At 44.5% G+C, this 144,179-nt stretch overlaps 2 protein-coding genes across 3 annotated transcripts in view; both read right to left on the reverse strand.

Annotated features, from left to right (window-relative positions):
* Window positions 1-9,963, reverse strand: part of Mab21l3 (mab-21 like 3) — a 20,124-nt gene extending 10,161 nt beyond the window's left edge. The window contains exons 1-2 of the mRNA XM_059264924.1: window positions 9,712-9,963; window positions 861-1,001 (exon numbers count right to left, since the gene is read on the reverse strand). Of these exons, the coding sequence (XP_059120907.1) occupies window positions 861-1,001; window positions 9,712-9,960 (390 nt within the window). The 5' untranslated portion in view covers window positions 9,961-9,963. The remainder of the gene's footprint in view (window positions 1-860; window positions 1,002-9,711) is intronic.
* A 28,179-nt stretch (window positions 9,964-38,142) lies between these two features.
* Slc22a15 (solute carrier family 22 member 15) lies at window positions 38,143-98,189 on the reverse strand. 2 transcript variants are annotated; one of them, XR_009379879.1, is made up of 12 exons: window positions 97,846-98,189; window positions 85,755-85,967; window positions 75,315-75,447; window positions 74,478-74,642; window positions 67,815-67,944; window positions 63,052-63,267; window positions 61,059-61,199; window positions 58,698-58,783; window positions 43,024-43,144; window positions 42,390-42,466; window positions 40,268-40,456; window positions 38,143-39,753 (listed from the first exon to the last, which is right to left on the reverse strand). XR_009379879.1 is itself a non-coding variant. In XM_059265968.1 (12 exons), exons 1-12 carry the CDS (start codon window positions 97,930-97,932, stop codon window positions 39,667-39,669), a joined length of 1,641 nt encoding a protein of 546 aa, XP_059121951.1. In that variant the 5' UTR covers window positions 97,933-98,189; the 3' UTR covers window positions 38,143-39,666. The 2 variants fall into 2 exon arrangements, 1 of the variants encoding a protein (XP_059121951.1); XM_059265968.1 differs by having other exon boundaries at window positions 42,394-42,466.
* Between the last annotated feature and the right edge of the window lie 45,990 nt (window positions 98,190-144,179).

Genomic DNA, 144,179 nt, shown 5'->3' on the forward strand with positions numbered 1-144,179 from the left:
GGGGCTGGACAGATGGCTGAGCACACACTGCTTGCCACACAAGCATGAGAACCTGAGTTCCGATCACCAGCACCCACAAAAAAAGTCAGGCGTGTGCTTGCATGCCAGTAATCATAGCACTAGGGAGGCAGAGACAGGGGGATCCCTAGGACTTGTTGACTATCCAATACAACTGAATCGGTGCACTCCAGTTCAGCGAGAGACCCTGTCTCAGAGCATAAGGTGGGGAGCCACTGAGGAAGAACCTTGACTTCTGGCCTCCATGAGCAAATCCACACACATGGAACACACACCTGAACAGGTACAGAAACATCTACCTACACCCACATCCCCAACAGCGTCAAATAAAGACTAAAACTACAAATGGTGTTCAATAAATGCTTATTGATTTTAGTTCAAGATGAAAATTGAAGTCATTTTATGCGTTTTCTCCCTTCCCTCCTTCCTTCCTCCCCCCTCTTTCTTTCCTTTCTTCCTTCCTTTCTTTCTTTCTTTCTTTCTTTCTTTCTTTCTTTCTTTCTTTCTTTCTTCATTTCTTTCTTTCTTCTAGTTCTCCTGTATCCCAGGCTGGTCTCAGATTTGACGTGAATCTGTGGTAATTTGATTGAGAATGTCCCTACAGGCTGGCACTATGTGAGGAGGCAGTGTGGCCTTGATCGCTGGAGTGTGACTGGGAGCCGTCTTGGAGAATTCAGAACCTGGCTCCACCTCCAGCTCACTCTACCATGTTTGCGGTGGCAGAAGATTTCTGTTCCTGGGCAGTACTATGTTCTCAGTGGGATAAGCACCTCTCATACATGGAGTCCCTCCCACCCAAGGGTTTGGATGCATCCTGGAGCACCTCAGAGGGGCCTGCTTACCTTAATGCTGTCATTGTACGTGTCAGAGGCAGGCACCGCTTGGAATCGACTGTCCTGGTGGCTGATCTCCGCCGTCAGACAGTGGATAACTTTCTGCACCTCCTCCACACTCTGAGAAATCTGCTGGCGCCTCAGGTCCACCTGGGTGTGAGGGGGGTCAGCAAAACAGTTACAGGGCCCGAGGCACCGGCCCAGGCGACAAGACAAAGGCACAGTGACGTCCGACCCAGGTTCAAAGCAAAAATCTTGCCTCCCGGGATTCCAAGGGAGTTGAACTGCTTAAGTATGACAGGGATCAAAATGACGCTGGCTTCCTTCTGGACAGGTGCAGTCCCTCAATCTATCCAGGACTTACTCCTGGGCAGAGTCTGGGGACATAACAACAATCAAGGCAACAGCAAAGGCCAGGGGGGTGCGGGGGGGGGGGCATTGTGACATACACCTGTAATCCCAGCACACGGGAGGTAGAGGCAGGAACATCTGAAGTTCAGGACCAGCCCTGGCTCTGCAGTGAGTTCAAGGCCAGCATGGGCCACAAAAGTCCCCGCCTCAAAAAACTTAGCAACAAATCAGACAAGATGTACAGTCCCTCTGGTTGGAAACACATGGTTGGGCGTGCAGACTGTAACGCCATACATACTTGTTTTGACAAGTGCCATAGGGAACACTGAGCTTGGGTAAAGACCAGGGGATAAAGTGTGGCTATTTCAGATAGGGAGGTCAGAGAAGGTGACATTTGAGTGAGTCATAGAGAGAGCTATGGAAAGCAGATTCCAAAACTACTCCAAACAGCCAGGTAATAAAATGCCAAGCCCAAGATGTTTGACCAATGCTAAGTCATTCGTCGCCCTAGGCACCTGGGAGCCTCCTACAGAGTCATCCCATACAGAGACAGAATGCAAGGCTGAGACCACGCCTACCTATCTGCACAGGTTTCATAGCCCACACAGAGTCAGCCCATTGATAGCTATCTATCTACATTCACTTTGTGCAGGTTACAGCTTCCTGCCGGGCCACAGGACCAAAGCAGACAGACATGACTATGCACTCAAAGCGTTGGAGAAACCATCTGAAAGAGAATGCAAGTGTGGGGGCTCCGTCACGGAAAAGTGTGGGGGTTCTACTGATAGAGCAGAGAGGAGATCCCTAATCTGCATGCAGAGACCTCTTTGACAATTCCATGTAAAGTACTGTCTTTGGAAAACAGACTTGTATTGTCCAGATGCCCAACACGACGCTGAGTAGCCAGAGACAGAAAATGAGGCCCTAACTCTGCAGACCTGAGAATCTCATTGGAAACATCAAATACACAAAACAGTCTCTTGAAAGTCCATGGGTCCTGCTTGACCCTGACTACGGCAGCCGGATCTGCAGTTCAACAGTTGGCTTTTGCCACTGGCAGCCGCTCCCCCATTTCCATGCCTGTAATGCCCACCTCACTATGGATGATGGGGGTGAGGGACCCTCTTGGAATGGCTGTGCCCTGCGGGGGCTCTACATCTCCTAGACTGCAAGTGGAAGACAGGAGGTGATCACAGAAGGGCAGGAAGTTCAAGATGCCAAAAATAAAGGAGAGCGCTTTTGGAAACCTTTGGTTAAAGGTCCCCACAGACAGGACTTCCCCTGTGTCTGATTCAACTCCATTTGGCCAGCTTTCAAACGCCCACTTCTTGCTGAACTCTGTACTGCATGGCAAGAGGTTTACAGATAGACTGTCAATGGAAGATGGATTAAAACTGTCACAGTGAGATGCTGGGAAAGACGGCCATAGGATACTGTGGATGCCCCGCAAAAGGACAGTTGTCTAAACTGGAGGCCAAGGGTCCTTCCTGGAGGCAGAAGGTAAGGGTGGAGGAAGTCAACCAGGGGGCTAGGGATCTGGCTCCGGCAGAGTGAATGCTTGCTGATGTGCATGAAGCCCTGGGTTCCACCTCCAGCCGTACAGAAACTGAGCATGGTGTGCAGGCCTACAGTCCTGGTGCTTTGGAAGTGGAAGCAGGAAGACCATTTGTGGCTTCTCAGCAAGTCCTGGGACACGTGGGACCTTGTCTCAACATGCATATGTAAGGTGGCAGGTCCTGAGAATAAAGGGAGAGACCAGTACCAGTGCCCCCCCCCAAGTGTCTGTAGAGTTTCCCAACCAGAACAGTGGAACGAATGGGGACAAATTCATGAGGACAAAGGGTCACCACTTCTCAAGAAGCTTGACCGTGGCAGCAAACAAATTAGACAAAACGGGCAGGGCCAGCAGCAGATTCTCTCAAACTGACACATGGGCTTAGGCATGTTTAAACATGGAGGGACACGTGTCAGTTCAGGAGGAAGAGACCTACACAATGAGGAGGGATTTCCCAGCAGGAAAATGTCATGCAAATCCCCACCACATTGCTTCAGAAGGGGAGCAGGAGAGGAAGGGGAAAGGGAGGGGTGTTGGGAATTGGAGAGATTTCCTGCTCGAAGTCTATGTATTTTCTTCACAGGGTAGGAGACGAGGCAATATGCAACAAGAAGCCGGAGAGGTGGCAGGTGCCAGGCTTCAGGTAATGGACTAGACCAGCTCCCAAGGGATGAGGGATGAGGGGTGGCTTGGGTACTTGTGTAAAGATGGAGTTGTAGCCATGGTGAGGCCCATGAGGTTGTTGGAGTGTTTGTGGACTCAGTTGTAAGATGCCCGAAGCACCTCTTAACCCTCCAGTCAGGCTGAGGTGCTCAGTTGGAGGGGTGGAAGCTGGAGGTGGGGTTTTGGCGGTTGAGTTGGATTTTCCAGCCTGAGGATGGAATGCATATAGCCAGGCTGGTAGATTACAGGGCACTGAACAGGGACGAATCTGCTAAATAAGTGCAGTGGGGGAAATTATATAGACTCATTTACAAGTCTCACAATAAAGAAGCCATGCAAGTTGCCAGGTGGTGGTGGTGCACACCTTTAGTCTCAGCACTCGGGAGATAGAGCCAGGCAGATCTCTGTGAGTTCGAGGCCAGCCTGGGCTACAGAGCGAGATCCAGGACAGGCACCACAACTACACAGAGAAACCTTGTCTTGAAAACCCGAAAAAAAAGAAAAAGAAGAAGAAGCCATGCAAGATGTTCTGACGAGGTAGATAGAGCACTGCAGTCAGAATGGCTGTGAGGACATGTCATTGAGTAGCCAAGTTCTCAGAAAGCATGGAGGGCCAAGGCTTATAACCCCAAAGTCCCCGAATCTTTAAGTTTATGGATATGATTCCACAGAATTTGAATATGAAAAACCCAATGGACACACACACACACACACACACACACACACACACACACACACACACATTAATAAGCTAAGTGTCCTAAATTGCTTCTATTGCTATGATACAACATGGACCAAAAACAACTTGGAGGAGGAAAGTGTATATTTGGCTTACACGTTCCAATCATATTCCTGCACCAGGGAAGTCAAGGCAGGGGACGGAGCAAAGACCTTGGAGAGGTGCTGCTTACTGCCTTGCTCTCCACAGCTTGCTCAGCTATCTTTCTTATACAACCCTGGACCACCTGCCCAGGGGTAGTTCTGCCCACCGTGGGCTGCACCCTCCCACACCAGTCATTAATCAAGAAAATGCCCCCACAGACTTGCCTACAAGCCAATCTGAGGGAGGCATTTTCTCAATCAATGTTCCCTCTTCAAAATGACTCTAACTAGGCCAGGCAGTGGTGGCGCACACCTTCAATCCCAGCACTCGGGAGGCAGAGGCAGGCGGATCTCTGAGTTTGAAGCCAGCCTGGTCTATGGAGCCAGTTCCAGGGCAGTCAGGGATAAACAGAGAAACCCTGTCTGGAAAAACAAAACAACAGCAACTCAACTCAACTCAAGCTTGTGTCGAGGTGACAGAAACCTCACCAGCACACTAAGAAAACCTCCATTACAGTATCGGCACTGGGGTGGGCGTGGGGGCGGCAAAACAACCCAAGGAACAGCTTTCCTCGGAACCAAAATCCTTCTCCATGAGTGAACTTGACCACGGACTGGACAGTGACTGGGCAGAACAAGTCTGAACACACCCTGGAAGGCACCTGTAATCGCTCTCATTATCCTTCGCTTAGCTCATCATCCTCGTGTGTTCTGATCTACAGACGTGGAAGTCAGAACGGAGAACTAGGCTGCCTGGAAGCTCAGACTACAAATTCTTCCATCACGTCTTACACTTGGGTGCCTTAAACTTAGCATCTTAGAGTTATTTCAGCTTCAGAAATCATCTTATCTGGTGTCACCGAATAGAGTACCAGAGCAACAAGTGGCTCTCCTCTGTCACACCGGCAATTAGAAGTAGAACTAGACGACATGCGTGGGGTTTCCAATGCCATTTTCCAGCACTCTCTGCCACGCCCTCAAGGACAGGAGTGCTGTGAGTAGAACCTACCCCTCATCTTCTTCCTGGACCTAGATAGAAAAGACTTTCAGTCTGGAGTCAGGGCTCACGAAACAGCAAGTCTGGAGCTGCCATTTTGTGGGTACTATGGATGGTTCTTACATCCCCTAAGGATACTAGGGTAACATAGCAGGGGCCAGACAGTGAAGAGCCCCAGGCAGATCTGTCCCTGAAGTGCCCAGGATGCTGAAGCTGGGAACAATTTTCATCATGTGATATCTGCCCTGCTCCCACATTATTGGCCACACGTGCAGCGACAGGCTCTTAGCACGACGGCATCACTGAGCAACCCACAGCCCCCAAACGCTCCTGCTGGGGTTCCCAGGCCAGGTCTTAGGTTGCATCCCCAACCTAGACCCTGACCTTCCCCGCCTGACTATTGCCCTCCACTTATCTTGACTGAACCCAGAGAAACAGAACAAGAGGATTGAAGCTCTGGGTGAGGAAATGAAGAGATGCAGATGCGGCCTGGGTTCCATTGCAGAGAGATTTTGGTAAAAGTGATTTTGGATGCTTTACCACAAGTACAGGCCCCTCCACGCCCAATCTCAGAATCCCTTTCCTTTCTAGTCTCTCAAATGTTAACAGGCCAGCAATACAGTCTCATCCCCAAATGCATTTCAGCAAAGAAAGGCTTGAAAATAAACCTAAGGGGAAAATGGGATCATTGAAGAAAATGGACTCAAAGCGTAACTCAATCCAAGCTTGATCTTGGGGCCCTATCCAGTTTTCACTCTCCTCTTCTGCTGATAAACTCAACGAATCAAAAAGGGTCCATTCTCCTTTTCAAGGGCTGCCTTTGTGGGTGTGGCCGAGCCCAGCCACGTTGAATCAACCAGGCACACACAGGGCTGGATGCTCCAAGGTCACCCAGGGCAGCAGATGACGCCTTCATGCGGTAGCTTTGCCCAGGGCCTCCCTCTCCAGGTGTGTCTATGTGCTTCCCCACACGTCCCTGTCTCATCCTAGGCTCCCTCCCCTCTTTCCCAGCCAGAGCCTCTGGGCTATTGTTGGACCACAAGTCATTTGCTGCTATTAATAGTTCAGGTTTGTGAATAATTTACTGTTTCAAATATAAATTATTGGGAATTCAAGACTGTTCCCTGTAACAACACCGTGCTGACTCATGGGTGTTGCAACCCTCTTCCTTGAACTCCGTGGAGGGCCAATTAAGCGGCTTGCGGGAAAAGTTGTACGGGGCCCGGCTGCACCCAGGGACAGGTGGTCTATCTACATGAGCATTGCCCAGGTGGAGGACAGGGAGGAAGAAATGGCCGAGAACTTCCTCCCAGACAACAGAAAGTTGGGCTGTTAACCTTGGAATTGCTTTTAGTCCAATAATGGGTTAAAACAAGACAGGTACCTTCCCTGCCCTCTAGAAGCTGCCAGTTTAAAGGGAGGGAGCCATAAACTTATTGACAGACACAGGGGAAACAGCTCTACTCAATTCCATGAGGACTGCCTGGACCACCTGGTATTGGTGACTCCAAATGCAGCAGCAGCAGCAGCAGCAGCAGCATGTGGAGCTGGGGTTACTCAGTCCTTCCAGGGTACTGGGCACTTCGTATGAACAGGAGTACCGGAGCCTCCTTCACCATTCAATGATGGCTCCCATTTTACAGATGGGGAATTTGAGGCTCAGGAGGCAACTTACACCAGAGTTAGTTAAGTTATAGGCGGGTCATATTTGCTACCTGGAATTCTGCTTCCCTAAAAGAAAGGGTAGCTGAATACAAATCCCCTCTCCAATGGGGTGGGTGGGTAAATTGGGTTTCCTCCTGCACTTGCCTTCTTCATTTATGGAAACCTAACACATCCTCCAAGGCCTCATCTCCTTTCCTCTTTCTGTGGACCACTTCTCCCGTCAGAGCTGAGGCCCTTCCTTTCGCTCTGCAAGGCTCTCTTTCCATGCAGCCCTGGGGTCCGCTGTGTACTCAATGACTGTGCACAGAACGTCCCCTTCTTCCGGGGGCGTTAAGAACAGAGTCTGTAGGTGTGGCCGGCCATCCCTCGGGCACGCACAGCATTTCTGTCCCATTTAGCAGACCACACCTCAGGGCTTGAGCTCCTCCAAACCACAGAGCTGGATTTGACATCAGCGGAGGTTCTGTGTGCGTGTGAGACAAGAGGATTGTAGCAGAGGAGACACGGCCTCTGGGCCCAACCAGCTCTGCTGAGACCTCAGTACCTTCACCATAGAGCCCCCCGGACCCTAGCCAAAGCCTTTCATCTCTACAAGCTCTCTCTTCCTCTAGAAATGGAGGTTGGCTGGTGGCTACATAAGTGTTACCTGCACCCAGACCTCTCAGCACCCTGCAGTGTTTTTCCTCATCTTCAGTGAACTCCGAAGGGATTCAGACCACATCTGTGCAAGATGCTCTGGCAATGTGGAAGGAAAGGAATGTATCCAGGACACTGTTGGGCCCTCTAAGAAGGTGGAAGAAGTGAAACCTTCCAGTGTGTAAGTCAGCAACTAAAGCCATGCTGGGAGGAGCCAGTGTATATAATCAATGAACAGGATCAGCTCCAGAGTTCAGGGTGACAAGAGTGGTCTATGCCCCGGTGTTAGTTAGGGGAGCCTTTTTGCCAACTCTGAGCTGCGTGAGAAGGATTAAAATGAGAGAGAGAGAGAGAGAGAGAGAGAGAGAGAGAGAGAGAGAGAGAGAGAGAGAGAGAGAGAGACTAGGCCTGAAGTCTGTTTAGGACATAGCTCTTATGAGGCAGATGTGGAGGCTGGCCCACCTTCAGGGACAAGGGACGGAGCTCTGTCAGACTGAAGGCCAGGCTCCAGCCTCCTGGCTGGTACACATTCTAACAAACATTCAAGCCATGATTTCCAGGCCAGACAGAGGACCTGCGCTTGCCATGTACCCTGATTCTTTAATCCCCATAGGAGACAGAAATCCAGATTCCTATGCAAAGTCTCAGTATTTTGAAATGTCTGTGAAAGAAAACTTTAGAAAATGCTCTATAGACCAAACAGACCATGCATGAGCCCGGGCTGGATTGCAGATCGGGAATACCATTTATGATTTCTGCTGGTGGGTATGCCCAGAGACAGAGGGTCAGAGTATGGGGCAGGTGAAATCACTTGAATGCCAAGCTAAGAAAGTCGGAATATTGTTTTTCCAGAAAACACAGGACCCTAGGAAGATGCCAGTCAACACTACTCCTGTGTAGAGGCGTAATGGGAAGTCATTTTGTTCGCTATTGTTTTTTATACACGCAGACCTTCCCATGATGGTTTTGTCTAAAAAAGTGCACTCATATCTCACTGTGATAACAATCTTTGCTCTGTTTACATATAAAGGCATGAAAGCCAGAGACCAGTCCCTACCTCTCAGCTTAAACCTTTTCGTTTAAACATTAACTGCATGCCTTAGAAGCTTCATGTGGAAGTGGAACACTGGAACATCTTAAATTCAATAATATTTAAGGTCCCTACAAAGTCTGACATCAAAAGAGCCTAAGATTGAAATAAACTAGCCCCTTTCTCTCCCACTCCTTTTTTTTCTGTCTTTCTTTTTTTGTTTTTTGTTTTTTTTCCCCTTGAGACAAGGTGTCACTATGTAGTCCAGGCTGGTCAGGGACCTACTCTGTAGACCAGGCTGGCCTTGAATTTACAGAGATCTGCCTGCCTCTGACTCCTGAGTGCTGGGACTAAAAGTGTGCACCACCATGCCTAGCTTACAAACGAAGTGATATCCTTTAAAGATTTGTGTTTTTATTTTTATTTTACGTGTATGAGTGTTTTGCCTGCACATATATCTGTGCACCACAAGTGTGCCTGGTGCCCTTAGAGGACTGAAAAGGGTGTTAGATCCCCTAGAAGTGGAATTACAGATGGTTGTGAGCCACCATGTGGAAGCTGGGAATCAAACCTGGGTCCTCTGGGACTGCAGCTAATGCTTTTAAACGATGAGCTATCTCTCCAGCTCCCAAATAGTATTTTTTAAAATGATCAGTTTTGCAGTTTTTAAAAGCCTTGTCATAAGTTCATTTGTTGTTTGTTTGTTTGTTTTTTTGAGGCAAGGTCTCATGTAGTCCAGGGTACCTTCCACTTCTGATCTCCTGCCTCTACCTCTCAAATGCTGGCGTCACAGGTATGTGTCATTGTGCCTGTGCCTGGCCGGTCATTTCCCAGTGACCCCATGCAGACCCTCATTTGATGGAAAAGAAGTCTGAGCCTTGGATAGACTAATTGTCCGCATAAGTGTCAGCAATGGACAGAGCCAGAGATCTGTTCTGTATTTTGTACCCAGCATTCTTTGGGCACTAGAACCTCAGAGAAAAGACCTGGCTGGGTAAACTTCCTCAGCATGCTGAGGCTAGTGGTCCTGTGTTTCAGAGAACCATCTTATGATCTCCAGAAGCAGGGGAATCCTTCTGGACCAGTGTCAGTGGGGTGGAGAGGAAGAGGGCGTGCCCAGGAGAGGCAGGCCCTGGCTCACCTTACTCAGCAGGTAATCTTGTAAGTCTCCCTCTGGAAGAGACTTCATGGCTTCTTGGTCCGTCCCCAGGATAGCAGCAACCTTCTGCTTCTTTTCACGATGGAGGACAAAACTGGTAGGCAGCTTTCCCAGCAACGTTACTCTCTGGATGAAACTTCTCTGGAATTGTGAGCATGGACCAGAGACTTGGCCTCTTCGCGCCTGCTCACTGCAGTTTTCCTTTCCAACTTGAGAGAATCCGTCTGCCATCTTTCAGGGAATGATAGATTAGAAAGGAGGCTTGATGGGAATGAGCTGGAGCCCACCTGGTGTTCCCTGGTATTAGTCACCCTGTCTTTTTTATCCTCTTGTTCTGATGCCAGGTGCACCTTGGTGACCAGTATCTTTACATCTCCTTGTCCTTATCCTGTTGACAGTAAATATCCCCTGCCCTCCAATCCAGAAAATTCTGCAATTGATTTACTTCCTTACCCTAAACAAATAAGAAATTGCAAACAAGTCTTCTGGTTTCTCACCATCATGCCCGACACAAGCCTTGTCCATCAGATGAGGGCCAGGACCAACATTTGGAAAAGCATGAGCTCACAGATACACTCATGTGTACAGAGGCAAGCTTACACACACACACACACACACACACACACACACACACACACACACACACAGAAAGAGAGAGAGAGAGAGAGAGAGAGAGAGAGAGAGAGAGAGAGAGAGAGAGAGAGAGAGAAGCAGGCAGACACATAGAGACAGAGACAGGGGAGACACACACACACACACACACACACACACACACACACACATATGAGGCAGGCTTACAAACAGGCACATACATGCAGAGAAAAGTAGGGCAGAGTCCTGCCTCTCACCTGCTGACCTTAGAATGTGATTTCTTCGTCCCACCTGATGGCTGACATTCAAAATAAAATCAGTATAAACAGGCCCCTTAAGAGTCTAGGACACATGAGTTTTACCAGTAAAACTCATCCTGGACAACAGTACAGACAGTAAGTTCCCAGTCTGACTGGCTGGGGATAGCCTTAGTACAGGGTGAGAAAATCTCAGCAGCCTGATCTTCCCGAAACTGGTAAATTTCCCAGTCTACTGTCTGTGATCCGAAGGACTGACAGCCCAGCTCAAATCTGATCAAGGCTTCCAGGCAGGCGGCTGCCCAAACCAACCTCCTCAGCGCTCTTCAACCTCAGCCAATCCAGCCTTTCTACTCTCTCCTGTGGCCCCGGATTTGCATATCCTCCCAGACAGCTCCAGGTGAGAGCCGCATCAGACCCCACCCACCTCCTTCTCCTAGGTGTTCGGCTGCCTTCTCAGGGCTCCATCTGCCAATCCAAGACCTTATACCAGTCCTGAAAAGCTACAGCTTCCTCAAGGATCCTCAGAATCCCCTCCACACTTCCTTGATTTCCCACCTGCTGTTCTGTGTCATGGAAATCCCCTTCTCTTCACCGCACACGCTCTCAGATGGTCCAGAATCTTCTTCCCTTGGCTTCTGTTCCCCTGATCAACACTCCGATGGACCACATGAGTTTTTCACAAATGAAACAAGAGCCTCTTCCCCTTAACCTGCCTTCTGGAATTCTCTCTCCACGTCACTATGAACAGCACCAAAGTCCACATTTCCCCCACATACTTTTGGTTTTGCCCTTGGCTTCTGCTTTTGCTGGAATCATTACCTCACAGTCCTGCGCCTCTAGTAAGGCCTTTTCTGGTAACAATAAAGTTGCCCTGGGTTTCTGGACTCAAATACCCAAACCTTCAACATTCTCGCTCTGCTGCAGACCCATCTCAGTTACTCCAGTCCTGCAGATTGAAAGGTTGTATCCGGAAACTTCTCTTGCTCCAAGATGGAAAGATTCTTGCCAGGTATGAACAGGGAAAGCAGAAAACTGAGCTACTGGAGGAACCCAGGGAAGGAAGGGCACTGTGAGCTCAGGGCAGCTGGCTGCAGTCACATTCCCACTAGACGCACAGCAGGAGATCGGTGTGTTGTGTGAACAGACAGCACACACTCACTGCATGGCCCAGTTCCTAGTGGGTAAGGTGCCACAGCACAGACCCGGGCTCTGGCAGCTCCTATCAGAAAGGCTGAAGAAAACAAGCTTTCCTGGCAGATACAGATCTCTAGTTAACTGGACAATAGGTCAGCAAAAATCTGTTGACTAAGGGTGTGCCTAGGGCCACCAAGAGGGACCTAGCTAATTCAAGTTTTCCTCCTTCTCTGGGAAATAAAAATCCTCATTTTTCATGATTCATAGGCAAGGCGAAGTAAAAATGAAAAGCAGCGTCAGCTCAGTGTGGACTCTGAGGACTGGGGGCAGGTGAAACGGCCCAGCAGATATGCCTGCCACCAAGCCTGAGCACCTGAGTTCCATCTCTCCCCACCTCCCAGGACCCACATGGTGGAAGGAGAGAGCTGTCTCATGCATACCTCCACACACATAGACAAATAATAGACAAATAAATGCAATAGATTCTGAGGATCAGTAACATGTTTAATGTCTGTTTAACAAAGGAGTCAAAATATTTTCCCTATTTATAGTTTTGTGCTGGGGTCGGGTAGTACGGTGTGCACACAGAGGTCAGAGGACAAGCTCAGGTGTCAGCCTTGGGTGCCTTCTACCTTTTCCTGGAGACAGTCTTGCATTGTCTAGGGACCTTGCTGTGCAGGTCAGGTGCTGAGCCACAAGCTGCCAGGCCCCCATGTCCTGCCTCCCACTTCACCATTGCTGGATCCCAGACACTGCAACCAGTTTTTTACGTGGGTTCTGGGGGTCTGAACTCGAGTCCTCATGCATTCAAGGCAAGAACCTTACTAAGTGAGCCAGCCCAAGGCTTTCAAACATCTTAAGTCAATCCTAACATTCAGTGAGGCATCTTGGGAAGACCACACCCACCCAGACTCACCCAGTGTTTTTACTGGTTTATCGAGTGGCTAAACAGTTCATGGCAAGAAGGGGAAAGATTAGCCTGACCCAAATCAATCTTAAATGTGCAGATTTGCAAGAACGTCAGGGTTACAAACTCTGACTTACTCCTTTACAGATTTGCTTTAATCTGGGAAGGATCAACTCAAGCAGCTCAGAAGACTGGACACTGGATGAAACCCACGATAGTAAACAGTCTGCAACAGGGTCCAGGACTACTCTGTGTCCAGGGAAGCCTCCACCGCACACAAGGTTGATCAGCAAATATTATTAAATATTTATCTGACTTCCTTAAAACTAGTGGCATTGTACTACAAAAATTATATAGAATAAATGATATGTAAGGCATGGTAATTCACACCTTACAGCTTAGTACTAGGGAGGCTGAGCAGGAGGATTGCTTTGAATTCAAGGACAACTTGGTCTGAATGTGAGACCCTTTTCCAACACCACCCCCCAAAACACCATACAAACAAATAAACAACAACAACAAAAAAAATGCTCCCAGTTGGGGCAGGAGGAAGAGAAGATCTATGTTTCTGTGGATGTCCATGCATCTCATCTATTGATAATTAATGAAATACTATATGGTACAAAGCATTCACTTCATGTATTATACATTCAACGACATACAAGATCCTGTGATCTCTTCGATTATCATGTCCTCTTATGAAAAGCCTGGCACAAGTTAGGATCTTAGTAAATCGTGATCGCTTTATTCACTGAAGACAAGGGGCCTTCTTGTGACGTGTATGGTCACCCTCCATATTTCTGGTGGATGGATCCTGCAATGGGTCATTCATCACAGCTCCCCCAAAGACCTGTCTCCTTTCCTCTTGTACTGAGGTCATTTGGCATTTTGTCTAGGTTCAGAGGCAAGGGTTCCCAGAAGGAGCAGAGCAACAGGAGATGTGTTTGCACCTGAAGGAAGTCACTTTTCCCAGCCTAATGCCGGCAGGAATGCTGAAAAACAGCCCAATAACGAGAGCATGCTAGAAGCCTAGAATCCTCACGTCTTTGTGAAAGCCGTGGCTGCCCCTGGCCGTCTGGAGAACATCAGACTGCTTATTAGATACTGTGATTGTCCCAGCACTTCCAGAAATAGTGGTACCCCTTACAAAAAAAAGAAAACAAGGGTTCTGCCCGGTGCACAACCGGAGGTCAGTGAGAAGAGAAAAGCCAGGCTGTGAGCTCGAGCTTCTCACAGGGCAAAGATGACCTGTCTTAGGTGCAAAAACATATAAGAAATGGGGCTGGAGAGACTGCCCAGCAGCTAAGAGTATGTACCGCTTATAGAGGACCTGGGTTTGGTCCCCAGCAACACACCTGGGTCCCCAGCAAACACCTGGGTTTGGTCAACAGCTCACAACCGCCTAAAGTTCCAGCTCCAGGAGATCTGATGCCCTCTGCCGGACACCTCGGGCACCTGCACTCACACAGGTACATACCTACAAGCATGAACACACACACACACATTCACATAACTAAAAAACATGAAATGTTTAAAAAGAGAGAAAGTACGAGAAATGATTCAGTGTGGGCCGGGGCAGAGACATTTCCCAGGCCTGTGCCTGTCGGTTCGTGTGCCCATCCAAGTGCACAGATCGCTAGCCTACTTTTCTGGATTGTCCCCATTCAGCGGATTAAGCCCAGAAACCAGCCTGGAGAGTTGGTGTTTTAACAGAGAACAGTCACCAAGGCCACAAAGCTCTTGTTATGGCTTGGATAACACTTTATTTTCAAATCAAATCTCTTTGCCTATTTGGCGGGGAAGGAAGAATATTGCATTTTCATTCAAAACTCATCCTGAATCCAGGATGCCGCCCCAGTCATGTGAGGCCGAGCTATTTTTAAGTTGCTATCACCAGGGAAAGTAAGAGGATGAGGGAAGCAGTTCAGGAAGTGGATGGCTTGCCTCTCATTTTTTTTTTTAATGCCATCTGGTAACTGCTGAACTGCTCACCTCAGTTTCTGGGATGGCTGAGTCAGGAGGAAACACCTGATTAAAGGAATCCACCATTTTAGCTCTCGGGCATTCAGAGGAAAGCCCCCCTCCCCTGCCCCACCCACGGTTGTTCAGGAACCATGACAAATCTGTCTGATTGCTTACTCAAAAGGGACCAACACGAGGGTGTAGATGGAGATAAACATTTCCCGTCATAGATTTATGCAAACATGGTCATTGGATCTTTGACAAAGAATAAACAAAACCTGTGGAAGAAAAGATATCCAACAGATGGTATGAGCAATGGATGGTCCACTGAGGAAAAGGAAGTCAGTCTTTTAAAGACTGATTGGACATGGCTCATAGACCTCCATGAAAAGCCTAAAGCCTAAAGCTTGTAGAAGGCAAGGCTGGGTAAGCCCCGGTAACTTCAGGTTAAACAAAGGGTTCTTGGAAGTGACAGTCCAATAGCCCCGGCATCATTCATTGTAAAAGGGACACGGTATCCCACAGGTGTGCATACACAGGGACAAAGTCTCAGGAGAAACCAACTGCGACAGCACCTTGACCTTGGCCTTCTACCCTCCGGAAGTGTGAGAACTGCATCTGCTGTTTAGTCAGCCCAGCCTGTGGGGTTCTGTGCCAGCCCAAGAAAAGGGTGCTCCACACCTGTGGAAGAACTCACTTGTGTTTGCCAGAGCTGGGTGAAAGCGTCTTAGCGGCTCCACCCTTTACTTCATCCTTCATCGCTGCCACCAACCATCAGTTGCCCGGTTCTAAGACTTCAGCCCTTCAGCCAGCATCTTTGGAGACTCTGTGTCTTCCTTCGTTCCCTTGATGTTAGGGTGGCCTCACCCCATGATAGCTAAGCACTCTATCTCTGAGCTGTATCCCCAGCCCTCCTTGGGTTTTTTTGAAAAATGTTTCTGCTACTTTCCTCATCCCCACAAGCATCTGAGGACAGCATTATGTTCCCTTTTTGGCCACAGTAAAATGGCTGTTACCTCCCCCGCCCCCTCAGGACCCCTTTCCCTCCAACATCTCTCTTCAGAAGACTTAGAAGTACTCTGTAAATAAAACGGGGCTCGGAGTTCCCGATCGAGACATCAGCTATGGTCTAGGAAGGGGCGATTGCATGCCCTAGGACTTGCATATTGAAGCTCATTAGCAGCATGGTCTCCTAAGTGCTGGTGCTAAGAGGAAGTGTGGGCCCCGAAGAGGTGGACACTAGTGGGAGGTCCTTCAGTCTTGGGGACCACTGCCCTTGGATGGATTTATGACATTCTCATGGCATCTTGGGTTGGTTTTCCTGAGTGGGTCTTGACAGAAGAGCAAGCCTGGTTCCTCTCCATCTTCTGGCTTTGTGTCCCACCTTGTGACTGTCATGATGCCATCTGCCTTAGAGTCCTCAATCAAAGCATGAGGCCCAAATAAGGGAATGGTATGGTATGGGACCTCTAGAATTGGAATTTAACAAACCACTTCCTTTAAAAGTATCCAGCTTCAAGTATTTTTGTCACAGAGGTTGTGACAAAATGGACCATTCAAATAGCCCAACACTTTCCCTTGGGACTTCAGGAAACTAAGAAAGCCCACAAAGACTACCCCGGAATAGACTGTGTTCTGCCTGGTGGAGATAACAATCTCACAAAGTAGTGCTGGAGGCCTCACCAGACCACTCCCCCCTACACCCCTCAGAGACCACAGTGTTTGTTGTTGACACACGATTGAGAAAATCAAATGCCAAGGAGAGCATGGCTAATTCCCACACAGGTTTATCAGAGCATATGCTCGACAATTGATGCTAAGAAAAGAACACTTGCCCGAAAGCCAAGTACCCCTTCAATAAAAGCGGTCAAGGTCAGCCCATCCACACCAAGGACAATGGCAGGAAGAGCAGAGGGGAAATGTGTGATGATACCCAACACCAGTCAGCCTTCATTATTAAACTGCTTCTAAAACATAACCAGGACAAGTGTCTAACAACAGGTACCAAATGGGATAGCTGTTTTCCAAGTGGCTTTAATTCCTAAACTTACTGTAAAAACACAACATTTTTCTTGGATCAGGTCTCTGTCTCAGTGCCTAAGCTTCTTGCGGTCATAGGTGAATGGAGCAGAGACAGGGACAAGCTGGTCCACCAACTGTAGGATTCTTCACTATCTTCATATAATGTGTCTTCACATAGCTCTCATGTCTGGAAGGGCAACATGACACTTCATACCCTAGTCAATGAAAGGCTATCAACAGTGTCCTATTAACAAATGATGTGTGGGCCATTTCCCTCTTCTCTAATGCATCACCCATCACAGTCACTTCCCAATGCATTTTCCCCTATCACTATGGCAGCAACCATCAATCATAAGCAACTAGTACAACAGTATCCATCAGAAGGAAAAAGAAAGCCCTTATCTCCAGCCCATGTGGTTTCATTTCAAATAATGGCCTGTCTCTTGGTGAATTCTGGTCATCTTATAACACTGGATAGCCAGTTGCTGACACTGTAGGGTTCCAAGGGTTTCTGAGCTCTTGGCATCAAGGACTGCTCAGATTTCAGTTTCCTCTTTAATGCCCGATCAAGAGCAAGATTATGTAAAGCCTCCACTTCCCAGCCCGTCTCTGCTGTAGTCATTAAAAGAGATGAAAATGATCACAAATAGGAGACAATGCTGACTGACACAGGGGAGCCAAAGGCCCCTCAAAAAGGAAAGCATCAAATAGGATATAACTCAGCTACACCTGCAGCTCTGTGCCCAGGCTGGCTCTATGAATTCTTTTGATTAACTCCTTCTAGAAGCTTCCACAACCAAAGTATCTATTATAACTTCTTCAGGTTAATGGAAACAACCCAATTAAAGATACACGGAGGCATGGCTGATATTACCAAGGAGTTACAATAGCTTTCCACCATGAGCTGGGGACATAGTAATTCTGTCCCCCTCCCCACTCCCCACGCCCCGCACCCCGGGCCCTGGGACATAGTAATTCTTCATCTAGTTTATAACTCAAAGTTAGGGAAGAGCCCAGATCTACCAGAAAGACTATAGCCAAGGTAGACTCACAGGTCCACTGACAACTTGCTTTTATTCTCCCGGTAAATGGGTTTCACATTTCCCCCTTTAAAGCCTTAAGTCTCTCAGTACAGCAGAGGTGTGCAGCTGGGAGACATTGCTGACACTCTACAGTGGAGTTAGTGCCACACAGCAGAGGTGTCAATATGTAAGACAGAAAGGGTCTGGTCAAGGCTGTGACACTCAACTGCAAAGCAGGGTGAGAGTTAAATCTAAGTCAAACACACGTGTGCTGGGATGTTCACTAGGAAGCCGCAGAAGAAGAGTTGATGTTAGTCACGAAAGGTAGACAGATTGGTGAGACAGCTTAGAAAGAAAAGATGTTCCAGAGGAAAACAGGTTGAAGAATAAGAGCCAGGGATGTCGGGAGGGGGTGTGTGGGGGTGGGGTGGGGGGCGAGGGTGGGGGGCGAGGGCACAGACCTTTAAAGTCCCCAGACTCCAACATCCCCTGTTTCCTCTCATCTGTGCTCCCTAGATTTTACATAGATACATGGATTGTACATGAGCACATGGTGTGACCGTCGAAGCAAAACTGTCTCAGGGAACAAAAATGACTGACAAAGGAGTAGATGGGTAATGAGGGGGCAGGGAGACTGTGCTCAAAGTATATATATATTATATTGGTAGTAGTCAACCTACTACCATGTACAATGAATATACACCAATAGGAATATGTTACAAAAATAAAATCTAAAACATAATAGAAAAAACTGGTAAACATTGACAGAATGCATTTTTAAACAGTTTCCCTAAAGACTTTTGGCCATCTGGGAGATTATTCAAGAAAAAAGGCTGACTCTGGGTAAGGAGAATGACTTTCATGTGTTTTCACGTTTCTTGTTTATTCATTAATTTCATTCATATGTCATTATTCAGCTCTCCTGTCGTGTGGCACTTTAATAACACAGACTCCTGGTGTCCCAGGGGAAACAAAGGGGATTTAAGTTTCTTCCAAGTGTCATCTGCCAGAACCTCAGCCACTGCCTGCTTCCCACACTCCCAGGCCTGGTTCCCACCACTCAGCTCCTGTGCCAGCCTTGCCTGGTGCATTCCTCCTGAACCAAGCCTTCCCACACCGTCTCCACACTCCCTAGGCCTAGATGTGCAGCTCCTGTGCCAGCCTTGCCTGAGGGTGCAGATCTCGCCCCTCACTATTGCTTCTTCTTGCAGTAGATGGAGAACACCACAGAAATCCACAACTGGTCAACAATGCAGAGTACAACTGCCCATGGGGTCTACAGGCATCTATAACACAATCCCCGTACCTAAGGCTCAGGGAACACTGGAGCAGAGGGTGTGGAAGAATTGTAAGAGCAAGAAGACCTGGGTGGCTGCTGCGAGACAGTGTCCTCTAGACATGACAGAGAAGCTGTGCTGTGAAATCTCAACACTACAGTCACCTAAACAGGACCTGCATGACAACACCAACTGGCATGCCAGTGTGGATGGGGGGATCTCACAGGGCCCCACCCCAATGAAGAGGTGCAGGCAACCGATGCCTGCTGTAAGCAGGAGAATCGGTCTTCCCCAGGGTCAAGCCTGCTGATAGATGAGCTCATCCCCAGGAGACAACCCTAAACACATGTGTACAAATGACACTAAATAGATTCAGCAAGTTGTGTGTCTGGACACACGCACACACACTTCTTTACATGTACGTGTATGTAACAATAATTGAAGATGTGGTCATGAGTTGAGATTGAGTGGGGGGCACATAGAGGACTTGGAGGGGAGGGGGGAGGGGTGGTGGTACACATGTATGAATTCCTCAAAAAATATTAAAAACAAATAAACCCAAGAAACAAACAAAAAATGTCATAGACTTGCCATTATCTGATGCCCCCCACCACCACCTTAAAGTTTCTCCTTGATGGGATTTTTTTCTAAACAATTTCAAGCGAATTTCATAGCTGCCCAGACAAATGGACAATAAGGCAGACGACACATTACCAAAGAGCTTAAATAAGAATGTTAGAAAGTAGATGTCCACAGAGACTCTAGTGAACATCCACCTATTTCTGAACTTAAGAGATCATGCCTGTATGAGTTGTACCCATGCCCAAGGCTGAAGAGATCCAAGGAGGCCCCAAGCTCTCGGTTCTGATGAATAGAGGTTCTGCACAAGCAGGAGAAAATGGAGTCAGAACTGTCAGTATCCTGAATGTTCTTTTTTTTTTTTTTTAAAGATTTATTTATTATGTATACAATATTCTGCCTACATGTATGCCTGCAGGCCAGCAGAGGGCACCAGATCTCATTATAGATGGTTGTGAGGCACCATGTGGTTGCTGGGAATTGAACTCAGAACCTCTGGAAGAACAGCCAGTGCTCTTAACCTCTGAGCCATCTCTCCAGCACCCCCCCCCCAATGTTCTTAAAAGACATGGGCCAAACCACAGCAGAGTTTCTTGGCAACAGCTGGGGAACTTATTGATTCCTACTGATATAGAAACGCCGTCCAATTATTAGTTGATAAACAATTAAGCTGCATGAACAGAGACGTCAGTGGTCATACACAGTAAAGGATGATTTTACAGGATTAGTTCAGAAAAGTCACTAAACAACCAAGAAACAACCCTCACAGCAAACACTAACAGAAACAAACAGTGAAAAAGAGGAATTTGATTTCTAGTCTCCCCCAACTTACCTTTTCTCAACCAAAAATTCTGAGAAGTTTATAGGAAAAAGTAATTAGTATGAATTGTTCCTAGAAGCCCAGACATTGGATTTATTAAGCCCAGACTTCAAATCTCTTAAACATATCAAAGGGCTAAGGCAAACCATAACCTAATATTCAAGGAAAATATAAAAACACTGCCTAACCAAATATCAATTATCATTAAAGAGACAGGATTACGAAAAGGAACCAAAGAGAGATCTGGTGTAAAACTGTGTAAGTGGAACACAGACTTCACTGAGAGCATCGACATAAGATCTAAACAAGACAGAAAGAAATAGACAACTTCAGAATAAATCAATGAGATTATTCAGTCTGGCTAATGAGAGAAAGCACAAATAAAAATTAGACACACACACGGTACACACGCATACATAAGAGCAAAGCACTCTTAGACAAAAAGTAAAATAAATATCTAATTTTTTTCATTAACAGAATCTCACATATCTGTGGGACAATCAAGCTTGTGAACAAATTCACACTGGAATCTAGAAGAAGAGAAAAAAGGGGCAAAAACACTTGAAAAATTCTTGTATTTAATTAAAAACAAAGTATAGAGCCAAGAAACTCGCTGAACTCCAAGTAGAAAACACTCAGAGAGCCTCACGCTCAGACACAGTCAAAACTGTTGAAATGCAAAGAGAATCTTCAAAACCTCAAGAGAGGTGACTCATCATGTCACATGCAAAGAAGTCTCAGTAAAATTAACACCTTTTATCAGAGGCCATGCAGGCCAGAGGCAATGGGCCCTCTCTCACAACATGCTGAAAGAAAGTAAGAAATGTTGAGAAGGAGCGAACAGCAAAATTGACAGTCTTCTAGGATGACAAAAAGAAACACCAAATGCCATAAGAGAATGCTGGAACTATTTTATGTCATCAAATTAGATAACCAAGACAAAACAGACTTCTAGAAAACTGCCAGCACAGGTCATCAGCATCTGAAGAGACAAGTAGAGACGGACTCACTTGTCAAAAGCTTCTCTGAGAGTAAGCCTTGGGATAGAGAGCGCCACAGAAGTCCACCATCATCAAACAGGCCGCTAGTCAGTCACAAGCTCTTCTTTCAAAAAAAAAAAAAAAAAAAAAAAAAAAAAATAGAAAGGAACTGAGGGTGGTGGCACACACCTTTGATCCCAGCACTGGGGAGGTAGAGGCAGGAGGATCTCTGTGAGTTCAAGGCTAGCCTGGTCTGCATAGTGGGTTCCAGGACAGCCAGGGATACACACAGAGAGACCGTATCTCAAAAACCAAAAACAAACAGATTGAAGCAATGATGGTGACTATTAAAAACCCTGGCTAAGAAGTTTGTTAACGACAAGCTGGAACCTTCTGGCCTATGATGGGGACAAGCTGGAACCTTCTGGCCTATGATGGGGACAAGCTGGAACCTTCTGGCCTATGATGGGGACAAGCTGGAACCTTCTGGCCTATGATGGGGACAGGACTGGCATGTCTACTTTGATCACTTCTGCTCCAAATTACTCTATAGTCTACCTGTGGTAACTAGGTAACAACTAGTCTATCCATGGTAACTAGGTAATTAGTCTATCCATGGAAAGTAGGTAATTAGTCTATCCATGGTAACTAGGTAACTAGTCTACCCATGGAAACTCGGTAACTAGTCTATCCATGGAAACTAGGCAAGGTAAAGAAACGAATGACGTCTGGATTGGGAAGGAAAGGCAACAGCACTTTTCCTTGCATTATGTGATGTATAGACAATCTTAAGGAATCCACACACAAAAAAACCCTACTGGTTTCAGTAAGCAAGTCTGGTAGCTAAGTTGAGGGATATAACTACCCAAAGAAAGTAAAGTCAGTTTTATATTGTACACTAACAATGAGCAATTTGAAAATGAAATTAAGGAAACAATTCCATTTGTGATAGTATCCAAGAGAATAAAATAGACAGGAACAGATGTAACTATAAAACATCACTGGCAGAAATTAAAACCTAAGTAAATACAAATGTATCCCATGTTTATGGACTGTAAGACTGTAAGACTGACTTTATATTGTTTTATTGTTATACTTTTATATATGGTTATTCGTACATATATGTACATGAATATATATATATGTGCGTGTGTGTGTGTGTGTGTGTGTGTGTGTGTGTGTGTGTAACAATACTCCCCACACAAGAGTTTTTTAAAGCTGGAAGGCGAAATTATTAACATGTGTGTCTAGAAAAAAATCCATCTGATGGCAGGAAAAAAAAATCAGAAGAATAGAGACATGAAGGCAAGAGGCCAGAGAATGACCACAGTCTTTCAATTAAAGGAACAATCTATGTAGACATCAGAATCTTTCTTTTCCCAATCTCAAGCCATCTTAAATGATCAATGGAAAAAATGCACATTTGGTTTTTATTCATGTGGAAACTAAGGGGTGATTCCACCAAATATCACCAATTGCCCTTGGGTACAAGCTCGAAGACTGAGCACCTTCCCTATCATCAAAAGCGAGTGACTAGGTAAGTGTGACTTCTGCCCAGAGCCATCAGTAAGATAGAGAGGGACCCAGTGGGACACTCCACTCCCCTCCATTCCCGGTTGTGGGCAGGGGTCTCAGAAGGCAGCTAAAGGGCAGAACCCAGACAACAATCTTAATTCAGTGAGAATAAACTAGTAAGAGCCCAATGTTGCCCACCAAACCCTGGCAGGGCAGCAGGAGCAAATAAGAAACTAAACTTGGCACACTGCACCTGGTTCCCATGCTTCTCCAAGCCCAAAGGCAATGAGTCGTCCCAGTGGACACGGTCCTCTCAAGTCTTAGAGCAGCGAATGGGTCGAGAACATTTTTGTTAACCACTGAGTTAAAACACAGGGAATAAAACTCTAAACATCTAGGTAAGGCAATCCAACAAGAATTTTTTGGAAAAAAGTAAATTTTTCAACAAGTTTTTGGAAAGCATTAGTACCAAATCTATGTTTTTTAGATTACAGATGAGTGAAAACTTAACACGTAACTCAAAATGTTGAGGAAAAACCTGACTCAAGAAGTGAAATAAACTCCTTTTGGGGGGAGATGGGGGCTGACAGGGCAGCTCCTCAGGGAAAGGAGGTTCTCAGGTCTCCGTTTCCACAGCTCACATCAGTGACTTTGCTAGGTTAAACAGCTTGAAAACCTAAGGACACACAGTAACCCTGGTCCCCACGCTGAGAAAAAGAAGTGGGCATAAGGACACTTCTGAAGGATTTTCTCTAGGAATATTGGGGGGCTTCTGCTTCAGGGAGCATGTGCAACCGAAGAAAACACAGAATTGATTAAATGAAAGGTGGGTGATGACATCCTACGAGAAATGTAAGAATGATAAAAAGTGAACTCAGAACTAAAAACTGAAAGAGAATGTGTACAGCTAAAGTCACGTGGGAGACAAAGGAGCATGACCCAAATATTAAGATTTTGATATTGGGGACTATAAGGCACAAAACTGATGTAAAGACTGGGACAGAATCAGTGAGGGGGAAAGGCTGACTCTACCGAGCACAGAAGTGTGCACCAACCACACAAGCAGGGAGACAGCCTTAGTTAGGGATGCCGGAGAAACTCTTGACGTGATGAGCAAAGGATCTGCTAGGAGCTTAAACAAATAAGCAAATACACCGATTTAAACGGGTGAAAAGGAGTAATCAGCACTGCACACCGGGGTCAGAGAGAGACAGTTGTGGAAGGTTACTTTGTAAAACCTTCAGGTAATCAACTTCAAAACGGCGTTAAATAGGTGATGTCCCAGAAGACAATTAAGGGAACCGGCTTAAAAGCAGCAAAAGCATCAGTAAAGGAAACCATTAGAAACTGCACGGTTGGTGGTTTTTGGCTCTTCAATAAATGGTGGGATGGCTCTTTTTAATCACGATTCTTTTAAACTTTCAGGAAGTGTACAATTCATAGGTATGTATAATTCATGTACACATGTATGTATTCTTTAGCAAAACACCAGAGAAACACAGAAAATATGCACAGACTATATCCAAACTCTATACATGGGAGCACCTATAATTTTTGCTGTTGATTTTTTTTTTTTTTCCTGGAAAGTATGGCAGACAAAACGCTCCTCATAGGCCTGGAGTCTCCATTTCCTTTCACCCCTACCCTTCTGCCCAAGCTGCTACGAGCATCCAAGAGTTCTGGATCCCTAGGGCCGGAGTCTAGGGATGCTCCTTCTCTTTTGTGATCAAACACAGGACCTGGACCTTGAGGTGAGCTCTGTCCTACTGAACTCTAAGCCCCAGCCCTGATGGCTTTTATTTCATTGGTGGAGACAAAATGAATAACGAGCAACTAGGGGAAAGAAAAATGCTCAACACATTCAGAAAAATGTAATGCCAGACCACCATATCACCCTGCTCCACATTTAAAAATGAATTCCAATAAACTAAGAGGTTAAACATAGAAATAGAATTAGGAGAAAAAGCTGAACTCACATGCACGAGGAACTATTGTAGAAGGTACTGGAAACTTGTTAAAAACTTCAAAATTAGAAACCATAAATTTGAAGAAGCAGTCCTCAAAGGAAGAAATAGAAATGCTTAATAAACATAGAAAGCGCCACGTCTCTAGCCACCGACAATGCATAAAGTAAGCCCTAACAATCAGACAGGCCCTTGTCCACCCAACAGACACGCCCACCGCAGCTGATAATCTGACAAAGATTTGGAAAAGGTCCCAGGGTTTAAGAGACTGTGAAAACTTAGCCTTCATATATTACACATAGCAGTATAATCTTACATGAATGTTTTCATTAAAACTTTTAAAATTGTGCCCTTTGACCCAATGCATTATCAGAAGGAAAAACAGGAGGGATGCTCTCTATGCCTCATTTACACGAAGGAAAGGTAGACAGGAGACTCTGTAGCCTTTAAAACGTAGTTTAGAAAAAGAGACTTAATACCAGAAAGTGTTCGTGAGAAACATCCCAGACATTACCCACACATGCACAAAAGCTTGGGAGTGGCTATCTCTTGCTGGTAAGGTTGTATTTCATTTTTCTTTGTTTTGTTGGGATGGGGGTCGCATATCAGATAATCTTGCATATCAGATGTTTTTATTACAATTCATAACAGTAGCAAAATTACAGTTATGAAGTAGCAATGAAATGATTTTATGATGGGGGGGGTCACCACAACATGAGCAACTGGATTAAAGGGTCACAGCATTAGGAAGGTTGAGAAGCACTGCCTTTTTTTTTTTTTTTTTTTTTAATGTTTTAAAATCTATTTGTTGCCTACAAATCTCTTTGGCAGAAGTCACCAAAAGCCTTTGGATTTAAGATGTTTTTAAACAAACATTCATAATCATTATTTTATACAGATATAGGTATGTAAATACAACATCGAGTTCAGTGAACCACTGCCTTAAACTCTTTAAATGTCCGAGGCTGGCTTGAACTTGCCACCTGCCTGCCTCAGTCTCTCCAGAGGTAGGATTAGTGGTTTATACCTCCATGCCTTGCTAGTGTTTTCAATGTTAGATTTTCTTGTATTGCCCAAGATATTTTTTATAACCAATAACGAATTACAAATTACAAAGAAAATTACAAATCACAGAACTCAATATTCCAAGATGGTGGTGTCGAGCTTGCTCAGAGAGCGTATGCAAAGTAGAAAGAAAAGAGCATACAGGAGAGATACAAGGAGAGACAGCATGTGTGGACCAGCTGTGGCAGCGGCAATAAACTCTGATGTGGTCTGCCCATCCACCCTAAAATGATATACACAGCATGCAAGGGCACTCGTCTCCGGCTCATCGCCTACAGCTCCCTTGGGCTCCCGTAATTTGAACAAGGACGACACTCTTCCGAGGCCACATGTAGGCAGAAAGAACCTTTGCCCCCCGCCCCTTTCCCTCTGTAGAGCAGACCTCAGCCAGTGTGCCCAGTCTCCTCCTCCATGGAACACGTGCTCACATGCATGGATGCACAGATGAAAGGGTGCACGAACACACCACCACACACACACACACACACACACACACACACACACACACACACGAACCCTCGATTCTCTTCCATCCACACTTACCCCTTGAACCTGCTTCCAGGGACAGAGAGGTCTGCTGTCCTCTACCTGAGACCGTGGTTTTTGTGTAACATCCCCCTCCTCCACCGGGAGGCTGCAGCCTCCGCCCCCAGGCCCAGGATTCCTCAGAAAAGTGGGAGGAGAAGTCAGCTCGCCCCAGGGGCGAGGTTAGTTTTTATAGACATTCCTTCCCCGAAAATGACAGGTCTTCTAGGACCATAAAGAAAAGGGAAATGACCTCATAAATGCCACATTTTCTCAGTTACAGTATTAGTTGGCAAACAGAGGAGCTCTAAACAAAGGAAGAGACCACTTTAGGAAGAAATCTTCATAAAAACCACCAAAGCTTTCTTCCAGGAGTGCTAGGGATTGACCCCAGGACCTCTCTCACATGCTAAGCACAGAATCTGTCACCTAGCCACACCTTAAGCCCTTTATTTTATCAATTTTGTTTTACTGAGAATGGCAGGCAGCTGCTAGATTCGACAGGCCATCCTGTCTCAACTTTCCCGATTAGCTGCCTCTGCAGGCATGGCCAAAATGAAAAACGTAGTCAAAAGTCACCACCTTAAAAAATGTGTGTCTTGGCGGGGTGGTGGTGGTGCACGCCTTTAATCCCAGCACTCGGGAGGCAGAGGCAGGGGAATCTCTGAGTTCAAACCCTTTTGAAAAGCTCTTTGACACACACCTTATTGTGAGCCCTACTATGTGAGTTTTTTTTTATAAACAGTTAGTAATCATCAAAGCAGATTTACAACATAGGCTATTAACACTTTGTGCTGCAGAGGAAGAAAACTCGGTGCCATTCCTATTCTAAGGCCATCATTTATACCAGATCAGTCACAAAGACTTCCCGAGGCACAAAAGTGTCTTTGGAGAATATTTTGAACTATTCCAAGGCTAAAAGATACTGACCACAAAATAAACAGATTTCCTAGGGAATATGAAAGAAAATGTGTTGGTATTGGGCAGGCCTGGTTGTCTGCCCTGGGTGACTAAGTGTGCTGAGGAGAAGAAAGATATTACTCAGAGGAAATGTCCCTACCCTTTTACTCACAGTTCTTCTCCATAGCAGGGGGTTTTAGTTATGATTAATGTGCTGGGGGAGGGGTGATTAGAAGTTACAGATTTCTTCAAAATTCTAGCCAAAATGTCCAAGAGCTCACTTCTCAAGATACTCATTCTCCTTAGAAAGCCAATATTGTTGTTTCTAGTCCGTTGTTCAGACTTAGACATCTGAAGTCTCCCTGGAATTTCACATGAGCCTTTCCCTCTTGAAACACTGCAGATCCTTCTGTAGTCTTCCTGACTCCCTAACCACACATATCCCAGTCAGGTCAAAGACTGGGAAGACTCACACCTTGAGACACCTGCCTCGTTGATCTTTTTTTTTTTTTTTTTAAGATTTATTTATTTATTTATGTGTACAGTGTTCTGTCTGCATGTGTCCTTGCAGGCCAGAAGAGGGCACCAGATCTCATTACAGATGGTTGTGAGCCACCATGTGGTTGCTGGGAATTGAACTCAGGACCTTTGGAAGAGCAGTCAGTGCTCTTAACCTCTGAGCCATCTCTCCAGCCCCGCCTCGTTGATCTTGACTCAAGCCCACTACAATGGCCTAGTCTTCAGATTTCTCCAACGGACTCAAATACAACACAAGTTAACAGTGTCCCCAAAGCAATTAATAAGAGCAACCCCTAGAGACACCCCGAAAGTCTGCCATTATCATTACAATGTCTTACCTGCCATCAAGGTACAGATCCTGACAGCCCGGATCATTGAATGACAAATGTCTTCCTCCACTGATTTAATACTGGAGAGGAAAAAATCTCCATGCTTCCCCCAAACACGGGAATCCTTGACTAATCTGAATCCTATGTGTCTGCTCTGCTGCCCCTGTTCCAGGATCCAGGGACAAGGTGGAGATGTCGCTAAGAGTCTTTCAAACAGCACTGGTCCCTCTTGAAATCTCTCTCTTCCTCAGGAGGAAGGAGGAGCAAGCCTGTGTGTGAGCTTTGTCAACCCCCAAATAGGTCTAGACTCCACACTGCCACCCCAGCTGTGACCCTGGGTGGGTCACTGTCCCCAGTCTCCCTGTTTTCACCCCCTTGATAGGGCTGAGAACAATATGGCGGAACCCTGAGTATTCTTGACATGGTGGCATGGAGCTTGGGGCCCTCTGAACAGGAGTGACAGTTTGCTAGGCCTCTTCACTAAACAAAGTCCAAGGAAAAAAACAAGTCCAAGGGGAAAACAAGTAGCTATTGTCTGGCAAGTCCAGCACCTGTTCTAATGAGACCTGGGATGCAGCTGCTGCTCGCTAAGTCACTGAGTGAATGCGATCCCTCCTGAAAGCACTTGTGTTCTAGAAGCAACTTGGATCTTCTGATCATTTATACACATCCATACAGGAATAAGCTTCCAGCTCCACGAGGCAGGCTGAAGTGTTTGGAAAGGAGATGAGATATACCCCTGACTGCCCCCTTACTGCTCACATGAGAGCATCCCAGGGGGCCTTTATCAGCTGCACTTACTAATCAGTCCTTTCTCTGACTAATCAGTCCCTTCTCCGACTAACCTGAACTACTTACAGCACGTGACCCAAACAGTGATGTTGCCCTCCCCCCTCTAGTTTTGCCCCCAGCATGCCCTAGGGTGGCTGCTGCCTCAGGCCCCACCTTGCCATCTCCTAATCAGCTGACTCTGGGTCCAGCCCTTCCCTGCCCTGTAGGAAGGCTGGGATCATAAATTCCTTCCCTGCGAAAGTGAGTCTGAGCAGCTGTGTCTCTACTTGGAGCTTGCCATGTCAACAGTGAGGAATTCCGTGGCACAGTGGAACATGGAGGCAGTTTTTTGTCTCAGAGATGTTTGGGGGCCTGTTTACCAAGAAATACATGCCTTTTTCTCCTGGGGTGTGTCTAGATGAAGAAATAAATACAAGGGAGAGGCCAGCGGTCCTCTTAGGCCTTAATTCCAGCTGTTTTCAGATGTGGCTTCATTCCTCTGACTACTCTAAGGTTATCCATATTTAAGTTAACCAATGGAAACAAGTATTTGAGACCCAACAAAGAAATCTAAACACTCTTTTAACACTAGTGATTTTTTTTAATGTATTGTTCTTCAAATGTCTGTAACCAAACTGACAGCATACCTGAACTTCCGATGTGCTGTTCCTATTTATGAGACATGAACATTTCAACATTGATGATTAGACCCAAAATTCCTCCAAAGAACACCTTCACAGTACAGTGATGGCCTCTGAGGACAGAATATGATCAGTTAAACACATACACACCACATACACCATACACACAACCACACATATCACAACCCCCACACCACACACACACACACACACACACACACATACACACACACAGACATATCCACTACACACACCCATACACATATCACATACACCATACACACATACTACACTCCCACGCATCCCCCCACACCATACATACACAGACACATGTAGACAAACACATACATGACACAAATCCCCATACACACATCATATACACCATATTCCTATACTTACACATATTCCACATTCCCACCCCCCTATATCACACATACACCACAGACCACATATACACATATAACACACACACACACACACACACACACACACACACACACATGCACACAAAGACACACGTGCACCACATAGATCACATATAGACACATATGCACAGCCTGTCCACCCACCACAAATTCACTCATTCTACACTCAGTAGGCTACATGGTTTCTTAGTAACCAGTCTGAGACTACTTGGACAAAATAATTGAGTGACTAATCTTTTACTCACTTCTGTTTTCAAGGTCCTACTACCTTGCACAAATGCCAGGGTTGTATGGCAAGGTGGAGGCCGAACGGGAGTCTTTGCAGTTACCTATGAGTAGCATTTCCAGAGGCAAACTATCCACAGACATTTTCTCAAAACTGGTTTGGGTGAAGAGTATCCCTCTTGAGTACTGACTAGACAAACCAGTTAACCAGCTAATGTCTCTATATCCATTCACCCCAATATCAATAAATGCCTGCAGAGTTACTAAGGTGAATAAAATAGTTCATTCTTACCTTTGAGTTCAGTGTGACAACAGAGCTTTAGGAAAGAGTGGGGTGAGAGACTGGTTCATTCTTTCAAAAATATTTGCACATCTGTCCAACACTGGATCGGGTTCTCTGGACTAGACTATGGTGGGAAAAAGGAAGCTATGTACTCCGTCCCCACTATGGCTTAGTAATAAAGACACCATCCTTTATTAAATTACTATGGGAAAAGGTACATGAAGCTTTGAGAGAACCTAAGAAAACACAGCGAACAACAGAACTGACCCGGCTAAGGCAACTGCTGGGCATTAAGAGACAAACAGAGAAGCTGGGGGCTGAAGTGGGGGTTAGTTCAGTAGTAGAGTGTGTTTGGCATGCAAGAGGCACTGGGTTCAAGTCTCGGCACCGCCACAACAAAAAATACAGCAAATGGAACTCAGAAGTCAAGACTTGTTAGCGACCAAGGTTTCTGTAAGCGACTCAGCTTGTTCTCACAAACAATGGCCACAGTCGTTCTCAGAGAGGACCCTGGCTTAGCCACATAGGTAGAGAAGATCAATACACAGACTTAGGGCTGTCACCCATGGTCTGTGTCTGCATTCTCTCGCCAATTAATCATTCCACTGAATTTGCAATATATTGAGCTACGAGATTATTAAAATTGATCCACAGATTCCAGCTGCTTGATGTCTTAATGGCACATACTTCCAGAGGCGATAGGCTGAAAGAATGCCTCAGTCTTTCACACTCCAATCTCCAGAATGTTATCTTTTATTGCAACAGATACTTGTGGGGTGTGATTAGGGTTAAGACCTTCAGATGGGTAGATTCGATTGAATTCTCTGGGTGGGCTGATGATACACAGGAGCCCATCTTCGATGGAGGCAGGAGGTCAGAGGAAGAAAGGGGCACTTCATTGAACAGGAGTGATCAGGCCAAGGAATGCTGCTGCCCAGGGAAGCAGCCAGAGCAGAGGGAAGGAAGGGATTTTTCCCTGGAGAATCTGGAAAACAGTCCCATAGACAGACGCCTTCATTTTGAAGGAGTTTTAAGACTCATTTTGTATTCTGACTTCCAAAACCACCAGGCCCAAACTTGGGAGTGCGGTAATTAGTTCCAGTAGCAATGGGAAATGGATACCCTCCTTGACCTCTGCACACACACTCCTCCACATCATTCTTGAAGACTAGTAAGGCCCTTAGAAGTCATTATCATGGGGAAGTTGGCTTGATGGGCACTTCCTAACCATTGGGTCTCTCCTGCACCACCTCCTCTACTCCTTGACTATAAACTATGATGGCAGTGCTGAATTCCCAAGTACTGAGGACACCATGTGAAGGCAGACTGCTGCTGCTCTGCCCTATTCCTTCCTGGGAACATCAGAATTAAATTTCCTGTTCTGACTGTTGTCAGAACAAGCATATTATAGACATACCAATCCATTTCGGGTCACTTTCCTATTATTTTGAATTCTCAAGGAAGTGTGGGTGGCATGTGAGGGTTTAAAGCTTTTGCTGACCATGGTTAATCTTCTTCTTATTATTATTTTTTTCCAGATGTGTCCTCAGGTTGATGAAACAGAGATCTTGATGACAACTTCAAGGCATCGGGATTTTGTGGAAGGGGTAGGGAGATTGTCTGGCAAATGGCACTCCAGACATAGGCAGTGTTGAGCACCTCTTCTTTTAGGTTCAGGTGCATAGGCCTGGTACCTGCCACACAGTGGAGGCATGCAAGTTCCACATGTGTGCTAAAATGCTCTAGGAAGCAATGGGAATCTGTTATGACTATAACCACCAAGAACAGCACAGCTTCAGCCATTCTGAAGTCCTCCTCTTCTGAGGGGACAGCTACTCGCCGACTTCTGACTGTCTGGAGAGGTCTCTTTGCACACATCGGTCTGGATGCTGCTCCCTGAGGTGAGCCTCACAGGTCCTGCAGGGTGTCTCCTCACTGCCCTGCCCACTCCTCTGCCCTTTCATTGGAAACTCTTTTATTAAACTCTTCTTTAAGCTGAACATATATGTGTGTGTTTGCACATCATATACAACCATTTAATTCCATTTCTTCAAATGATGCTCTGAAGCAGAGATTCTGAAAAGCCAATTTTATCTAAAACCAATTGTTTTACATAGTCTAGACTGAGGTCCTTTGAATAAATCTGCCCTTACTCTTTCTAATACATAAGCTCTTCTAAGCTTTATAAGTGCTAGAATTGTCCAGATGTTTCTACAGATGTGAGGCTCCTTTTAGGAGAAATTTAGGCCATCATGTGGCCACATGGGCAGACTTCTCTACAAAGAGGGACACCTCTTCATCTGGTGGAAATAAGCACAAGATTTCTCTATTTGTGTAACATAATAGTAATTCATCCTGATTGGGAAGTATGGCACAAAAAGGAATTTATTTACTTAGTAAGCACTCCAGTCACTCGTTCTTTTATAAAGAAATAATTCTTTGAGAATTTCACACAATGTGTTGATCATATCCACCTCCCACTCCTCCCAGATCCTCTCTATCCCCCCAACATCGTGTCCCCATTTGAAAAATGTAGTAGCCCATCCACTATAATTTGTGCTATCCATACACTGGGGGGGGGGTGCGGGGGAGACACCCACTGGAACATGGTTGATCTACCAGGAGCCACAGCCTTAAAGGAAACTGACTCCCCTACCCCAGCATCACTCACTCTTGAGACCTTCCTACCTCAGTATTTAAACTTCAATTATTATTCCATCATGTGCATAAATTTGAGTATATGCATTCTCCAAACTGTCCATGACATATATACATAAATATATAAATTCATTGGTTTACAACTGGTAATGGCACAGTGGGACTTCCTTGCACACATCTCCTCGCACATGTGTACACTAGGCAAGAACTACAGCAGATAAGACAGCATGTCTTGCCTCCTCCAGCTGCGTGCTCTGACTTGATGTGTTGTGAGTCATCTCAGAATCATCACCAGTGTCCTTTGCTCTCTAAGTGAAACAGAAAGTACAGAACAGTGTAGTTATGTTTATAAAATCATGTTTGCATGTGTGTTCAAGCATGCTGTCACTGTGCAAAATTATGTTTCTTACAATGAGTTATGTTAAGAAACTGAAGGAAAAAAGTGTTCCATAATTATAGAACAGACACATTTTCAAGCTGACTTACTAAAAATACAGTTGAACAATTTATGCTTCTCTCATGATGTCAGTAAATTCCTTTTTCTTTGGTTTCAGTATTTGGCTAATTTTTCTGGAATTTTTTTTTGTGCTACTTGTCTTTTATTTATTTATTTATTTTTTGATCAAGATTACCACTCATATTTGATATCTGGGAAGTCTGATTATTTACTGTTTTTTTGTTTATTTTAAGGATTGTCTTTATTTTTGTTTTTTAATCTCTACTTTCCCATGTGAGTTCTGACATTATTTCAGGTCTATATAAAAATGAATTTAATTATCATAGCCTCTGACTATCAACCTCTCTGGTAACACTGTCTGAAAGAAATCAAATGGTGCCACCACTATGAAGCCCAGACATAAAAGGCAGATCTCGACCTCACTTCCATGTTTTAAATTCTGTGTTTGATTGGCCAAAGACAAACTGCACTGGGAAGCATAGCTGCAAGGGAGTCCAGGCAGTGTACATTTTTAGCCTTAATGCCTCTGCAGTGCAAGAAGAAGAGTGAACTTCAAACAGGGTTATAACTTCTTAAGGGATCATGAAATTGACTTATGTCACAAGTGACAAAAAAAATGAAACAAAACTGTTAATGAATCATCTTTTATAAAAGCTATACACACATTTATTTTCTATTTTACATGCATTTATAGATCTTTAAGGAGAGAGGAGAGAATATATAAAAGCATCTCTTGGGCTGGGGAGATAGCTCAGTGTGTAAAGTGCCTGTTATGCAAATATGAGGACCTGAATTAGGATCCCAAGCATCCATGTAAAAGCTGAGTACAGCCACATTCATCTGTAGCCGTGGTGCTCAGGAGTGGACCCCGGAGCCTCACCGGCCAGCCAGTCTAACCAGAATGATGAGCTCCAAATTCAGTGACTTTGTCTCCAAGAGTTATGTGGAGAATGATAGAGGGTAATTCTCAACATCAACCTCTGGTCTCCTCCACACACAGAAACACAAATGTGTGCACATTGTACACATGATCATATATGTATTTTAAATTGTGCATGTGGGATGTGTGCATATGTGTGTGTGTGTGTGTGTGTGTGTGTGTGTGTGTACCACATTGTATGTGTGGCGATCAGAAGACAACTTTTTGGAGTCAGTTCTTTCCTTCCACTTTTATGTGAATTGGGGGGGGGCAAAGGAAGGCCCCAGGCTTGCACTGCAAGTGCCTTTATGCACTGAGCCATCCTGTAGGCCCCATAACAGTTTTTAATTGTGGCTTGGGATCAAGAAAGTCTGAAGACTGAGGTATCAGGAGATGCAGATGCCATGTGCCACTCACTGTATCTACTACAGTATCCCTTGTTTTGCTAAGGGAGCTTTCTGTATTTTTACTTTGTGTGTCTATGTGTACCACAGTGTGCATGTGGAAGTCCTAAAACAGGCTGCATGAATCAGTTCTCCGCTTCCTTTAGCTGGGTCCCAGGCACTGGATGAGGTTCAGGCTGAGCCATCTTGCTAGTGCTTCCTGTATTCTTAGTCTGTTGATAGCTTTAACTTGGAGTGAATATTGAATGTTGTACCCACAGTAGTGCTCACGAGTCTTTCTCCTCTGATGTACTTACTACACCACAGATTTCCCACAATGCATCATCTTCGCATTCTCTAACACTGTTCTCCTGGGCTTCTCTTTCAAGCCCCTAACTTGTTTCTTACAATCCATCTCATACATTACTTGTGATTTCTAGTAGGTTCTGCATTTGTCGAAGTTGCTACTGCATTCCTAATGCACTCTGTATGAACAAAAGCCCTGTATTGTCATCCTTTAATCAATTCACAAGAAGCAGGCACTAATACTTCCCTTCCTGTAACCCTACAGCAGCCAGGGTCTGAGTTGATGGCCGTGGTTCCTGTTGCCATCGAGGGCCATCTGGATGTCTGGGGTCTGGTTAGCCATCTGAGACCATGTTGGCGTCGGAGGGCCATGCTGCTGCTGCTGAGGCCACACTGATCTGGGTAGCCTGTGATGCCACCTGGGGCCATGGTGATGTCCAGGCCTGAGCTGCAGCCTAGGGCTATCTCTGAGTCCATCATCCTACAGCAGCCAGGGTCTGAGTTGATGTCCATGGCTCCTGGTACTAGTGAGGGCCGAGCAGATGCCTGGGGTTTGGACAGTCACCTGAGACCATGTTGGTGTCTGAGAGCCATGCTTCTGCTGGGGCCATACTGAGCTGGGTGACCTGAGCTGCCACAGGGTCCATAGTGATGTCTGGGCTCAAGCTGCTGCCAAGGGCCATGCCTGGGTCCATGGTCCTGCTGCAGCTGGGGTCTGTGTTGATGTCTGTGACCCATGTTACCACAGGGGGCCATAGGAATCATGTGATGAAATCTGAGGGCCATGGTGAGCTGGCCCACCCTTTGCTGGCCCTAGCCTTCACTGGACACTGCAGCAAGAAAGTTGGCCTGGACACCCACAGGAGAGATGGCCCCAATGTCCTGGGCATAGTCCCAACCCTTACCACAGGCACGGGAAAACTGGCCCTGATGATACAGGCATGGGAGAGCTGGTTCTGCTCCTCGCCTGAGGATGGGAGCCCAGTGGTCTGTCTGACCCACTCAGCTACCACGCAGGCCTACATCCAGGGCCTTGTGCTGGCACTCACCAACATCTGATACTCCATCTATGACCTGCTGGAGCCCGTGAAGGGACTGCTCCTGTGGACCGATACCAGCAGGATCTCCATGACTCGGGATGGCCACAGGATATCTGAGAGGAGTTTCAGTGAGGATCCAGTGATGATGGTGTACCAGAAGCTAGAGGCCTTGAACCAGACCAATGACTCATTGCAATGAACATTTGTAAAGCTGATTGCACAAAAGGGTATATGCTGTGTGACACTCTGCGGCTCCCAATGTCACTAAGGTGAATGAAGGAGTGTTGGAGAAGTGGGAAAGACAGAGGAGTGAAGAGGGTTTTTGTTGTTGTTGCTGTTTTGTTTTGATTTTTTTAATTTTCTTTTTTTTGGGGGGGGACGCTGTAAGGTTGAAGGGTGGATATGGGTGGTCTGGGAAATGAGTGGAATTGGGATGAATGATGAGATGCTCCCAATTAATAAAGAGTTATTAAAAAAATAGAGAAAACAGAAAATCTCCTCCTCTTTGTTATCTTTGCAGCTTAAGAAGCAGTGATAAAACATCTGTATGAAGAAGTCCTGCTGAAAGTGGGATTTCAATGCCAGCCTAACACGTGTGTGCTAAGAACATAAATCATATACCAAAAGTACCTTCCTTGGTTACAGCATGACAGTGCCTATTCAGGCCGAAGTCACTTCAGCAGGGATCCAGAAACTATTCTTGTACTTTGTTAACGTGTTCATGTTGAGAAGTGAAGAATACCGCCCTTGCTTCAGAGCAGCCGCGCTCTGGTGCATCCCGGGCTGTGGTTTAAATGCAGAAGGAAACCGCAGTGTTAGAACCACACAGGCCATGAGACCTGTGGGCCCGAAACCTGAGTTTTCCCACTTGTCCTACATTTTTCTTGTCACTTTTGAGAAAAAAAACCTTACTTCAGTTGTTTTGTTCACCTAAATTCATGGTATCTTTTTGTTACTAATGTGTATCACACACACACACACACACACACACACACACACACATACACACACACACACACACACAAACACACACTGGCTGTGTCAAGAGGGCTGAGAGTGTCCCTGCCCCCCCCCACACAAATATAAAGGACCCTGCACCCAAAGTGCATGATGTCTTCAGCAACAGGGACTTACCTTCCACTTCTGGGGCGGGGTGGGGAAAACGAAGGCAATAGCCTATGCTGTTTTGGGAGTCTCATGGACGACCCTGACCAACTCAGCCTGTGTTAGGCTTTTTGTTACACAGTCTATGGTTCTTGGTGGGAGCGTTGTCAGCTCAGATGGGAAGTTTTATTTAAACTATTTGTGTATATTTATACACTGACTTACGTGTATTATAGGTATTTTTAGGTAGATAGTTAATAGTATGATTCCTTATAACTTTTTCATATATCCTTACTGTTATTTTAAAGATGCTTTTAATGGACTATCTATACAAACAAAATATGTCACCTACCAAGTAAGATTTCCAGTAATTTAATCAATGCACATATATACATGTGCACATTCTGTACTATCAATATTTATTAACAGCTATCATAGGGAATAAAATCCATCTTTAAAAAGGCAGTGGAAATAATTATTAAACTATGCTAGAGGACTATCCAGGGAGAAAAAAAACTATATATCTAACAAGAGCAGCCGACAGCCAACCCAGCCTTATTACAGAACATGTAATTCAAACTGGGGTCTCTCCTTCTACCTCTAAAACAAACACAGAGCCAGAATTACAGAGCCTTCACTTACTTAGCCAGAAGCAGTGGGAACCTCAGAGGCAACAGAGAGCAGAAAAGTCTACAGGGAAGCAAAGGCTCGGCACTGCTTTCTCTGGGGGCTGGATGATGGATATATTTTCTAACTTCTAATATCAAATTTTCTATAATGGGCTAGATTATTCTTATAAAGAGAGAACAAACCAGTCAAAATTACATATATATTAATTTACTGCTTTATTTTAAACACTTTATTTGACAAGAACCAAGTGTTTCTGGAAGCCCTTCTCTTCCTCTCCTAAGGAGAGCTGACCTCCATTTCCTGGAGAAGACAGAAGCAGGACTCCACAGTTTGGGGGTGTGGGGCACACTTTGCTGAGATTTGAGGATATGATGCTGCAGGGAGTTCCATAACCTTCCTGACAGCTAGACACAGTACCACCTATAAGGTCTTCACTATATCATAGCCAATGTTCTCTCCAGTGGTAGAAATGGCTCCCCCATCATCAAGGGCATCAAGGAAAACAGTGTTTTAACAAAGGAACAGGTAGGTGAGTAAAATGTCAGTGTAAGCCAAGACAACATGGAGGAGGCAACAGGATGCAGGTACCCATGATTTCCAGAAGCATCCACAGTGCACCTTTCCTTCATCTTTGTGTGCTTTCTGTTCCCAAGAGATGAGCATAAATAGACATTCTAAACACACAGCAATTTCCCTGACTGGGAAAGTGATCAATCGCTCACACATGGACTCTTGGCTTATATGCATCTTTGAGAGTGTTCACGTTTTGTGAGACACAGATATGAAGTGTGATTTTGATTTATTTGGAAAGCAATGGAAGCACTTAATGAAACTCAACATTTTCTTTAAAAATCGTGCCATTTGAGTAAACAAGTAACGGCTCCTGTAGGGCAGGGTTCAAGCCCTGCTGTGACGTCCAAATCCCTCGCTGCACACTGAAGACCGCAAACACTGTGAGAGAAAATTGTCACTCTGAATTTAAGTCCCATTTAAAAAGTGCCAGCACATCCCTTGCTGACTTCCCCCAACTTGGAGAGTTTCATTAGTGACTGTGCATGACTTTGAAGTTATTGCTGACGCTAGAATCTCACAGAGAAAAATCTCCCAAGTGTTTAACTGGAAACATTGCACAACCCAAGTGTCAAGGGAGCTACCAAGCCACAGCCAGTCCTCTGACGCCCGCAAACTGCCCTGTTGACTCTGGCTTCTCCTAGCGAACGATCGCAGACTAAAGGCCCAAGCTGAGCCGTCAATCAATGGGTGGGAACCAGCTGAAGACTCATTTCGCCAGCTGGGGGCTCTGAACACATCACCTTGTACCAGAAGATTCCTGATGGGGAGCAGCAAGTGACAGGGACAGATGTCAAGTGGACTAGGAAGGTGAAATCTTGGGGGAAGCTCTGGCTAATCCTAGTAAACTAGTGAGCGGTTTCACACACCTGCTCTTGGGTCCCACAGAAGGGAAGCAGCATGAGACACACAAGCCAGCCACCTGGATGGTGGACCTGAGCTGTGTGGCCAGAGGCATGGTGCTGAGCTCAGCCCCAATTCTGGACAAATTAGCAATGACTCTCTCAATGTGCCGAGGTTCTCCCTTTAGGAATCTCCTCCAACCTCGTCCGGAGTCTGGAAATGTCAGTGGGCGGAGGACATCACTGGCGGTTAAGCTGAACCCGAGGCACACATGATGAGGATGCTTTGCTTCTGGGAGGAATGTGGGCTCTTCACTTGATCATCTGTGTCTCCTCATCTGCGTCATAGAACTCCTCCTCCTCACTCTCGCTCCCCAAGGTGCTGGCCTTGTCCAGGGGCTGAAATGGCAAGGGAGATCTTGTCGAGGCAGTAAAAGGATGTCACGACAGGCCTAAATGAGAATTACCACCCAGATACTCACATGACAATTTTGTTGTTGTTTGGAGACAGGGTCTCACATAGATCAAGCTACCCTCCACTTTGCTATGTAGCTGCCTCTACCTCCCAAGTGCTGGGTTTACAGGGGTGTACCAGCACTCCCAGTTTTAGGTGGTTCTGGGGATCAGATCTCAGAGCACCTCATGCATTTAACACAAAACTCTGCCAACTGAACTATACCCCAGCCCCAACAAATGTATCTTCATGACATCTGCTTTCCTAAGGAACTGTCCATAGAGTGTTCTCAGAAAGCTAATGAGTCCATTACCAGCTCTATTTTGCTATAAATCATCTGCTGTTCAACTCATCTTTGTTTTCCATTCTATTTTCAGTCTGAACTTTATGTTCTGTTTTGTTTTCAAAAACTCTCTTTGCTCAAGTGGAAGACCCAGATGATTACAAGTGTCTCTATACCTGTGGAGGATCCAAAGTCTGTAGAGATAAGGCTTCCTCCCCTAACCTCCTGTACGAGTACATTTGAAGGTCAGAAAATGTCTCCAGCAAGGGGCTGTTCAGAGTCTCTGGCAACAGCAGGCTCAGGATGCCTGAGGTCAGGCCGGTGGTTCCAAACACGATGAAGGGCAGGGACCACTGCAGGTCCTTCTGTGGGTACAGGGAGTGGATGAAAACAAACAAACCTATCAGTTCCTTAGCAGGTGATATCAGCAGTCCCATGACCAAGAACTGCTTTTTTTTAATCGTTTACTCAGCACCTTCCCACTAGACTACACCATACACCATGGTTCTAGTTTTTTGCACTCTAAGACAGTTATCCCGGGAAGTCATAGAATGTTTCCTCATACATGCAGAGATGGATCCAAGTGAGTTGAGGGCTGCATGAGAATATGGACTAAATGTCTTGGACCAACCATCTCAGGCAAGGCACAGTCATGGCCATCTGTGAGCTTGGGAGGCCTACACAGGCAGAGTTCACAGGAACTCTGGAGTGCAGCTTCCGCTCGAAGGAGAAGTCTGTTCTGTGGTGAGCTCCATGTTCTCTTCAAGGAGGGAGACCCTGGACTATTTGCTGATAAACTTGAAAGCTGTCAAATGTATCATAACATTACCACTGACAGGCCTAAGATTAAAGGAGTACAAACTGAAAGAAAAAGTCCTATGATCCAGAGATTTAAACTATTTGAGTGGAATATGGTGCTACCAGCAATTGCTTCAGAGATTCCAAAGGTATTCTTAGGGTAAGTCAATGTTTTCTTGCAATGCACAGGCTCCCAGCCACAATGGGTTGGCTCTACCTTTTAGGTTATTTCTTCCCAAGATCTTCTAGAAAAGCCCTCAAAGGTGGTGTCAAAACCACAGTATAAGTAATATCTTAATGCTATTTTACTATGTAATAACATATTGTGACACGATGTTTTAAAAATATTTGGGGATTTTTAATTATGTATATGTGGGTATGTGCACGGATGTGCTGGTGCCCACGGCAGTGTCAGATCCCCTGATGTTCTAGGTTGGGAGCTGCCTGACATGGGTGCAGGGATCGAGCCAGGGTTCTCTACAACAGCAGGTACGCTCTAAACCACTGAGCCATTTCTCCAGTCTCTTTCATAAACGTTTTAGGATTCAGACTCTTTGTTAGTGTAAATGGGGAAGTGCCCTGGACCCTTAGTTATTGATGTAGCAGGAAAAACTCATCTGCAGCCCCAAGGACACTCAATAACAAAGGGACATTCTGACCCTCAGAAGCCAGAAAAGCATGATGCAGCTGTAGTGTTCTTGGTTACCACATGTCTGACTCCTTTCTGAGACAGCTCAAGGTCTCGTGATTGATCTCATGACTGTCTATCAGTTGAGACATTTATTGTCCCAGGGATAAGGCTGGCTGTTATTTTAGAAACAGCCTGTATCACGAAAGCTGGGTTCTCTAATAGCTCTTCAGGCTTCACAAGCAGGGCTTGGGTTATCTGGAGGACCCTTCCCAGCTCCACGGCTCATGTCTGTCCTCTACCTAGCAAAATCAAGAAGAGCCCTGAGGGCTTTCACAGAGCTTGGGCATTTAAGGTTGCAAGGATTTGAAAATGGTCACTTGTTTCTCCTGATCCCAAGATGCCAAAGAAGACAGAGGCATGCATGCTGCTAGGTGTGCTTCTCCAGTTTTCTCTGCAGTGGTGAGCACATATGCAGCCTGCTTCTAAAGCACTGTGGAGCTGATGGCAATGCCTATCTCTTACAGCTGCAGGGATGGTTACATGCAGCAACATATGCAAAGGGCTAGGATAGAACCAGCACGCCATAGAAGACCATAAAAACTAATTAACTGACTTCGGAATGTCTGTGGACAGGGCCTGCTGGTATCATCAGACCCTACAGAGTCCAGATGAACAAAAAGCCAGACCCGCCAGGGGAAAATGCCCAGTCCATCCACCTGACAGGACACTGGGCTCCTCATCGAAAAGGCGCAGGATTCACGTTTGTGCAGCTGATCTTGGTTGGACCTGTTCATTACCTCTTTCTACACAAAAGCACACATGAGTTCCAAAGCAGAGAAGCAGGAAGAACAGAACCAGGAGGTACAAACCAACCAGTGAGGGTATGAAGGGGGCAAGGATCCCGCCCACTCTGGAGAACATGGAGCACGCTCCAAGGCCAACGTTCCTGGAAGGCATGAGAAAAGACAAATTAACCAATTAAATACAAAGCTTTAAGTTTCAGGGGGACAGTTTAAATATTCTGGGTTGGAAGAATACAATAAGCTCAACATGGTAAGTAATTCCTAAGTAGAAGGTACAGTGCTGCCTACTAGACCTTTCTGTGAGACCAAAGAGTTCTGGATCGCCACCATATACGAAGTCACTGGACACATGAGGCTTCTCAGTCCTTGAAATGTGACTCATGAGGATAAGGAAATGAACTTTTATTTAAAAAATAAGTCTTGTTGGGGTGACCCTGGCTGGTCTTGAACTGTGGCAATCCTCTTGTCTCTGCCCCCAACTCCTGGAATTCAAGATATGAGCCACCATACCCAGCAGAAACCGATTTATTTTTTAAAGATTTATAGTTGTTTTTATTGCCTTCATCACAGTGTCTCTTCACAGTGATAGAACAGTGACTAAGATAATAGGTGATTAAATGCTCTCGTGATTGACACATGCCCATGCAAAGTAGGGAAGGCCCTCTCTGCCCACAGGAGCACAGTCAACAAAGCCCCTTACCTGATGACAGTGGGGTACAGCTCAGAGGTGTAGATGTAAACAATGTTGAAGGCAGCACTGATCGTCAGCTTCCCCAGCAAGGACAAGGAGCGGCTGTTGACCACCGCAAACACACCTGTGTCTGAGGAGGACAGACAACACTTGTGAAGACGACAGTAGGAACAGGTCCTTCAGATGACACGTTTCACGGCCAAGGAGCAAGAAGCGTTCATCTTCATCTCCACAAACACACCACCCTCAGGTTCTGTCCAACACACACACACACACACACACACACACACACACACACACACACACACACACACAGTGCTTTCTCAATGTCTTGGCTATCCCTGTGGTTTGACACACTGACTGTCATTCAGGAGCATGGGACCCTCACTCGTTCACAAGAAGCCCTGAATACTTACTTCTGTGCTGACAGGCAGTAAGCATGCTTGCCACAGGTCTCTCTATCCCCCTGACCTCTTTATCCGTAGTTCTCATACCTGGTATTTGTGTTTGCTAGCTTTCCTTCATTGCAATAAATGGCTGGAGTAATCAGCTTAAGAGAGAAGGTTTACTTGGGTTCAGGATTCTAGAGGTTTCTCCACGGCTGGTTAGCCTTGTGCTTTAACCCTGAAGGGAGGTCAAAGTGTTCACCTCACGGTGGCCAGGAAGCAAGGGAGGACAAGGAGGCCAGGGCCTTAATAGTCCCTTCCAGGGTATGTTTCTCACTGACCTCCCTTCCTCCTATTAGTCCTCACATCCTATGTGAGTACCTATGCTTGGAGCCCAAATTGTGAGCATATGGTTTATTGTGGGATATTCAAAATCTAAAACACAGAAGTATTCCACTGGGTTAAGGAATAACCTCACTAAGTTTTTGAGAGAAGAAATGACAGTGTTCTGTAGAGAACAAAAGACGAAAGAAATTTGGAAAAACGTCTAATCTTTCTTCTCCTCGATTTCTTGTTTGGGTTATTAATCGGTAATCAGATTTGAATTTCTTATTCTATTTACATAAAATGCAAAAATATTCTAGTTTTGCTTCCTTACTAAAATATTATCGATTATCCTGATTCTTTCCTTTAACAACTAGGATTCTATAGTTGTTGCCTGTCAAATATACCAAATGTCTCCCCCTCAAAACTCCACACACCTCTGCCTTAAAAACAGCCATTTTCTCCTTGTGAGCAGAAGGCGGCAATTCCCACGCTCTCTGTGCTTCCTCCTGTCGCTGTCGAATCCGCACTGCACTTCCCCCTGACTCCCTCCCAGCACTCCGCTGCCTTCCTCTCCCCACCTTCCTCTCCCCACCGTCACACGCCTCAAGACCAGCAGCACTGTCCTAATCACCAGTGTCGCTGCCTCTCTCTTCTCGCTTGACATTTCTGACAAACAGAAGACCTCTCCCTGCCTTGGGACATGTGGTTGACGTGAGCCCCTCTTCCCTTCACGTCTCACTGAGATGGCCACTCCTCCTGGGCCTGCCACTGCCTCTACTTTCCAGTCCATCGACCACATGCCTCAGGCACTCTCTTGTCCTTACTCACTTTCCTACTGCCCAAAATATATTTCACCTTAGTATTTCATGCCAAGGTTGGCGTCTTATGTACACCGTCTGACTCCCAGGGTTCCTTGTAGACTAGGGCACATGGTTGATTACCAAGTGTCTGTTGAGCTAAAAGGCACTGGGACTCCAACTTGCATGAACATGGTGGGAAGAATCTGTGTTCATGCTGCCTCAGCTGCCAGCAAGGAGGGCATATCATACATCTAAAACCATGTTCCCCTCCTGCTTAACTGTGGGCCCTAGCTCCATCTACCTTAACACGGTGTCATCAGGCCACAACCATCTTAACCACGTGGGCTGCATTCAATGCTGCGGAGGTATTTGGGGATGATCTTTGCTAGGGTAAGCAGTCCATATTTAAGCTACAAGGTCTTTCTGGTAACAATTTAGTGAGATTATTCATTTCTCCATTTAAACCAATAATGAGGACACATGAGCCTCATCACTATTTTCTAGAAAACTGAGTCAGGAAAAGGTACTGAGTAGCACTGACAAAAACAAAAATGTGCAATTGTTTGTGTAAACTGAAGTTCCCAGAAAACAAACAAGCAAGATGCCCGTGCTGAAGCCTCTACAGGTTGTGAACAACAGGTTAGAACTTTGTAATTATGCAGAGTTAGAATGGTACAGATGCACAGTCCAATTACCAGCCTTTCTTTAGTGCCCTTACCAGTCACTCATTCCCCACCCCTATGTTTGATCTTATATCTCTGGACTATAAAGAAACGTCTTTGAAATGTATTCTAGTGGACCAATGTCTTCTACCAACTCCATAGACAAGAATGTCACCAGAGAGCATCTGAAACCTGTAACAGAATTGTCGTTGTTTTAATCACTTTGCTGTAACCCATTTGCCTGTGGTCCCCCACAAATGCAAATAGTAGACACAACTGTTACTTCTTTTATTCTGTGACTAGTAAAGGCCTATGTGACTGCTTCCTTAATGGAACATGTTATCCTGGGTTCCCTGAATCTATATAGGTTCCTGTACTGTGGTCATTTTTGTATTTGGCTCAAGAATAAAATATCTCTTATTCCTCTTGAGGTATGTTGACTTTTGACTGCAAATGGCTTTTGGTAGGGATGGATTTCCCTCACACCCAGCCCCATGCACAGTGGCATCTTTTAAAACCACATGGAGGCACCCTACATCTTTACTAACAGGACTGAAGATTGCCATCTGGAAATTTAAATTCACATGGAGGACACAGAGATTGTCGTCTAACCCCCACAGGGTCCAAAGCTGCACGAGGACTCCCATGGGAGGTGGAAGACACCTCCAGCCAGAGCTCATCTGGGGAGGCTGGCGCTGGCCACAGGCCAAAGCCACCCCATCTGCAGCCTGAACCTTCTCTTCCACGCTCCTGCCAACACACCTGCGGTCACCTCTTGGGGGGAATCCACCTCTCCCCCAAGACAGTTTATGTCAACAGCGGACAGCTTTCTTTGTTAAGAGTCCTGCTTGTGCAGCTGCTGGGCTGCTGGCTTTGTTCCAGAAGGCTCTGCAGCCACTGAGCTGGTCCCTTGCCTTCTTGTCCTACATTACCAGTCATTTCCAATGAATGGTCAAAGTGTTTGGGGAAAAAAGCAAGTGATTTAAAGGGAAAATTAAAATGAAGTCATGTTTTTTTAAAAGTGGATTTGCATAACACTTGTATCTTTCCATGTACCGAACTCCACAAGGCCATAACTTATCTCCAACGATGCAACTTTGAAGGACTGCATTTTCAGGACTTTCAGAAGCCCTTTTGGGGCCATCAGCATAAATGTCTCTTTTGTCCATTTCTTATTGAGTTGTAAGATCCATTTCTATTTTTGATTCGATCTTTCATCATTTATATATTTTACAAATATTTTCTTCTAGTCTGTGCCTTACTTTTTTTCATTGAGGGTGTTTTGTTTTAAGAGACTCATGTTCCCTCAGTTGCCCAGGTTGGCCCTGAACTCCTGGCTCCAACAATAGTCTATTGGTTCCAAATAAAAACATCAGCTCAGTCATTCTCTTCTTCCAGTGGATGATCATAAACAAATTTGTTTTATTTTGCTGTGTTGTGAGACAGCCATGGTTATGGGTAGGCCAGGCTGTCCTTGAACTTGCTATGTAGCCAAAGTTGACCTTGAACTCCCGGTGATCTCCTCTCCTCCTCCCGAGTACTGGGATTACAGGTGTGCAACAATACACCCAGCTCTCTACAAGCAGATGTTCAGCTGTTCATGTTTATAAACAGTAAGATAGCTCTATGTCCTGAAGTATAATACAATAGGCAGACTCAGCTCCTTTCCTTTCCCTCCATGTCCTGTAGTGTATATAACACAACAGGCACACACAGCTCCTTTCCTTTCCCTCCATGTCCTGTAGTGTATATAACACAACAGGCACACACAGCTCCTTTCCTTTCCCTCCATGTCCTGTAGTGTATATAACACAACAGGCACACACAGCTCCTTTCCTTTCCCTCTATGTCCTTGTAGTGTATATAACACAACAGGCACACACAGCTGCTTTCCTTTCCCTCCATGTCCTGTAGTGTATATAACACAACAGGCACACACAGCTCCTTTCCTTTCCCTCCATGTCCTGTAGTGTATATAACACAACAGGCAGACACAGCTGCTTTCCTTTCCCTCCATGTCCTGTAGTGTATATAACACAACAGGCACACACAGCTCCTTTCCTTTCCCTCCATGTCCTGTAGTGTATATAACACAACAGGCAGACTCAGCTGCTTGGCTTTACCTTTGCCTTTTCTTGTCCTGGTTCTGAACACTGAACCCAGGGTCTCAGGAACGTACTTTGCTATAGTCACACACCAAGCCCATTTGTCTTTTATTACATTTATTTATTTGGTGTGTGTGTGTGTGTGTGTGTGTGTGTGTGTGTGTGTGTGTGTGTGTGTATACATGTGCCTGGGCATGTGTGGAGGTTGGAGGACAACTTTTGGGAGTTGGTCTCTCGTTCTACAATGTGGGTCATGGGGACTGAACTTGGAGTTACCAGGCTCTATGGCAACCTGCTGAGTCATCTTGCTAGCCCCAATTTGTTTCTTTAAAAACAAAACATAACACAACACAACAAAAAAAGGAAAAACAGAACAAAGCGTAATGCTGTCACCAGAGTCTCACCTTTTCTAGAACTCCACCTGAATGAACCAATGCTTGTGGACTTTCACGTCCGACTTCTTTCACTCAGCCTAACGAGAGGCTCTCACGCTGTGTGAGTCACAGGTCACACGTTACTGCTGAGTAAGATCCTGCGTGGGTGGATAACACTTGCTTATCTGGTCATCAGCTGGGGGCATGGGCTCCTTCCAGCTGGGGTCCAGTGTCGTCACATCCTGAGCACTTGCAGCAGAGCCTCCACTTTAGGTGGCTGTCTGTGGCACTGTCCAGGGCAGCTGGAGCTTTGACATCCACAGCCCTCACTGTGATCAGCTATGTTCCCCAGTTTTGGCTGTTCTGATGTGTGTGTATTGGTATCTCAGCATAGATCTGTCATTTTCCTAACGTCTGGTGGGTTTAAACATCTCTTTCCATGCTCATTTGCCATTCTAACAACTTTGGGGAGAATTATCTGCTTAAATATTTTGTTGTTGTTGTTATTATTATTATTATTGAGTTTTAAGATTCCTTTCCTTATTTTGGTTTTGAGCCTTAATTATGCATTTTTTTTACAAGTATTTTCTCTTGGCCTGTGCATTACTTTCCATCTCTTTGAGGATGCTTTTCCTTTGTTTGAAGAGACCTGCCTCCCTTAACTGGCCCTGAGCTCCTCAGCCTCTAAACAGCTACAACTGCAGGCACACATCATTACACCTGGCAACAGAAACTTTTTGTTATCATTTGTTCATTTTGTTTGTTTGTGACAAGATTGCATGTACTCCAGGGCTAACCCTGAACTTACTCTGAAGATGACCTTGAACTTCTGATCCTCCTGCCTCCACCTCCCAAGTGCTGGGATTACAGGTGTGCACCACTACACTTGGTTTTTACGTGGTGTTGGGTGTTGGGGGATTAAACCCAGGGTTTTGTGTGTGCTAGGCAAGCACTCTGTCAACTGAGCCACAACCTGGCCCAATACAGTCTCTTTGTTCGTTTGGTTGTTTTTGAGACAGGGTCTCACCATGTAACACTGGCTGCCCTGGGACTCGCTTTGTAGACCAGGCTGGCCTAACACTCTGCCTAAACAGATCTGCCTGCCTCTGTCTCCCAAGTGCTAGAATTAAAACCATCACTGGTAAGAATCTTTTATAAAGCCAAAGTCTGTGTTTTGATCAAGTAGGTTATACTTTTTCCTTTTAGTGCTTCTTGTGTATTAGTTAATAGATCTTTGACTGGCTGGAGAGATGGCTCAGTGGTTAAGAGCACTGGCTGCTATTCCAGAGGACCCAGGTTCTATTTCCAGCACGTCATGGTAGCTCACAACTGTCTGTAATTCCAGTCCCTAGGGATCCAAAACCCATTGCTGGTCTCCTTGGGAACTAGGCATGCACATGGTACACAGACAAACATGCAGATAAAACATCCATACACGTAAAATAAGTAAATGGATTCATTTTTAAAAGGACTAAAAGTATCTTTTTTAGAAGAAGGAAAAGAAATTTTGACTAACCCAGTCACTACTCTGCTCTCTTGTCTACTCTTTGAGAAGTTGGGTAGTTTCAGATTAAATAGTTATAATTATAGTTTTCCTTAGTTATAATACAAGATAAATTAAATGTATAAATTAAATAATGTAAAACTTTAGACTCACAAAGATAGGATAGATGATCAAATATTTTCTTTAATTTTGCCAAATATAAATAGGTTAGATATCATAACTCTAATTCTTGCTTGATAACTGTTTTGTTATATATAATTTTATTATGTTAAAGTAAAAATCTTTCTTTTTGATTAGACAGAAAAGGGGAAGTGCTGTGGGATGGTCTTTCTGTACGCTGTGACTATATGTTGCTAATTGGTTAATAAAGCTGTTTTAGATAAGAACTTGGTGAGAAATCCAAACAAGGATACTGGGAGAAGAAAGGTAGAGTCAGTCAGACGCTGTGAGCTGCCAGGGGAGCAAGATGTAACGGAATACAGGTAAAGCCACATGACATGTGGCAATACATAGATGAACAGAAATGGGTTAATTTAAGATGTAAGAGCTAGCTAGCAATAAGCCTGAGATATAGACCAAAAGGTGTGTTATTAATATTAAGCCTCTGACTGGTTATTCAGGTACTGGCAGGCGGGAAAGATTCATCTGGCTACAAGGCCTGGCATCCATTTTGAGCTTATTACTGCATATGATATGACTTCTTTAGTTCACAGCTGTGGCTCTTTTTAATATTCAATTCTTCCCCCTGATCTATCCTATCAATAACATACTATCTTGATTACTATAACTGTATAATAAGTTAAAAGTAAATAAATTCTCCAACTTTGTTTTTCTTGATATTAATTATTTTGGCTAGTCTAGAATTCTTTGAGTGTTCATAATGTTTTTTGCACAAATTTATTCTATGAATAAAATAATCTTTCTGGACATTTGAGACTGTGCTAAAGATAAATCAGTTTGGTAAGAGATGAGGACTTAAGTAAGTTCTGACCTTTGAGCATGGTGATCTCCTTATCTGTGAATATTACTATTGCCAATTCAATTATCCAGCCCTCTTTAGTTCCTCCTAGCAACCTTTCATGGTTTTTAATGTTATATATGCTATAGAAATTTTATCTCTAAAAATTTCTAAATTTTATTACCAGTACCATTATTTAATTGCATGTTAGATTATTTGCTAATAATATATAGAAATAAAACTGTGTCATATGATTCTGACCAGCTCATTTATTTATTTTTAAAATTTTACATTTTTTACCTGTGTATCTGTGTGTGTATCTGTGTGTGTAGCATGGCATGTGTGGGGTCGTCAGAGGCTGTCTCTGTGGGTTTGGCCCTCTCCTTTCACAGTGTAGGTTCCAGGGACTAACTCAAGTCACCAGGCTTGGCGGCCAGCACCTTCGCTGGTTGACCCTTCTTGCCAGCCCTCATTTATTAATTCTATTAGGCCTTTTGTTTATTGTTCAGAGTCCTCTATTGTTTCACTCTGTCAGCTCTGGTCCCTTTCCTTTCTTCTCACTGTCTTACTGCATTAACTGCTATGTTCTTGACAATGTGCCAGAGAATGGACATCCTGATCATAGTGAGTATTATTCCCTCTTTCGGTGGTAAACGAAGGATTGGCTAGAGATTTTCCCCTTGATTCTACTTGTCAAGCTACAGAAATTCCCTTCTGCTTCCAGCTGCTAATGTTTCTTATAGTGGATGGGTGCTGAACTCTAAAAAGTGCCTTTTCTGCTTGTACTGAATTATCATGTAACTTCTTTTTCTTTCTGGATTCTTATATTTTTGGTTGTGAGCCTAGCCTTTAACGGCTGAGCCATCTCTCCAGCCCTCTGGATTCTTAACATGGTGAATAACACTGATGAGTGCTTGTATTTGAGGGTAAAGCTTGCTTTTGTTTGGCTTAGGCCTCAGGGTAATTGCTGGTCCAATGTGAATTGCTGGGAAATCATGTGAACTGGAATTTCTACTTCTTTTCGAGTTTTATAGACCCAGGAGCAAAGTCATCCTGGCTTGCAGCTCTCTGTGGGAATGTTTCTAACCACACATTCAATTTCTCCCACAGACAAAAGGCTGCAAAGGTCATCTGCTTGCTTTCACTTACGCTTTCTTGGTTTGTTTCTCTAAAGACTGCACCTAACTTGGATTTACTAGTGTAAGAATATTCACAACGTTTTCTCATTAACACCTAAAGTTTCTTTAGTGGTGATTCCATTTTCATTTCTGATATTTGTGATCCATGTCTCCTTATTTTTTATTAGTTTGGAGGGTTATTAACTTTAATTGGTCTTAAACAACAGGGTTTTGATTTCCTTGATTTTCTCTATCATTTCTCTGTTTTCATTCCTTTTTCTTTTACATTTATAAATTTCATTCTTACACTTGCCTTCTGTTTACCTTGGCTTTCCTTTTGAAAGTTTATCTTCTAGAAACAGAAGTTGAGATTACTAATTTGTTCTCTTGATCACCGATAATTGTATAAATGTTGATACCTAAGCCTCTCTTTTTCTACATGTCATGAGTTTTAATATTGCATATTTAATTTATAGTTTAACTAAAATATCTAACTTCCTTTGTTATTTTATTTAACCCATGTGTCTTTAAGAGTATTGTTTAGTATTCAAATGTTTGAGGATTTTCCAGATATCTTTTTTAAATTAATTTTTAGTTTAATTCTATTCTGGTAAAGCAGTACTTTTATAAGTCTTCAATCCTTTGAATTCTATTCATTTATGCGTCATGGCCCAGACTAGGGCATCTCACCACAGACATTCTGTGGCTCTTTGAATGGAAGTCACGTTCCCTGGCTATAGGGTAAGGTGTGGACAAATCAGCTGTTATGCTGCTTGTGACTCATTTTCTACTTTTTCAATCACTGCCTCAGCTATTGAAGGAGCAAGTCTAAGCTCGGCACAGTTTTGCTTTGGGTACTCTGAATGTTTTGTGAGAGGCACACACATGTAGGATACTTACATGGTCATTAACTGGCCACTCTTCAATCATGTATTTAAAGTTCCATCAACTTAGGAAGCTTTTAGTTATTGTTTCTGCAGATAATATTTTTCCCTGAGACCATAGTTACATGTCAGGCCACCTGATACTTTCCCACAACTCACTGATGCTCTGTTGGATTTTGTTCCATTTAGTTGGATTTGGATTGAGTTCCATGGTGGTTTCTTTTGCTGTGTCTGCGATCCACGGATCTCTTCTTCCGTCGCATCCAGCCTGCTGTTGGCCACATCACTACTGCTTTTGCATGCGGCAGGCACCTCTTCAGATTTTCTGTGCACGTCTTCTTCATGGCCTTGTCTTCTGCTCCTTCCAAGTATACTTCTGTCCACTTAGGCACATGGAGCATACCTGTAGCAGCTCCGTGGACTTGTCTACTTGAACACACGGAACATAGTTACAGTAGCCGTTTAGGCTTTTGGCTACTTACGTACACGGGACATAGTCACAGTGACTGCTTTGACATTTGTCTACTTAAGCACACACGTCACAGCAGCTGCACGGATGTCCTGGCCTCTGAGCTCTATCACCTGCGCACCGCTGGGCTGTTTCTGCGGATTTCTCTCCTCGTGTGGAGGTTTTCTCCTGCTTACATGTGTGCCTCGAAATTCTGACTGAAAGCCATGCGTGACAGCTCCCCCGGCCAGGTGCTGAGCTCCGTTAGTGTCTTCTAAACGCTGCTTTGACTTTGCCCTGTGATAGAGCTCAGTTACTCAAAACCAGGTGGTCCTGCAGTGCTTGTGTTGAGCACTCTTAGGACAAAGAGCCTTTCACTTTGGGCTATTTTGGTCCAGGCTGTCTCCTCTAATGCTTAATGTCTAGCTAAAGAATGCACAAAGCACTGATGCCCCGGGTTCTAGGGACGGCTCTGTCTGCTATTGTCAGATGACTTCCCCACCCCTGTCTGGTGGTCCTCCCCAGTCCAAATTCATGACTCTCCCCACCCCTGTCTGGTGGTCCTCCCCAGTCCTATCTCATGACCCTCCCCACCCCTGTCTGGTGGTCCTCCCCAGTCCTATCTCATGACTCTCCCCACCCCTGTCTGGTGGTCCTCTCCAGTCCTATCTCATGACCCTCCCCACCCCTGTCTGGTGGTCCTCCCCAGTCCTATCTCATGACCCTCCCCACCCCTGTCTGGTGGTCCTCTCCAGTCCTATCTCATGACCCTCCCCACCCCTGTCTGGTGGTCCTCCCCAGTCCTATCTCATGACCCTCCCCACCCCTGTCTGGTGGTCCTCTCCAGTCCTATCTCATGACTCTCCCCACCCCTGTCTGGTGGTCCTCTCCAGTCCTATCTCATGACTCTCCCCACCCCTGTCTGGTGGTCCTCTCCAGTCCTATCTCATGACTCTCCCCACCCCTGTCTAGTGGTCCTCTCCAGTCCTATCTCATGACCCTCCCCACCCCTGTCTGGTGGTCCTCTCCAGTCCTATGTCATGACTCTCCCCACCCCTGTCTGGTGGTCCTCTCCAGTCCTATCTCATGACCCTCCCCATCCCTGTCTGGTGGTCCTCTCCAGTCCTATCTCATGACCCTCTTCACTCTTGCCTGGCAGTCCTCCCCATTCATGTCACTCCTCCCCCTTCTGTCTAGTCGTTTTCTCCTGTCCTCCATTGCCTGCACAGAGCATGGAGGATTTTTCTGAAGATCCCTGAAGGTCTTCCTCTCTGTATTTTACTCTTCTCAATACTTTTGCCCAGCAACTCTAGCCACCCTACTATCTATTTCTCAGTATTGTTGCCTAGCAACTTCTAGCCATGCTTACTGTCTACTTCTTTGATTCAGTAAGTTGTCAAGATTTGCTGTACCTCCTCTCTGCCCTGTGTCCTGGAGCTCCTGAGCAAGGACCCTCTTGCAGCCAACCTTTGTCAGTCTCCCGCTCCAGGGACCACTGTCCCTGACGGCTAAACAGGGGCACTTTAATGTGCATGTTATAGCTGTTTATGGATTTTCTAGTTGTGTGGGAAGACAGCTGCTCTCTTACTATCACGGCTGCAGCGCTTGTCAGGTCTCCCGAGGAAGCGCTGTTCATCACTTCTGCACCACTACGTTTCCTCACTAGGTTTCCAGCTTTCTGAGGCCAGGAAGAGGGCCGGGTCATGGACAGGATCTTGGATCCACAGATGATGGAGAAGTTAGGACAGAGACGGGCAGACAAGTCTGAGGAAGCTGCAACATGCTGGCCACTCTGGAGGGTTGAAGCACACTCTTCAACTGCAACGCTGCTGCTCTGGACATGCTCAGATCTTCCCGAGAGCCCACAGCTGCCATGAGCCTCACCTATAGGTGGTCAGTGCTATCTCCAGTCCCCACCAGGCCTGCCACTGCAGAGTAAGAACTGGCCCTAGTCACACAGTGTTCATGCTCAGACACCACAGCTTCCCCATTTGTAATTACGTGGGTCAAGGCATCTCCATGGGAGCACAGGCTGCGGCTGTGAGTCAGGAAGGCCTGAAATTCTAGCCCCGTGTTATAAAGCTGGACACACTATCTGAGCACTCTGAATTTTAGTTTCATTACGTGATAAGTGACACATAATGACCTACTGTTTATGGAGAATACAGCACTTAGTCAACACTCCATAAATGGCAACTAATACTGTAAGATTAATCAGGACTCTCCTCTAAGCAAGAATATAGACCAAGTGAAATGCCTGCTGACCAATCTGTGCACTACTGTAAGTGGTCCCTGCTAATATTCCCAGAGGAGAGTTTTACCAGGAGGCCAACCAGTAAGAGAACACATATGGATAGGAAGCATCTCTCTAACACAGGCTGAGGGGCCTTTTGATCAAGGGCCTGGTCCAGATGTGTTTCTGGTTTGGGGAGATTCGGGAGTATTTGCACATAGTGAAGTGTCTTGAGGATAGGACCCAAGCCTAAGCAGGAAATCTATTTGTGATTTATAAACACTGGACACACATAACCAGTAAGGAATTTCATACAATACTTTTAGTGCTGTGAGTCATCACATGAGGTCAAGAGTGGAATCTTCCATGTGGGACATCATATGTGTTAGTGATCAAAATTCTCAGTGTTGGAAGTTTTTGGATTTTGGAACATTTTAGATATCAGCCGTGGTGATGTTTTATTAGTGCTCTAACAAATAAAACTTATCTGGGGATCAGAGGACAGAGCCAGCCACTAAATTAGACACAGAGGCCAGACAGTGGTGGCACACACCCTAATCCTATCACTCAGGAGGCAGAGATCCATCTGGGTCTCTGTGAGTTCAAGGCTACACTGGAAACAGAGCCAGGCATGGTAGCACACACATCTTTAATCCCAGCACTTGAGATCTCATGTCTTTGCTTGGAAAGGACACACGCCTTTAATCCCAGGAAGTGATGGCAGGAAGCAGAAAGGTATATAAGGTGTGAGGACCAGGAACTAGAAGCTTTTTAGCAGCAGTTCAGCTGAGACCCTCAGGGGTGAGGACTCAGAGGCTTTCAGTCTGAGGATCCAGGAAAACAGTATCGGCTGAGGATTGGCGAGGTGAGATTGACTGTGGCTTGTTCTGTTTCTCTGATCTCTCAGTTTTCACCCCAATATCTGGCTCTGGGTTTTTTTTTTTTTTATTAAAAAGACCTTCTAAGATTTGTCTTACAATCAGCTTTTTGGATTAGGGATAGTCAATGTACAATTATAAACCACAGGCTGAAAGATACTAAACATCTGGTCTTTAGCTTATTTTCCGTGTCTCCTAGAGATATATTGTCACAGTATCCACGAATGCCCCAGAAACTGAGAGGCACAATCATATGCAGATGCTAAAAAGAAGCCAGTGGGTAAAGGGCACCTGAGTTGGCAGAAAGGAGAGAAGGCAGGTGTGGAATGCGCAGTGGGGAAATGTCCAGAAAATGAACAGAACACAGTAGAGCAGAGTGGTCTTCAAGCTCACATGAGCTGCTGCTAATAGAGACCCTGGGGTCTTTCTCTTAATACATGCTTGTCGGAACTGTCATAACCTATAGCTTAAAACTCTGAAAAACAGATTTAAAAGAAACCAAACAAAACATTTTAAAGGGTACATATGAATAGTTAAAGAATTTTTTAGGCTCAGAGAGGATTCCAGAAAGAACAGCAAGGATTATGCACAAGAAGTTGGCCATCTGTTCTCTACTTCTAGTGATGAATCAAATGAAAGGAAATGGACTCAGCGTTGTGGGAGAGGATCATTCTAGCAGTCATGGTTATTAAAAACTGAAATCATTTACTAAGGGACATTAGAGAATTTCTTTCCTAGGAAATCTTGAAAAATTGACAGGGTATCCACTTTTTCTGAGCATAACAGCTGTGTTATATTTCCTGAGCCCATGGAAGACATCACTTCACCGTGTCTCAAGCCATGCCCACCAAGGGGCACAACCCACAGACGGGTCCAGAAGCTCTCAGGACAATAGAGATGAAGAGGGGTGGCTAATATGGAAAGGAGATCGCTCGTGTGTGTTAGGAAGGGTCCTGTGCAGAGTCCTAGAGGTGGGATACCTGAATGTGCAAAGAAGTAAGAGGGGGAAAGAAGATATCCCTTGGCCTGGCTTCCAGAGGTGGGATGAGACACAGCTTTGCTCTCTGAGATGACGCACAGACTATGACAGTTTTGGTAGAAAACTGCATCCCCGAGTTGTCTACACAAAAGAAGCTCTGCTGAGCATAAAGCCACCACAATTGGAAGTCCTTTCTCTTTTGCCCTGGACAAACACCATGAGGGTGCTGGCACTGGCAGAGGATAGGAGATGGGCAAATATCCCGAATTCTCCAGTTTCCGTGAGTTGATAATGATCGCTGTCCAGCTGTTGTACAATCCTGGCCTGAATCACTATCAGAGCTGAGGAACTGTGGTTCACAGCACAGACGCTCGGTGGTGACTGACGGTGGAGCCGGCACACTGGAGGGTCAGAAGTATGGGCAACCTGGAAGGCTCCGGAGAAGACCTGGGACAACTCGACCTAGAGGAGCAGCAACTTGCAGAGGGGCACTTAGCGTGCAGGCTGCTCTGATGGGGAATGAGCAGTTCATGGTTTCCAGAAGTTTCTAACTTTATGTCAGACTACCTCCATGATTCCCATGCAGAGCACAAGAGCCATACGACAGCAATCAAAATTCTAAAACAAAGCGCAGGGCATTTCCAGCCCATGTGCCCTGTAGCAAAGCTGTTGGACCCTCCTCCCTGAAAACCACACCTCCCCATGCAGGAACTGCCATGCTGCCCATGTGCAAGTACCAGAAAAGGAACAGGAAACAAAAACAGCTTGGAAACTTGCAAGTACCTATGTATCTAGTACACAGTAACAGAATCTCTTCCATTTTTATTGTTGAGAGAGTACCTTGCTATGTAGCCCAGGCCTGCCTCCAGTTTGCTGCATAGCCCAAGTTGGCCTTAAACTTGGGGTCCGGCTGCTTCAGTCTCCTGAGTGCTGGAATTGCTAGCACACACTGCCATATGTAGCCTTAAAGAATTCCTATGTAGGGGTAACTGTGTTAAATGGGATGACCAAGAGACACTTGTTTTTAGATAGGGTCTCATGTATCCAGGCTGACCTCAAACTTACGTAGCCAACGATGGTCTTGAACATCTGCTCCACCTGCCTTTATCTCCAGAGTGCTGTGATTACAGATGTGCTACCATGCCTAAATTTCATATGGTCCAGAGGATTGAACCTAGGGCTTCAGGCAGTCTAGACAAGTACTCTACCAACTGAGCCCTATTACCACCCAAAGGAACATCTTCTGAAGCTGTGTTGTGCCATGAAGCTAAAGAATTCTAAAAATACCAAAGCTTCCTACAAATATACTTTATTTGCACTTTATTTTTAAAGTTATGTCCATCCATTTGTTTCTGTGTGCATGTGTGTGTACCACAACGTGTGTGTGGAAGTCACAGAACAACTGTGGGCACTGTCCTCACCTCCATTATATAGGTCCTAGTGATCAAATTCAGGTCAGAAAGCTTGGTGGCAAGGCCTTTACCAGCTGGGTCATCTCAGCGGCCCTTATTCACACTTGAAAATGACCAAGAGCACAACCACTGTGATGGGCAGTGAGTGCTACTCTTATGGTGTTGCTGTTACTATTATTAACTTTGGGGTACCAGATGGAGACATTTAGGGTTCCAAAGTTACCTTTGAGAACCAGTGTCCAATCTCCAGGCTTGAGATTGGCTGGAGTGTGGGATTTCATATGCAGCTTGGGAGGAGTTTCTTTCAGTGCAGAAGAGGCCTTGGCCTTCTCCATCATCAAGTAAACCAACTCTAACGTCACCACTGCTGCATCCCAGACACCCCAGATGGTAGCTTAATAGCCTGAAAGAATTAATAGTACATCTCCGAGCACATTATTCACCCAGAGAATGGTTCAGGCAATGCAAAGAATCTGGCCCATTATAGACCACACAATTGCTAAATAATACTCAATCACAGAAATGAAGCATGGCATATGGTAATCCCTTTCTATATTGAGATTCATTGTAATAAAAGCGCTGTTCAAAGTCCTCATGGAAATTTGAAAGGCATACCTTTTTTTTCAGGAAGAAACATCACAATAAGACAGGCCAGTCCTCCAAGGCACAGAAATGCTGCTAGTGTCCGCTTCCGACCAAACCTAAATAATAGAAGGAAATCATGTTTCTCTAAAGAATCTTAGAAAGTCATCTTCCCTTTCTGCCAGCTTTCCTATTTAAGTGTCCTCGACCTAATCTTTTTTTTTTTTTTTTTTTTTTTTTTTTTTTTTTTTTTTTTTTTTGAATGGGTGGCAAATGTAGCCGCAGGTCGGGAGACAGATCAGGACATACATATGCATGACAAGGGAATCCAGTGGATGGCAGGATCCGGTCATGTGTTTCCCAGAGTGTGCACTGTGGCAGGACTGTCTTCAGTGCATGCCACCTGTTACCTCCCCAGTCCTAATAACAAATGTGCAGCGTGTGCTGTTGCCCTCTCCATCTTCCAGAGACCGACCCTGGTAAAGAGAATGGAGTCCAATAGCTTGTTTTAGTCTCTGGTTCCCCGACTCTTATGGGCTTGGAAGTTTTCAATACAGGGTGTGGTGGGCCTTCCTTGTTTGTTTGTCTTTGTCTCAATCTTTTAGAAATATAAACACGAAAAAATCTTGTTAGTGGTTTTTATTTAAGTAAAATGTACTACACACCTTAATTTCCAAATAATAAGTCCAGGCTTAGAAGAAAGATGCTACATTAATCTCCACTCTCCAAAGGACAGCAACAGACCAGGTCCTCTGCTAGGAACTTCGGTATTTACTTGTAATTCTGATAACTACTTTGTCAGGGTAATTTTAGGATTGCCGGTTTTAAAATCATCATAAATGGAAGCTTGATGGGGGAACTTACTGAAGTCAGAAAGCTAACACATGGCTCAGACTAGAATGAAACCCAAGTCCGCTTGACCCCAAAGGCATCGAACTTGTGCCCTGCAGACTGCAGCCCTGCCTTGCAGCAGTAGCTGCCGGAAAGCAGGAAAGGTCTGGTGTCTTTTTGACAGCTAGTTCCAGGTTATTTTTGACATCTAGCATGGAATGGCTTCTGAGTGACACTGACCATGACAGGCAGTCCCCAGGCAAAGGCTACTCCTATGAATAGCTTCCTGGTGATGCTAGAAGTGGCCATCAGAGGCATACACAGGAACCCGTAGCTGCAAAAGAAGTGGATGTACTCTTACAGACATGCCGAGTGTGATGGCTGGCCTACTTCTGGGATCATGAGGAGAGTCAGTAATGGTCACTAGCAGAAGACTCAGACCAGGCAACGCAATGCTGCCTGGGAGAAAAACCTCCAGCTGACCAGAGTCCTGCATTTGGGCTGCAGGACTCTCAGCTGAAGCGTGCTGACAGGTGTGGCAGGAGAGTCAGGGTATTACGGCACATGGCCCAGTGCTTTTCTGGCTTTTTCCTTCTGCTCACTAGCCCACTCCGATGTTCAGTCATGTTTTACTTTTTGTGTTTTAAAAATAAACAAGAGCCCGGGACAGGCTGGCACTTAGCGTTTGTTTCTTGATCCTTCTCTTCATCTCTTTTTCAGATACTGGCCAAAGGCTGAGCATATTTTCCTTGGCACTCTGGATAGCACTGTTTCCTTATCCTCAAAAGGTGCTGCGTTCTATCTTTTCCTGCTGCCTGGATTTCCAGCCTGCCTGCCCTGTTATTTTTCTTTCAAACACTAAGAAAATTGTCCTCAATCTTCCTTCCAAGTCCGTTCCTAAATTCTTTTATTAATGAGTCTAAATAACCTCAAAGGAACCTTGGTTTCCTGATTAATAGTATCGAGATGTGCAATGTTATAGTTTGGGTTGAAATGATAATGTCTAGACAGTAAGAAATGGCACTCAACTCAACTGGTTCCTAGCTCACCAAATAACAGAAGGGATAAACAGACCAGGATGTGGATCTCTAGAAGATAACATTTGAATTCCACTCCCTTGCTCACAAGCAGCAAAAGCAGGGTATACTCTGTCCCTTCTAAGTAGTTCTTAGGGGGTAGGAAGTCTTTCTAGTTCTGTCAGGTCTTGTCTTCCTGCTTCTAAGACCCTCTGGATTCTGAGTTGATGGGATTCTATCTACATGGAGCTAACAAGCACATTGTTCAGGCCTATGAATTTATATAGACTACTCAACACCTCTCAGATGGTAGTACCTTTTACACTGAGTTAAAGCCTGCATAAGCATTCACATACACAAAACTCAAGAACTACAATAAAAAGTGAGCTTAGCTGCATTTAGCCGGAGAGAAACTCTGATGGACAGTGCTGGCCATACACTGTCTACAACCATATTTCATAATAAGTAGGAATGCACATATGGGAAGAAGGTGTATGTGCTCCAATCCACAGCCTCTATGGTATGCCTCATTATCACCCATACTCACCATCTTTGGTTAATCAGGTAGATGCAGAGAGGGTAGGACGGAATCTCTATGAGGCCAGATAAAGCCAGGTTGGCATAAATACTGCCCCCTAGGTCCCCCGCACTCAGGGTGAGGCCGTAGTACACCAAACTGCACACGAACCTGCATGGAGATCAAAGGACTGAGCAGTGAGAGAAGTCCCGGGGCGGAAACAGGATTTTCCCGGAGAGATTAATAGTGCCAGGTCAAAATCAGACCCTCTGCTGCAAGTAACAAGTTTGACCCCCCCACCGAGCTCTCTGTCTTCATCTAAACTTCCATCCTATCAAGACACAAAGGCATACTGGGGCTTTGGGAGTGATTTATGTCCATGTGTTATATAAAGCAAATGAATGGACAGTTCCTGCTTGAGGAAAGACATTGTTCTTGCCTCCTCAAGCATTTCTGCACTGAAGTGAAAACAATGGCCTTATTCTTACTTTACTGAGTTCAACAATCTAGGGAACACTAGCCTGTGGCCTTTTGATATTATCAGAAGGGCTGGACTAAGCCTCCTATGGGCAAAGCCAACAGGGGATGGCTAGAGAATGGGCTGGATCCTCAGGTGGGTCATCTGCCGGCCACAAATGCCAGGCTCTCCATCCCCCTATGGCCCTAGTCATTTCCCATCCAAGGTCTTCAACAGGCACACATAAATACAGAGACAAGGTTAGAGAAGAAAAGGCCAGGATCACAGCAGAGCAGGAATTCTGAGACGATCAATAGGGAAGGAGGCTCTCGAGAGACATTAACTCATTTCTGCACACCATCATTGAAATTCACACTTAGGGAGCACCTGCTAGCTCTGGTATTAGGCCAGACACATGACTGTCTTCTTCAGCGGGAATGAGCACAGCTCAACCGAGCACCAACCTGGAGCTCCAAATCGCAGTGAAGTGGTAAGATGAACACCAGAGTCTGGCAAGCTGCTGTAGTAAAATCCCAACACAGAATAGACAGTTCTAAGGACCACAAGGCTGCCCTTTACTAGTAGATGAAGACCACAAGTTCCTACCCAAGCAATAGATTACCCGGGCTTTCCAACACTACAAGTTTGTCTTTTGTAGTTGACATGGCCAGTGCTTGCTAAAGAGGTTCCTCATCTGCTTCCATTTTGCTTTCTCTAGAAAAAGCCTGGCACGTTGCCGCTGCACTGGGGTCAAATGGCAAAGGGAACACTTTATTTTTCCCTCTGCCAAAAACCACAACAGCGGGCCAAGTGTCCTAGGCTGTGAAGGGCAGGCTACAGTGGGCTCTCAGCTCAGCGCTGACAGCTCAGAGACAAAGCAGGAGGACATTGGTCTAACATGTACAAGGCCCCAGGTTCACTTCCTTATACTACAAAGAGCAGCTTTACAAGTAGGTGCTTCCTCCAAAGCAGCTGATGGGCCATGTGATGAGCAAACTCAGAGCTGGCTAGAGCTCTGAGTTCCTGTGCACTCAGTATCTGCTTCTAACTAGTAAGAACCTCCAATTCGCAGATCTGCACTACACTGCGGGCTTGATTTTCAGAGGTTCTCTTAAGCTCCATGTTTGACATTCACTGTGCACACCCTAGGACACGAGCCTCATCAACTGTCTCCCTGAAACTTCATTCTTTAAAAGGCATCATCAGCTAGAATCCTGGATGTAGTTTACAGGAACTCAGATGCATTCTGAGGGGCAGGCTGGAATACACTAAGCAACTGAATATCAGGCTCAGAGTGTTAACCCTTCATCTACTGACTTGATGTGTGGTTTTCTCCATTCCTTCAACCCCTTGGGAACCCATCGGTGCCAGAGATGACATTTCCAAGAGAGCAGAGGGGTACACACAGAAAGCACTGAGGGACAGGGACCTTGTTTGGTTTTGCTTTTAACAAAACAACCTCATTCTGACAAGACGTTAATCTTTCTGCAGCCCTGTGGAAGGACCAGGCTATCAAGAGACCGTCAGCATTCAAACTGAAGATTCCATAACATCACTCAGAATTACCAGATGAACATCAGGATCAGAGTATGTCCTAGGAGGACCCGGTAACGGAAGAGATCCAGGAAGCTTCCGGTTTCCCTGCAGCTCCTGTTGGCCGGATGTGTTAGTGAGAACGTGCACTTGAGCTTGCGGTTCCTCTTGGCGATGAAGTAGAGAGCCTCTTCTGCCTCACTCAGCCGACCCTGGGAGTATAACCAACGAGGGGATTCAGGAATGAATCTGAAAGAGATGTCATTAAAGGCTGGATATTCAGACGGGTGCACATGCAGAGGACGGAGACAAACAGCCTCTGGAGGGGGCTTCCCTCACCACAGCTCAGTTCATCACGAGCCTAAGATATGACTTCCCTGTGACACAGGAAAGAGGACAAAGGGCTACCCCAACACTGTGGCAATGGAAAATGGCGGCTTACTTTAGTCGTTGGAACTGAGAACATGCATTTCAAGTATTGTTTTAATAGAGATAAATAATTTCCATTTTTTTTAAGTAAGTTTCAGTAAGTGACTGGCAAATCTACAGTGCTGAATGATGTACATTCCTCACAAAGCACAGGTCAGGCACAGCTCTGAATCCCCACTAAAGGCTGGTAGACAATAGAGCAGTGGGCATAGCCTTGCTTCATGTTTTCATCTTTTTCTTTTTCTAAGGATGGGGTCTCACTATGTAGAACAGGTTGGCCTTAAACTTGCTACATAGCCCAGGATAGTCCTGAACTTAAGACATTCCAGAGTGCTGGGGTTATAGGCATGCACCACCAGGCCTAACCAACTGAGTTCCTAAGCTCTTGAAAAGTCTCACATGGAGATAGAAATCTTTATTATCTAATCAAAGAAAACATTTCAGAGGTATTTTAACATAATGACATGTTATTTAGGAGAGAGACATTATTTTAAGACTACATAGAAGCATGAAACAGTCTAACACATCTTTGCCACTTCTGGCCGTTCCCTGCTTCAGAATACTCCAACTCTCCAATGGGCGAGCTTCAGAGTGTCCTGAGGACCTTCCCTGCTTCCCAAGACTGTGAAGAATAGAGTCCCTTGCAGGATAACTTCTAGTTACAGAACCATAGGTGTCCCTCACACAGCCACAGAGTGTCGAGCCACTTGGTGGCAGGCCACTAGTGTCTTCACAGTTTCAAAACGCAGATACTATGTTGTAGCTGGAGAGCTTTTCTCTCCAGGTCCCGCCAAGTCCCGCAGCCCACTTATAAAATAAACACACAGACGCTTACATTATTTAAACTGTTTGGCCATTAGCTCAGGCCTATCATTGTCTAGCTCTTACTCTTATATTTAGCCCATTTCTATTAATCTATACTTTGCCACATGGCTCGTGGCTTACATCTTGCTTGTCCTGGTGGCAGCTCCAGGCAGTCTCCTGCTCTGCCTTCCTGTTCCCTCCATTCTCCTCTCTGTTAGTCCCGCCTATACTTCCTGTCTGGCTACCAGCCAATCAATGTTTATTTATACAGAGCTATATCCACAGCACTAGTCGATTTCGCTTCACCAGTCTGCCTTCAATTCAAGAGGGTTTCCCAAAGACAAAGCCATGACAGAATGGAAGCCTTATTAAAACATTGTGTGTGTATGTGAGTGTGAGTGTGTGTGTGTGTGTGTGTGTGCGCGCGCGCGAGCTGTGGGATGTTCTGTATGGCAAATGTGTTGCTAATTAGTCAATAAATAAAACACTGATTGGCCATTGGCTAGGCAGGAAGTGTAGGCGGGACAAGGAGGAGAATAAAGCTGGGAAGTGGAAGGCTGAGTCAGAGAGACACTGCCAGCCGCCACAATGACAAACAGCATGTGAAGATGCCGGTAAGCCACGAGCCATGTGGCAAGGTATAGATTAATGGAAATGGATTAATTTAAGCTATAAGAACAGTTAGCAAGAAGCCTGCCAGAGCCATACAGTTTGTAAGCAATATAAGTCTCTGTGTTTACTTGATCGGGTCTGAGTGCCTGTGGGACTGGCAGGTGAGAGAGATTTGTCCTGACTGTGGGCCAGGCAGAAAAACTCTAACTACATGTGAGTGTGTGTGTGTGTGTGTGTGTGTGTGTGTGTGTGTGTGTGTGTGTAGGTTAATATGCTGTGCTCTTAGAGGCCAGAGGAGGAGTCAGGTCCTCTAATCTATTCACTCTTTGCCTTACTCCTTTAAGGTAGGGTCTCTCATTGAAGCTGCTCTGATGAGGCTGGTCTCTCCTTCCGCTGCCTTCCACAGTGCTGGGTTACTGAGGCACGTGGCCACATTCAGCTTTTTATGTGGGTACTAGGATTTGAACTCGTTGTCAAGATCACAAAGCAAGCACTCTTACCCTGGAAGTCTTTCTTCTTCACTAGACAAAAATCAAAGGACTTCATTTTAAAAGTCTAATCTGACACCCTCTGCCTCAAGTGAAATTCTGATGAATAAAATTGGTGTTTTCTCCAATTCCTGATACTTCTCAAGAAGGATAGTGAGCAATAAACACTACAGGATCCAGAAGCTTTGTGGACAGTCATTCTGTCAAAACTATTCTGTGAGCATTTCCATTTTATAAGGAGCAGTATAATGGGTGCTCAGAAGAAAGATGCTGGGACAAAAAGGAATTTCCATAGAACTTACCCACTGGGGCCAAGGATGCTCATGTACAACACTGGACTGTCAATCAAAGTCATCTATAATGTCTTTACCTTTTAGTCACCTCCTTATTGCCATTTAATTATTGTTATTGATTTAATTATTGCTACCATGTGCAATATAGAGCTACTGTGCACAATATGGAGCGAATGTGTGCAATATAGAGCTACTGTGTGTAATTCAGAGCTACTGTGTGCAATATATACCTAATGTGCACAATATAGAGTTACTATGTGCACAACAGAGCTACTGTGTGTAATATAGAGCTAATATATATGTGAAATATAGAGTTACTGTGCACAATGTAGAGCTACTGTGCACAATGTAGAGCTAATGTGTGCAATATAGAGCTACTGCTCACAATATAGAGCTACTGCTCACAATATAGAGCTACTGCTCACAATATAGAGCTACTGCTCACAATATAGAGCTACTGCTCACAATATAGAGCTACTGTGTGCAATATGGAGCTACTGTGTGCAATATGGAGCTGCCACGTACAATGATTTGGTTGAGTCTTAATATAAATAAAAAGAATTCTAAGAAGACAGCTGGCCTGCCTATATACAGAAAACATATGAAAATAAAATTTAGATGAGGCAGAGTTGGAAGGACTGAAAAAGAACCAGGAGGAAGTATATCAAAATCCTGACATAACTGTCTGTGGTTAACAAGTGGTCACATACTCCCGGCCTTTGTGTTTTCATGATTGTTAATTAGCAATAAAACCCCAACACTTCGTCAATCATATCGAAGATGATATTTGAGAGTGAGAGTACTTTCAGAGCTCATGAGTCCTTTCTCGGCTGCTTTGTATTGTTCATGTCCTGAATTCGTCTCCCAGTGAGAACATTTCCTCCTCCAGCACTAAGCAGTAACTAACTCAGACTGCAGACTCAGACAAAGGCACAATGGCTCCTCTCATTCACCGAATTTGCACTGCTAGTGAGGGGAGCTGACAGCCAGGCTGGGGAGAAGTAGGAGCTTTGTGAAATATCTGCAAAGAAACCTCATCTACTCACCAGTATTTACAAGACTGCTTATCAACTCCGTGCACGATATGAAGCACACTGATTACTTTCAAAAATGCACAATGTGCAAGCTAATACAATTGTTATTTCCCTTTATAATAATAAAATGACCTCCCCACAGTTCACACAACTCAATCTTTAATGCAGTTTTTTTCTTTAATACAGATTAACTATATTATATTATATATCCCGCTACATTCATTTCTGCATATAACAGTTCTCCTTTTGTTTTCAAAGACACCGTGGAAGCAAATTTCAGTTCAGATCCCACCAAATCTCAACTTGAATAAAGAGCTACTAAATCACAGCGCAACTGAAATGAAGATACTACCACAGGTCTGTCTTACTTTACGTCACTAAAGAAACCCCAGATATCACTGGTGAAATTCTTGTTTACACAAAAGATTTTAATCTAATACCTTAGCGAAGAAAGAGCTTTCACTGGCCACATTAAAGCGTGGTAAAATGGGCTGAAGTTGGTGGCTAGCCACCATAATGTGACACTTGGATAGTTGTTTATGGAGCCCACCCTGGCTTGGGAATTATTCTTGTCCTGCTCTGAGCACTCCTGGAGACAAGATCGCTCTTGCAGACTTTGTACTTAGAGGCCCTGAATTGAGACTCCCGTGCAAGATGAACAGCTGTCACTCCGTGTTCAACACTTACACTTGGCTCCACAGCATCAGATCTCAGCCATACACCTAGCCCACGGCCACATCCAGCTTGAAGGGCTTTAAGATTAAGGCATTGAATTTAAAAAAAAAAGAAGGAAGGAAGGAAGGAAAGAAGGAAGAGAGAGAGAGGAAAAAAGAAAGAAGGAAAGAACGAAAGAAAGAAGGCAAGAAAGAAAGGAAAGAAAGAAGGAAAGAAAGAAATTTCCAATCACTGAAGACCAAATGCAGTCAATTACTCTAAACATGAGATATCTACATTCTGAACTAATTAACTAGCATCTCTCTCGTCGAAGGAGCTGACAAGAACTGAACATTTGCACTTTAATTCTTCCCAGAATTCACTCTTGAAGGAAGTGATGCTGCTCTTTCGCTCGCTTACTCACATCCTTCTAAGATACTCCTGTTTATGGAGCAAAAATTCCAAGAGAAAAGTCTACTTACAAAGATAAGAGAAAGACTACTGTTCCCTGAAGGTTGACCAGAACAGCTAGGGTCCTCCAGGAGCGGATGAAGTATCCTAACAGGGCATATTGCGCGATGCCAACAGCAAAGAAGAGACCGCCGATGGATCCTAATACAGGGAAAAGAGAATTGTCACTGGCGAAGGCCACTCACAGGACCCTTCCCAACACCGGTCAGTGTGCAGGTCCTCCTCGTGAGACATCAGCTCTGCCCCAAGTGTGAGCGGCAGAACACGGGGAGAGACTATGCCAGCACCCAGCTTCAAATTTATAACATCAAGAGGGGCCGGAAAGCTGTGGAATGGAGGACGGGCAGCTGGAAACATGCACCACCTGTGGACAAGATGAAGTCCAAGGCTTCTGTCAGATGCTCTCTGTACTGGCTGCTGCACTGACTTCCGCCTGCACCCCTGGCTGAAGCTGGAGGTGTTTTTCAATGGGGGTGATGTGACTTTCAAGTCACGCAGTTCGTGCCATGCCGGTCTTAATCTTTTTTAAAGGTTTTATTCTATTTTTACTGATTGTATGTGTGTCTCTGTATATGTGGGCTTGTGTGTGCCACTGGTGCACTTAAGAAGTAGAAGACAACTTGTGGTAGTTGCCTCCTTCCTTCCACCATGTGGACTCCACAGCTCCAACTCTGAGTCAGAGCAAACAACAGAATAGCTTGAGGGTTAGGGGAAGGTGTCTACGACACAGAGGCTGTATGTGGCAAAGCCCGGCCCTGTCCAAGGTCCACCTGCATCCTGAGCCACCCCCATCTCCTGGCTCGTTTCTATGGAAAGGCAGTTTTTAGATGGGCGTTGCTTGTCTTACTCTTAATTTTTTTTTTTCAGAAAGTGTGTTAGTCTACTTGCCAGCCTCTGGGTCTTAACCTTCATCACAGAGGCTACTGATGAAAATATTATCTTAAGTCACTCCCAATTCCTCCCATCACTTTTCTCTACTTATCACCATCAGATGTATGACACTTGTTTCTCATCTGACTCTCCCAAGGAGAACATAAGCTTTCTGAAACATGGATTTTTGTCAAAACACTAATGGAAAAGTATCAACCACAGAACTGTAAAGAAACCTATGCTTTTTTCAGTAAGCGTTGAGATGAGGATTAAATGCACCAGCTTGCCTGATGTTCTTGCAAATTCTATACCTCTGACACACTTTCAGTAACCGCTATTATCACTGTGGGCAGGCTATTGAGATATCTGTCGAGAATAATGTATTGTGTGAGCTGTGTTATGAAACAGGTACCGTTATTAACCACACACTGAAGCAATAAAATATCTTGAGGGTTAGGGGAAGGTGTCTACAACACAGAGGCTGTATATGGCAAAGCCCAGCCCTGTACAAAGTCCACTGGCAACCTGAGACACCCCCATCTCCTGGCTCGTTTCTATGGAAAGGCAGTTTTTAGATGGGCGTTGCTTGTCTTATTTTTAATTTTTCTATGATAATCTTATAAACAAATGTTTTCTTTGATCACTGCTCATAGATTATCACTTTATGACAAAACATGATAACTAATATACTGCTTGCCCTACCTAGGAAAAGAAAGCCAAAGGGGTGTGTGCGTGTGTGTGTGTGTGTGTGTGTGTGTGTGTGTGTGTGTGTGTGCAGCATTCTGAGAACAAGATTCACCAAGTAAGAGAATAGAGACAGTATGGAGTCCCCTGGAAATTTAAGACCATCAATAACTGTTTGAATTCTTTATATTGCACCATATAGCACCTGGCTGGCTCCCAAGGACAAGGCTTCTCTGCCACGCAGTATTCACCTATGATGACATACACAAAAAGAACACAGTCAGGGGATAAGATAGGCTGGTTTCAGAGGGATTAAGTTTAAATCTGAGTTCTACCAAACACTACAGCAGTGGTTCTCAACCTATGGGTCATGACCCCTTTGGGGTCAAATGACCTTTTCACAGGGGTCACATATCACATATCCTGCATTATCAGATATTTACATTACAACTCATATGAGTAGCAAAATTACAGTTATGAAGTAGCAACAAAAACAATTTTATGCTTGAGGGTCACTACAACATGAGGAACTGTATTAAAGAGTCACAGCATTAGGAAGGCTGAGAACCACTGTACTATAGTATGATTGTGAACAAGTCACTGTCTTCCTGAATTTCCATCTTCTAACCATTGAAATAGAAACAATACTGATCTCAAAGATTGTTTTTCTTATTAATACTTCCCCCAAATAATGCTTGTTATTCGAATGTTATGTTTGTCATCTCTCTGCTCTTCTCCTCACTGTGGGAAATGTTTGACAGAAAGCAGTTGAAGCATGGAAGGGTTTATTTTGGCTCACACTTTGAGAGCGTTGGAGTCCATCATGCAGAGAAGCATGGCAGTGGGAGTGTGAGGCTGCTTGTTCACATCTAGGCAGAGCAGGAAGCAAAGAGATGGACGCTGGCACTCATGTATCTTTTGTTTTCCTCTTTATTCAGGCTGCACCCTCAGCACACGGGATGGGGTCACCTTCCTCGGGGTGGATCTTTCCTCCTTTGTCAGTCTCTGAAAACTCTATCAGACATGCCCCCAAGTGTGCTCACTAAAGTATTTCCTAATACACCCAAGTTGACAACTGCAATTAGTTACCACAGCATCCTATTACAATCTGGGTTTGGGTTTACATGCTCTCATCCATTAATCAGGGCGGGACAGGGAGGACATCTGGAAGTTTCTGGTTTTGAGTGTCCACTTCAGAAGATTTTCTGCCTTATTTTCCTTTCTAATTTCAAGAACTTCTCTGTAGGTAGAAGTTTCTCTTCCACCTGCCTGTTCCCAAATACCCAGCAGCTGCTTCTTAAATAATTGACTCAGAGGCTTAATATTAATTATAAATACCTGACCAGTAGCTCAGACTTTATTACTAACTAGCTCTTACATTTAAATTAACCCATAATTCTTATCTATGTTTAGCTATGTGGCTTGGTACCTTTTCTCAGTCTGACGTTCTTATTTTGCTTCCTCTGTATCTGGCTGGTGATCCTGACTCCACCCTTCCTCTTCCCAGAATTCTCCTAGTCTAGTCATCCCACTTATACTTCCTACCTGGCCACTGGCCAATCATCGTTTTATTAAACCAATTCAAGTGACAAATCTTTACAATGTACAAGAGCATTATCCCACAGTACCGCTCAACCACACTATCCTGGAGAACAGATTGTATAGCTCAAGGGAACCAATCACAGTTCCCTTAGCTGTAAGAGTAACCTTAGCTTGACCAATCAGAACTTGTAAATTCAAAAACTGTCCTTGGGGCTGCTGGGTCTCATTTCTGAGAAAGTTTTCAGAGAGCATAGAGAGCAGAGATGAGAAACATCTGACTTCCAGGGTTCAGAAGTCTCTGAGGTCTAGCTGTACTGTCATGAATGTTGAGCAAATGATTTCCCTATATCTGCATTCTTTAGAGTTGACCTCTGTCACAGCTAATGAAAGAAAGAAGGTACCACATAGACATGGTGGACAAGAGTAGATGATTCAAAGCTATGTTGTAGCTTGGTGATCTTACACACTGTGATGACAATATAAGGCAGGGTCCAGATGATAATGTCAGTTGTGGGTGGTAATCAGATGGGCTAAAAGACAGTCATAACTAAGAACCAGCAAGAAGCCACACATGTATGCCTGTAAACAGCAGCAGGCACAAGGCAAAGAGCTGCAGATATGATGTGACTCCTGTGATACTTGGCTAAAACCATTAAAAATTTGAGTATTTCAAGTCCCTTGATCATTATAATCCTGGAACCCCATGTGTGGTTTACTTAATGATTGTGTACCTCGGGGTCTACTCTTTCATTTACATTTGTTTTCCACTCATTTCTTACACATTTCAAGTCTCCTGTCCCTGCTCGGTTAGAACCTGGATACATGTTGGCAGATTAGTTATGACTTGATTTTGTGAAAGGCACCAGTGACTGACCCAGTGTTCGGATCCAAACCCTGAAGTCTCCCTTAGGCCTCTCTCCCCGTCTGCCGACTCCTCTCCAGGTCATGGCCACCCAAATCAAACTCAGTTCTCCTACTCCTCCTCCTCCGTTCCAGCTCCCACTTGTCTGAACCACCACTGGGTTCACAGCCGACTACACAGCCTCCTGAAAGACCCCTCAGTTTTTATTTCTCTTCTCTGCTGTCATAAACCCATGAGAACAATCTTTCTGTATGAGGTCTTTCCTCTATGTTACATAAGTCCCAAGACCTTCCTCTGCATTTTGAATAAAAATCCAAATGTGTGTGTGTGTGTCTGTGTGTCTGTGTGTGTGTATACATATGTGCATACAATAACAATAAAAAAGAAGGCAGGGTATTTGAAGCAGGGTAGGGAGGGGCACATGAGAGGGTTTGGATGGAGGCAAGGGAAGGAAGAAATGTAATTATAATCTCAAAAACAAGGTTTGGGTTTTTTGTTGTTGTTGTTATTTTGAGACAGGGTTTCTCTGTGTAGCTCCTGCTTTCCTGGAACTCACTCTGTAGACCAGGCTGACCTTGAACTCACACAGACCCTCCTGCTTCTGCCTCCTGAGTGCTGGGATTAAAGACATGTGCCACCACTGCCCAGTTCAATTTTTTTAAATTAGTGAATTAGTTTTAAAGAGTAACAATGGCATTCTGTCATAATATTGTCATTTGGATACATTTTTTTTTATCAATCATAAGGCCAATTTTATCCCCATAATGGTACAAAAATATTGTTTGCACCAATGATTGTTGAGTTAATGAAAATTTTTTTAAGATGTCAGAAAGTTATGAGTGCAAATCTATAATCTAAAATGTAGAGGTTTAGACAGGCACTCTCCTAAGACAATATTTGAAGTCATATAACATATGTGTGTGTGTGCCTGTGTTTGTAAGTGCTCTGCGTGTGTGTATGTACATGAATATGTATGTGCGTGTGTGGTGTAGGGATGTGTGTGCAGGTACACGTGCCTGTACATGCGGAGATCAGAGGCTGCTATGTGCCTTCCTATGTTGCTCTCCTCATTATAGTTTGAAACGGGGCCTCTCACTGAACCAGGACCCTGGCATTTCAGTTAGTCAAGCTGGTCAGCAGGCCCAGGGATCTACTTGTTCTCACTTCCCCAGCAGAGGTGACAGACATACTGTCCTGTCTGACTTCCACTATGAGTGCTGGGGAATCTGAAATCAGTGAACATTTTCTCACTGAGCCATCTCCCCAGCCCCTGACCTTTATGCTGCCTAGTTTTATGTCAACGTGACACAAGTTAGAGTCACTTTGAAAGAGGGAACCCCAGCTAAGAAACTATCCCCACAAGACTGGCCTGTGGGCTAGCCTGTGGTGCATTTTCTTGATTGATGATTGGTGTGAGGAGTCCAGGCTGGTGGTCTTGGTTGCCGTAAGCAAGCAGCTTGAGCAAGCCATGAGGAGCAAGCCAATAAGCAGCATTCTTCCATGGTCTCTGCATCAGTTCCTGCCTCCAGGTTCCTGCCTTGTGTCCCTGCCCTGACTTCCCTTCATGATGGACCACAAGGAATAAGGTGAAAGAAACCCTTTCCTCCCAAGTTGATTTTGGTCATGGTGCTTTAGCACAGCAACAGAACCCCTACCTAAGACGACCTTTAGAAATAATTACGAGGCTGGTGAGATGGCTCAGTGGGTAAGGGTGCTTGCTGTCAAGACTGATGATCTGAGGTCAATCACCAGGTTCCCCGTGGTGGAAGGAGAGAACTGACTCCTACAAGTTGTTCTCTGACCATGTGCATATCAGCACATGTGTATGCATGAACATATATACACATGTATAATAAATAAATATAAAAATTTTAAATATTTTTTACTGTATGTGTGGTATTGAGAATATTCTGGAATTATTAGAGATAATACAGAATATGGCCTCAATTTAGAAATTGAGCAACAGTAAGAAATGTTACAACAATGCCCTCTAGTGACTGGAGAGAACAGTAAAAATGAGGAAATCCATGAAACAAGCATCAAGAGGATGCAGTCAAAGGCCTAGTGTCTCCTGCCCTTGCACTACTTCCCAGGGTGAGGGAGAAAGTGATGAATACTGTTCTGAGCAAACGGGACACTCGTCACAGTCATCTGCAGACAGGTCATGAGGTGGGTGGCCACCTCACTGTGAGGCAGGCAGGCCCAGGAAGGACTTCTTCCAGGGAATGTGAACCATGTGATCTCTGATGTCTTGAAGACCACAATGGAGAAAGCAAGTCTGAGCGGGTTGAGTATCCCTCATATGAAAAGCCCAAATCACAAACGTTCCAAAATCCGAAACATTTTGAGGGCCAACACAATTAATTCCTCAAGTGAAAACCATCCATACTTTACCTTGGATGTGATGGTTTAAACCCAAAATAGAGATGCTTAAAATGCTGCATAGCATTACCTTCAGGCTATGCGCATAAAGCAGCTATGAAATGTAAATGCATTTTGTGTTTAGAATTGGGCCACATCTCCAAGGTATTTTGTTATGCATAAAAATTTGGAATCTGGAACACTTCTGGTCCCCAGCATTAGGGTAAGGACTACTCAACCTGCAGATAGGAAATGCCTCAAGTCCAAGTGTGTTTTCAGACTTGGGTTAAGCTGATTCCCAGCAAGGCTTTCCAGAGCCACTCACATCCCAGAGCTGCACAAAGTGAAGCAGTACCTGCAAGTGCCCAGTAGGCGGTGCCCACGCATTCATTTAGCAAGACAAAGGCCACCAGGGACATTCCTCCATTCATCATGCCCACCAAGAAGCGAGTCACTGCAAAGAATTCATATGAGGGGGAAAATCCATTTGCGATAGCAAATAAGATGTCAAGAGCAAAACCTGGGAAGAGAGGAACAATATTCAATGACCCAGAAGCAAAACAGCATTTGAAGAGAATAATAAATTATATTCATCAGTTTGTGAAATAAACCTTTGTAAACTTAAATGTCCTGAGCTATGTTTCTCATTTTTTTCTAACAATTTGCCCTGAAAATTATGAAGAAAAAACAAGGCTTGCTTTCTTTGTTTTACAATTTCTGTCAATCACACACCATTTTCAGTTATTCATAATAATGCTAGAAATTGAAAATCCTCACTCATACTCGGCCTGTCAAGACAGCTACGCCAAGTCCTATAGAGCTCATTTGAAACAAATCAACACAGAGAGATACAAGAAATAGGCTGGGAAGGCTGTGGCAGTCTCCCATGGCTCTCTTTAGAAGCAGGGCAGTGATTACAATTTGGGGGTTGTAGAAAGCACTGTCAAAATATATATAAAAAAAAGTTTTTTAACAGAAATAGCTGGCCTTAGCCAGGTGAGCTCATTCGGGAAAAGCACTTGACCAGAGTCACGGCTAGCTGCAGTGTGGCCTGTCGCCAGGGTAACAAACAAACTCTGTCCACCTGCGGACTCAGAGAACTTTAGGGAAATAACCCCCTTGTTACTTCCTTAAGCGTCTCAGGGAAACAAAGCCTCTCTCTTCCTCGGTGTCCGCCCGTGGTGAAGGTTACCTGTGAGATAGACTTTTTTCCTTCCGAAGCGATCTGAAAGCTGGCCAAAGGAGATAACGCCAACAAACACACCGCTGAAGAAAAAGGAGCTTGCCGCGCTGACCTTGTAAGATCGGTTGGCAATTAAAAACCACTAGAAGGGGAAAGAAATGAGGGGACAACTTAGGCCACAGAGAGCAATATATACACTGAACTAAATAAGCCTAGAGTACAACACAGACTCAGACACAGGAACTTCACTGCCTCAGCCACCATCAGCCAGAATCTGGTAGAATATTCACCACAGACACCATCCAAGGAGACACTGGGAACCACTGCTGCTACAGTATACTACCAGAGTATTCTTCATGTACTCCAGACAGAACTGAACCCAGCATGCAAGTGCTCGTTACATACGTGACTGCTGACTATGGCCTTATCCTGAGTCCTCCTGGGCTGTCTTTGGAGAGGAGAAGCCTTGTTTTGTTTCCATTTTTCTGATGCCTACACATCACATGGCACATATGAAGTAATCAATGAATAAATCTTTAGTTTAGCAGATTAGCAAGTTTAAAATCCCTTGAACACATTCCTCAAACAATTAAAATGGGAGAGGGGCTGGAGAGATGGCTCAGAGGTTAAGAGCACTTTATTACTCTTCCAGAGGACGGGGTTTGATTCCCAGCACCCACATGGTGGCTGAAAACTGTCTGTAGCTCCAGTTCCAGGTGATCCAAGGCTGTCTTCTGGCTTCTGAGGGCATTGCACAGACATGCACGCAGGCAAAACACTCAGGCACACAACATAATAAAAAATTAAAAGAGAACATCATATAATCTTGCAATTTCTCTTCTGGGTGTATATCCATGAGGAGCAAATTCTAAATTCAGGTTCTCTGTCAACGCCCAGGTTAACACACCATATTCCCAATAATCAAAGTCGAAGTAACCTGTGTCAATTAACAGATCAATAGAGAAGTAGAATGCCATACTCATGTACAATGGAACATTACTCAACCTTTAAAACTAGTGCAGCCTGATTCATGCTACAGCCCACGTGAACTTCTGACATTATAGACATTATAGAAACAAGCCAGGCAAGAAGAACAAATACTGCGTGACTCACTCATGTGAGGTACCTGCAAGAGTTAGCGTCACAGAGACAGAAAGAATAGTGGTTACAGGGATTAGGAGAGGAGGAACAAAGGAGTCATTGTTTAATGAGAACAGACTTTCCATGTGGAATGATGAAAACATTCTGGCTGGACGGTGGTGATGGCTGCAGAATAATGTGACTATATTAAGGCCACAGAATTAGACACTTAAACATGAAAATGGTGACCTTTGTGCCATGTATATTTGGAACAATAAAATCTTCCTAGAGTGCTATGGTCTACTTCAGGACAATTATGAACGTAAAGAGAAGGCACTCTCATTCTGCTCAGCATCAGTTTCTGGCATCCTATCCAGTGACGGTCAGCAGTGAAGAACAGTAAGCATGTCATAACCTCAGAGGACACAAAGACACACCTTTCCTCTTCCCAGACCCCTTGCAGAGCCACCCAAGAGCCCTTCTCACTGAGAACCCTCCAGGTGGCACTTTTCTGGGTTGCCTGTCTCCGTTGTTTTGCGTTACCCCTTCTCCATGCTTTGACAAGTCGTCGGGGCCCCAGAGGCACATCTACTTTCTCTCCTTGCTCTGTGTCGCCTATAAGGGTGATGAAGGTCTTGACAAGTCAGTTCTAAGGATCATGACAGACAGGGTTATAATATGTGTTAGAATTTCATATAAGAGAGATGAAGAGAGCTCTGGCATTTGAAGAAGAATTTTGTTCTGTGAAAAGTTAATTCATTTTGGATACACTGGTAGTTCTGTAGAAGAATGTTCAACTCAAGAGGAATGACTACAGTGGCATATTCTGAAATGGAAAAATGAGACATTAGATGCCATGTTGTCCTAGGGAAGCCAGCTCAGCATCTATCACAGGGACAGCCCTGCTCCTATGATAGACGAAACAGGACCAAATGGAATTGTTCTTACGTACAATTAACCTCTTAATTCAAACACTTGTTATATTCATCATGTTCTTAATGCTCATGTTTACATGCTCTTACAAGCTGGCTCGCAGCTTTAGCCTTAATTCCTCTGTGCTTTAGGAATTCCAGTCTATTTACATGGTCAAGACACTCATGTGGACAGTGAGCTGGGTCTGTTAATCAGGAGGAAATGACTAGGCTGTTGACTGTAGTCACCAAATTTCTCATATCTACTAAAAAGACTACAGTGCCATCCCTTAACGACTGAATAGCTGTCAGCTTGGACAACGATTTTAGGAAGAAATGGCCCAAGGGATGGTTAACCAGCAAATTCCAAATCCTGATTCTCAGGCTGCCAGTTCCAAGTGTCAAAGTAATTTCTACTAATTTTTCTTCAAGTCAATGCTGGTTAAGCTAATGCCCCCTCCCGTTTCTCCTGGAATACATTCAAGAACAAACAGAAAAATTGACAAGCAGATTTTTGCAAAGCTACTTAGAGAACGGCTAGTTAGAATCCAGGTTCTCTCCCTAGCAGAGCTCCGTGAATTGAGCGTGCTGAGGCATGGGTGACGAGTATTTAGGGACACCAACCGACAGAAAGCTTTCCACAACCCTATCCCGACTCTGTTTTACATTTTCTTTATGTTTGCAACTTCTCTAAAGCATCATTTCAATTCTTATTACTTAGCTACCATGTGATTACAAGGGTTTTACTTTGTCCAGACTTGACTAAGATGCAGTAAGACGTGATCCCTGTATCTTAAAGACAATGTGTGCAGTGGCTGGGAAGACTGGGTCAGTTGCTAGCTCATTTTCTTATCCTGTGGTCGTTATTTAGTGCCAAGGTAAAATCCAAACCAGGAAATCACCAGGACATAAGAAATTAAATGATAATGAACCAAATATAATGACCACGCTGACATTCTCAAGAAACGTTTTCATGAATCTTTAGATTTTAAAAATCAAAATGTGTAAGTCATTCATGTCTTTATTGGCTAGAGACTACTAAACTAGTGACTCCCCTGTGGTTTTTGTTAATTGCAGGCCAAAGGCTAAAGCAGTTAGAACGAATGTTCTTTTTATACTAATTCATTTCAAATTGAAAAATTGCTTGCAAATCCAAAATGCAAAATCCCACTTTCTCCCCACATATATTAACAGGAAAGGAAGACTATAATGACAAATATTTTTAGCCTCTCATGTTGACCTGACTGAACAACCAACATTTATCTATCTATCTATCTATCTATCTATCTATCTATCTATCTATCTACCTACCTACCTATGTATGTTCTCTCTAATCACTAAATAGAATCTATAAATATTTATTATATTCTATTTCAAAATGGAATGGAAGGGCCTAGTAGTAAAAACAGATCTCATCGTTCACTCATCTACAGAAAATGGGCCTGAGCGGAAACCAGGCACAATGCAGGGCCGAACCACGAGCAGGTGCCTCTACCATAAAAGATGAGAGGAATATAAATACGGCCAGCACAGGTGTGAGCCCAGCACGGGTGCTCAGCAGAGCCTTCCAGCTCTTAGAAGAGGAAGAAAGGTAGGAGATGATGAGAACGGAGACAGACGGACTCTTGGCCGGGTATCAGTGACATATTTGGGAGAGGTTTTTGTTCAGACTTCAGTATTACTTGTTTCAAGGCTGAGAATAAATGAGATGCCCAATAAGGGACTGAAGTATGGATACATGGAGGGCTAACCCGCCCTGGCTGCAATACAAAGTGTGGGATGGAGATGGCAAGCTGACTAATGAGCCAGGCTGGCCCGGGCAGAATGGGGGCTTCTAGAAGAGAACAGACTCAAGTCAGACATGGAGACCTGGTGCTCAGAGAGGCTGAGCCATCTTGGAATGGGAATTACTGATGCCTACTGGAACAGACTACACCAACCAAACATGGAGAAAAGCTTGGAGGTGAGTTTTGAAGGAAGTTATAAGATGCATCTTCAACACGTCTTGAACTCATCAAACCTTCAGCTTTATGGAGATGTCAAGTTGAATCCGTGATTTCTGTGACATGGCAGAAATATGATCATCTGGGAAAAGAAACGACAATGTACTTCCCTAAAACGGACTCCGTGCTGAGGCATAATTCTAAAAGCAAAGTTAGCAGCCAAGAAATGAAAACGCAGACATCAAAGAGCTGTCAAACAGGCAGGCTGCACACTTCACAGCTAGATAATTAACCAGCGACTTCTACACTTACTCTCCTCCTTCCCCCACAGGCAGCCTTCGCACAGAAATGACAATAGACTGGGGAAAGACTTTCTATTCTTAGTCCTCTGCATTTGTTCCATTAAGGAAACATGCAGGAAAAACCAGCTATCGGAAGAAAGTAGGAATAAGTAGATCTTGTAACTTAGAATAGTGCTTCTCCACCTTCCTAATGCTGCGACCCTTTAATACAGTTCCTCATGTTGTGGTGACCCCCAACCATAAACTTATTTCTGTTGCTACTTTGTAACTGTACTTGTGCTACTGTTATGAATCATAATGTAAATGTTTTTGTTTTCTGATGATCTTAGATGACCCCTGTGAAAGGATCAGTCGACCCCAAAGGGGTTGCGACCTACAGGTTGAGAACCATTGACTTGGAGGAACAGAATCAGGTTTTGCTAGAAAGGAAGAGAGAGAGAAAGAAGTAAATGCTCTGCGGCCTCTGTGCTTAGAAAACAGAAAGCTGATGGGAGGGAAAGATGACAATGTTTTAAAGTCACCTTCCACAGCGGTTTTTATTGTAACTTTTTCTTATTTGGCTAGTATTATGCCCCAGGGTATGCCTCATTCCATAGTGTGTGTGTCTTAAATACAAATGCCCAGGAAAGTTCTGGTTTTAAAATGGGCTTGTATCACTGACTTGCAGTCGGTGTGCCATCCTCAAGCCCTCATGGGACACCAGCCCCACATGCCATTCTTTTCCTCCCACACTGCGTATTGCCGGGGTGTCCATCTTCCCTGACTGCCCCAGAGCATGCACCAGGTCCTCTATAATATTAGGGGGACCCGCCTTAACATTATACATCCCAGGGGCTCAGGAGAGAGAACTAGGAACGGCGAGGACTATTTTCGGGAACTAGAATCTCAGCACACCGAACTCTTAGTCCAGTCATTTATTTTTCCAAATCTTCTGCAAGCTCCCGTGCCCTGGGAGTCCCAGTATATATACACTTACAAGCAGTCATCCCTTGGCAGTGCAAAGCCAGGCTTCCAGGGTCAAACGGAGGGGTGACAAGAATCACATAGAGGGGAAGTTAATTATCATTTGCAACCCCAAAAGGGAAGTGACCAATGGGGAAATGACTTAACTAAAGGCTAAATTCGGGTAATATCTAAGAAGAGGGATCTTATGTGCTCAACTGTAATCTTAAACGTGATTGGTAGAAAATGTTAAGAATCTATAAGTTGCTAGGTCAATGGGAGAAAATAAAACTGCCTTCTTTTTTCCTGTGGCTCCTATCTGTCCAAGCTATCTGCCGTTTTTCTGTAGGGTGGGGGAAAGTGTGCTCGGTCGCTAGGCAACCTGTGTTCAGCTAGATGCCTCTGGTAATAGTTAAAGGGAGATCTGGAACTGGAGGTGAGATTTGGGAAAGGAGGAAGTAAAGCTTAATTGGCACATCCACCAGGCCTTCTCAAACGGGTAGTCTGGATGCTTAAGTCTGTTCTTAGAGAGTACAGAGGTGTCTCTGATAAGGTACTTTCCTCCATCTGGGGATGGACCTGGCCGGATGCTGCCAATGATGATAATTACAGGGAGACTTGAACTGGGGTTCATGCTGAGCATAGCTGTCGGCACAGAAGGTTATCTAAATATTCCTAGAAGTGGTTAGGTAAGGAATTAGAGGTCTATTAAAGTTAGTAAGGCTGTAAGAAAGGAGGGTCCAAGCTAAATTGTGTAAAGCTATTACTAACATCCACCTGACCCAGGTGGTGTCTCCTTGTGGAATTTACCTTAAATCAGGAGACTAGCATGTGGTGGTCTGGACTATTATTTCTGTTAGTCCTTGAAAGTGATTCCAGTGCTGAAAGGGGAGAAATGTATGGGCTAGGGGGAAGGAAGCCTTTCCTGAGGCTGTTCTCCAAATACCTTGAATGTGTATGTCCAGAGAGTGATCAGTCCACACTGTTAGCACTTAGGAAAAGTCAATTGGGAAAACTTGGAAGGCACACATGATATATAACAAGCCAAATAACACCAAAAGCTCCTTGGGATTTGGCTTCCTCTGAAGGAATTCCTTTATCCCTTCAGGTAGTGGCTTTGCCATAACCAGCTGAGTTCCTATAATATTTTCCTGCGGCCCGCAGCACTCGGGTGAGCATAACTCCTGGAGATCTGGAGAAGCAGAAGGCCCTCTCTGCTGGCTTTGAGAGCTGCAGTGTGTGCAGCCTGACTCTCAGACGCTCAGGAAGGCCACAGGTCTGTTGGTTTGTGTTCCCCTTGTGGCCTAGGTGGCCTGCTCTCTTTCCTTATGTTTATCCTCCTAGTTTATGGTGACTTTTCATGGAACAGTACTTGAGAGATGTGGTCTCAGCACAGACCCCTCTTTTCAAAAGGAGCTGTACGTGGTAAGTGAAAGCTATGCACAGCAGGCCTTGACAAGCATTAGGTCATTTCCCTCCTCCAGGGAGGCCTGGCTCTCTCTTGCTCTCCTTGTTTTGGCCCAGGGCAGGTGATGACTCGATCACCCACATATGAGCTATGCACGACAGGCCTTGCAGGAGCCCAGGTGAGGGCACGGCTATCCAGAGGGAAGCAACCATTTCTATTTTTGCCAGGAAGCCTGACTCCTGTTGGGAACTGCCTTTTCTTTGTACATGGGCAGGCCCCTGCCTCGCTCTCCCCACCTAACCTCCTCCTGCTGAACCTCTGCTCATCCTCTGTAACACATGTCCACGCCCCAGCTTGGTCTGACGCTCCTCAGTGGAGCTGACCTTCTCTTCTCCCTGCCATATCATCTCACATTTTCTTCTGCATGATGCATAGTGAGCCATGTGTTGTTCCCTTGTCTCTCCCAAATGATGCCCTGAGCTTCCTGAGGGCACATTTGTAAGCCACGTGCTAATCTTACAGTGCCTGCCAACACTAATTAAACACTCATTGAATTATGTATGTAATGAGTGAATGCTATAGTCTTACAGGCATCTTCACAAACAGTAGATTTTTGTTTCTGTTTCTGGCTGACCTTGAACCAGCAGTGCTCCTCCTGCCTCTGCCCTCTGACTGCTGGGATTCCAACATGTGCTACCCTGCCTGACACCAACAGCATCTTGGTACTATTACTTCAAGACTTACACTAGAGTTTAGGAGTACCGAGAGACGACCTAACCGACCATCTTTTCTTCGGAGCCACTGAATGGCATTCTCATCAAACGAAGTATGAGGGACACTTGGAATTCAAGGGGCTGTCGTTTTGATAGCCAATCTGACATCTAGAATACTTTGTTTTAAGTTGAGCTCATGAAAGCATGTTCATTAGTGCACAAGTATTTCTACTAAGAACAATGTCTATGACCATGCAACAAGCAATGCTATGGGTGGTACCCAGTAGATCAATGAACCTGTGAGACAGGCAGTGACTCCAGCAGGCCAGAGAGCTATGTCACCCTCACCTGATGCTGGGTCTCCTCTAAAAGGTGGATTGTACTGGGGCCCAGTATATTTCACAAGTGACACTTCACCATTCCAAGAAATGGGGGCAGAAGCATGGCTGCTCAGTGCACCCCGTCAAAACGCAAAGAAGACAGAGGTAAGCTCCCTGGTTGCTACAGCAGGCCAGCTAAACATGGGCAAGCAAGACTGGCCGACGCCCACTGATCCAGCTCCCTGCGGCTTGAAGTCACACTTTGGGAAAACCCAGTTATAACAATCACTTCCGCAGCCCAGACCCCTAGCTTGTGGGTATTTCAAGACCACAGCGCTGGAACGAGCAGCAGCTTCCCAACACAAGAATGACCTTGAGGGCTCTTCTTGACCTTGAGTGGTTCCTGATGACAATGCCACACAAACATCATCACCAACTCGCCCTTGTCTTCTCCATAAAAATTAAAAACGGCTTTGTGCAGGAAACTGCCCTCCGGGAGCGAGTCAGGTAATGAGAGCTCCCGTGAGTGGAGAGTACTTGGACAGGGCATTTCCAGAGCAGTTTCACGGTGATTAACTAACTTGCTTCATTTCCATGTAGTTGTCACTCTGAATTACCACTTAATGGGTGAAGTGTGCAGGCGATAACAATCAGTAGCACAGGCGTAAGGAAGCAAGACATTAAAAAAAAATTAGCCCCTGCAGCAATTAATTGCAGTGAATTTTTCAAATAGTTTTAATACTCTGTCTTTTGACCCCAGGGTCTGGCTTGAGGAAAAATATATTAATCTCAAGATAATAGTTAGTCAACTTCAGCTCTTCAATATCCACAATGATATTAAAGATTCCAACCTTGTGCTTTTTGGTTGCAAACATTAATTAAGCATGATAATTGTGTGTCTCCATGATATTTGGTGTTTTCTGTAGGAGTCAGAGCTCAGGGAATAATTTGAATACAGCAGATAGCAATTTGCTACATAAATCCATCCCAATGGCTATTAGCTCATTTGAGAATAGTCAAGACTCCTAGATTAGAGGATTTTTAAAAAATTAAATACCATGTTAATCACGTAACCCTTTATTCACCCTTCCCAAACCCTCCAGAAAACAGTTCTTCAAGATCAAGTACAATAAGATGTTGGTAGAAGATATAAACTGTGGGTTTTAACATAATATCCTAGACTGTAGAGTTCTGTAAACACTATCTTGGTATCTCTCCACACAAGCAAAAGGGAAGTTCTTGGTTTATTTTATTTCCATTTATTTAGTGGAGCGGGGAACATGCATGCCACAGTGCATTTGTCAAAGTGAGAGGACAATTTGCAGGAGTTGGTTTTCTCACTCTACCATGTGGGTCTAGGTCTCAAACTCAGGCCATCAGACATGGCCACAGGTACCTTCACCGTCTCAGTCATTATCATGCTGGCCCACGAACTTGCTTTAAACTTTGACTTTTAGCCTAAATAATTTCAACAAGAGCTATGTCTTGGACTATGTATATTCCACAGACTGTTTCAATACTGCCAATATGAAGACTGTGAAAACAGTTGAAAACTGGAGGGGGAACTGAAATCGAATCAGTGCTAAGAATGGGGGTCGGCTTGGAGCTGCATTTCAACTGCAATTAAGATGAACCCAATTTGCTGCACAGACCTGGGAGTGGCCAGCACACCTGAAACCCACCTGTGCTCCCAGGCACTTGGCCCACCAGCCACTAGTCTGCTCTGCTGCTAGTTCTCCACTGAATGGCGGTTTGGGAAGAGCAGGGAGGTTGGAGGCCACCTGTACCAACCACTTCAAACAACCCCATCAGACCTCTAAGGTGCCAGGCAGGAGCAGCTTGAGAGCTCACCCATGGCTCACACACTCTGGATGAGGAAATGTACACAGGGCAGACGCAGTGCTTCACCCTTCCAATAGAGTAAGACTTGGAGAAAGATAAACGATTCCATATCTAAAACGTGAGGCAGAAGAGGTCTGGTATGTCTTTCTGAGTCTCCCCAAGAAGAAAAGAGTTCTAAAAATAGAACCTAGGGCTCCATATATGACAGGCCAGCAGATTACTACTGAGCTACATTCTCTGCTCCGTCAGTTTGAAATTATTCACAAGTAAGAACAAAAATATTTGGCCACTGTTGCCAGTCAAAAAGAACCTAAGAGATGTGCACCCCAGTCTGGACGCAGGCTGTATGTTCTTTCTTGGAAACAGAGCGAAGAGCACAGGTTCCGAGTTAGGACAAATCTACACTCAAACACCAACACTGTCCTTATAAGTCAAGCTTGACCTCATCTTGGTTTCTCCATCTGCCAAATGGAGAAAACAGCCTACCCCACAAAATTAGTCTGAGTAAATAAGACAGACCTATAAAATGTCATAATGCCTGGTCTACAGTAAATAATCAATGATGCCACTTGTCTTTGGAAGTGGCTAGTGGGGGTAGGGGGCAGTTACCACGATTGCTCCTGGGCTATGGAGATATAGGGACGATCAAAGCATGATTTCCTGATGCTACCCTCAGTAGACTCTCCTGAGCTTCTTCATGTCTGGTTGGCTCTGCTGCACCAGAGTCTCTTGGCCAGCAGTGGCCCCTCAGAGCAGGGCACCCTCTGTACTTTACCCTGTGCAGCCAACGTATCCTGTGTCTTGCAACTGAAACATATTCTCTGGGAAGTACAGCTAGACCACTTGTGGTCCCCTGGCTTTCCTCTGCTAGCATTCGTGGTAAGAGGGACCCGGGCGGCTTTCATTCACCTTTGAAAGGCTCTACAGTCAAAATAAGCTCTTTTGGAATTTATACCTATGTCACCTGGCTAGTTTGGTGACTGCTTACCTCAGAGGCGATGGAGGTAAAGCTGCTGCTGAAATGCACGTGCTTATGGATCTCGCTGCCATTGGCGGTCAGAAGCCAGTCACCAAAGGCCTGGTCTTGGCCATCTGACTGATTGCTGTGGCTCTGGTTGGGCAGGAGCTCGGCCATATCCCAGTGATACGACGGTGTAGCTCCAATTAGTGCAATGAGGATGGCCTCTGTGGCCACATAAAGCTGAAAGGAAACACACAGAATCAACTGCTGCAGACGTGGACATGTGTGCAGAAAACTTGGGAAGCCTGCAAATCTTGAAAGATACAGTGATTAGGCTAGGGATGTAGCTCGGCGGGTAGAGTGTTTGCCTACCACTGCCTAAACCATGCCTGGTACATCACCTCTGTAATTCCAGTACTGAGGGGGTGGAGGCAGAAGGATCCAAAGTCCAAGTTCATCTTCAGTTACACAGTGAGTTCAAGAAAGCTTGAAATACATGATACTCTAACTCAGGCAGACAAAGGAGAAAGGGAGGAAGAGGGGCAGTTCCTCTTCCAGAGGAACCAGATTTCATTCCCAGCACCTACACAGAGGTTCAGAACCAACCATCCACAGCCCCAGTTCCAGGGAATCCTATGTCCTTTTCTGACCTCCACAGGCACCAGACATGCATGTAGTACACATACATACATGCATGTAAAACACGCATAAACATAAAATAAGAATAAATAACCAAAGAAGATGAGGAAGAAGAGAGGAAGAGGAAGAAAGGGGCTGGGTGGGTGGTCTTGCTTCTATGTTTTGTCTTGTTGTAGCTAGAAATGGGCCACATGAGCAGCCAGGAAGACAAACATGAAGAAGCAGAGTCCCACGCTGTGGGGGCCATCAGCAGTCCGTTCGTGGAGCACTGTGCGCTGCTTCAGACAATTTTCCTTCCACATCTGGGATGTGTCTGATGCCACGGGCTCCGTGTGATACTGTACAGCACTGGCAGCAAAGCCCACACCACTGGCTCTGCTTTAAAAGACTGACATTCCAGTTATTTCCTTCTCAGCCATGTTTCCAGCTCGAATAATCGGTTCCCAGGAGCCAGGAGGCGCTTGGCTTTGGACTCGCAACTCAAACAGCACATTGTTTTAAAATGTGACATGCAACTCTTAAGACTTAACAAGATGCAGAATCTCAGGCATATTCAGATTACAACTTGTAGATGTATTTAATCTTGGTTTAATCTAACCATAACTGTTCATTAATAAGGAAAAAATACAGCACCAATTCATCCAAGAAATATTTACTGAATACATATGCCATCTGCCAATTGCTGTAGATCTGGTGACTTCTCACGGTTGGGTTTATGGGTTGTTGAGCCCTCTCAGACTTTACTGATATGGATATCTGTTTATGTTAGCTCTCACTGCTGGATGATTATTTCAGATTTGAAATTCGCTAAGAAAATACATAATTAGTCTGCAAATTAAGACAATCTTATTTTAGGAAAATAAGATCCCTGTTAACTTTGAACTTGGTCTTAAAATAGCATTAAACAGAATGTCTAAAAAATACAAAGCATGTGATTCCTAGCAGTGTATGGCCATGAGCCCACTCACTGTAAGAGCTGACCGAGGTATATAAAGACAGGCAGTCTATCAGAGGATCCCTGTTCAGTTCACCAAGAACTCTAGCTGGGGGCTCTTTCCACATCACTCTGCAGGGCATGCTGAGCTCAGTAGATAAACAGAAGAACTAACAGTGGAATTTTATCAGTGGTAGACAATAGAATTAGTCAAGGAAAGAGAAAAGGAGTCGTGATATTTTGTGCATTTATCAGAAGCTAATGTAAAATCTGAGTTGTGACTTCTTCCCTCTTGGTAAGGCTGAGGGGACACAAAGCAGCCCCACACTATTTTGAGTGGATGGACTGTGGACCTTTTGGGAGAAGGGCAAAGCTACCCTGGTTCATATGCTGTGAGATTTATTATAAGGTCCAAAGCAAAGTATGTTCCTAGGCGCACATGCTTCCTGGACCTTATTTGCATACGATTAAGGACATTTTAGAAGAGGAGGCAATCAGCTTATAAAAATAAAAACCTTAATAATCACAAGAACAAATAGATTACACATCTAGCAGTAGCTATAATTACAAAGCCACTTTCATCCATTTACCAACTGCCCCTCTGATTACAATCTGCTGAAATCTAATTGATGGGTATAAAGAAATGAAAAACATGGGCCAAGGGAACGCAGGAGATGACTCAAAGCACAGCCTTTCATCAGGCAAAACAAACTAGCCACGGTCCCTCTCTAACTGTGCCCCTTCTACCTCTGCACACTACACTCCTCTCCCCAGAGGCACCGTCTCCTGTGGAGCAATGTTAAAATGCTTCTCCTTCTCGGAAAGTCAGGCTCATTTACCGGTTTCCTCGCCGACTCAGCTTCCTCTCCAGTGGGCTAGAAGTCATGCTCATGCATATTTGTTATGTCTGACTCGTCTTTTGGCTTCCAAAATAAATAACCCAGGGTCCCCACACTCAACAAGGGAGATGAATAAGTGACCAAGAAGGACATCAGCACATGCTTTCATAATGCTAGCCATGTGCCTGCCATTCCTAGTACAGGTTTCTGCTGAATATATATTAATACATGGTATTTTTATCTGGAGTGTTCTAAGAGAAGCAATATTCTAGATAAAAGAGGAAAAGCTCTGAAGGATCCTCTCATCTGAGGTGTGCCTCATTATGAAGGCCACTGTTCTGGGTATGTACTACAATTTGGGGAAAACCATTCAAAATGAAGAGGTGCTATTGTATCGCTTTATTCTTAGGGAACAACGGAAACTAGTTAACCAGCACTGTATGTTTTAAGCAGTGTGAGCACACTTCATTCCTAGCCATCTGTAAGCAGAATAAGCACTTTCTATCTTTCTCATCCTCTCTGCCCTCCTCCCCCTCTCACAATGTCTTCTTGGTCCCCTTTATGAACAAGCCCGAGTGTGCATGCACACACACACACACACACACACACACACACACACATACACATTCAAGGTGCTCAATACATGGGTTCATCATTTTTACGTTAACAGAGAGGCCTAACAAATGCAACTCTTCTATGTGGCGCCAGCCCGTGGTCATGCTCAGCTTTGTTACTCACCGGGCAGACACAGTAGGCAGGGAGCAACCATGCTGTGTGATGAACATTACACAAGAGCACCATGAGGTTAGGTCAGAGAAGGGAGGCTCCAGTCCATAGTTACATTAGTGTTGATCTTCCATAGCAGAGGGACATCCTGGGGTTACGTGGTCATAGGAAGTCAAAGGTGATATAACCAGCCCTGAAATGTACCAGCCCCACACAACATGGGGGTGATTTTCTTCGGTTTGCCATTTTTGACTGTGACATTTCCACACAGTTCACACATCCGACTCTGTCCCCCAGAGAACAAAAGCAGTCTCTCACTCTTTACCATCACTCTGCCATTACCATGTGCACACTCACCCACATTTTTGTCCAATGAAATCACACCTATCAGCAGATGGGCTTCAAAGCCACAGTAAGAAACCACCATCTATTCGCCTTCCGAGTGGGATAACAACATCTCAGATAAATCATTTATGCCCTTGGGCTCCAGCTCCAGGGAAGAACAAGTACCACAGATGGCTGGATCACCCCATTCGACCCCTCGCCCCAGTGGAATTACACTTAGGATGATTCAAGGGTATTAAAATTTCAAGTTTCTGAAAGTGAAGGTTTCTAAAGTAATTTTGTAGTAACACATTATGGGCTTTCCTAATACTTCTCAGGAAACCATCACAACCCTCCACGGTGAAGTCACGGCTATGTCTGATATTTACTTTGTGAGTCGGAACAAGACACAGGGCAATCAAAAACCATTCAAGGTTTTCTCTGACCACAAACCAAGATGAGAGTGGGTTCATCTAACTTTAGGGGCAGATCTTTTTCAGGGGAACATAAAGAACAAAAATCAAAGTTGAATTCATTGCTGGCATTACTATTAGTGTTTTATGCACTCAGGACTCAATTGTTTAACTGGTCAACCAGAAACACTGTGTGAATAAGCCCCCAATCATGAAAGCTAGACCACATGCCCAGGGTCTGGAGCAGAGAGCATTATTAGCTCTTGACTGAGTGACTTGCGGAGGAGGATGCAGTTGGGAGGTTTAAAAGTGTGGAATTCACACATTCTAAATCACTGGTGCCTCTCTTCTCTACTCTAATCCATCTACAGATACCAGCTCAGTTTCCTGAAACTCCTCAGCAAACTCTTCTGGTTGAATCGTGTTAGTGGGTGCAGGATTATTTTCCTACAGCCCACTTGCTAACTGATCCACACACAAGCTGCCTGCACTGGCCTAGTCACCCTCAGGTGTGACTTTCCATGTGCTGTGAGAGCACACGGGTCTTCACCTGAGTCTGAGGCTCAGCGACATCACTCTCTACACTCCTGTCTTCTTGCAATTCCATTGGATCTTAGTGACATGTCTTTGCCTATGCACACCTATCTAACTAGCCTCTCCGGAGGGTCGAATGGGATACTTCTTTACTGAACAGCAAAGTTGTACAGTGCTAGGCAAGCAGTGTGTACCAGCACTCCCCAAACTGGAATCAGCAGAGACTTTCTGGATCAGGGTGAAGATTGACTGTTTCTTACCAGCTCCAAAATAGATTCTGTATCACTTGTTTATTTGTTTTAATGGACTGTATGTGTGCATACATGCATGTGCCTGTGTGTGTGTGTGTGTGTGTGTGTGTGTGTGTGTGTGTGTGTGTGTAGGTGTCAGTGGAGACCAGAAGAGGGTGTGGGATCTCCTGAAGCTGGTTACAGGTAAGCTGCCTGATATGGGTGCTGGGAACCAAACTCAGGTCCAGCACTTGCAAGGACATCACATGACAGAATTTGGAAGAAACTGAGTTAACTCTAGGATATTTTCATGGAACCCTAAGAAGTGTGCTATCTGCTCTCACTCCTCTGACTGGACTATTGCTTTTGCCAAGAGTCCCTTCTTCTAAGCTTTAACTAACTCCCCAGCAGCTTCCCTGTACCTATGCCAGTGTGAAATACACAGCTTTTCCCTGGAAGAGCAGCCAGGGCTCCTAACTTCTGAGCCATCTCTCCAGCCCCATCCAACACACGCTGTAGCAGTAGCACAGGTGTGAGGTATTCTCCACTTCTGCAATGGTGTTTTTCCATCTAAAATGACCTTCAAGTTTCTCTCTAAACCTAATCTTCATCCTTCTGAAGGCTGCAGTAAACCCCAGTCTCTTCCCTTACTTTCCAATGGCTGGGTGCATTACTTACTGGGGAAATGGTGCTTTGCATGACTATGTGTATAGATAGGGTTAACTTTAACATTTTAAAGACCTGTAAAGAAAGTAACATTCATGCATGTCTGTATCCCTCTAAACCCTCTGTGTACCATTGTTACAACAGCATATCATATGTATGTTCAAACTAATTCCTTACACAATGGTATGGCAGAAAGTTAATCAAACCCAGTAATTCTGGGTCAGGTGTGGTGGCACATGCCTTTAATCACAACACTTGGGGGCAGAGGCAGGAGGATCTCTGTGAGTTTGAGGTCAGCCAGAGCTACATAGTGAGACCTCAAAATTAAGTATACAAACAAACAAATAGGTTAAAACAACAACAACAACAACAAAAAGCCAACAAAACTGGTTCTGGCATCGTGTTTTTTATCCTACTACTTACTAAGATTCTGGGGAAATTCTTTTATCAGTACCTATTTCTCTCTTTCAAGTCAAATGAAGTTCATAAGAGCAGAGAGAGGGTGTTTAGGGCAAAGTATATGCCATACTGTGTAAGTGCTGTGGGTGAGTCAAAGTTTAGGGAAGGAATTCTTGGCAAAAGCAATAGCTCCGACAGAGGAGAGAGAGCAGACAGCATACTCCTGGGATAACTCAAGTTTCTTCCAACCTCTGTCATGTGATGTCCCTGCAAGTGCTCTGGGTCTGTTTTCTATGTGCTATATTCATGAGCTTCTTCTCAATCAATTCCTAAAATTATATTACATTTGTATTTATTTGGGGGGAAGGGTGTGAGTGTGGAGGTCAGAGGACAAGCTGTGGGACAATTTGGTCCTCTCCTTCTACCGTGTGGGTCCAGGGAATTAAACTCAGGTCTGCAGGCTTGGCACCAGGCACCTTACCTGCCTGAGCTAGCTTACCAGCCCTCAATTCAAAACTTCTTTTGCAAGTAAATCAGCATAAAAGTACAATTTATTATCAATACAGCTATCAGTTGACAGACGGAACTGCCAAGGACACATAAAATATTACAAGGTCAAGTGCTGTCTGGGATGCTCTTGTCTTAGATGACTTCAAAAAGATGTTACAAGGTCAAGTGCTGTCTGGGATACTCTTGTCTTAGATGACCTCAAAAAGATGTTACAGGCAAGATCTAGGGAGGAGGTGTGAATGTGAAGGGCAGCTATTTTTGGTTTTGTGCTCAATATGTTGGTGTGGGTGCTTTTGTGCTCCACATTCACTGCCATATATTAGCTGGTTCAGTTCGACCAGTACAGCAGCTCGGCCTGCAACCACACCCTCATCTGGATCTGCCTTTACCTGCTCTGATTTCTTGGCCAGGCAAATGTTTAAGTCTATGATCAGAGGCATCTTTTTCTTTGAGAATGCAGGCAGTGAGAATGGCAGACCCCAGTCAGTTCTGATAGGCTTCCGAACATATCCTGCCTTCCCAACAGCCTGCCCTGCCAAGTCTGAGCCCCAATATCACACATACCAGCTCCTGGAACAATGCATGGTCAGATCGCAACAATGCAGCTATTCATTAGTTATATGCATAATCTCACATCCTAGGTGTTATTTGTCCTGCCTTACAAGCTAAACTATAACACAATCTTAAACAAATATGGAAAAAATATTAGTAATATTCAACCTGAAAATAAGTGCATGTGGGCTTGTGAATTATTCTCTACATTATTTGAAGTGCTTTAAAATTATTTTAAAAATTTTAAAATAGAATAAATAACAAATACAGTGAAATAAAAGAGTGTTATTAGGTAATGTCTTCTCCCTGTCTGAGAAGGGGAGTGTCAATCAACAGGCAAGAGGTGAAGGCCAGCACAAAGAAGAGCCCAGCACCACAGTATGTGGTTCTGAACTTAAAATGAGAAACTGATAAACAAGCTACGGTATGGACATTTAACAAGGACCTTATGCTGCAGCTGTTAAAAATAAAATACGAAGCTCTGGTGATATTTTGTTCATGCTCTAACAAATAAAGCTTGCCTGGAGATCAGAGTGCAGAGATAACAACTAGTTAGCCATAGAGGCCAGGCAGTGGTGGCACACACCTTTAATTCCAGCACTTGGGAGGAGGAAATAGGAAGTGATATGGCTGGGCAGAGAATAAGAAGTGATAATGAGGGGTGGAGACAGGAGCTCGGGCTCCTTTCAGGTTGAGGAGTTAGCAAGGTAAGAAGTGGCTGTGGCTGATCTTTGTCTCTCTGATCTTTCAGCATTTACCCCAATATCTGGCTCCAGGTTTTTGTTATTAAGAACAATTAGGATTCAATCTACATGAAGCTATTGATTTGTGACTATCGTAACAGGTCCCCAACCTCAGCACAACTGATGCCATGTTGAAAGCATCATTCTTACCTTAGAACCCAGCACATAGGCCCCAACACCTGCCAAAACAGGAAAAACCAAATCCATCAAAGACCTAGTCCGTAGTTCCAGGATCCAGTAAAGTCCCTAAATATCCTAACCTTGCCTTTTGGCTTCTGTAGTTTGGCATCTTGCTAACTGTTCTTGGTAACCAAAGTATGTCAACTAGGATGTGATGTTTGTGAATAAAAGACAAGGGACAGTGAGGCTTGAGGCTTCATGATTTGGGCAAGTTCCCTGTGCAGCTGCTGGCTGGCAAAACACTTTCTATTGGGTTTGAAGAGTGTCTGTTCTCTGGTGGAGTTACCTCTCAACACTAGCAAGGTGTCTAAACATCGCCAAGAGACAAAACTTAGTGATAATATACATTTCTGCAAAAGAAGGGCTATGTGCATATTTACTTAATGAAAGTTCTGGAAGGATATACACCAAAATGTGCCCCTGGTACACTCCGAAGAACTGTTTTGTTTTTCTTTCTTTTCTCTACACTCTCTCTTTTCCCCCTATGATCATCAAATACTATCTGTGGCATGCCCACAATTATCGAGAACACAGACATTGGTTTGTCTGAACTTTGGTCAAGGAAACCAGAGAGAAGTTTACCAACCTGTGTGCCTTTCAGTTTGATTACCTATTGGTCATAAAATAGCTTCCAACTGTGGTGAGGAAACAATCTAATGTTCTAATAACCTCCATGTCTATGAATTATGCTAATTATTACTACTAGGTAAGGGACAACTTTAAGAAAACCTTCAAACTGGAATCCATAGGGATAGTTATAAATGCTTATTTAATCATTCAGTCTATGCTGGCCTCATAGTCATGCTGATTAGAGGACTGAGAAGTCATTTGCATAAGGTCACTCAGCCATTCTGCAGCAGTGACTTGGTGCCTGGACCAGAGTTCTGTCTACTCTATTCACATCATCTGCTTTCACATTTGTAATGACTTCTTTTGTGCTTCCCTGGAAGGTGACACCACACTGTCAAGAGCTGTGGGTGGCCTTGCCAGGCATGCCATTGGGATCTGTGAAGGCATCAGACTAGACACTTTCCAAACCACACTTCACTTTCTGAAATATTCCAGACCCTAAGAAGCCCCCTATACTGCCTGGAGCCTCTTGTATGGCCACAGCCTCCCCATGAGGAAAGTACCTAAAGGACTTGCAACTTTATCTGTGTTACACACGTGGGCAGTCCAAGGTAACCATTGTTCCTAAGAATGTAACTGAGGCCAGTGTGGCTCAGGGCCCCGCCCACTACAGCTGGTATAAACCATCAGCCAAAAGTCTCCAGCTCATCATAACCCTCATGAGGCCTGTGATGGCTGTCCTTGGTTGTCAACTTGACTACAGCAGGAATTAACTAAAACCCAAGTGTCTGGGTACACCGGTGAGGGATTTTTTTTCTTAATTAAATCATTTAAAGTGGGAAGGGCCTCTTTTAATCCAGATCTTTTGAAGTGGGAAGATCCACCTTTGATCTGGGCCACACTTTCTGTGGGCAGCCTATGTAAAGGACAGGAAAGAAGAAAGCTTTTGCTCATTGTCTGCTTGCTCTTGTTTTTGCTGGCAAGTCCATTCCTTTACTGGCATTAGAGCCTATTTAAGATTCTGATGACCAGATGTTCAGCCTCAGGAACTGAACAACTGGATTCTTGGAAGGCAACTGGATTCTTGGACCTTCCGTTTATAGAGAGCCATTGTTGGACTAGCTGGACCACAACCTGTAAGCCATTCTAATAAATCGTGTGTGTGTGTGTGTGTGTGTGTGTGTGTGTGTGTGTGTGTGTGTGTGTATGTACATATATGTTATGTTCCTCTAGAGAACCCAGACTAATAGAAGGCTCAACCAAGCTCAAGCCCAGGAGCAGCATAAAACTTACTCCAACTCACAGAGAACCCTGCTGACTAGTCATTATGTTTTCACCGTTAGAAACTTACTAGATACAAACAGGTTCTCTTTATGGCTGACCCCCCTAGATATGAACAGATTCTCCTCATGGCTGAACCCCTGTGTTGCTGCTGGCTGGCCTTAGACTATGATACAGTAAGGTCTTCAGGCTGGCCTTACACTATGATACAGTAAAGTCTTCAGGCTGGCCTTAGACTATGATACAGTAAGGTCTTCAGGCTAGCCTTACACTATGATACAGTAAAGTCTTCAGGCTGGCCTTACACCATGATACAGTATGGTCTTCAAGCTGGCTTTACACTATGATACAGTAAGGTCTTCAGGCTGGCCTTACACTATGATACAGTATGGTCTTCAGGCTGGCCTTACACTATGATACAGTAAAGTCTTCAGGCTGGCCTTACACCATAATACAGTATGGTCTTCAGGCTGGCCTTAGACTATGATACAGTAAGGTCTTCAGGCTGGCCTTAGACTATGATACAGTAAGGTCTTCAGGCTGGCCTTAGACTATGATACAGTAAGGTCTTCAGGCTGGCCTTACACTATGATACAGTAAAGTCTTCAGGCTGGCCTTACACTATGATACAGTAAAGTCTTCAGGCTGGCCTTACACTATGATACAGTAAGGTCTTCAGGCTGGCCTTAGACTATGATACAGTAAGGTCTTCAGGCTGGCCTTAGACTATGATACAGTAAGATCTTCAGGCTGGCCTTACACCATGATACAGTATGGTCTTCAGGCTGGCCTTACACTATGATACAGTAAGGTCTTCAGGCTGGCCTTACACTATGATACAGTAAGGTCTTCAGGCTGGCCTTAGACTATGATACAGTAAGGTCTTCAGGCTGGCCTTAGACTATGATACAGTAAGGTCTTCAGTAATGCTCATGGTGTGACCCTCATCACTTGTTTATAGCAAGGACTTCATCCCAGCTGGAGGAAGGAACAGGGTGACAGAGACAGCAGCCCACACCTACAAGGCAAACAATCACCCACTGCCAATAACCCTCTAAAACCTGGCAAATACCGACTGTACGTCAATCAAGGGTTAGTGAGCCATCAAGATCACCGTGGGCTTGGAACTCTTCCTTAACAAACTACAGTGACCTAGGTCAGTCATTAACAAAAGTATGGGAGGCCTGGGGTGGGCTGGAGATCAGCTGTAAAGCTCTTGTGTAAAAAGCACACGGCCCTAGGGTTGGATCTCCAGCTGGCAGTGGGGGAGTAAAAAGTACAGGAAAGTTCACAGGTCCGGACCCAGAATACTGTCTTTTCAGTACCGCACTCAAGAAAGATTTATTCTAAGTTGGTGGACACCTGGCTAAGTAAGAAGATGCTAGCATAGGAAGTGGAACGTGGATAGAGAGGGGGCTAGAAAGGACTGCCTGGAGAGGAATTATATACTTGGAATTCCTGACTAGATAGACTACTACTATCAAAGAAACTATTATACAAAGATCAGATATCACAGTTACAATTCTATTTCTCTGTATTAACTAATTTTTATTCTGTTAAGAGAATGTTTTCCATATATCACCACTGGAACCACTTTTCTGGCTGGTGGTGAAATCAACTGAATTTTTGAAGGTTTAACCAGAAAAGAGAATCAATAAGTCAACTTTGACCTCACTGCCTCGGGTCCTGCAGCTACATCTTTGCATCGTTGAAGCATCTTGTGGGCTCTGGCTACATCCGTGTCCAGCCAGTACTTCCCTTGGAATAACACCATCACACCTTAACTATCGGGTTAGCTGTCAGTCTGTCTGCCTCATCACACCTCACTTTATCCCAGGAATGCAAGCCTCCTGGGCAGGGAGCTAGCTTCACCTTCCAGCCCTGGTGCTAGAGATCAAACCCAGAGGCTTGCACAGGCTAAGGCTTTACCACTGACCTGCATCCCGGGAACTAAGAAGCTCAGGCTGGCCTTGAATATGCCTGAAAGGAGAGGCATCCTTTTCCTGCCTCAGTTTCCATAGCGCTGTGATTACAAGAGTGAACCTCTAAGGCACCCTAGAATCACGAGTTTCAGGTTGACGTGTGCAAATAGGTTCTGGGAATTCTATACAATAAACTACACTCTACAGATGGTATTATTTCCCTGTACCATCAGACCGAAGCTGGCCTCAGTGCTGAATGACCCAGTAGAACTTTAAACCACAGAGAAATAAAGGCCGTGCATGGAAAGCCCCCTTAATAGGAAGTCCCCTCGAGCTCAGAGAGGGCCTCGGAGCTCCCACCTTTTGTGGGTCCACTCCATCTCGGTTTTAGACTGCAGGGTAATAGAGCCACGGGTTAGGGTACCGACTCCCTTTCATTTTCTGCAGCAGATCCCAGGCAATGCTTTTCATCGCTTAACTAGCTCTGGCGCCTAAGTGTTAGTGCCAAGCTTGGGGGTGACAGCCTGGGAGAGATCAAGTGGCTGGCCCGCCACCGCGCGGCGCCCGCCCGCCCCCTCCCGCCCGGCTCTCACGCCATCCCTGGGGCCCCCCGGAGCTGAGCGCATCCCGCGGGCCGCGGGGAGCCGGGGACTCACCTGCAGCAGCACGGCCAGCAGGAAGCACAAGTACATCTGGTAGAGGCCCATCTCGCCCACCGCCTGGAACGCCTCCTCCACCTCCATGGCGGGCTGGCGGCGGAGGACCGGGCCGCCACCGCGCCCGAGGAGGACCCGGCCGGGCGGGGAGGGAGGGAGGGAGGAGCGGGCCGAGCCGGCTGGAGGACCGGGCCGGGCGGGGCTGAGGCCCAGGCCCAGGCCCAGGCGGGACCCCGCGGCCCACTTACGTCCCCGGGGCGCGGCCGAGATGCACCGCTGGTCGCTCGGGCGCGGCCTCCCCGCTTCCTGTATCAGAAGTGACAGGAATTTCTTTTTGGCGAGCGGTTGGCTGGCGCGCGCCGAAGGGAAAGAGGAAGTGGGTGCGGCGCGGGCGGCCACGGGGATCCACGGGAGGGGCCGGGAGCTCCACGTCGCGTCCCGCAGGGCTCGCCGCTGCGCACGAAGCAGGGGGATGCCACCGACGAGAGACCGGGCAGGGGGTCCCGGCTGCCAAGTCTGTTGTCGATGGAGTTTGGTTGGAGAGGTGTGGGGACAGGTTACCGGTGTGAGTCCCCTCATGCCCCTACTCCTAATCCTGTTTTGTTTTTAACAGTTGCTTACCATTCAAAGTAGCTAAGCAAGCGGTTCTCGCCCTGTGCATCGTGACCCTTCCAGGGTTCAAAGGCCCCTTCACAAGGGTCACATATCAGATATTTGCATTACAGTTCATAACAGTAGCAAAAATACAGTTGTGAAGAAGCAACGAAATAATTGTATGGGTTTTTTTTGGGGGGGGGGGCGTGTCACCACAACATGAGGAACTGTATTAAAGGGTCACAGCAGTAGGAAGGTTGAGAACCACTGATCTAAACCATCACTCAGCTTGCCTTTGTTTTCTGTTGGTGTGATAAAATGCCATGACAGAAGGAACTTAGGGGAGAAAGAGTTTATTTGGCTCACAATTCCAGTTACAGTCCATTATTGCTGGGAAGTCAAGGCACCAGGAGCTTTAGCAGCTAATATCATGACATCTACAGTCAAGAGGGCAATGAATGAAAGAATATATGCACGCCAGGGATGAGCTAGCCCTCTCCTTTTCTTTCATTCAGTCCGGGGCCCAACCCATGAAATGGCCACACCCATATTCAGGGCGGGCCTTCCTAACTCAACCCAGTTTAAAAAGTCCCTCAGAAGCATGTCCGAGCCAACCTAATTTAGACTGTTCCTCGCTGAGACTCCCTTCCCAGTTGAGACTAGGTTTTGATAATATAAAACGAACCACCACCCCCAAATATAATGCAGAGTGTAACTGATGGCCAGGAGGTCCCCTTGTCTGGCCAGCATTCTTGTCGTGCTCCTACAATTCCCCATGAATTATGATGTCTGTTGTTTATTGGTAACTACCTTTTATTGGTCACCTACCTAATTATTTTTTTAAAAAAAGGTACTCAAGGTGGTTGAATATGGGCGATTGGGAGGTGGTGAGTGTAGTAGCCACATGTCTTAACTAGGGTTTCTATTTCTGCAACCAAACACCATGACCAAAAGGCAAGTTGGGGAGGAAAGGGTTTATTTGGCTTACACTTCAGCGTTGCTGTTCATCACTGAAGGAAGTCAGGACAGGAACTCACACAGGGTAGGACCCCAGAGGCAAAGGCCATCGAAAGGTGCTGTTTGCTTCCCCTGGCTTGCTCAGTCTTCCTTCTAGAGAACCCAGGACCAACAGCCCAGGGATGGCACCACCCACCCTGCCTGGGCCCTCCCCCATTGATCACTAAATGAGAAAAGTTCTTACAGCTGGAGCTCATGAAGGCATTTCCTCTACTGAGGCTCCTTCTTCTGATGACTCTAGCTTGTGTCAAGTTGACACACAAAACCAGTACACCACATGAGTGGGAAGTGCTTGGTACAACTTTCCTTTAGCCATATGGCTCTAGCTTTCTTGGGGAGGCAGGGCTCTCTATAAGAAGAGGAAGGGGCCGGGCTGTGGTGGCGCACGCCTTTAATCCCAGCACTCGGGAGGCAGAGGCAGGCGGATCTCTGTGAGTTCAAGGCCAGCCTGGTCTACAAAGCGAGTTCCAGGAAAGGCGCGAAACTACACAGAGAAACCCTGTCTCGAAAAACCAAAAAAAAAAAAAAAAAAAAAAAAAGAAGAGGAAGGGGGCTGGGCAGTGGTGGCACACGCCTTTAATCCCAGCACTCAGGAGGCAGAGTCAGGTGGATCTCTGTGAGTTCAAGACCAGCCTGGTCTACAGAGTGAGATCAGGACAGGCACTAAAACTACACAGAGAAACCCTGTCTCAAAACAAACAAAAAACAAAAACAAACCAAAAAAAAGAAGAGAAGGGGGGAGTTGCATGGTTTTGTTTCTTCTTAAAGTACTTTTACTATTTTTTTCTAAAAATGTTTCAATTTTTATTTTTGATTATTTAGGGAATAAACGTGTTCATTTTGCTCTCAAATCATCATCTGGCTGTATTTACACTCCACCTTTCATTATTTTTATTACAAATTATTTATTTAGTGTGTGTTACATTGTTATCTTTTCATTATTTGTTTTGTATTTTTCCTACGAAGGAAATATTCAAATATAAAAATGTAGATGGTGGACTTTGAATTCTTCCTATATTTGTTTAGCTTTGTTACTCTAATTCTTTTACTAGCTGGATAGCGCCAGCATTTAGCTGTTTGCTTTCAAATCTCTCCCTACCCACCTTTGTTTTATTTGAGATAAGGTCTCCTGTAGCTCAGGTTACCTTCAAATTTGTTATGCAGCCAGGGCTATCCTTAAACTGCTGATCTTCCTGCCACTGTCTTGCTGATTGCTGAGACAACAGGACTGCAGTGTTGTTGCTTGTTTTTGCTCTTTTGGGGGGCCCGGCACCCAGCTCCCAAATAAATACAGATGGAGACGTCTTCTTACTTATGAATGCTTAGCCTTAGCTTGGCTTGATTCTAGCCAGCTTCTCTTAAATTATCCCAGCTACCTTTTGCCTCTGGGCGTTTTTTCATTTTTTTACATCTGTATATCTTACTTTCATTCTTACTCCATGGCTGGCTGGGTGGCTGAGTAGTTGGCCCCTAGCATCCTCCTTTCCTTGTTCTTTTGTTCTCTCCCCTGCCCCGCTTCCCAGATTTCTCCTTCTATTTATCCTCTCTGCCTGCCAGCCCCGCCTATCCTTTCTTCTCCCTCACTATTGGCTGGTTGTTCAGCTCTTTATTAGCCCGATCAGGTATTTTAGACAGGCAAAGTAACACATTTTCACAGAGCTAAAAAATACAACATAAAAGAATGCAACACATCTTTGCATCATTAAACAAATGTCCCACAGCATAAACAAACTAACACATCTTAAAATAATATTCTATAATACTGCAGTACTATACCTTGCTACAATCTCCTCTGTAAAGAGTAGTTATATCAAAGGGTATACAAGTCTGTGAGTACCATTTTGCCCTTATTTGCAAGTTTTCCTAAGCAAATTTTGTTTTAAAATATTTCATGACATTGCAATTTGTTTTTTAACCAATAAGTCATATTTTAGAGCATTCTTTTTTATCTTTCCAGTTAAAAGTTGTGCTATTTCAACAATTTTTATCTATTATTTATTTGAATGTTTCATGGACAAAGACAGTATTAAATCTTGGTACTGTCTTGACTTTTCCTTTGACCTAGCATGTAGTCATTGTAAAAAACAAAACAAAACTGCATCATATGTGTTGGGAATAACATATGGTTTCCATTTGTTGGGTTCAAAACATTCTTTAAGTTAGTTCATCATACTTGTGATCTTACTAAAATCACCAGCATTCATACTAAACATTTTCAAGGGCTTATATCAGTTTTTATTAAATGTATCAACATCTTCCAAAATTATCATTTTTATTTTTAGAGTCTCCTTTAAAATCTTTATAGGTTCACACAGGGACAATCCAATTCACTCATTTGTCATTATTAATATATCCCTTGAAGTCTCTTATTCTTTGTCATCTTATTTTCCTCTTTTGGTTTAGTGGTTTTTTTCTTTTGATGTTTATGGAAGAAGGACTCGCTTTTCCCATTCATCTTGCTAGTCTCTATCTTTCCCTTCAACTTGATAGTCTATTGGTTGTTCGTTTGTTTTGCTTGGTTTGTTTTTGTGTTGTTGTTTTGAGTTTTTTTGTTTTTGAGACAGGGTCTCCCTATTTAGTCTGTGCTGGCTTTGAACTAACAGGGGTCCATCTGCCTCTGCATCCTGAGTGCTGGGATTAAAGACATACTACTAGAACAGGCCTTTTAGTAGGAGAATAAATCTCTCTATATTTATTGTGAATTATATAGTCAAAATTATTTCTGCTATCCCCGTTCTGTGTTTCTTTTTAATTTTCTTGGCCATCTGTTGGATTATTACATTTATTTTAAAAGACAAGGTCTCACTGTGTAGTCCTGGCTGGCCTGGACCAGGATGGACTTAAACTCAGAGATGCACCTTTTGCTTCTCTGGGAGCTATGGATCACATCATTATTACTGTTTTGGAAGTTACACCTACCTACTTAACCGTGCACATTTCCATAATATTTATATCTATACATTCTGTATCGATAGAATCTATATATCCTCTTTGCAAAGGTTTCAGGAATACTGTGTCTGAGAAAACTCAGGAGGACATAAAGATGTCAGGTTCTGGAAATGTTTGTTAAATGACTGTCAGCTTGACAAGTTTTAAAATTACCTAGGAGACAATCTTCTGGATATATATCTGTGAGAGTATTTCTAGGGAGGCTTAGCAGAGGTGAATCCTCATGTTTAGGGAATGTGGGCTGCCAACTCAGGATGAATACAAAGGAGAGAGCAGGAAGGTACCGGCCTTCATCTGCTTCCTGAATCTCCAACCCAGTGACCCCAAGGTTCATGGGAAGGGTTTTGATTAGAAAAAAAAAAAATTGGAACTTTTTTATTGCTAAGAATGATTATCCTTCACATAAAAATAATAAGGCAAAAAACCTGTTCATTGTAGTAATGATGTGTTATTTAACAGGCCTAGGCCACGCTCTTTTAATAACAAACCGGGAAGAAGCTGTGGGCCGGCTTACAGATTTTGTGTTTGTGGAGAGAGGAGAATGATTACACTTAACAGGAAGGATGAGCTGTGATTGTGTTGCCCTGTGGGATGTTAATTCACTCGGTGCCTAGCCTAGCAGCACCTCTCTGACATTCATGCTCTGTAGGCAACCATTCATTCAAGTGCTGTGGGGCATCTTTGCTCCTCTAAGTCCCCGCCTCAGTACTCAAGTTACATAAAACCTTAACAAGGCTTCATCCTATGTTAGACAAAGAGACATGTATTTACATCTTTTCCTTCCTTCCTTCCTTCTTCCCTCCCTCCCTCCCTCCCTCCCTCCCTCTCTCTCTTCCTCCCTTTCTTTTGGAGAGGGGGGTTGTGGAATTTCAAGACAGGGTTTCTCTGTGTACCTCTGTCTGTCCTGGAACTCGCTCTGTAGATCAGGCTGGCCTTGAACTCAGAGATCAAAGGGTATACAGAAGGCATGTGCCACCACGCCCAGCAATGTGCATTTAACTTGAAACCTTTTTCTTTGACATCATGAAGTGTTTACGTGAAAAAAAAAAACACATTTAAATTAACATTATATATGACATATAGTTAAATTAATATATTGTAATATAGAAGGTGGACTTTTATATCCTATACCCAAAAGCTGAAATATTTTAAGTTGAACAAAGCCTGTTCTGTATAGTCCCTGTTTTTTGTTTGTTTTTGTTTGTTTGTTTGTTTTCAAGACAGGGTTTCTCTGTGTAGTTTTGGTGCCTGTCCTGGATCTTGCTCTGTAGACCAGGCTGGCCTCGAACTCACAGATATCCACCTAGCTCTGCCTCCCCGAGTGCTGGGATTAAAGGCGTGCGCCACCACCGCCCAGCTATAGTCCCTGTTTTTAATCATATATGTTGGGACACACATGCCAGAAGAAAGGGTCTTCTGAAAACAGAGGGTGTAGCCTGGGGAGGTAGGAGGCAAGACTTCCTGGGCTGATGGAGAGCCAACAGTCAGAACTCAGAAGCTGGGCACTGTCCTACAGGTGGAGAGGATGGTGGTGGTGTTCTGAACTGGAGAGATCTGATTGAGATCATCTGAACTGGGCAGCAGCGCGCTGGAAAATACATATAAGACCAGTGGGAAAATGGAAGCAGGACCCACTGAGAGAGCTTAACCGTGCAGAATGACAGAATGGAGAAACAAAGTCAAACCACAGCAAAGTCAGCCAGAACTGACAGAGATCACATTCGCAAGTTCCGTCAGGGTGAAACGGTGCTTCACCTCCACACTCCGTCCTGAAGGCCCGACTCAAAGAGTGGAGGTGCTGTCAACCATGGCAGGAGCCCAAACTGTGGAGTAGGTTCCTTGCACAAGGTCTGTGTCAGGAATGGTGGGGCCAACGGGCATTGCTCTTTTAAATGACTGTTGTTCCTTTAAGATCCTGCCCTCCCCCCTTAACCCAGCCAGGCCCCTGCTGGGTTTCCATGCCCTAATTTACAGTTAGCAGCAGAGCTTCTGAGCATGCGCTCAGGAAAGAGCCGGACTAATTAAAGCTCTCCTGAGGTTCAAGGTATTGCATCTGTGGCTCTCAGCGATGAGTTCCATTTTGAGCACACATTTCCCCCCTCTGACCTTCGGTCCCCCGCCTCATTTTTTTTTCCTGAAGTCTTTTTCTATCACAATTTTATAATACCTGTATCTTTTGTTTATAAATCAGGAACAATACACATTGTTGTTTTTTTTTTTAATAATTAAAACATTTGAACAACATTTACAATATAGTATCTACCAAGCACCCTTTGCTCCATGAAAGGAAAGAAAAAGATCAACTTGGAAGCAAATGTAATCCATCATTATCTTCCTCACCTGTGAACCTGTGCCCCTAAACACTGTCCTGCCTTTTGAATCACTGGTAATTTGTGTCCCAGGTGACAACTTCGGTTTGGTGTGTGAGATAACAGATTAGTGTTTGGTAAGTATTCTAGCCAGCTCCATGTACTCAGGGGTACAACTGTCTGTCTTTCTTTCATCAGAAGAATCCTTTCCTCTGCAAAAAGACCCTTCATTCACAGTGAGATAACACTGTATTGTGAGTGTGCCACAGCAACTTACCTTAATAAAGACAGCCAGTATACACGTATCTATGTCAACAGTAAAATGACAAAAAAAAAAAAAAAAAAAAAAAAAAAAAAAACCACATAGCATAAATGATAGGAATGAACAGGTCCCAAGGCAGCCAGCAGTATTTCCGGATAGATGTCTAGGAGGAAAAGATGAGAAAACAGGGAAGAAGAAGAAAACAGGATTCACAGTGGGACAGAGGCCTCTGTCTTCTAGGCTCTTGAAGCAACAACTTTCATTCACAAACCACTATCAAGTGGGTGAAAAAAAAACATTAAAGCAGACCCTCAATTAATATGGAGAAATTGGCCATTTTCGGGTCTCTAGCCTTAGCGGTAAAATCAGAGTATAAACAGAGCTATGCTGAGATTCGGGAGGTTAAAGGAGAGAGATGAAATATGAGGGAAATTAGCCATTAATTATGCTTGAATTTAGATAGTAGAGTGTTTTGCTTGCTAAGAGTCTAATTTTACATGTTGTCCAAGAGGCACGGAGCCTAGATAATAGGGCATTCATTTAATTCAACAGATTCGTCCCTGAGTGCCCGTCCTTAATGAAAACGTCAGTGGTGCTGCCGTCTCCATTGCTGCTGCCGCTGCTGCTGCCGCCGCTGCTGCCGCTGCTGCTGTTTCTTGCATCAAAGAGTTCTATAACTAGGGGAAAGAGACTGAAATGATGAATTTGCTATACTCATGGGCTCAATACATTGAAGTTATGATTCAATTGAACGGATGAAAATTTGCCCTGTATAGAAACAAATGCTTCACAGTTTCCCAGTATTCAAATATGGAGACTTACTGGAATTACCCCAAACCAGCACAGCTGGGGGAGTATTGCACAGGGTGAAAATAACCCACATATCGCTGGGCTGACCGCCACTGGTTTATAAATCGAGAACAGCAATTTTTGTTGCTTTTGGGAAACAGAAAGTTCTGTAGATTTCCGAGGATGAAGTTTACTATGCTTGGTCTACTCAGGCTCAGAAGTAAGGTGTCATGATTCTGAAAATCTCCCACGTTTTCCCATCATTGCAGTATTGCTGATCGCCCACTCAGTGAAGAGCTAGTCTGCTCTGATACTAACAAAAGTGTTCAAGCAGGTACAGTGCTTTCCTTGCTGAGCTCCCTCAGACTCCTGGGGAGGACCTCAGACTCCTGGGGAGGACCTTTTCTTCCTGATAGTGCTGAATGGGATGGCAGGGAGAGAGCAAGGAGGAGGAAGAGGAAGTTGTAGCTTAGGAGAACTACAAACTTGCTCTGTTATCTAAACACGAAATCAGCCCCAAATCAAAACAGCAACCCAAGCAGATTGCAGAGGAGGATGGTACCTATTAAGTCTTCTTGGTCCAATGGCTCTTTACCCTAGGGTTATCTGCCACAGAAGAATGAAGTGGGATCTTCTCTCCCTGTGGTGAAAGTCGTACTATAAAGTTATATCAATGCACAAATTCACAAAGAGAATTTACATGATTTTCAGAACCAAATTAATCCTTAATTTACTACCATACAGCTGCTATTTGAGCCAAAAGATCTTGTTGCATTTTAAACAATATAAACTCATGCTCTCTCTCAGTCTTCATTTATATAAGAAGGGCAACTTGCTCTCAGCCAAATGGAGCAAATCAAGTCCTGTAACTTCTCTCTCCCAACAAACAACTTTGAATATTCTCAGTGTCCTTTTCCAGCCCTACAGAAAATCGGTCATAGCCAAGATTCTTTCTTTATTGAATTTTTTTCCATACAGTATATTTTGATTATGCTTTTCCCCTTCCCAAATTCTTCCCAGATCTTCCCTAGCCACCCATCATTATCTTTTCTCTATCTCTCTTTAAAACAAACAAATAAACAAGAAGAAACACATGCACAGACCCACACAAAAAAGGAAATCAAACAAGCAAAAGACCAATAAGAGAAAAAAATGTCTAAACAAAGCAAAATGAGACAAAAAGTCTACATAAATACCATTGAGTTTGTTTTGTGTTGGCCAACTACTGGGCATGAGGTCTGGCCTGGAATATGGTTAATATACCCAGGGAGACTCCACTGGAGAAAACGGATTTTTCCCTTTGCCAGCAGGTATCATCCACATCCCTCTCTTAGTGCTGGCACTCCATCTGTCTTGAACCTATACAGGCTTTGTAGGTGTTACCAGTCCTTGTGAGTTCATATGAGCATCAGCCCTGCTGTGTCTGGAAAACACTTTTCTTGGAGTTAACCCTCACCTTTGGTTCTTGAAGTCTTTCTGCCTCCTCTTCTGCACAGATCCCTGAGCTTTGAATGGAGGGCTTTGATGAAGACATCACACTTAGAATTGAGTGCTCCAAAGTCTCGTACTCTATGCACATTGTCCAGCTGCAGGCTCTGTGTTAATTTCCATGCACTGCAAGAAGCTTCTCTAATAAGGTCTGAGCCAGGCACCACTCTATGGGCCCGTCATTAGGAACCATTTTATCATTGTGTTCCTATGACAGAACAATAGTATTGGGCTTTCCCCTAGGCCTACCACCTATCTAGTCTCAGGTTCTTGGCCGCTTTAGCGGTGTCAGGTATGAATTCCAGGTCATGGGGTGGGCCTTAAATCCACCAGAAAGTGGTTGGTGATTCTCATGACATTTGTGCCCCTATTTCAGTGATATGTCTTGAAGGCAAGTCACCGTTGTGGGTCAAAGGGTTTGTAGCTGGGGATACTGATTATTTTTATTATTTCTCCTCTGATAGCACACAGAGTACCTCCCAGTACCATGAGTATCAGTCGGTAGGGGTGAAGCTTCTAGTTAGACACCAGCTGGACTTCTCCATATTTGATGACATACGTGTTGTCTTCAGCAGTAAACGGCCAAGACTCGTCTCCACCTTTCTCTTAGTCGCCCAGACCTTTTGCAAATCTATGAAAGTAATAGGCTTTTTCAGAAAAAAGCAAGGGCACAGGACAGAGTGCTTTCGGACATAGCAACATAATCCGAATGCCATATATTTAACCTCTTCTTGGTACTTATTATGTGTGTGCGGGCACAGCCCACATGTGGAGGTCAGAGTGTGACCTGTAAGCATCAGTTCTCTCCTTTCCACACATGGATTCCTGGGATCAAACTCAGTTGGTCAGGCTTGGAGGCAAGCACCTTTACCAGCTGAGCCTCATTGGCCTGGAGGAATTCCATATTTTTAAGCAATCACTGAGTCTAACCCCACATTACAAACGAATGTAAGTCTGGGGTCTGGAAGACGGCTTAGTCATTAGAATCTCTGCCCTGCAAGCCTGAGAGACCTGAGTTTGGATCCCTAGCACCCATGTAAAAGCCAGGTATGACAGTTAAACTCGAGAAGGGAAGAGGGGTACACACGTGCATGAGCACCGTTACATATACATACATCTCACACACACACACACACACACACACACACACACACACACACACAGGGGTAAGGCTAACGGAGGTTACATAAGATGCTCAGATGGCTAGTGAACATATGGAAAGTCTCACAACAGAACAGTGAATAAGACTAATTTATCAAAAATGTGTGCCGCCACCTGCATGTGCTACCACAGACCACTCTCAAAAACAAGCTGCCGTCTGTGGACGCTTTAGTACACTGAGCTTGGTATCCTTGTCTTCTGATTTCTTTGTCAGGAGAATCAATGCTTTTGTTTTTGTTTTTTTGGTTTTTCGAGACAGGGTTTCTCTGTGTAGTTTTGGTGCCTGTCCTGGATCTTGCTCTGTAGACCAGGCTGGCCTTGAACTCACAGAGACCCTCCCTGGCTCTGCCTCCCGAGTGCTGAGATTAAAGGCGTGCGCCACCACTGCACGGTGAGAATCAATGTTTTGTGTCCCCAGTTCTACAATGATTTTAGGGTTCTGACTTAGGCAAAATAAGGGCTTTGCCATGTCTCCTCAGCCGGAAGCCCTAGCTGGGCACACATACTTCAACAATGCAACTCGAGACACAAGCACAGGCAGAGTTCTTGTCTGTTGTGTTTGAAGCTGAAGAATGATATTGTTGTGTTTGTCAGTGTCCGTGGAGGGTTTTTCCTTATGCAATGGCCATCCCACCTCTGACCTGGAAAGGGGCTACACCTTCTGACCTGTTTATTAGAAGTCCAGTGTATGGTTAGTTAGGATTCCCACCTTCCTAAATATGCTACAATCCACTAAATGCTATTCACTCCCTTCGTTTTACTGTGTGTAGCACTTTGTGCAGGCAGAGTACTCAATGTTTCCACTGGAGACACTGTTACCAGCAGATGATGATGGATGATGAACTTGGGACTGGGCTGCAAATGACGAAGTCTGAGCCTCTCTGTTCGATGACATGCCCCTAATAAGGTGGGGTTTGCCACTTTCAGTGTCCTGGTGACCATCTTTCTCTGTCATCTTTCCATGATGGATATGTTGTCTGTTGAGGACGAAATGACAGCTAAGTGGGGGGAGGGAGTAAGGAAGGTGATACTTTAGTCACAAAATGACTGTGGCATAAAACAAAATTGTAGCAATGATAATTAGAGATAGTCGAAGTCAGTCATTTGTTTTTATGTTTTATTTTTATTTTTCTCTTGGCTCTTTTCAGCTGTAAAACCAAAACAAACAAAAACCAAAAATGTAGTCTGTTGCAAGGAAATGGTTGTCTCTTAAAACAACATATAATGGAAAGATACTGGCTCCGTGTTAATTTTGTTTTTAATTTGTTAGATATTAAGACGCAAGCTGATAACTAAACATCACTTGAGCAGAGAGGTTTTTCATGTAACGAAGTGGCTTGCACAGGGGGAGGACAGTCTGAGAGAGACAGTCTGCTTGTTGTCAAGTGTAGAAGGGTAAGATGAATTTATCCCCAGAGCTCTTTGCTGGCCCTGCCAACAGGTGCCCAGCTGGCACTGGATATAAGCATGACAGCTTGACGCATTCAACTGAGACCCATGTTTCCATTTTCCTTCAACGAGGGAGTCGCTGAAAACATGACCTCTAATCCCCTTACTGCATGGAGGACATACAGAAGTAAATGAGTTTCCCGTTAAAGGTTCTGAATAGGCATATCTCCAGTAATTTTGAATTTTAAAGTTTAACTGTAGAATAGGTTGAGGGTCCCTTCTCTGAAATACTTGGGATTAGAAGTGTTTCAGGATTTCTGTTTATTTTGTTTTGTTTTTTTTTTTTTCCAGATTCAGGAATATATGCATACATGATGGAATGTTTTGGGATGGGACCCAAATAGACCCATGAAGTCTATTTGTATTTCATATACACATCACACACAGCCTGGTGTTATTTTATAATATCCTTATTGTACTTTGACCAGCCTGCCTCATAAGGTCAAGTATAGGATTATCTATTAGTGATTTTATGCCCATGCTGAAAAAGGTTCTGGATTTTGGAGCAATTGGAGATGCTCAACATGTAGTGACACCTTGTGAACTAAAGTGACTCATGGATCCTGAGTTCTTAACCATGTGAACAAACCCAGAAAAGCTGACAGTCTGAGAGATTTCAAATTTGGGGATTTCATTTTTGGATTAAGGTCCAAGTTTATGTATCTTTAAATGAGACCTGTGTTCTGGGATGCAATCCATACACAACTGAGAGAAGATCTGACCCTTCTGTGTGAACTTTAATTTCTTTAACTTGACCTAAACCCAGCATTGCTGCCATAGGTTCACAAATAATTCAAATGCGCCTTTGAACGTGAATATTTTCTTTCCAATTGATATTTCTCTTTCTACTCTCTTCTATCCCAGTAGGCTCCCAGAAGATCATTTAGCGCAGGAAAGAGCTGGTGAGGAGGCTCTGAGGTTAGAGGTGCCTGCAGCACAGGCTGACAGCCTGAGTTTGACCCCAGAACCCACGTGAAGGTGAAAGAGGAAAAATGCCTCCACAAAACTTCCCTTTGACCCCTCCACACATGCCGTGGTGCATGCATGCACACAATAAAGAAAATAAAAATTAGGGCCGATTGTGGTGGTGTACACCTTTAATCCCAGCACTTGGGAGGCAGGGGCAGATCCCTGAGAGTTCCAGGACAGCGTGCTCTCCATAGCAACTTCAAGGCCAGCCAGAGTTCCAAACTGAGATCTTCTCCCAAATAAATAAACAAACAAACAAATGCAATTTAAATGGGGGGGGGGCACTATGATTAGCAGTCCAGAGAACCTGCACTAGTATGTGTGGGTCAGGTAAGATGGAGTAATTAGGCACATGAGCCTTAATTATATTGGTGTTCTAGAGACCACAGGACAGAGGCTGCCTATAGCCCAGACCATGGCCCTGGTGTGCGGAAGTCTTACAAGCTCTGGGAAACAAAGAAAGCAGAAGTATATCTACACTTGTCTCATAATCACACCTGCTATCACATGTGTCAGGTCATTTTAAACATGTATATATGTTCCTCTCGGTAATTTTAAAAAATATGTATACATTAAAACAAACTCAAAATTACCTGCAATAAAATATTGTACAGAAAAGGGGGTATAGGGCTAGCATATCTCTCTCTCTCTCTCTGTCTCTGTCTCTGTCTCTCTCTCTCTCTCTGTATGTATGTAGCATGGTGTTACTGAAAAAGTATCACTTCTATTTTCCTTTTTATGCTTACCATTTCTTATCATATCTATGTTTCCCTTTAAATATGTGTTTTGTTCATAACTGGTTTGAAGTCCTTCTTTGCTATTGTACTATTTCTACCATCTTTTCATTTCTGGATTTGTTTCAGGATTTTTGTTTTGTTGTTTCATGATTTTTTATTGTCCTTTAGAAATATATTTTTCCTTTTTTGTCATCTTTCTTCAAAGGAGGTAGATTTTGTTCATTTGGCCATTAATTTACTAGCCTATCAGCCTGAGCCATGGGAAGCTTGTTTTGAGCTTGGTTGAAATTTAACCCATTACCAACTGCCCTCCTACAAAAGCATAACTCTACTGAAGTTTCTAGAGAATCCCCCAGTATTCAGTTAGGGTGTGTGGACTTTTGACATTGTCATCTACAATATGATACTGTCATCTACAAATGTGCTGGGCCACATACTATCCTGGATGCATGTGGCCCCCAGATAGCAGGTCAACCCTCCCTAGAATTGCATTTTCTGAGATCAAAGTGATACATTCCAGGCTTCATGTTATGTGACATCTTGGTGGTGGCATTTGACATTGTTCACCATCCCTACCCTTTTGGAATGCTTTTCTTGTGCTGTCCATTCTATGGCATTCTCTTTGTTTTCCTCTTACCTCCATGGATACTTGCTGTGGGATGTATGGCAAATGTGTTGCTGATTAATCAATAAAACACTGATTGGCCGTTGGCTAGGCAGGAAGTATAGGCGGGGCAAGGAGGAAAATAAAGCTGGGAAGTGGAAGGCTGAGTCAGAGAGACACTGCCAGCCGCCACGATGACAAACAGCATGGGAAGATACCGGTAAGCCACGAGCCATGTGGCAAGGTATAGATTAATGGAAATGGATTAATTTAAGCTATAGGAACAGTTAGCAAGAAACCTGCCACGGCCATACAGTTTGAAAGCAACATAAGTCTCTGTGTTTACTTGGTCGGGTCTGAGAGGCTGTGGGACTGGCAGGTGAAAGAGATTTGCCCTGACTGTGGGCCAGGCAGGAAAACTCTAGCTACAAATGGCGTCCAACGTGGTGGCAAGAGTTTCCACCTAAAAACTGAGAAAAAAGATTCTAAAACGGAGCTAAAAACAGCTTCCTAATTGTCTCTCTCAAATGAGCGGCAGCTGCTGGTTTCAGCTACTGGTGGGTTCCTGGCGTGCGTGCTCAACCTGCAGTATGGCAGGAATCAGGCCTCTGCAAGTGGCACATTAAGCTGCATGGTGGATTTAGACATTGCTAGTATAAAACAAAAAAAGAAGTTTCTGGACTACATGCTGCTTGGATAAAAGCATAGACCCATGATAGCTCCCAGAGCTGGTGGTAAACGTAGCCATGTTGAGAAGCTGTGGGCAGAGCCAGCAGCCACAGCTGCTGCAGTTTAAGGCAAGAGATTCACAATAAGACAGATTCAGATGTAATAGTTTACAATGTGTGTAAAAGATACGTAGGCTTGAAAGAGACAAAAAAGGTGATATATAGAGTTATAGAAACAAATACATAGTTTTAAAAAATAAAGTCATTAAAGAGACAGTAAAGGTAGTATAAAAAATAAGCCACATAAAAATGGATATTACACAGAGAATCTGGATTGTGTTGTCTTTGGGATTTTTAACTGCAGAAAAACGTTTGATTGTAAAAGCTGTTGAGTTATGCCAATATGTATATTTTAAAGATACCTTGACTTCAAAATTTGGATATAAGGATATGTTGCTTTGGAAAAGAGTCTCTGCTTTTGTTCCCACAGAAAGTCAAAGGCTATGGATTTGTTCAAGATTAAGATACATCAGGTTTGACCAGCCAAGACCCCCTGAAGGTCTCCGATGACACCATGGCCCAGATGATCCAACATCCAGAATGGTTTGAAGGCATCTGGCTCAGACGATACAGCCTCATGGACTATTCCATAATTCTAAAATTTTCTTTGTTTCCCCATAAGATACAGCGCCCCCTTCCAGCAGGAAGTAGTAAGAGAAGCTACACCCAAATTCCCAAATTATATGTAATTTTACTTTGTTAAGGTTAAAACCTTCCTTTTTGAAAAAAAAAAGGGGGGAAGTGCTGTGGGATGTATGGCAAATGTGTTGCTGATTAATCAATAAAACACTGATTGGCCGTTGGCTAGGCAGGAAGTATAGGCGGGGCAAGGAGGAAAATAAAGCTCGGAAGTGGAAGGCTGAGTCAGAGAGACACTGCCAGCCGCCACGATGACAAACAGCATGGGAAGATACCGGTAAGCCACGAGCCATGTGGCAAGGTATAGATTAATGGAAATGGATTAATTTAAGCTATAGGAACAGTTAGCAAGAAACCTGCCACGGCCATACAGTTTGAAAGCAACATAAGTCTCTGTGTTTACTTGGTCGGGTCTGAGAGGCTGTGGGACTGGCAGGTGAAAGAGATTTGCCGTGACTGTGGGCCAGGCAGGAAAACTCTAGCTACAGATACTTTATATTTCTTTCACCCCATCTTTAAATACTCCTCAGAGCTTTCATTTCAAGCTACTTCTCCTTTTGCTGTTTTCTCTATAGAGCTAACGTTCGTGGCTTCTTCCAGCACTCCTTATACACTGTAAACAAACAAACAACTCTATGCATATTGAAGGTTTGTGTATTGTGAATGAGTGTATGTGTGTTCTGTGTGTTGGGAGTATATGCCTTATTAGTGTGTTGTGAGTGCACATGTATTCTTCAGTGCCCGGCTTCTCTTCCAAGCTCCACCCCCACCATTACCACCTCTTACTTACTTCTTCGCTGTCTCTTTCTTCTTGGACACCAAGCACAGCATATGATAACTGACCTCCCGCCTCTGGACCACTGGCCTGCATCTATCTGCTCCTGCTCTCAGCTTCTTGACTCTCTGTCTCGGATTTGTTGTTCTACACTTCCTCCTGCTGCTCTGCTGTGTAGACTCCACAGAACTCTGAATACCCTTTGTCCTGGATAGTTTTATGCCAACTTGGCACAAGCTATAGTCATCAGAGAGGATGAAGCCTCAATTAAGAAAATGCCTCTGTGTAGTTTTGTGGGTTTTTTTTAACTCTTTGGGGGCCCATCACCCAGTTCCGAAATAAATACATGGAGACTTATTCATACTTATGAATGCCCAGCCTTAGCTTGGCTTGTTTCTAGCCAGCTTTTCTTAACATAAATTATCCCATCTATCTTTTGTCTATGAGTTTATACCTTTCTATATACCTTTCTTCCCTTCTTACTCCATGGCTGTTTGTGTGTCTGTGCAGCTGGCCCCTGGTGTCCTCCTCTCCTCCTTTTCTTGTTCTTCTCTCTTCTCTTTTGAGCTTAGATTTCTCCTCATATTTATTTTCTCTGTCTGCAGCCCCTCCTATCCCTGCCTAGCTATTGGCCATTCAGCTCTTTATTAGACCAATCAGGTGTTTTAGACAGGCAGAGTAACACAGCTTCACAGAGTTAAACAAATGCAACATACAAGAATGCAACACATCTTTGTGTCATTAAACAAATATCCCACAACATAAATGAATGTAACACATCATAAACTAATATTCCACAATATTTCCCCCTTTTTGTCTAAATAAAAATGTAGGTTTTAACTTTAACATAGTAAAACTATATACAACAAAACAATTATCAAGTAAGAATTACATTCACAATATTCAGTCCATTTATATTTAGCAAATTCAGAGAAAATACTCCATTATCTATCTTAGTAATTCCAAAGTTTTATACCTAATTTACTTTCTATCATAACTAAGGAAAACTATAATTCTAACTATTTAGTCTTTAACTCCATCACAGACCTCAGAAGAATGTAATATTACCTAATGACAGAGACATCTGGCTGCCTGGACAGTCACCTAAAGTTCCTCTGCAATGTTGGGGCATCCATCTTCAGCCTATAGACCTAGAACATCTGGCAGACTTTTCAGTGAAGCAGGAATTTTGAAGGACTGTCCTGCCTTGTATTGGCAAAGATCATCAGTCACTTTCCTCTGTGTCCTGCAAAATGTCTGGCAGACTCTTCTGTGAAACAGGAATCTTGAAGGACTGTCCTGCCTTGTCTTGGCAAAGTTCCACAGTCTTTTTCTTTTATGTCCTGATTGTCCAGTTTGTACAGCATACTGTCAGCAGTCAAGGCAAGAGCAGTTTCTTGCCCAAATGGCTAGCCTTGCCACATTGAAAGCAAACTCCAAATGGAGTTTCTTCAATGCTCATCATCCTTTTATGAAGTAAATTGGTCCTGCCAGGAGCAGATATGTCTCATTGTCCTGAAAAACCTTAGGTTATTAAACATCTTAAGTGCCATATTTTGTGGGTCTTTGAAGCATTTGGAAATCTGTCTAAAATATACTTGTTTAACCTTGAAAACATACCTAATATGATTATAAGTTTGATTACTATAGATTAACTACTAACCTCATTCCTTAATTGTACATTGCATTTTTAAATGAGCTGCATAAGCACAATACCCCAAACAAGAGTAGAAACATGTATACAGTATAACAAAAAGTATAACTTTAAATTTGTATCAATACACCAAAATCCATGCCAATGCAAATTATCTGAGATTAATAGTTGTCTCTTTATCCTATATTCCTCTAAACAATAACAAACATGCACAACCCACCAAATAACCAACAACCACCCACCCCACTTCTTGGGAATGTGGGCATTATCTTCTCTAGACTGCTTCATGTTGTCTGTGGGTGAAGACATCTTTAGGAGACCCTGAGAAAATTGAGATAATGGCCATGTCCTGGGAAGACCAGCTGTAACCTTTGTTGATATATATCACCTGTCAAGATTTAGGAGGTCTCCCCCATCAAACACAATCCATATTAACCTGGAAGGAATCCATGGCCTCTTGTTTTGTGTGGACACAAAAGCAAAACCTCTTTCCCAAAGCATTTTTGACTTCCATTTGGCAAATACATTTTTTTGGTTTCCATTTTAAAGTCAAAGCATTCTTAAAATAACTAGGCTGGTTTATTTCATCAGTCACTCTTTCAATCCCATGTCTCTTAGCAGCTGTCATTTGCTTAACAGCAATCAAAAAATTCAAGGTCAATACAATAACATACAGGATCCAGACTCCCTATGTATTTCCCATCTCTATGTGGCTTATTCCTTTTTTTATGTTACTTCAATTCTCTCTTTAAAGGCTTTATTTTTAAACTACTTCTTTCTTTCTATGACTTCCTATATTCTTTATCAAGCCTATCTATGCACATTGTTAATCACACTGTAAACTCTTCAGAGTTTTTTTCCATCTGGACTACATACCTCTAGTCTTTTTTGACTGCATGAGCCTTTAAACTGATAAGCAGCACAGTTAGGACCTCCTTCATGGCTTTGAGCTGGCTCTGCCCACTTCTTGGTTCTTTGAGAACCAAGCCTAAAGATCCTGGGCCCAGGCAAGGTAGGTGACCAAGAACTGCATTCAACCCCCCAGCTCTGGAATGCCAGAATCCTGCACTATGGCAGGTGTTTTTTCACTTAGACTTTTTGTTTCTACTTAGCATGGAAAAGGCTGTTTAAGTGCTCTGCAGTATGACAGTTTCTTAAAAGATCCATATCTTTTTTTTTTTTCAGCTTTCTCAGGCCCTACATGAAATTCAAGCCTCATGCTGGTACACCCAATTTTTTTTTTTTTTTTTTTTTTACTCTTTGCTCTTTGGGGACCAACTGTCCAGCTCCCATATAATCACATGGAGACTTATTCTTACTTATGAATACTTGACCTTAGCTTGGCTTGTTTCTAGCCAGCTTTCCTAACTTAAATTAACCTGTTTCTCCTCTTCTACATTTTGCCTCTTGACTTTTTATCTTTCTTTATTCTATATCTTTCTTCTCTTCTTACTCTGTGGCTGGCTGTGTGGCTGGGTGTCTGTGGCTGGGTGACTAGCCCCTGGCATTCTCCTCTCCTTCTCCTTTTCTTGCTCCTCCTCTTCTCTTTCCTCAAGCCTGGATTTCTCCTGCTACTTATTCTTTCTGCCTGGCAACCCCGCCTATCCCTCTCCCGCCTAGCTATTGGCTGTTCAGCTCTTTATTAGACAAATCAAGTTTTTTAGACAGGCAAAGTAACACAGCTTTACAGAGTTAAACAGATGCAGTATAAAAGAATACAACACATCTTTGTGTCATTAAACAAATATCCCACAGCATAAATGAATGTAACACATTTTAAACTAATTTTCCACAACACCTCTGTAAGATGGGCTGTAGGCAAGTCTGGGCAATTTCTTAATTAGCGATTGATGGGAGAGGGCCCAGGTCGTTGTGGGTGGTACCATCCCTGAGCTGGTGGTCCTCGGTTCTATAAGAAAGAAGGCTGAGGAAGCCATAAGGAACAAGTTAGTAAGTAGCACTCCTCCATGGCCTCTGCATCAGCTCCTGCCTCCAGGTTCCTGCATGAGTTCCTGCTGACTTCCTTCAATGATGAACTATTAAAGTTCTAGAAGTGTAAGCCAAACAAACCCCTTTCTCCCCAGGTTTCTTTGGTCGTGGTGAGCATTTCTTCATACATTGGCTACTTGTATTTCTTCTGCTGCTAAGTGTTCAGATCACTTGCCCCTATTTTATTGGCCTTATTCTGGATATACAAGTGCCACTTCCAAGGAGCCTCTTCCTCTCTGTACTGGCACTTCTCCCAGCTAGTTATGTTATACCTATCTCCTTGACTGCTCAGTAAATAGGACAAGAACCGAATCTACTGCATCCACTGTTGTGTTGCCTGGTATCTGATATGGTGCCTGAGACACAGTTGAAACTCACCATGAAGTCACTGAATACATTTTTAATATGTTAAAATGGTCTAATATTTAAAAATGTTAATATTTGCTGATGGTTTTACTAATCATATGTTATACCACACATAGCTGGAAAAATAACCTGGAATGTTTTGAATGTGATAGTGATTTGTCACATGAATTTGTCATATGTAGAAGTAAATTTGAAGTGGAGCTTGGTTAGAGCTCATTACAGAAGGCCCAGGCTTTGAGAGAGGGGAAGAAAGAGAGTGCAGGTGTAGAGAATGGGGTAAGAGATAAGGGAGTGTGAGGGAGCAAATGCCACAAGGGTGTTGAACCCTCTCACCTGTATTCTCTGGAGAACTTAGACATATTATAGTCTGTGTTTTAAGCCTGGAAATTTTTATGCATTTGAGGCAAAAACAAAACAAAACTATTATATTTCAAAGTGAATTTAGCCAAGCCACTGGGGCCCCATATTAGTTTTCTTATTGGTGACACCTGGGGACCTAGCCTTGAACACACAGTCCCTGAGGGGAACAGTCAATACAGAAATGCTAGCAAGGTCCCAGCAATGGGCAAACCCTGCCTGAAAGAATCTTCACGAGTCAACGAGCTAAGCTGTAGGGTAGGGCTGCCTGGACCCCTGGGAGCTCACCCGCCAAATTATGCAGCAGGTGCCCGGGAAGGGACCTGGATGAGGCCCTGCTGGGTTTCAATTTCACTTTGACTCCCTCCCTCCTCACTGTCTTCTTATTTCTCCCTTTTGGACAATGAATGCACATTCTGTGCCCACCCCGCCATTGCATCTTGGTGGTGTATAACCTGTTTCACTTTTATGGGAACTCATGGCTCACTTTGTCTTGTGAGCGATGCTGGGAAACAGAAGACTTTAGAAACTCTTGGAGACTGAATGCATTTTGCAATGTGAGATGTTAGACCGGAGCCTTGGAGAGCAGGGGCAGAATGGTATACTTGGAATGTAGAGTGTGTTCCAAAGATTCACGGTAAAGACTTGATTGGCACAGTGGTGCAGTGGGAAGGCGGTGGACTGTTCAGGAGGTAGAACTGTGGTAAATGCCTTTCAAAGAGAATTATGAGACATCCACTCCTTCCATTTTCTCTTTTGCTCTCTGGCTATGAGGTGAATAGCTTCACTTCACCATGTGCCTCTATAGTGGCCTCTGGTACCCCAAGTAGAGAACCACAAACAGAGAATCTGCTTGATCATGGTCTTGAGCCCCTAAAACTATAGCCAAAACAAACCTATAAAAAGGCAGTTGTCTCAGGTATTTTGTAGGAAGCAAGGAAAGGGACGCACTTACCTAATATCCCGAGGTCTCCACTGAGCTTTGGCTTCATGCCCATGGTCCTATGCATCACTCAGGTAGGGTCTGTGGCAGGGACTCTGAGCCTGCAATATACTACCTGACCTCTCCTCTTACCCTCTGAAATCTCTGGAGAAGCCCCGCTGACTCCATAACTGTTGCAGACTGCATGCCTACAGTAAGACGAGCATCAGGTGTGTGAGGCCAAGGTTGGTCACTGGTGCTGCTGTTCCTGGGCGTGACTGAACCACAGCTGCTGTGGCTTCTGAGTATCCCAGAGAAATGATTCCTGAGGTGGTCCTGGGCATGCAGGGCATCCTGGGGCTCTTTTATGAAAGGGTTCTGTCCTAGCAAGTCTTTAAAACAAGGGCTGGGTTGAATCCCAGCATGTGTGAGACTCTGGGTTCAATCCTCAGTTTTTGGGGAGAGGGGAGCCTTCAAAACCCTAACACTGTTGTCCCTTTGAGTCTGTATGGGTAGGATGGCCTTGGGGAGTTCTGTGAGGGACTGTCTGAATCTTTCCTACTGTTTCCACCATAGATCACTTGCTTGCTTTTTATCTCTTCTAGAACTTGCATCCTTCTTGGACACATCTTTTATGTGCACTGCTTTTGGTCAAGGGTCAATTTTTAAAAGTCCTTCCTCTTGGCTCCTCTTTGATCCAAATTTTCACTGTGAAGTTGGCTAAAAAGCAGCCAGTAAGGCTCCAGCTGTAGCCTGAATGCATGACCATCTTGAATTTCTCTTCATCTGAAAAACTAGCCCATGCCTTTAGTCTCAGTTCCCAGAGAGTATCGAGGTATTGTGGTTTGAATTGGATGTTTTCCCCTCACAGACTCATGTTTTGGATACTTGGTCCCCAGCTGGTAGGGCTCGTTTGGAAGATTCTGGAAAATGTGGGAAGTTGGGTCTAGTTGCAGTAAATAGTTCACTGGGGATGAGTCCTTGGGGGTACATTGTCCCTGGTTAGTTTCTTATGTTTCTCTGCTTTGTTTTTCATGATGTTGATAGCTGTCCTCTGTCACAGGCTACCACTGCTGAGATGTTCTGCTCAACTATATGGGGCAAATCACTTAAGCCGTGAGCCACACAAACCCTTCTTCCCTTTAAGTTGTTTCTATGAGGTGTTCTCTTAGGGCTACTATTGCTCTGATGAAACTTCATGACCAAAAGCAACTTGGGGTTTATTCTGCTCACACTTCTGGGTTACAGTCCATCACTGAGGGAAGTCAGGGCAAGAACCTAGAGGCAGGAACCTGGAGGCAGGAACTGATGCAGAGACCACGGAGAACTGTTGCTTACTGACTTGCTCCCTATGGCTTGCTCAGTCTGTTTTATTATAGCACCCAGAACCACCAATCCAGGGGTAGAACCACCCATCACTAGCCTTGCATACAACTTTTCCCCCCAACAGTATAAGGATGCTCTCTACTCTGATTCTCATTAGAGTCCTTATTTTCATTTCAGATTTCTTTTGCCTCTTCTACAAGTCCACATTCCCGTTAGAACTTTGGTTTTCTAAGCTAGCATCAGAATTACTCATTAGGTTCTATTTATCTCATTTTAGCCTTCTTCTAGCTTGCTCCTCAACACTTTTCCAAAATCTTCCTCAAAACCAGTGTTAAAGGTTCCTCCCTGTCATCAAGAATATCTACAATTAACAACCTCACTTTTGGTACCCCCCACTTCATATTGGTCAGCTTCCTGTCTCACGAAGAAAAAGTGGGAAGTAACTTATAAATACAAAGGGTCTATTTTGGCTCACAGTTTCCAGTCTAGGATGAATGGCCACAAGCTTTGAGCCTGTGTAGAGTGACAAGGTCTCATTTGGTGGCCCAAGTTGGCCTGGAACTTGCTATGTAAGCTGGGCTGTGCTTTAACTTGCAGCAATCCTCCTGCTTCAGCCTCCTGAGTGCCTGTCTTTTCTTTCTTGTATGTTGAGCTTGGAAGCAGACAATAAAGAGATGCTGGGTTGAGGACCTGATTGCTGCTCAGTCCATGAAGCTGAATCCATCAGCCTTCCTCGTCAGGCCCTGAAGGCCTGAAGGATTCCTGGAGAACTGCTGGTCTTCAGCCCATGTTGAAAGGCTGAAGAAGTTGGGTTCTGCTGTTAGCAGAGGATACTGCCAGCAGCAGAGAAGCAATTCTAATGGGACAGATGGACCTGCCAGCAAGAAACAAAGACAGCTAGCACTGATTTTTTTCCCCAGACCTCTTTGTATCTGAGCCACTATGCTTTGTATCTGGGCCAATATGCTTCCTGCTCTGGGGAAGGGGCTTCCTCCTCTCAGTTTGTCAACCCTGGAAGTGTCTTCAGAGACTGGCCCAGAGGCATTCTTCTAGCTGATTCCAGTATTGTCACAAAGACCTTCCAAAAGGTCTTGCCTTCCCTCTCAAAGGTTTTACTGTTTTCCAGAATTCTCACCCTGAAGACTAGTCCTTTAACACATGTCCCTTTGGAGACCATTACCATCTAAACCATAGCAAAACCACTTCCATTTCCAGTGGCTGCTGGCATCTGTGGCTCCTGTTACTCCTGCTTCTACTTGGGTGGTCATGTGGCCTTTTCTTCCTCTATACACCTGCTGTCACACCCCACTCTCCTTTTTTCTTACATTTAGGACCTACTAAGATAATCCTGGATACTTTCCCCAGATCAATCTGGTAGCCCTTTACCGGAATCCTTAACTTACCACACCTGTGAAGCCAGTGGTAATGTTTTTTGGGTTCCAGAGCGTAGGGAATGGTTACATTTGAGACCCACCACCTATCCTGTGACTGCTCCGTTTCACACGTGAACTATCAGACTGCCTTCTTCGGTGTTTTTAAATGGATGCTCCTTTTTTTTTTGTTTGTGCTCTTCATAATTGACTTTCTTTGGGGTTCTAGAAATTGTTAATCAGACTTTGGTTCTAAGTGGGCTGTGTCTCATTCTCCTGTTCCCCAAACTGCTCATGAGAGAAAGTACACTGTGTGCCAACAAAACAAGTTCAGCTTTCTTTTGTCTCTTTGGAAAAATGTTTTCATTGAACTTAAATAAATCTTTATCTAATTAATAATTTCTGGAAGGCAAAGCACAGAGCAGCAGCCTTCATTCTTACCAGATCTAGTCCCACCTGCCTCACTGAAGTGGAAATCTACAGGGAGTTACTGTTTCTCTTGTTCCATCTCCACAGAAACAGCACTGAAAACCAACTCAGTGTTTTCTCTCTGGCTGTTATATATTAACCATGAGGCCCTGCTAACCTATGTATCTCTGGGTTAAAGTCAAGTCACTGTTTCATTTTCTTAATGTGTATGGGTGTCTGCCTGGATGTCTGAGTACCATTGTGTGCAGTGCCAGCAGAGACCAGAAGAGGGTGTCAGATCCTTTGGAACTGGAGTTAGAAGTGGTTGTGAGCTACTATGTTGGGTGCTGGGGATTTGAACCCAGCTCCTCTTAAAGAGCAACAACAGCTTTTAACCAATGAGCCATCTCTTCTGCCCCCAAGTCAAATTACTCTTAAGGAACTGCGAGTAACAGCCACTCAGGGCAGCTAGACAAGCTTCTCGCCTGTGCTTCAGAACCAACTTGCTTCCACACAGATATAAAAGTCATCCTGTTTGAACTGGAATCCTGAAAGTCTGGCTTTCTTAGTGAGTCTGCAGACTTTGGCCAATTGATTGAAATTCCTTGAGCCTCAGGGCACTCATTAAGAAAATGATGAAGCCAGGCAGTGGTGGTGCACGCCTTTAATCCCAGCACTCGGGAGGCAGAGGCAGGCGGATCTCTGTGAGTTTGAGGCCAGCCTGGTCTCCAAAGTGAGTTCCAGGAAAGGTGCAAAGCTACACAGGGAAAAAAAAAAAAAAAAAAGAAACCGATGAAGTTGGTTTTCTAACAGTTAGCAGTGAACACATTCTCTAAACAAACAAAACTTAACAGAGAATCCAAATGTAGCAAACAGACCACAGGGGAGCTGCTTTCCTGCTAGAAGGGGAGGGGCTACCTGGGTAGGGACACAAAGGAGCAGAGTGGCCCAGGGAGCACTGCCTTCTCAGCTGAGGGACATTTGAAAGCTTAGGAGCTCTCTGCCACAGCTTTGAGAATTAAACATCCCAATTTTTTGTCAGTCTGTAGCTGGAGAGTTTTCCCTCCAGCTCCCGCCAAGCCCCACTAGTCCCGGAGCCCACTTATAAAATAAACACACAGACTCTTATATTATTTAAACTGTTTGTCCTAATGGCTCAGGCTTCTAGCTATCTAGTTCTTTTATCTTAAATTAACTCATTTCTATAAATCTATACCTTGCCACGTGGCTCGTGGCTTACCAGCATCTTTACATGCTGTTTGTCATGGCAGTGGCTGGCAGTGTCTCCCTCACTCAGCCTTCCACTTCCCAGAATTCTCCTCTCTCCTTGTCCTGCCCATACTTCCTGCCTGACCACTGGTCAATCAGTGTTTTATTTATACAGAACGATATCCACAGCACTTTCCCTTTTCTTTTTTCTTTTTAAAAGGAAGGTTTTAACTTTCACATAGTAAAATTACAGGTAACAAAACAATTACCAAGCAAGAATTACAGTTATAATATCTAGTCTATTTATAATAACTAGTTTATTTGGCAAAATTAAAGAAGATATCCTATCTACCTTATATTTGTGAGTCTAAGGTTTTATAACTAACTTATCTTTTATCATAACTAAGGAAAATTGTAACTGTCTAGCTTGAACTACATCAAAGACCTCAGAAGGATATACTATTACCTGAGAAATGGGAGAAGGATGCAAGCAACTTTCGGGAGTTTTGCAGGGTAGACAGAGACAGCTGGCAGCCTGGACAGTCATCCAAAATTTTCTTGGAAAGTTGGGGCATCTGTCTTCAGCCCACAGGCCTAGAGTCTCTCAGTCACTTTTCTCTGTGTCCTGTAGAATGTCTGGCAGTTTCCTCTGAGAAGCAGAAACCTGAAGGACCATTTTGTCAAGCAAAGTTCAGTGATCACCTTTTTATGGGTCCTGCATGTCCAGTCGATCAAGCAGTCCAGGCAAGAACAGTTTCTTGCCCAAATGGCTATTTTTGCCAAGGTGAAGATAAACTCCATACAGAGTGTCTTCGATGCCCATTCTCCTCTCTGAAGTAAATTGGTGCTGCCAGGAGCAGACATGTCTCACTGTCCAGAAAGTGGCCTTAATAATTTCACCAATATCAGTCTAGATCCTTCTCTCCCAGAGATCTTTCCTGGAGAGACTTGAGGCTGGCTCAGGACTCGAAAAGGCTCTTAGTCTCTTTTCCTGTCGCTGTGATAACATATCCTGACAAACTGACTAGAGGAAGAAAGGGTTTGGCTCACAGTTCAAGGTCCAGTCCACCAGGCAGCAGAGGCGAGAATCAGTGGGTTACACCACATGCACAGTCACGAAGCCAAGAGGAATGAATGCACCGTTCACACGGTCCAGAATCCCCTGAGAGCGAATGGTGCCTGGTGCCGCCCACAGTAGGTGGGGCTCTGCCTTTGCAGTGGCTGCTTGTTCTGCACCTTTTGCGGCTCTGCCTCTTCACCTGTCAAGCATCTGGCCACCTCTGCCATTTCACCGTCTCAACAGGAGTCCACTGAGCTATGGCTGCTGCTCCGCTGCCTCTGCTCTGTCCCACTGTCTGCTCTTTTTTCCTGTGTGTTCCCAGCTCAGCCCACACTACTGAAAGCAGGCAGAAAAGACCACCTGAGCCTATGTTGTGGTTTAATGTTGCCACATCAGGGGAGGCAGCAGAGGAGGGTTGTCACAACTGGCAAAGTGAGCCAAACAGCTTGCTTACACAACCAGAGAAGCAAGGGTTGCACCAATCACAACAAACCTCCCGGGAAACTGAAGGCTGGTTCACAACGTTGTTTCATCAGCTCTGGCTCTGCTAGGTCTCGAAGGGAAGCACTCTACCTCTGGCACAGATGGAAACGTTACAGGGTCATCTAGACTTCATCAAGGCTTGTGACATCAAATTGTCCGGCACCAACGGTCTGAAACAGTCCTGGCTGAGGTGGCGCCTTCATAAGCTGGAGCAATCAGCTGTGAGCGTTGTGTAGTTTCCTCAAGGCATCGGGCGAGTGTCAGAAGCTGCTGGCGCTGGCAGAGGAATATCTGGCTGGTTGTTTGGACCACAGTCCTTTTGTTCAAGGAAGCCAGGGCAGCAAGGGAAGAGTCCAGCAGTTATGGAGCCACACTGCTGCATCTCCCAACATCTTTGCTTATTTACAGGAAACAGAACATCAGAAAGTGTTTACAGCGAGTATTTAAGGAATTTATCACCCACATTAATAGTGATTTTAACAGATGTTACCAATGCTTTGACAATGCCCCCAGAGAAATGTAGTTCCCTCTCAGCTGTCTGAATTTACTGTGAAGAAAATATACACACCTAATTGTGGGGAAAGTGAAAAGCATACTGGACTTAACCTTTGTTTTAATAATGTACTTGATGGTACTATATTTGAAGATTTAGACAATGTTTCCTTTTGTGGCAGTACCCTAGGATGAAATGTTTCTATTTGTTTCATAGAACACTGTAGTTCTCTCCAACTAACTACACTTAGGATGCTTTCTGTGTGTGTGTGTGTGTGTGTGTGTGTGTGTGTGTGTGTGTGTGTGTGTGTGTGTTCATGTGTATGTAGGTGCACATTTGTGCTGGTGTACGTACACGTGTTTGTCCTTGTATGCAAAATCCAGATGACAACTTCCGGTGTCCTTCTTCAGGGGCCATCCACTCTTCCCGGTGACAAGGTTTGGAGCTCACCAAGTAGGCTAGGCTGTCTAGCAAGTTCCAGGGATCCTCCTGAAGGCTACTTCCCTCAGAGCATTTATTGCTTGAAGATCATAGCTAAGGCATGAGAGACAAGGTTTCCTATTCCTGATAAGAAAGTAAACCTCATGTATTCCTTCAGTTTCATCCAGGGATGCCAGATAAATAAGAGATTGATGAGTTGGCTAAACCACCAAAATAATCAGTAACAAAGAAAGTCAAGGCAGAAAACATTAACAATCAGAAAAGGTTTCAGTGACTTAGAAAAACCATAGTGTGGTGGTTTGAAAGAGAACGATCATGTAAGGAGGGACCAGGGTAGAACACATTTAGTTAGTGCTAGGTAGCCATGCATAAGAACTATTTTTCATAACTTTTGGCTTCTAGCTACTTTTAGGAGGGCTGACCTTTCACCATATTTCCTGTTATTCTTTAAAGTCCAAGTTCGATAGTTCAGACATCAGGCCATCTCAGAAGCAGTTTGATAGTTCAGACATCGGGCCATCTCAGAAGCAGTTTGATAGTTCAGACATCAGGCCGTCTCTGAAGCAGTTTGATAGTTCAGACATCAGGCCATCTCAGAAGCAGGTCTTCAACTGCTGGATGCTGTTGTTTTCTTCCTTGATTTCTTTTCCTTTCTTTTTCAATCCTAACTTTTGACTGAATGTCAGACAGTGGGCACAGAAGAACCATGGAGACTGAGATAAATAGCATATATATCCATAATCAGGCAGGCATCTTTTTCTTACAGGCTATCCACATGGAGGGTTAAAATAATCTAGTCAGAATTGAGCCAGGTTTGCTCAAGATTTCTGCTCAATCATGAAACCCAAACGAATGTGATTAACTGAGAGAAGAAACTCCCAACATGCAACACTAGCAAGTGCTGGGATCTAAAATATAAAAATCAAACTTAGATCAACAGCAGCAATGGCAACAAAACCCAGAGAAACCCAGTGAAAAGACAGCGTAAACATTCTCGGGGGCGATTCTCAGAAGATGTCAGGACAGCTACAAGAATATACAGACAGGCTCAATTTTGCTCTCCAAGAACTGAAAACTAAGTTCCCACTTTTCACCAGTCAGATTAACCAAAATGAAAACATCTGAATATGCAGAGCATTGACAATGGGGACACAACACTGGCCATTGGCCCAGGTGTGAGTTCGTGAGCAGGGTGCTGGCACTGGTGAAGTTACAAGTGTCTCCGGTTAAAGTCTGGCATAGGACTGAAAAGAAGCATTGCCAATCACATATCAGTCTCTCAGTAAATGCATATTTAATGAAAATATAAAGGTATCAATCACATCAATGATTGTAATGAGTAGAGTTGGGGTGACTCAGCCCTCCATTACTAGGATTGCAGGGAGGAAGTTGTTTTCAAGGGATGTGTTTGATGATGCCAGACCTCAAAGTATCACAGTGTGCCCAGCTGTTGCTAAGGGCCTCCTATGTGTTGATATAGTTACCCTCAGATTGCTGCACATCATCTATTTTACCTAGAAGAGACTGTCAGTTTAATCTGAAGATCCTGCTAGCAGTGAATCAGAGCTGGGTTTGAACTCAGGCATCTGGCTCCTGCAGCCAATCACTGAACCCCATGGTTGGGGACCACCTGCTTTCCACACTATGATACCTGCAGCACACTGGTCCCACGGTGTGTCCATTCACTCCTCTGACGGTCTAATGCTGCTGACCTTCTCCTTTTCAAAGGTCAGCAGCCCACCTCATCCTCCAGTGCATAGGAGCATACTTCCACCCAACATCCTTCTCCCCCATGCAAGACACTTCTCATGGTCCCTGCTGGTCCCAAGTGAGGAGCCGAGCCTCTTCCCTAGTCTGCTTGAGACATGTTTTCAAATACTTGGGAGTGATGCTGTGATGCCCTTTTATGTATTTATTCTCTCTTGCAGTGCTCTGGAGTAGCCTGCTATCTGGAAAATCAGAATACCCAGCTAGGTAGAAGCCACCAGGTCCTAGGCCAGATACTGAAGGGCTCTGTGGACAGGCTTGGTGGATCTGTAGAATCATTACTGAAAACTCTGTGGCCTTTGTGTGCTAGGTCATCCTAGTTTACTGCGTGGCTTCTCTGAGAGACAGGCCCATGTGTCTTTTGGAGGGGAGAGCCTTCCAGAGATGAAACAGTTAAGGGCCGCGGAGCTGAAAGATCTAAGCCTTTCAGCTTGACTACCTCAAAATCTTCCGTTTTTTTGTTTTTGTTTTTTGTTTTTTTTTGCACTGATTTTCATGTTCTAAATTGCCAGTTAATTAACCTCTATTTAAACGGTACATTTATGTATTTAATTCCCACCCATCCCCCCAAAGCAAGTTACCTATAATTTGAAATACTCTCTCACTTTAGAATATTAAGTTGCCTGGGAGAGACTAATTAGAAAAATGGAAATTTCCTGCAAGGGAAACACATTCCTGTAACAGGAAGCACAAGCCAGCTCATGTCAGCTCCGTTTTCAGCAGCCTGACTGCCTTTTCCTGGAAGATGCTGTCTCCTTGGAGTGAGTTGATTTACTGACTTAGCAAACATCCTTTGATAGGGCACTGTGCACTAAGCACCATCCTGGACCCTTCAGGGATGGTTCTTTGCTCAGTGAATTCATTCGCTTTGTCCTGCAGGTGGAAATGAAGTTCAGAGAACTCAAGATATTGGCAAGCTGCAGAGGCGAGATTTGAACCTGGTTTGTCTCTGCCGTCCTGGGGCTGAAGCTCTGTGCTGCGGCTCCTTCTTTACTAACCTACCATCTGTGTGACACCAGGCAGAGTCAAGTGCCCTTAGAGGAGGAAGTGGAAGGGACAGTCAATGGGAACCTTCTCTGCATCAGGGCACGAACAGCTTGGAAAACGGAAGAGACTAAGTCGAACCCATCTGTACAGCCTCCACATGGTCATTGTCGTGGGGGCAAAGGGAGACACTTCCACTGAACCCTTCACCCTCACCGAACCTCCTGTTTCCACACTACTTGGCTAGCTGGCCTTTGGCTGTGGGTGATTCCCATGCAGGGGACTGTGGTAGTCATTAGCTAAGTAATAGCAAGATGGCTGCCCACTCCACCTTTTACCTCAGACCTCGCTTGGGATTTCAGAGGAAGAGTCCAATGTGCATTTGGAACGCCTTAGACTTAAGCTGAGCAGGTTTTGGACCAGCAAATTTGTATTTTCTACAAGAAAGTACATGAGATGTTTAGAGTATACTAACAAAATTGTAATAGGGAAAAAAAATGGTTCTTTGTTTTTGCTTTGGCATTTACAGAGGGAAAAGGACTCTCAGTTCTGTCTTCATCCACAGAGGGGAGCAAAGAGGTTATAAAAGCCTGGGTTTTAACATGAAATTGTCAGGCTCTGCCCTTCAGTACCTGCATTTTGTTGGTGGCCTGTCCAGAGGGCGTCTGTATCCCAGTCTCTATTCTACAGAGATACATGAGCTTTCCTGGGGTGCTCCAGTGTTTAAAATCACAGCATCCCTCCGCTTACCTTCAACTTCACTGAGAGCATCCTCAATTTCTCAGTTTCCCAATTCCCAATCTCGATAAGAAGCTGTCTCTGTGGCCCAGCTTTCCAAGAGAGGCCGCTCAAGCCACAGGCCACTCTAATTTGATGCCCCCGGGCAAGTTGTCCATTGCATTTCCATTATGGCAATTAGTGTAAAACATGTATGCCCCAGGTACAGGATCTAGATAGAGGTGGCACTGCTCTTAGGGAGGCTTGGAGGTGGACAAGCCCAATAAATGAGCGCAGTGCAGGCCAGGGGCAGCTTGGCTAAAATGAGTCCATTGCCTGGAGCCATACTTTAAAGGTAACCTCAGCTCTCTGGCCTGTGACTTTACTCTACATTAAAAAAAAAAATGATCAATATCTTTATGGCAGAATCCTCTGGATGGAATCCAAGATCAATGCCTTGATACCAGCTTCTGCAGTAGTGAACAGCAGTGTGCAGACTTTATAGAGTACAATCTATGGCCTTAATTTACGCTAGCAGAAGTAGAGGGAAAGTTAAGTTGTTTGCTGGAACAGCTCCGGGCCTTTGCAGGAGGCTGGTGTTCTCCACACAGGCACGCTCATCTTTAAAGCATGACAAGTCACATTGAAGCACTTGTCCTAGTACATAGTTCACATTAAAAATTCAATACATCTCCAGGGAGATGGCTGAGGCAGAGAGGGCACTTGCTTTGGAAGTGTGGGGACCTGAGTTCGAATCCCCAGCACCCCTATAAAAATCTGGTTGTGGCTGTGTGTGTCTGTGACATCAGCACTGGGGAACAGTAGAAAGCAAATCCCAAGAGCTCTGTGGCTGGTCTGCCTGGCTGAAAGGTGAGCTTCCGGTCTAGTGAAGAAGCCTGTCTCAAGGCAATAAGGTGTGGAGGGTCATAGAAGACAGCTGGTCCCTTGCTGCTCTGGCCTTCATACGTGTGGACGTGGGTGCATATACCTGCACACCCACATGCATGTGCAATAACGTGCACGCACGCACACCACCACCACCACCAATACTAAAACCATCACCACCACAAAAGACAACTCCAAAACTGCTACTTGTGAGTCTCTGTTCTCATGCCCCTGATCATAGTTCAGGATTTATTGACCCGAACTGAACTGAGAAATTGATATTAAAATGAACTAGTAGAGATTTGGGGTTCTCCAAACTCTAGCAGGACCCTTAGACCTCTTCCCGTTCCTCTCTCACTTCCCAGGTCCTGAGAGCCATAGCCCGGATGATGTCAGTGGGCTACAGCTGCAGCTTCTCATCCCAGAAGCTCACATTGGGCCGGCACTGGCCCAGCATAGCGCACGGTATGACTAGAAAGATCCTATACTCTGCCTTCCTCCGATTCCTATGATTTAAACTTACTAGGATTTAAAACATTTTAATTTGGGTTGTTTTTTTTTTTTAATGTGTATGGGTGCTTTGCCTGCATGTATGTCTGTGCACGCGTATGCGTGCAGTGCCCATGGAGGTCAGGAAAGGGTGTCGGATACTATGGAACTGGAGTTACAGATGGTTGTGAGCTGCCATGTAGGTGCTGGGAATTGAACATGGATTCAAGCCTGGGGAACAGCCAGTGCTTAACTTCTGAGACATCTCTCCAGTCTTCATTTAAACTTTCTTTTTTTTTTTTTTTTTTTTTTTTTTGGTGTGTGTGTGTGTGTGTGTGTTGCTAAGGATTGAATTCCAGGTCTCACGCATGCTCTGTAAGAACTGAACCACTCAGCTGAATAGAGCATTACCTTCATGTTCAATGTATTGCTACAGAGTCACTTAAACCCAGGGTACACTGATATACTACTATCTTTCAGTCGGCTCTGTATGGTACTTAAAGTTTGACCCCAAGAACTGGTTAGGAGATGTGGCCTAATAGAGGCGTGCCCTTGGAGGGAATGTTGATACGCTAGTCTAGGAAGAAATGTAGATGTAACCGTCTTGTTAAATAAACACAGAGCCAATGCAGAGATGAAAGCCTAAGAGGTCAGAGCTAAAAACCTTACCCTTCACTGCTGCAGCTGTCCTCTTCAGCAAGAGACCTACTTCCTGTGTGTTTGTCTTTTTTATAGACTTTCTATTCTGCCTTCTCATTGGTTGTAAACCCAACCACATGACCTCCTCGTCACTGCCTGTCTATACAGACCTCCAGGTCTTCTATGGTTGGTATTGAGATTAAAGGCGTGTGTCTCCATGCTGGCTGTATCCTTGAACACACAGAGATCCCCCTAGCTCTGCCTCCCAAGAGCTGGGATTAAAGGCGTGCACCACCACCGCCCAGTTTCTGCTATGGCTTGCTATTAGCTCTGACCCCCAGGCAACTTTATTTATTAACATACAAATAAAATCACATTTCAGTACAATTAAAATATCACCATAGAGAAAGACAAAAAAAATAAGAGAAAATGGAGCATAGATCTTGTATCTCATCTGTGCTAAAGCCCAGTACTTCCTTGACACACCCCTTACCTGTTAAGTCTAACAGGACCACACTGATGCAGGGGTCCTGAACCATGAACATATCCAACTAGGAAATAATTTTACCTTCAATGATAACTTCATTTTTACCATTTTATTTTTTCTTTTTAGGCACTCATGGTTGAATATAAGACCTCACTCATGCTAAAAACATGTTCAACCATTTTATTTTTTCAAAGTTAGAATAAAAGTTACATATAAATTTATATAAAATGTATAGTCTATGAACTATTATATAATCATGTGTGTAGGAAATAGAGCCAACATTTAGTTATATAAAAACATTACATCTAGGTGTTATCTTGGTCTTCTCTGGCTGGCATAACACAGTATCATAGTGAAATGCCACACACAGATGATGGCTTAAACAACGAAATCTATTTCATACAGCTCAGGAGACTGCCAAGTCCAGGGCCAAGGTGCTGACTGTTAAGTTAGGCAGGGGCTCTGTTCCCAGCTTGTGGACAAGTGGCCTCCCTCTGTATTTATGCTCATGCACACAGGCAGGACACAGACCATGTTCCATGTTCCACTGTCTCTCTTCAGTATCGCTAATTCTGTTACACCAGAGCCCGGCCCTCATGAACTCATCTGATCCCAATTACCTCAACAGGCCCCATCTCCAATATGTGACCACAATGGCCACTGGGGTCTCTACCACTGAACTTTGGGGTGGTAGGGGAAACATAAATATTCAGTTCACACTAAGTATTATTTTCAATAATATGTGTAACATCAAAAGATCCTATTTTCTCGAGTTGAGGGCCAGCACCCGTCTGTCCATCTACTGTGTGCCTACTCTGAGCACCGACTGTGTGTCAGGTCTGTGCTCTCTCAGGGTCTGAAGTCCTCAGGCTCTGAGCTCCTGTGGTCCATGTTAAACACCTTCACCACTGTCCTTCTTTCTCACTGGCTGTCATTATCACCTAGGGTTTTTTTTCTTCTCATGCTTGCCTAGTGAATAGATTTCCCATGGGGGCTTAAATACTTTTCTTCTTAGATTTCCACTTTTCCTTTTAATGTGGCCAAGCAAACAGACCTCTCTGTGCACCCCATGCTTCCCAGTGTGACTTCCCTGAGACTCCGCTTTGCAATTAGCTTCCACCGTCTCACAGGAGAGGCCTCTGTGCCCACAGGTACTATATTTGGTGGTTGAGTGCTTAATAATTAATTGCTCAGATTTGCGATTCTTTTCTTCTTATGAATCCTAGCTAGCATCTAATTCACTTACAAGATTGATTTGGATTTTTAAAGGGCTGTAGTTTTTTGGTTTTTGGTTTTTTTTTTTTAATTAAAACCAAACAAAGCCTATATAGTTTAAACTCATGTCTATATAATATTAAGAATTTTGTTTAAAACAGTTTTCTCATCATCCCTACTACCCTGATAGAATTAGAATAGAAAACTGTGGCTATCAGAGAAAAGTAAGTCATTTTTACCCATGGTTAGGACTGTAAACACTGGTATTTCCAGGAGCTGGCTGTCCTCCAGCACGACATTTGCCAGTGAAGGCTGGTTGTGTATTCGCTTATCTGCCTTGAAGAACAACTTCCTTAAGGTTGAGAAACGCAGTTCACTGCCCTCAGGATTTCCCACAGTCACACCTTCGTGTCATCCCTCAGGAAGTCTTTGGAGCTGACTTAAGGGTGGAAGACAGAATAGAAAATATCAGATTCTCAGCAATCTCGACCCTGCTCAGACCCCTGGGAGGCCCTAGGCCAGCATAGGACCCGGAGCAAGCCCAGGTATCCTACTCTGCCTACCTGTTGCTGTTCTAGAACATTCTGACTAAAAGCAACTTGTAGGAGAAAGAATTTATTTGGCTTACAGGTTATAGTCTATCATCAAGGGATGCCAAGACAGGAATTCATAGCAGGAACCTAGAACCAGGAACTGAAGCCGAGACCATGGACGAACAGTGTTTATTGGCTTGCTTCCTCAGGCCTTCACAGCTATTTTTTATATACAGCCTAGTCCCACCTGCCTAAAGACGGCACTGCTCACATTGGACTGGCACCTCCTATAGCAGTACCTTCTCATCGGGACTGACAGCTCACAAATAACAACATGGAGGCTTATTATTAATTATGAATGCTGGGCCTTAGCTTAGGCTTGTTCCTAACTAGTTCTTATAACTTGAATTAACCCATATTTAAAATCTATGTTCTGGCATGTGGTTCATTACCTCCTCTCCATACTGTCCATCCTGTTTCCTCTGCATCTGGCTGGTGACTCTACCTTTCTTCTCCCCAGAGTTCTCTCTCTGCCCAGAAGTCCCGCCTATATTCTCCTGCCTAGCTATTGGCTATTCAGTTTTTTATTACACCAATCACAGCAATGCATCTTCACACAGTGTACAAATATCCCATGACAGCCGCCTGTGTCAATTAGCAATCAAGAAAATGCCTCATGGACAGGCCTGGCTAGGTCCTTGGTAGACTAGGTCCACCAAGGCAGTGCTTCACTTGAGGGCCCCCCTACCAAGGTGTGTCAAGTTGACAATAAAACAAAGCAGGACACCAGGTAAGATAGCCGAACTGTTAAACACACACACACACACACACACACACACACACACACACACACACACACACACACAGAGTCATAAAAACTATTAAATGATTAGATTTAGTCTTTCTAAATTTGGGGGCTTTATGTTATAGTGTAAGCAGCATTAAAATGCAGGTTTTATTTGTTGTCCACGTATGCTTGCCTGGCCTTTTTGGGATTACTTATTCAGCATTTATCTAGTACCTACTCCAGAGATACCACGAGGAACAAGAGAGAAGACATCTTCATGTGCCTAACCAGAACAGGAAGAACAGTTGACTGCTCCATCGTGCTACTACAGCCTGGGGTAGTGGACTGAAGGCTGGGGGAGAAAGGGGAGACTTTCCATTTTAGGGTACTTACTCAGTTAGAGAGAGTTTCCTGGTGTGCAATTCACACCATGTTAAAGATGAAGGTGTGGTCTATACTGGTCAGTGCATAGTTTGGGAACGTTAGCCTGAACCACTGTGCATGCAATTTCCACTTATGCAAATAAGGGCAGTCGTGGTTGATCAGAGTTCACTCTCACAGCCGAGGCTCAGGTCACAGGCACAGGGCTGAAGTTCTGCCGTGCCACGTTACGGAACTCCCCCTAGCCGATTGGCTGTAGGGGAAGTTTTTCTATTTGGGATTTCCGAACCAAATTTGTCAAAATTCCCTAGTTGGGACCTGCCATCTTTTCTGGTCTCTTATTAATGGCCGTCCCTACACAAGTCTCACAAAAACAGATTCTTGTTTTTGGTTACTGTAGGAATTCAGCAGTTTGGCTTTAAAGGCACTCAGTTACTGCACTAATAATATAATTTCTCCTGAATCTCAGTTGAAGACTGTACATTCGAAGGCTGATTCCATAAATATTTTGGAGTTTTGTTGATTTATTTAGTTAGTTTTGTTTTGCCTTCAGGGAAACACATTCTCACCCATAAGCACTAAATTCTTAGGCATTTTTGTTTGTTTGGTACGGGGAACTGAACCCAAGGTCTTGAATATTGCAGGCAAGTATTTACAACCAGTGAGCCTCTATGAACTAAATTCTTCAACCTCTATGAACTAAATTCTTGCAGTCCTGAGCAGCTAGGCTTCTGCAGGTTTAATTTCCTAGGACAGTTCAGTCTATTTCCTGACACACTAGCTCTTTTAAAATGATGAAAAAGTGGAGTACGCTATTACATTAGCTAAGTTTAAATATTTCCGAAAACACACTGGTCATGAGGCCCTGATCCCCAGACCACACCCTCCCCAGCATGTCGATGCATGCATTTGTATATGCTCCACTAGAGAAGGAATTTACAGAACAAGACTTAAGGGGACAAGTTTGGTACTTTCCTTGTATCTTTAATAATTTTAATGATCACAAGTCCACTGTTCTCCTCCCATCCATCTAAGCCCAGAAGAACAGATACCTGAGACAAAAGCAACGTGGGCCAGTGAAATGGCTGCTTAGACACCCAGCCGCGTCCCAGGTGACACAGATAGAAAAATTAGTGTATTAAGCACGGACTCACTCACTAAATCCTATTTGAGTTAAAGTACATGAATATATGTAGAAACAAGGGGAGCCGTGTAGAAAATAGTCCTCAAAGCATGGTTTTAATTAGTTGAGTATGGAGACTAATTAATATGCAAATGAGGAGCTTACCAATATTAATCATCTGTTTTACTAGGCTGCTTTTTACTAAAGAGTTTCTAACGAGTTTGCAAATTAAGTTTCTTTGACATTAAAAATCAGCTAAATGCTTGTCTGAGAATAATCTCTTCGAACTCAAGGGTGGGAAGGGGGAATTTTTTTTTTGGATGAAAAACAGCAGTGTTGAAAAACCAATTCCCATGTTGGCAAGCATGGTGTGAGAGTTCTGTATCAACCCTTTCCAGGCTCTAATTGAAACCATTTCGGCAAGAGAGACACCAGAAAACAATTGGAATGGGGACAAATAGGAGCTGCAGGGATTTAAAGACACACGAACTGGAAAGTTGCATCACAAAATTCACGTGGAAGGTTGGTAGCCACCATGTCAAGACTCCAAAGAGGTTACAGGTGTGCCTTGAATGCCCCTGTATGGCCTCTAACACACCTTTAACCTTCTGTTTTCTTGAAGGTGCTGGAGACAGTTGGATCTTGATCTGCCAGAGAGACTTTAGGAGTAGGAAGGACTAGCAAGGCCATCCAGTGGCCACTTTCTCTTCAGGATCCGTTTTCATTCTGTCTGGAAAGGTGCACAGGCTGGAGTTCAATTCTGCCAATCATGTTTTTCAGTCAACTCCATCATACTCCAGTCAGCCATTGGTACAAAACAACACAAATAAATGCACTGTTTTGAGTGCCTGCATCCTACAGGAAGACAAGGGACCTTCAACTAGAAGAGACAAGAGCTTGGTCTTCTTAGAACTTCGGTTCTATCAACTGAAACACAAAGTTGTTCTTTTTTGTCTTCTCCAACACAGTATTATAGTCTTTGCTTACTTTTGGGTATTTTGGTTTGTTTGTTTGTGCAGGATCTCATTATGTTGCCCTAGCTGGCCTGGAATGCTATGTAACTCAGGCTGGCTTCAAACTCACAGAGATCTGCGTGCCTTGGCCTCCTGTGTACTGGGATCAAGGTGCCTGGTGCCTTTAGAAGCCAGAAGAGGGTGTTGGATGCGCTGGGACTGGAGTTACACACTGTTGTGAGATGTCATCTGGGTGCCGGGAATTGAATGCAGGTTTTCTGGAAGAGAAGCCAGTGCTTTTATCTGTCCAGCTGTCTCTCCAGCCCCACACAGTTGTTCTTGCAGTGTCCTCACCCCTGAAGGCTCAAGGGAATGTGGGAAGGACACCTTTCCAGTCAGCTCCCTCTCTGACACTTGCACCTCTTCCTGCCTCCGTCTTCTGTGGACGTCAGCTGAGAGTTGACACAGGTCTACCCCGATACGTTTGTCACTGACGTTCTCTTGCTTGGTCATTCATTTAGTAAGTGTTTATTGAGGGACCGGCAAGACTGCTCAGTAGCTAACGCACTTTGTTTTGCAAACTTGAGGAGCTGAATTCTATTCCAGAACCCATGGAAAGGAGAGAACTGACACCTAAAATTTCTCCTCCGAGCTCCATACCTTTACCTTGGCAAATGCACTCAAGCACACACACACACACACACACACACACACACCACAAAATGAAAATAAATAAAAAATAAAACAGGCCCAAGGAGCCCACTCTGAGAGTAAAATGGGTAAGAATCAAGAGAGCTGCGTATCTTCTGAGCTCACCGAAAACAACCTTGAGCCATCTTGTAGAAACATTCTGGTCCATTCCTGACACAGGAAAGATACTCTCAGAACGAGACACCCTAGCAAGGGCCACAGGCTTGCTGATCTTTTGCTTCTTGTTACTAGTTTTTACAAGTCTAAAGCGGCAAATGACTGGAGAAAATCCCCATTTTTCCTTGCAGGGAGAGGCCTGCCTTTATGTGCAGGAGATTTTTGATTGCTCCCTGTCAGCCACTGTGAACCAATGGCATTCACCTAGCCATGTCCACTCCAGCGCCCCGCACCTATCTTCAGGTCTCGGATACAGAACTGGCTTGTCTGAAGCCGTTACTTCTTTTAGTCAGTGCTGGTTACTAAATGTCACGGCTGGTAGGAAACGCTGTTGAAGTCCAGAGTCATTGAAATTCATGACAAAAAGAAAGCAAGCCCTTAATCAGAAGCACAGGCTGGATTTTGCAAAGAAACGTCAGCCAGAAAATTAATCCAAACTGGTGCTTCACTTTGGGCTTCTGTACAAGCATGTCTTGGCGGCGGGTCTGGATGGAGGTTCGGGGAGCCGCAGGAGTGGAAAATGGAAATGGTTCATCTGCACCTGCCCTTTCTCCAGAGACTTTGGCTCTTCTGCGGTGACACACAGGACCTGTTCACACTCCGACAAAGAAGGCTCCAGGCCACCCCCTCCATGCCAGGCCCCAGTAGACTAGCCCCATAGTCATTGTCAGTGAAACCTTACATATTGCTTTATAAACCACTAGCTAGGATGTACTTCTGTGACATGTGTGGGTTCCAGTCTTCTGTACAAGAGCAGCTCTGTCCAATAGCATGTTCCGCTGGAGACAAAAATACCCTGAAAAATCTTAATGTTGTAGCTACTAGCCATATGTAGCTATGAAGTACTTAAAATGGGCTCCTCGGTTGTTTTTTGTTTTTTGTTTTTTTAAATTTAACTTTAATTCAGTTTAACTTAAACTGTCACATGTAACTGCTACCTACCATCATAGGAACTACTCCATCCATTTGGATTTCTGTGAACAGAAAAGCATCCATGATCTCCATATGAGAATAACTCAGAAACGTGAACTAATTTTCCTAATTTTGACATAGGTGGAATGAATCTATGTCTGAAACTTTTTATTCCCAGGATTAGGTGGTGTATCAGGCCATGTGTCTTCAACATCCCAGTATCAACATGAAAGTGAGATAGTTGAAAACTCTAGCTCTTTTAGCAGGTGCCTTGAACATCAGCAGGTAATCACAGTCTCATCTCTCCCTGTCCTCAACCAGTGTTCTGACGTTAGGCAAAGAAGAACAACACATCCAGGCCAGGAAATAGAGGAAACATTCAGGGATCCTGCTACCAATAGAGCAAGGCTGGGAAGTCAGTGATCTTGACTTAATATGTAAGTTGCCAATTTCTCACTCTGACTTTTTCCCCATTTACATTTCTGTGTCCTGTTCCTAGCCATATACAAGTAAGGCCAAACTTTTATTTCACTAGTTTTTAATCTTTTTTTTAAAGATTTTTATTTATTATGTAGACAGTGTTCTGCTTGCATGCCAGAAGAAGGCACCAGTTCACATTACAGATGATTGTGAGCCACCATGTAGTTGCTGGGAATTGAACTTGGGACCTCTGGAAGAACAACCAGTGCTCTTAACTGCTGAGCCAACTCTCCAGCCTTAGTTTTTAATCTTAAACACAACACAAAAGACTCTCAAGATTCAAAATTACAGAGTTGGGCAAGGTGGCACACACCTGTAATCCTGGCACTTAGGAGGTAGAAGCAAGAGGATCAGGAGTTGTGGGGCATCATCAGCTACATGTGGAGTTCTAAACCAGCCTTGGTATGGGAGATCTTGCCTCAGTATAATCCCAGCCCTCTAAGGTACTGACAGGAAGATCAGAAGTTCAAGGTTCAAGGTCATCCTAGACTGTGTATCTAGTTCCTGCCAGCTGGGGCTACCTAAGACTCTAACATAAACAACAATATGAATGACTTCTAGGTAATTTTAGATCCTGTTCTGCATTGGATTAAATTTGTCATTTTTGAAAATTATGAATTCAAGTGTTATAAACAACATGTTTTAATGAGGAAGACAATCTGTTCTTGAGTCCATGGTTATTTATATACATGAGGAGGCACAACTAAGATAACAATGGTTATTTACACACATATATGTGTAATATGTGCATGTAGAAAAAATGAAACAAAACAAATGCAGAGCCACAAATCATCCAGAGACTTCATTTCAGGACACGTGCTGTCTCAAAACTTAGCACAAAGACCCTGTCTGAAAGGAAATGTCCCCAGTGTCCTCGGCAGAGGTTCCAGGGGCTCTGATTCTGAAGGCTAGAGAGTGGGCTCTCCTGAGGTCCCCGATTCTGTGCCCTCTACCCCCCAGATTGGCCTGTACCCCACAGCACAGATGCACCCAGCATGATGGAGTATCATTGCTTTGAAACCAGCCTTAGGTTGGTGCCTCCTCCACTAATACGACAGATTTAGAAAAGACAGAGAAATGGGATGTTTTAGGGAGCCGGGCAGGTCAGCCAGAGTCTGGTGGTGAGCAGCGAGGACCACTCCTCTGGGTGAGTTGATGCAACTCCAGGAGAAATTGACCTGCTTGTTTATACAGCTTGTCTTCCTTCACGGGGTTCTGATTTGAACCAAATGAGATCCTGGGAGAGTTACACTCCCCGCACACTGTAGGATGAGCAGAGAAGCTGTCGGAGTACTTGAATTCTGATCCCAGGCTTCCTTTAATGGCTCGCATTTCTGTTCTTTCATCTGCTGTCTGTACCTCTGAATGTCCGCGAAGGTCACAGGACACACCCTCGGTGAACACAGCCCTTCGCTACAGTTCTGTTAGGCATAGAGATTTCCAGTCACTGCATTAGCTGGGTTTCATTGACCTCTCTGGTCTCTTGGTCACCAGTTGCATACAGACAACAAAGTGGATGTCTGGGCTTAGTGGCATGATGTCTGAAGGTGAAATTGAGTGCAACAAGGGGACCCATAAAAGGCCCCAAGTCCATGCCCTTGACTTCATTAAACAGGGCAGTTCACCTACTGATCTACCTTCAGTCAATGCAGGCTTCTGACCTTTTGCCCACTTAGTCCTGGGGTCAGCATCTGGAGACTCAGCCAAAGGGAAGGGCAGGGGGCCCCGGGTCAGCCTCACTGCAGATTATCTCTAGAAGACCCAATATTCAAGAGTTATGGAAAGTCCCAATCTTGTCATTTTACTTCAAACAAAGTCTCCCAGACAACAAGCACTCCATACCAACAAGAACGCCAGGGTTGGTTAGAGTCAAACTGTTCACCATCATCCCCAGAGTTAGCAAAGCCACGTGGCAAGGCCTCTTGATTCCCTGGAAACTTAAATCATATGAAAACAAGGAGAGAAGTAGAGGTGAGATGGGTTAAAATGTCTGCTCCTTAATGTACTCGAGATAATGGACCCAAAGTGTTCTTTGAGAAGTTAGTGTTTATCGAGAGTTCTCTCTGCAGTGGACAAGCAGTCAACCCTGATGGTTATTGTTAAAATTCTCTTTTGGGCACTGTTCTTTCCTGTGAATTCTGAGTGGGGGATGGAAGATTCTGCCGTTTTAATTCCTTTGTTAATGTCTTTATAAATGCAATTAACACTTCATTCACGATTCTTTGTTTCTGGATCCCATTAGGATGTGGTTTATGCCAGTTTCTCTCTCCCAGGAGACGCCCCTGCATCACACAACATTTCACTCAGCTGTGTGGCTGAGTACTGACAAACTCAATTTTCAGAAGGTGAGCGCGAGTTGACACCATGCTGTGGCGGTGGTCCTGATGGGAGCACATGACTCATTTCATTCCTAGGTGGAACCCACTTCCTCGGAGAAGCATGCTTGTGCATGAGCATGGAGTGAGCAGGGAGGGAAGAAATGGCTCCTGGCAGACCCGGAGTCAAGAACTGAAGTCAAAGAAACACTCAGAGCTGAATGTGGTCCAGGGTTTTAGAAAGAAAAGCCTCTGGACAGGCTGAGGCAGGAGGATTGTTTGTTTGAGGCTGGTCTTGATTCCATAGAGAGACACCTGGTCTCAACAAAGCAAACCAGGGCTGGGGAGATGGCTCAGTCTACAAAGTGCTTGTAGCCCAAGCATGAGGGCCTGAGGTCAGATCTCCAACAGGCACACAAGAAGCTGGTTACGGTGGTCAGTCCCTGTCATCCCAGTGCTGGAGAAGCAGCAACAGGAGGACCTGTGGAGCTTGACAGCCAGCCAGTCTAGAAGAATCGGGGAGTTCCGGTTTAGTGAGACACCCTGTCTCAAAAAATAAGGTAGAGTAATTGAGGAAGACAATGTCATTCTGTGGACCTCTGTCATGCACACACACACACACACACACACACACACACACACACACACACAGATGCAAAATACATAAATGAACGAATACAAACAAAAACTCTGAAAGCCAGGTGTGCGTTGCCTTATAGGTTGCACAGGCTGCTCTTTCCTTCAGCAAACTTACGGGGAATGGTATCTCAATACAAAGTAAAGGGAGATTCCACAAATAAGGGACATGGTCTCCAACCCCCAGGGCTCATGATTTAGCCTAACAATCATGTAAGGGTGTATACTGGGGATGGCTGCTTGGAGTGAGAAGCATAGACAGAACTTTGGGAGTGCAGCTCTCTGGGACGGGGGTCGGAGGACAGATGCGCTGGAAAGACAGGACTCCAACACAACACTTTTCCAGGCTGTTCCACTGTGGAAAGCTGCAACAAGTGGGTGCAGTAGGAGGAAGTGCAGAGAGGCCAGCACTAGCCAAGATGCAGAGGTAAGAAATGAATAGAAGGTTCATGACCATGACAAATTATTTTCCTTTTATATTAAAGTCTATCCTTCAATTGATGGGATCATTCCCATTTCAAATATCAGTGTGATATTTGCTTAACCGCCGAAGGCGCTGCAGATGAATCTATCTGAATCTTGCTAAGATACCACGCAGGAGGAGAGGCAGGAGGCCTGGAGGAATCCGAGACAGGAAGGAAGCGGGAAGGATTGCCCATGTGTGGCATTATGTCTGTCCTTTAAACGGACAGATGTTACTTAGTTGTGGGCCCATATCTGGACTGGAGCTTTATTTTTTCCTGTTTTTCTCCAGGAAGTTGAAAAAAAGAGCAGGATTTTGGCTAGACGTTATGAAGCATAAGCAGTTGGAAGGAAAGGGAGAAAGCAGGAGGTGGCCGCCACCGTCTGTGCCTGCTGCTAAGGGCGCAGGACTAAGTCAAGGACACCACGTCCAATGTGGTTTTGACTTCGTTTAATAGCAGGATGGTCGCTTTCCTGTCTCAGAGTTACTTCAAATATCTAACCTTGTTTCCATTTAGCTCTCTGTCCCCAGTACCAAGGCCTTTCTCAGGTCCCTGTCAATCAGACCTGGACTGTGAGCCAAACCACATAATATGGCCCTTGTGTGTCTCTGCGAATTGGGAAGCTCCTAGGTCTTAAAGCCTTGCAGACCACAGCCAAGCCCAGGTACCATTTGCATTAAGACAGATCACTCTGAGTCAGGAGTAGTGGTGCACATGTGAAGTCCCAGCATGGAGTTAGAGGACAGAGAGTCAGGAGTTCGAGGTCAAACTCACCAACAAAGCAGTCTGGGGCCAGCTTGGGCTACAGGAGACCATGTTCTCAGACAAGAATAAAGGTCCTTTTGGTTATAGCTTATCATATGGCTTCCTTAATTATAACCAATTCTTGGCCAAAGAGCATCTAACTTCAACATGACTTTTGATCCCAATCAAAGATTAAAGTGTTGGTAATGTCCTGCATAGTTGTTTCTTTTCATGAAGCAATAGTTGTCAGGTGTCACTGCACTCTACTGGAAGACTAGCAACTCCTTAGAATGAGTACATTAATTCCCAAACATGGAAAGGGTAAGACAGAGGGGGACTGTCTCTGTGCCTGGATGGTGGACTCTGTGGTTAAAACAAAACAAAACAAAAAAACTCTCTCTCTCTCTC

The sequence above is a fragment of the Peromyscus eremicus genome, chromosome 6 (assembly GCF_949786415.1).
Source record: "Peromyscus eremicus chromosome 6, PerEre_H2_v1, whole genome shotgun sequence".
Taxonomy (NCBI): domain Eukaryota; kingdom Metazoa; phylum Chordata; class Mammalia; order Rodentia; family Cricetidae; genus Peromyscus; species Peromyscus eremicus.

Coding starts and splice junctions, on each gene's coding strand:
- Slc22a15 (XM_059265968.1), bottom strand. CDS start 97,932: ATGGAGGTGGAGGAGGCGTTCCAGGCGGTGGGCGAGATGGGCCTCTAC. Junction 63,268..67,814: donor GTAGTCTTTCTCTTATCTTT/GTAAGTAGACTT, acceptor CATCTCTTTCAG/ATTCATTCCTGAATCCCCTC. Junction 61,200..63,051: donor CTGATCCTGATGTTCATCTG/GTAATTCTGAGT, acceptor ATCTCCATGCAG/GTTCGTGTGCAGTTTGGTGT.